The sequence below is a fragment of the Leiobunum rupestre genome, chromosome 6 (assembly GCF_980474605.1).
Source record: "Leiobunum rupestre chromosome 6, qqLeiRupe1.1.hap1, whole genome shotgun sequence".
In the NCBI taxonomy this organism is placed as follows: domain Eukaryota; kingdom Metazoa; phylum Arthropoda; class Arachnida; order Opiliones; family Sclerosomatidae; genus Leiobunum; species Leiobunum rupestre.
This window is the reverse complement of record NC_143389.1, coordinates 57,201,695-57,320,507: the sequence shown is the minus strand read 5'-3', so window position 1 is coordinate 57,320,507 and position 118,813 is coordinate 57,201,695. Positions and strand designations below refer to the sequence as shown.

General features: G+C 40.6%; 8 protein-coding genes across 13 annotated transcripts; 4 read left to right on the top strand and 4 right to left on the bottom strand.

The window, feature by feature from the left end:
- The first annotated feature begins 35,556 nt into the window (after nucleotides 1-35,556).
- sud1 (Prolyl 3-hydroxylase sud1) lies at nucleotides 35,557-38,818 on the top strand. Its single transcript, XM_090177039.1, has 8 exons — nucleotides 35,557-35,762; nucleotides 35,833-35,981; nucleotides 36,122-36,168; nucleotides 36,233-36,542; nucleotides 36,604-36,741; nucleotides 36,804-36,917; nucleotides 36,977-37,414; nucleotides 38,443-38,818. Exons 1-8 carry the CDS (start codon nucleotides 35,591-35,593, stop codon nucleotides 38,587-38,589), a joined length of 1,515 nt encoding a protein of 504 aa, XP_090033165.1. The 5' UTR covers nucleotides 35,557-35,590; the 3' UTR covers nucleotides 38,590-38,818.
- Nucleotides 38,728-45,263, bottom strand: brm (ATP-dependent helicase brm). 2 transcript variants are annotated; one of them, XM_090177037.1, is made up of 6 exons: nucleotides 45,088-45,263; nucleotides 40,210-44,624; nucleotides 39,539-40,153; nucleotides 39,229-39,474; nucleotides 39,036-39,119; nucleotides 38,728-38,895 (listed from the first exon to the last, which is right to left on the bottom strand). In XM_090177037.1, the coding sequence occupies exons 2-6, from the start codon at nucleotides 44,614-44,616 to the stop codon at nucleotides 38,818-38,820; spliced, it is 5,430 nt and encodes a 1,809-aa protein (XP_090033163.1). In that variant the 5' UTR covers nucleotides 44,617-44,624; nucleotides 45,088-45,263; the 3' UTR covers nucleotides 38,728-38,817. The 2 variants fall into 2 exon arrangements, with proteins under 2 accessions (XP_090033163.1, XP_090033164.1); XM_090177038.1 differs by lacking the exon at nucleotides 39,036-39,119 and having other exon boundaries at nucleotides 45,088-45,262.
- A 185-nt stretch (nucleotides 45,264-45,448) lies between these two features.
- Nucleotides 45,449-47,528, bottom strand: Arf6 (ADP-ribosylation factor 6). Its single transcript, XM_090177040.1, has 5 exons — nucleotides 47,307-47,528; nucleotides 46,814-46,925; nucleotides 46,633-46,736; nucleotides 46,371-46,569; nucleotides 45,449-46,307 (listed from the first exon to the last, which is right to left on the bottom strand). Exons 2-5 carry the CDS (start codon nucleotides 46,893-46,895, stop codon nucleotides 46,165-46,167), a joined length of 528 nt encoding a protein of 175 aa, XP_090033166.1. The 5' UTR covers nucleotides 46,896-46,925; nucleotides 47,307-47,528; the 3' UTR covers nucleotides 45,449-46,164.
- Nucleotides 47,529-66,199: 18,671 nt separating this feature from the next.
- On the top strand, nucleotides 66,200-70,877 carry LOC149942729 (metal cation symporter ZIP14-like). The gene is made up of 8 exons (XM_090178915.1): nucleotides 66,200-67,110; nucleotides 67,177-67,420; nucleotides 67,489-67,658; nucleotides 69,247-69,372; nucleotides 69,565-69,759; nucleotides 69,825-70,068; nucleotides 70,136-70,323; nucleotides 70,388-70,877. Exons 1-8 carry the CDS (start codon nucleotides 66,613-66,615, stop codon nucleotides 70,547-70,549), a joined length of 1,827 nt encoding a protein of 608 aa, XP_090035041.1. The 5' UTR covers nucleotides 66,200-66,612; the 3' UTR covers nucleotides 70,550-70,877.
- Nucleotides 70,878-70,950: 73 nt separating this feature from the next.
- On the top strand, nucleotides 70,951-80,561 carry p120ctn (adherens junction protein p120). Of its 4 annotated transcripts, XM_090178911.1 has the most exons (16): nucleotides 70,951-71,276; nucleotides 71,626-71,923; nucleotides 72,000-72,172; nucleotides 72,591-72,665; nucleotides 73,222-73,263; nucleotides 73,815-74,218; nucleotides 74,283-74,723; nucleotides 74,793-75,119; nucleotides 75,197-75,453; nucleotides 75,521-75,637; nucleotides 75,696-76,131; nucleotides 76,191-76,667; nucleotides 76,744-76,976; nucleotides 77,045-77,401; nucleotides 77,469-77,579; nucleotides 78,586-80,561. In XM_090178911.1, the coding sequence occupies exons 2-16, from the start codon at nucleotides 71,708-71,710 to the stop codon at nucleotides 78,751-78,753; spliced, it is 3,834 nt and encodes a 1,277-aa protein (XP_090035037.1). In that variant the 5' UTR covers nucleotides 70,951-71,276; nucleotides 71,626-71,707; the 3' UTR covers nucleotides 78,754-80,561. The 4 variants fall into 4 exon arrangements, with proteins under 4 accessions (XP_090035037.1, XP_090035038.1, XP_090035039.1 ...); XM_090178912.1 differs by lacking the exon at nucleotides 73,222-73,263; XM_090178913.1 differs by lacking the exon at nucleotides 72,591-72,665 and having other exon boundaries at nucleotides 70,952-71,276.
- Nucleotides 80,562-80,652: 91 nt separating this feature from the next.
- On the bottom strand, nucleotides 80,653-82,217 carry grp (serine/threonine-protein kinase grp). The gene has a single exon (XM_090178808.1). It carries the CDS (start codon nucleotides 82,162-82,164, stop codon nucleotides 80,701-80,703), a length of 1,464 nt encoding a protein of 487 aa, XP_090034934.1. The 5' UTR covers nucleotides 82,165-82,217; the 3' UTR covers nucleotides 80,653-80,700.
- A 3,073-nt stretch (nucleotides 82,218-85,290) lies between these two features.
- Nucleotides 85,291-89,281, top strand: LOC149942726 (sodium-dependent glucose transporter 1A-like). The gene is made up of 4 exons (XM_090179796.1): nucleotides 85,291-85,509; nucleotides 86,367-86,493; nucleotides 86,615-86,776; nucleotides 87,239-89,281. The coding sequence occupies exons 1-4, from the start codon at nucleotides 85,399-85,401 to the stop codon at nucleotides 88,384-88,386; spliced, it is 1,548 nt and encodes a 515-aa protein (XP_090035922.1). The 5' UTR covers nucleotides 85,291-85,398; the 3' UTR covers nucleotides 88,387-89,281.
- A 338-nt stretch (nucleotides 89,282-89,619) lies between these two features.
- On the bottom strand, nucleotides 89,620-111,854 carry LOC149942725 (uncharacterized). 2 transcript variants are annotated; one of them, XM_090179781.1, is made up of 23 exons: nucleotides 111,754-111,854; nucleotides 111,526-111,653; nucleotides 108,195-108,236; nucleotides 107,967-108,127; nucleotides 105,289-105,537; nucleotides 104,886-105,213; nucleotides 104,090-104,820; nucleotides 103,879-104,023; nucleotides 103,389-103,807; nucleotides 102,972-103,321; nucleotides 102,721-102,906; nucleotides 102,244-102,650; nucleotides 101,887-102,153; nucleotides 95,465-101,820; nucleotides 95,069-95,401; nucleotides 94,834-95,002; nucleotides 94,303-94,759; nucleotides 93,881-94,233; nucleotides 92,441-93,805; nucleotides 91,540-91,994; nucleotides 91,355-91,460; nucleotides 90,656-90,966; nucleotides 89,620-90,057 (listed from the first exon to the last, which is right to left on the bottom strand). In XM_090179781.1, the coding sequence occupies exons 2-23, from the start codon at nucleotides 111,599-111,601 to the stop codon at nucleotides 89,929-89,931; spliced, it is 13,395 nt and encodes a 4,464-aa protein (XP_090035907.1). In that variant the 5' UTR covers nucleotides 111,602-111,653; nucleotides 111,754-111,854; the 3' UTR covers nucleotides 89,620-89,928. The 2 variants fall into 2 exon arrangements, with proteins under 2 accessions (XP_090035907.1, XP_090035908.1); XM_090179782.1 differs by having other exon boundaries at nucleotides 91,549-91,994.
- Nucleotides 111,855-118,813: the final 6,959 nt, after the last annotated feature.

Sequence of the window (118,813 nt, the reverse complement as noted above, 5' to 3'; positions counted from 1 at the left end):
TTTTACGGTGAATACGGGAAATTATTTAAGGTGAAGGATATGCCAGTCCACCACGAAAGATGAAAACGGCCACCATACTATTGCAAAAAATAAACTATCTCCAAATACGCTCAGGCCTTTGCTCAGGCCAAGTCTATAAATAATTCACTAAGTGTTACACGGTTTGTTTAAAGCACCACTGTTTTGTAGTTTTTCTATTAGGCTCCTGTAAATTTCACTTTCGTCTAACTCAACAATATCATCCTCAAAATTATTTATCAAAATGACTGGGTTTATTAAGATTAATCGCGTTGCTATTTTGACTTAACATAAACCGTAAAACGGTAAAACTGCAGTCAGGCAGACTTCTACAAAGCTTAGCAAACACGTGACGAAATATCCCTTTGATCTAAATTTCGTATTTGAAAATATAAATTTACTTTTAACACGCCCATCCTTCGGCCTGGCCCCAGCTAGAACTAAAATCCCGTGAAGACTGTTTCGACCGGGCCCCAGCTAGAACTAAAATCCCGAGAAGACGGTTTCGGCCGGGCCCCAGCTAGAACTAAAATCCCGAGAAGACTGTTTCGACCGGGCCCCAGCTAGAACTAAAATCCCGTGAAGACTGTTTCGACCGGGCCCCAGCTAGAACTAAAATCCCGAGAAGACGGTTTCGGCCGGGCCCCAGCTAGAACTAAAATCCCGAGAAGACTGTTTCGACCGGGCCCCAGCTAGAACTAAAATCCCGTGAAGACTGTTTCGACCGGGCCCCAGCTAGAACTAAAATCCCGAGAAGACGGTTTCGGCCGGGCCCCAGCTAGAACTAAAATCCCGTGAAGACTGTTTCGGCCGGGCCCCAGCTAGAACTAAAATCCCGAGAAGACTGTTTCGGCCGGGCCCCAGCTAGAACTAAAATCCCGTGGAGACTGTTTCGACCGGGCCCCAGCTAGAACTAAAATCCCGAGAAGACTGTTTCGGCCGGGCCCAAGCTAGAACTAAAATCCCGTGAAGACTGTTTCGACCGGGCCCCAGCTAGAACTAAAATCCCGAGAAGACTGTTTCGGCCGGGCCCCAGCTAGAACTAAAATCCCGAGAAGACTGTTTCGGCCGGGCCCCAGCTAGAACTAAAATCCCGAGAAGACTGTTTCGGCCGGGCCCCAGCTAGAACTAAAATCCCGTGAAGACTGTTTTGACCGGGCCCCAGCTAGAACTAAAATCCCGAGAAGACTGTTTCGGCCGGGCCCCAGCTAGAACTAAAATCCCGAGAAGACTGTTTCGGCCGGGCCCCAGCTAGAACTAAAATCCCGAGAAGACTGTTTCGGCCGGGCCCCAGCTAGAACTAAAATCCCGTGAAGACTGTTTCGACCGGGCCCCAGCTAGAACTAAAATCCCGAGAAGACGGTTTCGGCCGGGCCCCAGCTAGAACTAAAATCCCGAGAAGACTGTTTCGGCCGGGCCCCAGCTAGAACTAAAATCCCGAGAAGACTGTTTCGGCCGGGCCCCAGCTAGAACTAAAATCCCGTGAAGACTGTTTCGACCGGGCCCCAGCTAGAACTAAAATCCCGAGAAGACGGTTTCGGCCGGGCCCCAGCTAGAACTAAAATCCCGTGAAGACGGTTTCGGCCGGGCCCCAGCTAGAACTAAAATCCCGTGAAGACGGTTTCGGCCGGGCCCCAGCTAGAACTAAAATCCCGTGAAGACGGTTTCGGCCGGGCCCCAGCTAGAACTAAAATCCCGTGAAGACGGTTTCGGCCGGGCCCCAGCTAGAACTAAAATCCCGAGAAGACTGTTTCGGCCGGGCCTCAGCTAGAACTAAAATCCCGTGGAGACGGTTTCGGCCGGGCCCCAGCTAGAACTAAAATCCCGAGAAGACTGTTTCGGCCGGGCCCCAGCTAGAACTAAAATCCCGAGAAGACTGTTTCGGCCGGGCCCCAGCTAGAACTAAAATCCCGTGAAGACTGTTTCGACCGGGCCCCAGCTAGAACTAAAATCCCGAGAAGACGGTTTCGGCCGGGCCTCAGCTAGAACTAAAATCCCGAGAAGACTGTTTCGGCCGGGCCCCAGCTAGAACTAAAATCCCGAGAAGACTGTTTCGGCCGGGCCCCAGCTAGAACTAAAATCCCGAGAAGACTGTTTCGGTCGGGCCCCAGCTAGAACTAAAATCCCGAGAAGACTGTTTCGGCCGGGCCCCAGCTAGAACTAAAATCCCGTGAAGACTGTTTCGACCGGGCCCCAGCTAGAACTAAAATCCCGAGAAGACGGTTTCGGCCGGGCCCCAGCTAGAACTAAAATCCCGTGAAGACGGTTTCGGCCGGGCCCCAGCTAGAACTAAAATTCCGAGAAGACGGTTTCGGCCGGGCCCCAGCTAGAACTAAAATCCCGTGAAGACGGTTTCGGCCGGGCCCCAGCTAGAACTAAAATCCCGTGAAGACGGTTTCGGCCGGGCCCCAGCTAGAACTAAAATCCCGTGAAGATGGTTTCGGCCGGGCCCCAGCTAGAACTAAAATCCCGAGAAGACGGTTTCGGCCGGGCCCCAGCTAGAACTAAAATCCCGTGAAGACGGTTTCGGCCGGGCCCCAGCTAGAACTAAAATCCCGTGAAGACTGTTTCGACCGGGCCCCAGCTAGAACTAAAATCCCGAGAAGACGGTTTCGGCCGGGCCCCAGCTAGAACTAAAATCCCGTGAAGACGGTTTCGGCCGGGCCCCAGCTAGAACTAAAATTCCGAGAAGACGGTTTCGGCCGGGCCCCAGCTAGAACTAAAATCCCGTGAAGACGGTTTCGGCCGGGCCCCAGCTAGAACTAAAATCCCGTGAAGACGGTTTCGGCCGGGCCCCAGCTAGAACTAAAATCCCGTGAAGATGGTTTCGGCCGGGCCCCAGCTAGAACTAAAATCCCGAGAAGACGGTTTCGGCCGGGCCCCAGCTAGAACTAAAATCCCGTGAAGACGGTTTCGGCCGGGCCCCAGCTAGAACTAAAATCCCGTGAAGACTGTTTCGACCGGGCCCCAGCTAGAACTAAAATCCCGAGAAGACGGTTTCGGCCGGGCCTCAGCTAGAACTAAAATCCCGAGAAGACTGTTTCGGCCGGGCCCCAGCTAGAACTAAAATCCCGAGAAGACTGTTTCGGCCGGGCCCCAGCTAGAACTAAAATCCCGAGAAGACTGTTTCGGTCGGGCCCCAGCTAGAACTAAAATCCCGAGAAGACTGTTTCGGCCGGGCCCCAGCTAGAACTAAAATCCCGTGAAGACTGTTTCGACCGGGCCCCAGCTAGAACTAAAATCCCGAGAAGACGGTTTCGGCCGGGCCCCAGCTAGAACTAAAATCCCGTGAAGACGGTTTCGGCCGGGCCCCAGCTAGAACTAAAATTCCGAGAAGACGGTTTCGGCCGGGCCCCAGCTAGAACTAAAATCCCGTGAAGACGGTTTCGGCCGGGCCCCAGCTAGAACTAAAATCCCGTGAAGACGGTTTCGGCCGGGCCCCAGCTAGAACTAAAATCCCGTGAAGATGGTTTCGGCCGGGCCCCAGCTAGAACTAAAATCCCGAGAAGACGGTTTCGGCCGGGCCCCAGCTAGAACTAAAATCCCGTGAAGACGGTTTCGGCCGGGCCCCAGCTAGAACTAAAATCCCGTGAAGACTGTTTCGACCGGGCCCCAGCTAGAACTAAAATCCCGAGAAGACGGTTTCGGCCGGGCCCCAGCTAGAACTAAAATCCCGTGAAGACGGTTTCGGCCGGGCCCCAGCTAGAACTAAAATTCCGAGAAGACGGTTTCGGCCGGGCCCCAGCTAGAACTAAAATCCCGTGAAGACGGTTTCGGCCGGGCCCCAGCTAGAACTAAAATCCCGTGAAGACGGTTTCGGCCGGGCCCCAGCTAGAACTAAAATCCCGTGAAGATGGTTTCGGCCGGGCCCCAGCTAGAACTAAAATCCCGAGAAGACGGTTTCGGCCGGGCCCCAGCTAGAACTAAAATCCCGTGAAGACGGTTTCGGCCGGGCCCCAGCTAGAACTAAAATCCCGTGAAGACGGTTTCGGCCGGGCCCCAGCTAGAACTAAAATCCCGTGGAGACTGAGTCATGGCATAAACAAAACTCTACCCCCCCCCCCCCCCCCCCAGCGCAGCAACTAAATTGACTGAAAATATTGGTTGTATAGGTGAATGTAGGTTGCAGGATTCACGGAACCTTTCCAGGGGCAAAAATACATTATTTAATTAATTAACTTAATTGGAAATCGATGAAAATAGCGCGACTCGCTGCCTTTGAGCCATAAGATAAGCTGTGAGAAATTTGGCGGTCCTAGGTTGAACGGCTCGGACGCCTATAGAGAAACAGACGCAAGACAGACAGACAGAAGACACTTAGGAATATAGTATAGATAAGTTAAATATATCATATAAAACAATCATTTACTCGGTTTTAAATTAAAATTAAAAACGAACTATTTATTTGAGCGCACGGTAACAAAAATGTGAAGAGGCTTCTGGGGGAGGGGGGGGGCGAAAGCTATTCTGGAGGATTTTTTTTTCCCCTCAAACAAGGCGACGCGCGCGTTCGGCGAAGAGCTACTGTACACTCTCCCCTATTTTCTTTTGATGGTTTTCACGTTAGAACACGCTAGTAGCAGTGGCGTAGCTGATGGGCCCGCGGTGCGGGGGGGCCTCGAGCTTCATAAAAAAAATTAAATAGGGGGGCCACATAGAGATTTTGGCGGGGGGGGGGGGCTCTGAGTTCTCAGCTACGCCACTGGCTAGTAGATCTGAGATTGCGTTTTATGGCAGATCTAATTAGGTTCAAACGGAGATAATGGTCTTAAAGTGGGTAATTTTAGACACTCCTCCAATATTGCTCGTCAACGAGTTAAATAAATAAACCAATGAATGAATTAGCTCAATGTAATGTACAAATCCCTTTTAAGACAGGGAAGAATCCATTTCTGGATCCGCGAGCAATTTAAAACAAAAAACGATTTAAATTTTTAAATCGGAAATTAAGTTTCACTAAAAATATTTAAAAAAAAATCAACTTTTTACAAAACATTTTATAATTTCAATAACAATAAAAATGAAAAGGTTAAAAGGTTATCGCACGAAGACTTTTCCAACGCAGAGTGGGCACACAAAGTCTGCCTCAACGGTTTTCTCTTTTCAATAATTCCACACGTTCGTTAGTGACGTAAATCTCACGTGACATCCCTTCCACCTTTAGCGCGTTAAAAAATGCACCGAAACACGAGTCATACTTTGCCGGTACCTAGTGTTGTAGAAGGCTAGGCGAGAAGTGTCCTTCAGTAGTTCGTCCATGTGGAAACCTAGGAGCAACAAACACAAGGAGAACGAAGCTAGCCTTTAAACACGCTAACGCAGTGTTCTGTACAAATTTCATTAAACGAGCCTTTACACTGAACGTTTTACGGGCGGGGGGAAGACAACTTCCAAATTTTCGCCTTGCGACGGCAGTAGGCACTAAAGCGTCTAACCAATGAAAAATGTACACAAGTAAACGCACGACTTTTGACGGGTTGCGTTCTCCTTGTGTGGGGGGTTGTGTTTGTTGCTCCTAGCGTATCCTTAAGTTACTGGACTATATATACAGGGTGTTTCTGAAGTCAGTACAGTAACTTTGAGGTGTTTTAGGGTTTGAGTAAAGATGTATGACTGTCTTTGTCGCGATCCTCCGCGACGAATATGAAAAGCGCTAGAGAGCGTTAAAGTTTGGCCTAAAAACGCCTAAATGTAAGCTTCCAACGAACATAAGAACCCAGATAGAAAACCAGTTTTAAAGGGGTCGTAGGAAATTTTACTACAACAAAAAACACCAAATTGTCGAGTGCGAAACAGTTTTATTTTTTAAAGCAAATGTTCAAAATTTCGTTCTCCAGCTCCTAAACGAAGTGGAGACGAGAGTGGATTTGGTAGCAAGAATTCACGCAGCTTCGGAAAAGATTCGTACCACACCTGGAGTGTTTCATTCCGTACGTACATCCCTTCTTCGTCGTTGCCGACTTTGTTTAGGAGCTGGTTCCTTTTACTCGTAAAAGGATAAAAGGCATGTTCGAGGGTATATCCTTATTTGGAAAGGACCTAGTGGAGAGCACCGAGGTGAAGTACCTCGGGGTCATCCTGGATAGCAAGCTAACATGGAAGCCACACCTTGACCATATAGTCAAGAAGGACAAAATGTTATTTTAGAGTACTAGAAGTACAGTTAGCAAGACCTGGGGCCTAAGCCCCAGAGCTGTGTACTGGCTTTACACCATGATCATCAGACCTATCCTGTCTTATGCAGCTGTGGTCTGGTGGCCAAGAGTTACTTTAAGGACTGTGCAGTTTAATCTGCGCACTCTACAAAGGCTGGCTTGTGTCGACATTACAGGAGCCATGAGAACAGCCCCAAGCGCTTCTCTGGAAATTCTCCTGAATATGCTTCCTCTCCACCTTTTTATTGAGGAAGCTGCCTTTTTAGGTGCCTATTCGCTAGCGAAACGGGTATAGGCGGCGCCACAGTCGCTACCCCTGCAGCTTGGTTTGTCTGCGTACTTTGTTGATCAAAACAAACGATTAATATGGCGGATTGTAGGCGCAGAGGTGGCATAAATTGCGAAGTAGCTTTCTGTAGTAATACTGCCCTTAAAAATATTACAATTCGAGTAAATGGTGAGAAAAGAACGTTGGAGTTATCGTTTCACAATTTTCCGAAATGCAAAAATCTTTTTAATGTGTGGTTAACTAATATAAAATCAGGGAAGATGCCTAGTTAGCGGGCACAGATTTGCAGCGCCCATTTTAAAGATAAAGACTTTTTAGAAAGAAATGGTGAGACACAAATTTTACTTGTTATTACTGATTTTAAAGTTAATATTATTAAATATATATCATAATAACTGTCATTTAGATGAAGAGAATTCAAGAGACGCATGAAATGCAGTGCCATTCCAAGCAATAATTTACCTTGTAGACTTATTACAAATCCAATGTAACTAAATAAAAAGAGAGGACCCTACGTTTTGTGAATCGTTTTAAAGGTGATCTGTTTTATTATATACTGCAAAATAAGGAAATGCTAATGAATTAAATTAATTTTAGGTCAAGCCGTTCGATTGTCATTATCGCTGGAAAATATTACATTGGGGCCCACAAAATTATGCATTAAAAGGGCATATTTTTCTATTTTGTATTGGACCCCAATTTTCCTATCTTTTCCACCCTGATGGTTCGGTATGAGTTTTCGAGTTGATTAATAACATTTCGAGCTATTGCCGCAGATCCCAATATGATTAAAAATAATACTGTAAATTCAAATGGTTTTTATTTTTAATACTTATTTGCATATCTTAACATTTTATTCACTTCTATTGTAATGTTAACATGGCTTTGAGTAGAAAATTCATAACATAAATAGTTCAGTTCATTTGTTATCTACAAATACTAATTGGCCAAAATTTAAAGTGTAAATTTAATTATAACTTTTCTTTAACTAAAATCTAAAATAAAAATTATATATTTGGACAACGTTTTCTTCAAATATTGTCAGTCTCTCTTAATATCAATTAAAAATAGCCCTTGAGAGAAAAGACAAAAAAATGAAAAGGCCTAGCTGAATTTTTCCATAAAAGCCTCTACAGTCGTTAGCCAGTAGATTCCTTCCTTTCCAACTTAGTTATTTTGTGCCACTGCCTCTTCAATTGATATTATCTTCGCTACAAATGGACTCTCCACAAATATTTCATCCCGACTAAAAGCTAGAAATAAATTTTTGAGACTAACTAAGAGACCAAATAAGAGTACATAAACCTTTTTGAGCCAGGCAAATTTAACCCTCGCAACTCTAAACATTTTATTACCGTACAATACCGAAGGCACAGTTAGTTCTTTTCCTTCATTTTACCCCACTTCTAAAGTCAGAAAGTTGGGATAGCTCTCAGTATCTTTATATACAAAATAGACCAGCAATTTACTGCATGTTTGCAAAAGCCTGAATTTCTAGAATAATAAATAAAACAGGTTAAATTAAAGAATTGGGTTTTAATAAAAAATATATTTACCCACTATTGCATGAACAATGGACCTTTCAATGCTGTGTTTTCCATCACCAACTTCAAATTTTTACTTTTGTTTTAAGCATCCGCATACCTTATTCTATGGATCAAGAGTAAACTACTCTCCAATATACTTAAAAATTTCAAGCATGGAGCGATTAACTAATATACCAAATAAAATTATTTAAAATACATTATACATTATAGAAAATGCTGAAGCTACTAGTCTATGAAATTAGAACAATCTGGGCTTGTTCTAATGTGAAGATAATAATAAATTTCCTACATACCTTTAAAACTTTCAAACTGATCCCTTGTATGAATTCTCCAAGGCCTACTCATAGTGTTATTAAACTCGAATATTTATACTTATATTTACGAATTCAATACCTATTGACAGTTCAAAATTAATAAATAAATGTCGTATATACACCTTTGTTAATACAAAATATTAGAACACGCTTTAAAAAATATGCTAAAATCGTTAGTAAATCTCTGGTAAAATGTTTTAATTGATGTTATAAAACGCGCATTTTCGCATAACGCCATTACTCGTATCACCCAAATATAGTTCTAGGCAGTGTGACTAGGTGGCGCAGCTGTAGTTTTCGGTGGCGATATGGCTTAACCAAAATGGCTGGTGGAAGCATAGATATAAGAAATGTATATAAAGGTCTAGATAAATTTCGGGGCGTCTAAGCCTAACATAAAATACGGAATTGACACCTAGCAGACACCGAGGAAGGCACGTGACCAAGAGCGCGAGCTCTCTTAGCATTTTAGTACTAAGTGCTTGACCTTTCCGCAGGCCGTAGTCTTTAGACACCATCTGTTGGTGACTTTTAGTATAGTTTTTAAGCCGGAGACAATGGCTCTCGCGACGATAGCACGAGCTTTCTTACCAATAGATAGCGCGTTATAAGGATAGCCTGCAGAAATTACGCGTTTCTGCTAGCTGTCACCTCCGTATTCACTCCCTTTGAAATATTTTATCTAGACCTTTATATACATTTCCTATATCTATGGGTGGAAGGCTAATAATTGGGAGCATAGCCACACCAAGCTTTATCGGGATATTTCCAATCAGATGCCGATTATGACAATGGGTTCTGATATGATGGTTACTAAATTTCAATTTAGTAAACCTTTGGAGGTCAACTTCCCTAGCCGTGCGGAGTGGAGTAACTTGACCCTCGGTACCCGAGGAGAGATCGCCCGGTTCACTGATGGGTCTAAGGCCCACTATGGCACTGGTGTGGGGATGTATTGCCTTACTAATAATTTTGGCTTTAGGAAAGCCTAGGGATACACGCTAGTGTATTCCAGGCGGAAATTTTTGCCATTTGCTCCTGTGTTGCTTACTGTTTACATCAGGGGTATCATGGGAAGGTTATCCAGATTTATTCGGATAGCCAGGCCGCTCTTAGAGCTCTCAGCCAGTATAGTATTCTTTCTAAACTGGTTCTTAGCTGCTTAGATTTCCTCTGTGCTCTTGCGTTGCACAATAAAGTTCAACTTTGTTGGGTACCTTGGCATAAGGGGCATCTTGGGAACGAAAGGGCCGACGCCTTGGCCAAGGAGGGTGTGAGGGCTGGGTTCATTGGACCAGAACCTGCTCTCCCCATCTCCCGGGGACTTGTGCGCGGCTTGATCTCCAAGTTTATGTCAGATCGTCAACTCAGACAATGGTCTGAGATTGAGGGTCAAGGCAGGCCAAAGAGTTTACTCTTGGCCCTTCTAGGGAGAGAGCCAGAGAATTACTCTCGCTCTAGTATTAGGACCAGCTTACAGCGAGCCTCACGTTCGTCAAAGGTTGACCAAGCCAGCTCTCCCTTTATCGCCGCTTTTGCAGTTAAGAAATTTCCACCGACCGTTGCCTTTTCAACTGAAAATTGCGTTTCTCGAGCTTCCGGGTCGTAGGTTACGCCATTAGAGGTTGATTTTTAAATACCCTAAGTCTTACCAGATGGCGCCACCAGAATCAAATGTTAACAATTAAAATTAGCCAAAAATCGCGAAAACAATTGTTTCGTGGTTCGTTTTATGCTGATTTTTTTTAGAGTTGAACATAAAACATCATTTTGACTACCGTTAGAATTTTTATTTGTAATAAGGCATTAAGTATCTATTATTTCTAAGGCTGGGCTAATAACCGAATAATTCGGTCGAATATCGAGACGAATAACCGGTTCGATATTCGTTTCACGCCTCTTTTGGTATTTGATCGAATATAGAAAAACATTTCTATTATTCGGTAAATATAGACTCTTATTCCCGTCTCCACAATACACTCTTTTTCGCGGTCTTTTTGACCCCTCTTTTTGGCCACCCGCTAGTCGGCCATTACCTGGAACCACCGGTGGGGGGTCTAGGCTCGGGTCTTTGGTCCCAGGATATGGAGAATGGGGGTTAAGGGGGGTAAGCTCAACATGGACGCGCCCAGCAAAATTCCAAAAAAAAGAGTCTATAGGTGAAACTATTAAGTTCAGAGGGGCTGAAAAGATGGTAATCACGCGACTTTGTGGAGAACTGCAGCGCCATCTATACTAAGAATTACGAACTATTATTCATTTTATTTTGCTAATGGCGGTTTAAATTTTTGAACGAAATTATATCATTATTATTATTATTTAAAACATCTTGTAATAGAAAGTTGGAAGTTAATTAGCTGTCTGCAGTATCTGGAAGGAATAATATTTTCTTTACCATAATAATAATAATCAGCTAGGCTAATACCCAAGGCACCACCTTAGGCCTAAGTCATCATGCGACTTTTGAAGCCATTAATTCAGGTGGCCGGGTTACAATGCGTAGGAGGGTGGTGGCAAGCCCTGCATGCCACGAGATCGAGCCAACAGCTCCCTACACTAACTATTACCGTTAACTTCAACAAGTTTTTGTGGAAGGGGAAACCGAAGATCTCGGGGGAAAACCCCTTAAACCATCGTACGGCCAACTATGAACACGAGTTACCAAATCGAAGTTGGTTGTGATATGGTAGTCACATGATTTTGTTTTTCAATTTTAACAAGTAGGTTAAGACCACATTTACTTTAGTTTCGCCTAATGGCCTGTGCCACCGTCTATAAGGAGGGTTAAGTCAAAACCTGTTCTGGGGGAAGAAATTTCTATGTTAGACGGTTAGGACGGCGGCGCCTAATAAAATTCAGCATATACCTTTTTGTATGTACAGATAGTTTTAGTTTTTATTTACGTCATAGGTCACCTATGATGTCATAAGAATTTAAATTATTTTGACTATTAGTCCTGTTGTTCGACGAATATTTGGGCCTTTTATCCGACGAATATTCGATAAGGTAGTATTAGGATTAAGCCTAACTATTCGGTATTTGGATCGAAACTACTATTCGTCTTGGTAATCGATTTGAAAATTTTTGGATATTCGATGATCGTATGATTCGTATCGATTGGCTAACAGAGTTATTCGCCCAGCCTTCCCAGTCAAAAAATTAAAACTGGCGCCATCTAGTACAAATAAAGAGTATTTTAACCGAACCTCTAATGTCGTTCTCTCTAAATGTTTGTTTCCGTGTACGGAATTTGTGAATCGTTCCTTTCTAAGCATGTTCGGAATATCTGGTCGTTATCCAAGCTATTATAAATAAAGGGGAATACACGTGAAAGGATTCACGATTAACATTTTTCTCCCTCCGCTTTTCTATAACATAATGAACTATCCGAGAAGGTTTTTCGCTAGAGGATAAAAGCTAATACATTGTATATGAAGGGATACATTGGAAGGACCATAAAAACCAGCTCTGATTATAGGTCCAGTTAAAGTCTTGATCTTGCGCCAAGCATGGACTAATGAAAGCATGGACCAATGAAGGATATCATCCAGGACATCCCTCTCAGAAGCTTCCGGTATACAAAAACACGTCTCTATCTAGTTCTTGATCTTGCGCCAAGCATGGACCGAGAAATCTGATGTATACAAATATAGGGAGAAATCTAAATAATTTTTTCCGGAAATCTAGAAATACAGGAGAAATATTAGAAATATTTTCCATATTTCTGAAAATCTAGAAATACAGGGAAATTATTAAACATCTAGAGAAATACAGGAAAAATATGAAAAATCTAGAGAAAAACAAGAAAAATATGAAAAATCTAGAGAAAAACAAGAAAAATATGAAAAATCTAGAGAAATACAGGGAAAATATGAAAAATATAGTGAAATACAGGAAAATTATTAAAAATCTAGAGAAATACAGGAAAATTATTAAAAACCTAGAGCAATCCAAAGAAATATTAGAAATCTTGAGAAATCGAAAGAAATATTGGAAATCTAGAGAAATACAGGAAAATTATTAAAAACCTAGAGCAATCCAAAGAAATATTAGAAATCTCGAGAAATCGAAAAAAATATTGGAAATCTAGATAAATAAATGGAAATATTTTTGATATTTCTAGAAATCTGGAAATATTTGGAAATATTTAAGAAATATCGGAAATATTTCAGATATATCGGAAATATTTGGAAATCAGAAATCTGGTGCACAATTGTTTCTAAGTGGCTACCCCCTCGGCATGGACCAATGAAAGATATCATCCAGGACACCCCTCTCGGAAGCTCCCCGTATACAAAAACACGTCTGTATGTCAAAAGGAGTTGTAATGAGAAATAAATATTTTAACAACGCTCGAATGAAGTCTATCGATCGAAAACTTCTTAACTAAACCTAAAAAACTAATTTTTAAAATTTACAATTTTAACCGTTTTTCATTAAAAAAATCGTACATTATCGTAAATGCCACTGAATTATCGAAAAATGCATTTGAAATTAGCGTATGGCCTAAAATTAGCTCGAAATTATCGACTTTTACGATAATTGTCGTACGTCTGGCAACGATGTGCACGATAATTAATATTAAGCGTCCGTCGCCTTTTCCCCGGTAGAGCGTAGAGACATCTATCGGTAGCCTAAGGCCTGATCCAATTTTTAGGCAACTTTTAGGTCGTGGCTTTGGCGTACATAGATAGGTTACAATTAGTTAAGAGAAATATTTTTTAAATATAGATAAAACTAAACATCACTGATTAAGAGAAATGAAAATATTAATTTTATGGCTTATACAATCGTATAATTATCTAAGTGTTTTTACCAACATGGCGCCTTTCCCACTAATGCTCGTATTAATCCAATTTTATGGTTTAGCGTGGTAAGAAAGAACCAAAAACCTTATAATTTAATTTCAAAAACCATTATTTTATACGAAATTAAGAATGTATTTATTTAATCTTAGGGATACTGACTATGTTGACATGATTTTTAGCGTGGCTTCCAGTCCCCCCTCATGCATGAGCAATAAGCTCCGCCCCCTAAAATAATGAAATCAGCCCGGAAACTCATTGGTTGTGACTATTTTCAGCGTTTCACCTGCAATCCACCTCGCGGATTTAGGCATGGTCTTTATGGGCTGCAGCCCAGGGCCCCGTTCAATCAAAGGGCCCCCTTCAATCAAAAGGCCCCGTTCAATCATAGGGGCCCTTTCATTCAAAGGGCCCTATTCAATCAAAGGGCCTCTTCAATCAAAGGGCCCCGTTCAGTCAAATGGCTCCGTTCAATCAAAGGGGCCCCCTTCAATCAAAAGGCCCCGTTATATCAAAGGGCCCCATTCAATCATAGGGGCCGCGTTCAATCATAAGGGCCCCGTTCAATCATAGGGGCCCCGTTCAATCAAATGGCCCCGTTCAATCAAATGGCCCCGTTCAATCAAATGGCCCCCTTCAATCAAAAGGCCCCGTTCAATCATAGGGGCCCCGTTCAATCATAGGGGCCCCTCAAACTAAGTTGAGTAAGCCCCAAACAGTGTTAGTCCAGGGCCCCAAAAAGTTAACGGTCCGCCCCTGCCTCCCCTTAAGAATCAATCAAATCAGCCCGGCAACTCATTGGTTGTGACGATTTTCAGCGTTTCTTCTAAGTACACTACGTATGATCCTCTAAAGTGTCAATCAAACGCCGCGGTATCTCATTGGTTCCCTAAAACTGACGTTTTTCCTTCCCCCTCTCGTGCTGGGAGATAATTTTCCCAAGATGTCTGCCTCAATATAGTCGTTATCCCGAAGTCGTCTATTTAAAATCATCTATATTAAAATATTATAATAAATTACATACATCTTTTATTTATTTTTAGTGTTGTAAGTCGGAAAATGACCGGGGGCTTTTTTCCGGAAAATTTTCCGTAATTTTCCGAAAAAAATAAAAAAATTTAATTCCATGATTAGTCTAATATATTGCTTGCCAATTTAAAATTGGCAAACAATATATTAGACTAATCATGGAATTAAATTTTTTTATAAAGCGATATTTTCGCCTAATTTTTTCGAATCTGAAAGTAAAACTAAACCTCTAGACTAGTTTAAACTGATTAACCATGTAACACTATTAATATTTTGTAGTTTGTTTACTGATATTAGACATTTTATATCGATAAAAAATTAAAAACATTAAAACCCCTTAAAAAGTAGTTTATATTTAAATTTTTTATTTTTCCGATTTGCGGAAAATTTTATGGAAATTTTTCCGCATTTTATTTTTCCGGAAAATTAACAACACAATTTATTTTCAAAAAGGTATTTTACAGAAATACACCCCAACTTATCGAGCAAAGAAAGATAACTCAATAGACTTATGGATGAAATGTCAACCTTTTTCGCGTTAGGACAAAACACACAAAAGTAGATTAAATTTCTTGCCACCGTAAATGATCAAAGTGAAGAAAAATAATAACTGTTTTTCCAGATCTACGGAGTGATATATGTATTTATTTTTTTGATTTGCGTCTCTTTAATCAACTGATCAAATACATCTTGACAGGTAGTTGGGACATCCGATGACGTCAAAGCGACTGTGGTTTTTGTTCAGGTTTCAGTTATTCCCCGAAACAACGTCATTTCAAAAGCAGGTGCCAGTTCTAGTAAATAATATTTCGTATGTATGCCATCGTTTTATTTACATTTCTTCACTTTTATAACTTTTAGCAAGAATGTATTCATTTCTACCAGAAGTAAATGAACCAAAGTTATCAGACTGTTATACTCCCCATGTTGGAGGCGTTTTCCTTATGAAGTTACATTTTTACCTCGAATTTGAAATTTTGCGCGCTCTTAGACCGAAATAAAAACGTTTTTGTTTTTATGAAACCATTTTTTATACATAGAAATAGCTATACCCACAATTCACAAGTGCAATTTATCGCGTCAAAAGACGCGTCGGGGATGGAAATTAACTTTTAATCAGGGGCGGATTAACCCTTTCGGCGCCTTTAGGCACAGAAAAATTTGGCGCCCCTTGGCATTGGTCAGCTAAGGAGGGGCGTATCGGTTTTTAATAAATAAATAAATATATTTTAGTTTCACCAAACTATTTGGCATTATTTTGAGTAGGGGCAAGCCAAGTACATCGACCGTGGGAATTTATCAGAGTTTTGGCGCCCCTAGAAAAATGGCGCCCTAGGCACGTGCCTACTTTGCCTAATGGTTAATACGCCCCTGCTTTTAATTGACTCGATTTTCATAAGGAAAACGCCCTCCGATTCTGAGCGCTATTTCGATAACTTCGGTTCATTTACTGAGAATAGGAAAATCGCGGGTAATTTTAGTTCAATGTGGACAAACTTGGCGTCGCTAAAGTCGATTTCCGAAATTCCGACGTAGTTTCATTGAGAAGCTGGAGCGTTCACGTTCAAATTGTGAAAATGGCGCCGTTGTTGTTGGTTAAATGATTAGGCTTAGTAAATTATTTTTGAAATTGATTCTTTAAAGGTTTAAGTAATGGTAATTAGCCATTGTGTTAAGTAAAAATAACCAGTAAGCCACGTATGTCTGAGGTTTTTTCACTGGAATTCATTTCATTTCTAAACTTAAAATAATTAATGAACCTAACTTTCTCGCATAAACTGTCGCCTAAGCTACGACTAAGATTATCCTAGTGATAGTTGAACAGAATTCTTGAGGCGCTTTAAAGCGACTGATGTACCTCGGTAAGCCTTCCGATTTAGGTCACGCCTACCGTGTCAAAATATCGAGAGCAGTGAGTCCCCTTAGATTCTTGGTCCATTTTGGAAACAACGCTATTAATCGCCTCGACATAGTCATTATCCCCAATAATATACAAAAACATTCTTTTGCTTTTACACAATACATCAATGTGCGTTATTTTAATTAGTGCTATCTAGGTCTTTCTAAATAAAATGTGTTTAATTTAAATACTCTCGCGTTTCATAAATTTCGAGTGGTACTTTGCGTATTTCCATTCGTATAGCTTTCAACAGGAATCCATACCTCTACTTGGAATGCTTATCCTGCCGTATCGCGTATAGTAAGATCACGGCTTTGGCCCCGCCTACGAGAGAAAAACTCCCCTCTGCGCGCGCTCCCCTCTCACGTTGTTGTTTGTTAAGTTAACATAGTGACGTCCAAAACACCGTCAGCCACATCGAGGCGAAAACCTGCCGCGATATGCATTCCAAGTAGAGGTATGAATTCCTGCTTACAATTATAAGTATTAAGTAAGTTATGAAACTGCGGAGCTAATTTCGTGAGGAATTTCGTCGCGTGATGACGATTGGAATGAAAATATTGACAGCGGTTGAAAACGGGTCGTTGATTCACCTGTCAAGCCATTTTTCCCTCAATAGAATGAAATAGAAAATAATACGTAATTCAAATAATAAATTTTTTAATTTTTCGTATAGAAATTTTTGTGGTTGAGAATACCCCTAAGTATCCGCTTCACCCTGAACCATGGACACCAGCCAGGCCCGACAAGAGAGCGGGGAAGCCGGTACGTTTTACCGGGGCCCGTGCAGCGTAGGGGCCCGGGTTTGAACAATCCAGGTATACTTCACCCTGTTTATCTCAGAAAGAATATAGCTACCTACAGTACTAAAGGCTCTCTTTGGGGCGCGGAATTTATATTTTACCGGGGCCCGGGCCCGCTCTCGGCGGCCCTGACACCAGCGAACCTAAGGTGGAGCAATCTTAATACATCATACCTTAGTTGTGAATTCATAGCCCAAAGGTGGCAATTTGCCCTATTTTTCCCTCCACCGTGGAAGGGCGGGTTTTCACTTGGGCAAAAACGCCGCGTCAATATAAAATTTATCGTATTAGGCCATAAGTAACATAGCACCGATAAGTATAACAATTTACAAAAATTATTTTCAAAGTTATTCCTCAAGTTTAGCTCAGCCCAAAGTCCGCTGGTGTCCAAATATCTCCAAAGCGAAATACACTACTTACTACCAAGGATGATAATATATTATTCGGGTCTAAGTCTGAGACGGGTCAGAGTGTCAGTGTCGAAAATAGGTTCGGGAAGAAAATTAACCAATTATTTTGCGTCGAGGCGTTTCTACCCTAGTTAAAACAAACGTAAATAGATCCAGAATAGACTAAACCATAACAATATTTAAATTCACTCTCCTTTTTTATACACTAGTTACGTAGTTATCAAAATTTTAAATTCCCTTATTAGAAAAAATGTGGTCGAGTGTACCCCTGGCTGTCCGCTTCACCAAAGACATCAACGCGTTGATTGATAGTATTGAATTCGCACTGTGCAACGAGTCAATGTCTTCCAGAGTAAGGTGACTGATCATTGATGAAGAAGGTTTTCTAGGGTTGGGCAGTGACCATAATGCTTTGGTGCTTACGTTATCGAGATCCATCCCTCGAAAGGTGGATATGCCCGTGACTCAATGTCAAAAACGTGGGAGTATGAGCCCGTGACTCAATGTCAAAAACGTGGGAGTATGAGCCCGTGACTCAATGTCAAAAACGTGGGAGTATGAGCCCGTGACTCAATGTCAAAAACGTGGGAGTATGAGCCCGTGACTCAATGTCAAAAACGTGGGAGTATGAGCCCGTGACTCAATGTCAAAAACGTGGGAGTATGAGCCCGTGACTCAATGTCAAAAACGTGGGAGTATGAGCCCGTGACTCAATGTCAAAAACGTGGGAGTATGAGCCCGTGACTCAATGTCAAAAACGTGGGAGTATGAATAACGCGGAGAAAAAGGCTAAGTTTCGACAAGGTGTCGATCTTATCACTGATGATCTTCCTGAAATTTCGTTGCAGAATGCGACTTTTGAATCGGCCTTAAAAGACCTTTAGGTCACGAAACCCTACTCTCGCTATCGTCTTCAGAGACACTGGTTCGATCCGGAAGTTAAAGAGGCGATTCAAGAGCGTAAAAGGGCTAACAGAAATTACCACAAGATGGCGTGGAAGAAGTGGAAATCTCCCAAGATGTACGAGATAACTATCGCCTCTGGAAGATTTTCCTTTCATACATAAAAACAAAGTAAAACGCTTTGTAGCTGCCAAACCCAAAGAGATCAACGCTAAAACGGAACATTTGGCGGCGAAAAAGTTTTGGAAGTTATTCAAAGACGACAAATTCATCTCCAGTAAACCGGTGGACAGATGGATCTGGAAATAGGATCACCGACAATGAGGCCATCGTGGCAGCTAAGAGCAACAAACACAAGGAGAACGCATCTAGCCTTTGTAGGGATTTTATACTCTAAACCTCGCGTCGCCCTCCTAGCCTAAAGGGGACCCAGCGACCAACCCTACAATGGTGAGTTTGATTCCCCATCCCGCAGAACGAAATTCAAAATTAATAATTAACATTTAATTAAAGAAGGTAAAACAATTACAATAACCAAACACATACTGAGCGCTACAGGTTACCAAGGTAACCAAACTAAACCAAATAATTTTGACAATATGAATCTCGCGGCTTCACTCTTTCCCGCCACCGCAACTTCGCATTTTCAAAGTCCGATTCCGGGACAACTTACAAAGAGACATCCCGAAGTGTAACACACCGATTTTGTTCAAACTCGGAGGATTGGTAGACGTTCATGTAACTTGAAAAATACTAAAGGGAATTTATTCAATGGGCAACCGTTTTGCCATGGCAACGAAAAATGTTTTTGACAACAAAAATTGAAATTTTCCCATTGAAAATAACATGGGATTCTGAACGATTCCTAGGGCCCCCCTGTTAAATATTTAAACAAATTTCAAAATTTCGAAAATGCTACAAAAAGAAAAAAGAAATTAAAATTGACAATAAAAACATCAAAATTGATCAACTTTTGATCAATTTGAGGTCAAAATCCCATGTTATTTTCAATGGGAAAATTTAATATTTTGTATTGTCAAAAACATTTTTCGTTGCCATGGCAAAACGGTTGTCCGTTGAATAAATTCCCTTTAGGATTTTTCATCATACATGAACGTCTACCAATCCCCCGAGTTTGAACAAAATCGGTGGGTTACTCTTCGGGATGTCTCCTTGTTAGAGAGTGTTTTCAACCTTATGGAATAAAGGTGAGACTCAAGCCCGTTCTGCCCAAAAGGGCTCGAACACCCTGGTTTTGTTCGGGGCCAAAGTCACGTGTTTCACGAGGCGCGCACTTTCACTCCAATCAGAGGAGCCGGACCATAAGTCCTGGGCGGACCCAACCAATCGCCAGAAAAGCGTTATCACGCTAATTTTAATTTTTCTGTTCCCACGAGCGGGACACCTCAAAGGGTCAGCCGTAGCGTCCCCAATAAATCAAGGTTTGCAATTATGTCAAGCCTGGCGCCATCGAGATGCCAGGCATGTATCACACTTCACTTAAAGCTATTTTTAAAAATATAACACAAAAACGAGAAATACTCCGAATAAGATAATTGGCAACCCTCAATTCGGACTTGTTGTAAAATAAACTGCAGTGAAAAAGAGAAAGGTTTTAGGGGGTTCGCGGTGAACTGTTCGTATAATAGGGGGACTCGCTAATCCCGAAGATGGATGTACGGAGAGAGATAAAATAACGAAGGGGGATTTCGGCTACCTCTGGCCACAAGGTCACCTTTTACAACCCCCCTCACATAGTAACCGTCCGAAGCGCGGCGCGGTCACTTCAATGAGAACAGTCAGGGCTAAGAATAACTTCCCACGGGTCCCCCTGGTGGTGACGACTAGCATCCCCATCAGGTGGCCCAAAATTACCGCAACCCGTAAACTTTCCTGGAAATGACAAGGTCAAATTCTGACTAACGTGTTAAAGAAAACATTATTACAGATTAAAAATTAAATCGGGCTTCTGAATTAACTAACATTAATACATTGCTAAATTTGGTCGCTACACCTTTCAACACGTTAACGCAGTGTTGCCTACAAATTTCATTGGACGTACCTTTACGCTGAGCGTTCTATGGGCGGGGGAAAGACAATTTCCGAATTTTTCCCTTCCGACGGCAGCAGGTGCTAGAGCGTCTTAAGCCTAGTTCCCACTTGCCGAATTTTCGGTAGTTTCGCGACGAATTTAATTTTCGCCGTAGCTTTGCTCTTTAGTAAATTTTATTCGCAAGCGTCAATTTCCCGCCAAGTGGGAATTAGGCGTAACCAATGGAAAATGTACGCGAGAAAAGGCACGACTTTCGACGGGTTGCGTTCTCCTTGTGTGGGGTGCTGTGTTTGTGGCTCCTATAGGTGAAACGAATAGAACAATTTGTAGCCAACGAGGAATCCAAGCTAAGTCAACTTCACGCTTAACTAGTCACAGGGGCGTAGGAACCGGGAGGGGCAGGGGGGGGGGCAATGCCCCTCCCTAGAATTTGGCTGGGAGGGGCAACTAGTGTTATTGCCCCCTCCAACTTTTTGGTCTGTTGAAAACTTCAAAAGGCTCAAATTATCATTTTAAGAGCATGTACAGTTTATAGAATCTCAACTGTGTTTAAATTTCAGTATTTTCCCGCAAATTTACATAGTACTAAAAAGTACACATGCATTCGGAGAATCTACACTCCATTAAAAATTAAAAACCATTCTCCAGACCCCTTTTCGTTTCTCTTTGCCCCCTCCAACTTCTAGAACGTTCCTACGCCCCTGACTAGTCACTCGGTATAGGATAGCCCAAGCCGAATCTTAAGGCTAACGCTGAAGACATCCTCTTAGAAACGATTTCTTTTGACGAACTGAATGCAGTTATTAAATCTCTCCCTCTGCTAAATAAAGGGAATTTCCAAACTGCTTTGTTTACGTATGGTAATAGCTTGCCCCTTTCGGTAATAGAACGTTGGGCAGTTGGAAACCACATAATTAAAGGCATATTAAACAACACAGAGTGGTTGATTTTTAGATAAAGTAAGCGTAATCCGTAACTAACTCGAAAAATATGGATACAAATTAAAAAATCCCCGTTATTATAATGCTAAAATATAGGGAATTTTCAAGGTTATTGAGCTATACCTCTAAATTTTGCTCAATTTAAATTTCTTATGAATTATATTTTTATACATTGGAACAAATTTAGAGGGTAAGACTGCAACAAATAAACAAAATAAGGACCACCCTAGTGGAGACCAAATCTCTAATGAATTATTACGCGCTCTCCCCGTCACCTCTCCGACCTCTCGTCAGCGGCGGCGATGGGAAAACATTTCTCTGGGGGCACGAGCCAATCATTTTTTATCCAAAAATCCATATATTTAAAACTTAAGCAAGAAAGTGTACAGCTCAAACTTTTTCTTACTATATATATATATAAGTGTCCTTTCTAATATCTCATCCGTCAATGAATACAATGATAATAAAAGTTAAGTCGATATCTTTCGAAAAATATCTGTGTACATGGATAGATAATTAAGCCTTTCTTGGCCAAATACATCACGAAGATATTTTAGGTAATAAAGGGCACACGACGGGGCGATTTTTTGTTTGGACGAATCTATATCGCAATCAATTTTACGGTTATATCATCTTAATGCTACTCGCATCTGAAATCTCAAAATAACTTCTTTAAAAATACTGAATTCCGACCTAAATAAAGGCAGTGACCTTATAAATTTTACCCTGGTTGCTATTCTCCCCAATGTTATTTCGGTGGGGGCTCTGCCCCCGTTTGTTTTTCCCTGTGGGGGCTTGAGCCCCAGAGCCCCCACGGGATCGCCGTCACTGCCTCTCGTAGGGTTTTATGTAAGCGAGGGGCTAACCACTCTTAGAAAATCTGTACACCGGATTACGCTTAGATTACCACTGGCAAAGGCAGGGATTTCAAAGATTACGCGTAATACCATTAGTACAGTCAAAGGTACGGCTCTGTACACCGATTACGCGGAGTGATCAGCCCCTCGGTTTTATGTAAACTCTTCAATGATATTCTAGTGCCCAATTCGATTCCCGAAAGTTGGTCGGCCACTGAAATACGTTTGGTTTTTAAAGGAGCAAGAAAAGACCAAGAAGAACTAAACTCCCACAGACCAATCGCCATCTCGCAGTGCTTGTCCAAGCTCTATCTAACAATTCTGAAGAAACGTCTAGTACGCGTAGTGGAAGAAAATGGCGTTTTATGGGAACTACGAAATGGCTTTCGCAAGGATCGAATTTTGACGCTGATGGAAATAGCTCGAACTGAAAAGAGGTCCCTGTAGGTCATGCACCTTCTTTGATCTTAGAAAGGCTTGTGATAGCGTGAATCGAGATATCCCGTGGAAGACGTTAAGCTTGGCATCCCCTCGAAATTCGTCGGTCATCTTCGGGCTCTATACGCCTCAAAGGACTACAGATACTGGTTCGGGGCTATTTCGACGTCATGGATTCGATCCAAAGTAGGCCTGAAACAGGGTTGCATGTTGTCCCCGGTTCTCTTCGCCCTATACCTGGAACCACTGGATCGTGCACTCTCCAGATCGGGACTTGGATTTCAACTACAACAATAATAATAATAATAATCAGCTAGGTTAATACCCAAGGCACCACCCTAGGCCTAAGTCATCGAGCGACTTTTAAAGCCTTTAATTCAGGTGGCCGGGTTACAATGCGTAGGAGGGTGGTGGCAAGCCCTGCAAGCCACGTGAGCCAACAGCTCCCTACACTAACTATTACCGTTAACCTCAACATCCGTATCGAGCTGAAATTTCGTACAAATTCCCTGGCCAAATTTCCGCGGATTGTGAATAAAATATCTTTTAATAATAATAATCAGCTAGGCTAATACCCAAAGCCACCAGCTTAGGCCCAATCCGGCTTAGCGACTTTTAATGCCTTTAAATCAGGTGGCTGGGTTACAATGCGTAGGAGGGTGGTGGCAAGCCCTTCATGCCACTGGTGCCAACAGCTCCCTACACTAACTGTTACCGTTAACCTGTACAAGTGTTTACAGAAAAATGAAAACCGAAGAGCTCGGGCGAAAGCCCCTTTAACAAGTAGGGAGTAGTTCCGAGTTCTCACCCAGTGCCACAAGCTGGGATCGAACCCGGCTACTCTTGCTGCGAGGCTAAAGCGCTAATCACCCTGCCACCCCACTTACACTTTTCAAAGGCTTCACGTTCGCTACAACTCGTGTTTGGAAGCGAAAAATTTTAAATTCTCCAGTTCTCATGTGATAATAACTCTAACGCCGTAATCCATCCGTTGTACCTTCAGGGCTCGCCAGGTCAATTCGTTACTCAGATCGATTATCTAGGAGTCTCTTTGATTGCGGAGATTGACTATCTAGAGCCGTATGAAGCCAAGATTCGATCAAAATCCGGTTGCCTTCAGGGCGCGATCAAACACAAAGGCTCGCATTCCTACAATCCGTACACTGTCACGCGCACCATCTGGAAGGCAACCGCTGTACCTAGTTTTACGTACGCGAACGATTTCCATTGTTTCAACTATGAGCGACAAACACAAGGAGAACCCAGCTAGCCTTTAAACACGCTAAGGCAGTGTTGTGTACAAATTTCATTGGACGACAATTTCCGAATTTTCCCCTTCCGACGGCAGCAGGCGCTAAAGCATCTAACCAATGAAAACTGTACGCGAGAAAATGCACGACATTTGACGGGTGGCGTTCTCCTTGTCTGGGGTGCTGTGTTTGTTCGACGACTTGAACAAACGCAATTTTCCGTGCGGTCAAGCCCGTGGTGGGGGAAAATTTCATGACAGTAGAGTGGGAGTCTCGTGGTAAATTGTCCAACCTCGGTCGACTCATTCATTTGGCTCCTTCAAAAACGTGGATCAATGTGTTGAGGTCTCGGTCGACTCATTCATATGGCTCCGGAACGTACCACGAACAAAGTTTACCGATATCTACGGGCAACGGGTCCTTCGACCACGTGGATAAAACGTGTTGAAGCCATGGATCGGGCCTACGGTTACGGTCCCTCCCACTGAGAGGCAAAGACGGTGGCTGATTGTATCAAAATTGTGGACAAAGCGGTTCGGGAAACCTCCAACGCGAAGTGGCGTCAAGAGATCGACAAACACCGCAGTCTCTCCTTGTATAGCAGAAAGGAAGTCCCGCCACGAGATTCGCGGACATCTTCGGAGAGAACCAGGAGTGCCCGCTCTATGGAAGACATTCGCTACATCCTGGTTGAATGTCCGAGATTCGAATGTGCTCGCAAGGAATACATCTACGCCAACGACCTGGACAATTCGGACGACTGAGTGGCGTATTTGTTGGCAGCGGGAAATGGCGAGACTTGCTTGAGACGAAAAGAATTTGGAGGCGTTAAAATGGCGTGAAAACTAAAAGGTTTCCTTAGTGCCAAGCGATATCTCACTTGTAAATGTTCTCCTTTTTGGTTTAACTGTACATTTTGTAATTAGTCTATTTTTCTACAAATATTGTATTGACTTTGGTTTTTTGGTTTTCTATTTTTGTTTATATTTAATTTTTTGCCAAACTTGATGTTCTGACGATGGCAAATGTACGGCACTCGTGAAACCATAATTTAGACGGCTTCCCGCCTGATTTAAAAGGGATTTGTTTATAACAAAGATAAAATAAATACACATTCATTCATTCGAACACTTTTACAGGCGTAAATAGATCAAAAATAGGTCGCTAGAAACGAATATTTTTTTTTAATACGCCCATAGATGGGGCGAGCTTCAAATCGAGGAAGGTCAAAGACCATAAAGGAAAGCGCTATATAGATTGTCTTTGTTTTAGTTTATGTCGGGGTCTTGGGTGAACGGCTCTCGGAGCGTTTGCCCAGACGTATTAGCCTAATTTTGATTGATGAACGAGCTCTAGGTAATGAAGGCCCTTTAGGTTTACGCTCTCTCTACATTCGGGGCCGGTTTCCGTCGAGATAGAGAGAAAGACTGTCCCGCGTGTGTTCGCGAAGATTCTGCCGCTCCCGAAAAAGAACAAGAATTCTGGTTCTCTGGATAGAATAGATTCGCGTGGGCGCTCCCGAGTCATAATAGCCTCTCGAGAGTACCGGCTATTTTTAGCTCGCCCACCCCCTCCCCGGCTCTCCGCTTTTCAACCTTTTCAATCCGCGACTGAAGCTATTATCCCCTGAAACGTATGCATTCACCTCATCCGAAGCTGTTGACGCCCACAAATATCCTGTCACTGGAAACCTACGAAATGCGGGTGTTATCAAAGGTAATATAGACCTCGTACCCTAGATTCGAAATCAGTCAATTGCGTTTACCCACTTCCTGACGAAACTCAGAAAAAAATTTGCTCCTTAGTTACCATGGTAACCAACTATAGCTAGCGACCTACTGCAACCGATTTTTCAAGGGTCCACTTACCGGAAGTCTGTAATCGCTTTGTTACAAAACCGTCGATCCGAAAGCTCTCTGAATTCGAAACTAGGTCTTTATGCTCCCTTTAAAATTTATAAAAAGTGTTACAGTGATAATCTTATTTGAAAATAGTGATGTTTAAATCTTATTAAAAATTTAAAACAAAAATACTTTTCTGAAGATGTTTATAAATATAATCCCAATGATAAATCTTTAAATCTTCTCAAAAATTAATAAAATGACGTAATAATTTTCTGGGGATCTTTATAAATATAATCCCATTGATAAATCTTTAAATCTTCTCAAAAACTAATAAAATGACGTAATAATTTTCTGGAGATGTTTAATAATCCCAATGATAAATCTTTAAATCTTCCCAAAAACTAATAAAATGACGTACTACTTTTCTGGAGATGTTTATAAATATAATCTTAACCAAAAGGTCGAATAATGAGCGATATAAATAAGTAACATAATAATCATAAGCACTACGTCTTTTCTTCACGGTGCCCTAACAAAATATCGAAATAGAAACTTCGTTAACTAGCCTACGCTCGCTTGTTTTCGATGTTGACGAGTCACGGCGCAGGTTATGGAACATTAACTAACAATTTACGATTATTATTGGATTGGATACTTCTAAATTTCCGGATTATAACGAAGAAAGGTGGTAATAAGAAAAATGCACGTACAAGTCTACAAATGGCATACGTATATATATTATGTTACTTATGTCTTTACTCGTAACTTAGAACTTCGTGAAACACGGCGACCAGGAAAAAACGTGTCTAGGATACGATACAATATATAAGCTTCATTTAAAGGGCCACACCACCGTTTGGAAAATTCGGCCCGAATTTAGAACGTGGTAGATAGGAGCAAAAAACATAAGGAGAACGCAGCTAGCCTTTAAACACGCTAACGCAGTGCTGTGTACATTTTTCATTGGACGAGCCTTTTCGCTGAACGGTTTACGGGCGGGGGGAAGACAATTTCTGAATTTTACCCTTCCGACGGCAGCAGGCGCTAAAGCGTCTAACCAATGAAAAATTTACGCGAGAAAATGCACGAATTTTGACGGGTTGCGTTCTCCTTGTGCGGGGTGCTGTGTTTGTTGCTCCTAGGTGGTCGCAAATACCTATTTTGGAAACTAGCTCGTGAAAAAGGTCAAATTCAAACGCCGGTGTGCTCCCCTTTAAATTTAACAATCTATAGAAGTAAGGTGTGAAGGCATGTTCCAGTCCCGAACCAACTTGTTTAGTCTTTTCTTGTCTTTGTGAGCCAACGTCACAGCCGAAAATATACTCTACATGGAATTCAATCGATCCAAATAGTGGCCTATTTCCCCATATTTTCGACCCAGTTCTCCTAACATCACCTTTTCGACTGAAGAACAGAAGTAGATATTTTTTAATTACATTGAGGAAATTCTCCCTCTTTTGGCGCTTGTAAGGAAGCTCTATTTCGGGAGTCTCTTCAATTCTTTATCACGTAAAGATTCGACTCGAATTTCGCGTCCCACGCGTCCACGCCGCCATTTACCCTTTAGCCCCCCCCCCTCTCCCGCTATTCATCTATTATGAGGTCAGAGGCAATTGCCATGGAAACGCATCCCTCGAGGAATCGATGTTCGCGCGGCTCCCATCTTTAATCTCCAGCCTCCTCCTGGCACGGATGCCGTTTTCGGGATTAGGAGGTTCGGGATTGGTGGGTGCCGGGGCGGCAGGGCTTAAGATGTTTACGTCTCCGCAACAAGTTTTCTATAAAATGGACCGCGGAGCGATTGACCTCTGCCACCTTTCCCGCCCTTTTCTCGGACTCAGTTTTCGGTTTCTGCTGTGTTTTATAGTATTTATTTTGTTCCACCTAAGCCAAGGTTATTTCTAGCTGGCTTATTCACACGAACGAACATTTTAGCAAAACCATTGTTGGTTAATACACCCATTAAAGCATTTAACGCAACCATATGTAGCATAATCGATCATAAGTATGCCAATAAAAGCACTTTCTTTAAAGGGAATATAGCCTCGGGTTTGCAGCTTTGGCCACTCTTGCCTTTGGCTTTAAAAATGTTTGGCGCCACTATACAGAGAAATTTTAAAATTTAAGGCGTCATCCATAAAGTATTGTTTTGCAGGTTATATTCCCTTTAATGAATATATGGATATGACGTAAATTACGTCACTTACCACTACGTGACGCGTCATCAGTTAGTGAAGCGGATTTTGAAAATTTAACAATCTATAATTTAGCTCGTTACCCAAGGATTATTTTTGGCATTTTTGGGTCCCCTTATTGGATATTCTGTATGAAACAACGTCTCGTTGTTATACAGAGGCATACCTATGAGTGATTATGTTACATATACCACAACGTATTGGCCACCTAAAAGCTTTTGTTCGACCAGTTTTGAACAAAGGAAAGTTTTTTGACCGACGCTTAGCATATTTACACACCCAAAAATCGTGTTTCTATGTATTAATCATATATTCGACTAGTGCTTAATAATAGTATTGGTAATTTTTAGTTAATAATCAGCTAGGCTAATACCCAAGACACCACCTTAGGCCCAAGTCACCGAGAGTAGGAGGGTGGCGAGCCCTTCGTACCACGCAAGCCAACCGCTCCCTACACTAACTATTACCATTAATCTAAACAAGTTTTTATGGAAGGGGAAACCGAAGAACTCGGCAGAAAACCCCTTAAACCAGTGGGGATAGAGCTTGCAAACTCAACGTACAAGGAGTGGTTCCGAGTTTTCAGCCCGTGCCACAAGCAGGGATCGAACCAGGCTCCTCTTGCTGCCAGGTGAAAGTGCAAACCACTCCGCCACCCCATTAATTAGTATAAGCCTAATAGCTGCTTCAGATTTTGAGACGTGATGCAGTGTGTGTTTCTGCGGGTTGGTAGTCAAATCACATCCACTAGGTTGATACTTTTCTTTTGTTCTGGAACTAAAGGTGTATCAAAAGTCGCTTGATGACTTAGCCCTAAGGTGGTGCCTTGGGCATTAGCCTAGCTGATTATTATTATTATTTTTATTATTATTACTCCGAAATCCCAGAACAATTAGCGTGTTGTGTTCGTTATAAATAATGAGTTAAGTTAATATATCAAGTCTAAAATTACACGGTAGAAAATTTAACTACACGTCTGGTCGGCTACATGTAGAGAATTCAATGGCCAAACTTTTCTATTCAATCGTAGCTTGCTCGTGGGTGTGGCTCGTGTTCGTTGCCATGGTAGCGCGTATAGGTCAGCCATGACATTAAGACGCCCATGGTGGTCACGTGATTATTTCGCCGGATCGTGGCACGTTCCGCCTCGTGATTAATGTCATGTTGGCCGTATGACGTAGGCCTACAACGCTACGAGCCAGCACTGTTCAGGTTTTAAAAACGTAATTTTTAAGAACCAATGAGATTGCAGTATTATTTGATTTTATTAAAGCGGGGGAGCATACCGGGGGCCCCAACGGGTGGAATTGGAGAAACGCTAAAAATAATCTCGACATATTCATTCTCCCTGAGTATAAATAAATACATTCTTGGTTAACGTAACAAAATTAATTAATACGAATAATTCAATTTCAATTACGAAAGCGAATTAACTCCGGGAACCTTTGCAAACGTACTCTATATTTTACGTGGGACGGCGATGTTCCCAAGAACCGCGCGCGAGTTGTAGTTTCGATTCATCAATGGCTTCTAACAATAATGCATTGCAGGTGTGCAAAGAATATGAAGCGGAAACAATATTCTCTGTTTACATGATATCAGAAAAGAATTCTCCGCCCACACGCCGAGAGAGCCAGTGATGCTACTGTAATGTCTTCCCCCCCGGTAGAATGGGGAAAGTGGAGGGGCGTGGTTTATCAGTCAGGAATCCCGAGACCAACGGGATGTTGCATATACATTCTCCGTTCACCCTATTACATTCTTACGCTTACGCAAATTCGGTCCGTTTGTAGACGCGCGTCTAAATTTAGTCGCTTCGGAAACGCGTGGGATCCAGAAAATGGAAATTACTCAACGATGTCCGTGGTTGAAGGCAAGAGACTAGAATGACGGAGGTGTGAGTGACCAAGGCGCCTCTCCCACGCCGTCAACTCAATTAGTTGGCCTTCTATTTAAATACAGGAAGACCTAACAAAGGCTTACGAAATGAGGGAGAACGCCAAACTTTATTAACGGATTATTCGTGTTATTTTGGAAATTGGCCATCAAAGCGAGCGCCGTTAAAGGGAGTATAAAGTAGAGAATAAGTAGATTAGTCCATTATGAAAAGGGATTAAAAACTTACAAATAGCTCGTACCAATAGGTCTTCGAGCAAACATAAAGACGCGAAACTCGGACCAAATAGATCTTCGAGTGAAAAACTAAATAAAATAGCCAGAAATTCCAACGGTAGACCGGTTTCGTCCTATTTAGGACCCTTCAGTACCGTGCGGGAAATCTGGCTCGCGACTGTTACACCAAAAAGAGAAACTAAGCCTAAACATTAAAAATTTCAAAACGCTTTGCGTAGCAACGGAAAGCCGAATATGGGGACAGTGGTGGAGAATAGTATATACGAAATGTTAAGTTAAATGGAACCATGGACTGCAGTCCATATGAATAAAGTAGGCCAAAGAATATAAAGCCCCAGGAATGGAAGGACTAATATTATTGGCCGCGTGTTTTGGTTGCGTTAGAAACTTCCGGCAAAGCAAATCAGAGTAACCGGACACGGTTATCGCAACCCGGTCTCTCTTTAAAAACGAGAGGCGCAAAAGTTCCACTAGACGGAGCTACACCTTCCATTCCTGGGGCTTTATATTCTTTGAGTAGGCCGTGGATCGTCGAATTTCATAGTTTTGGCCGTAAGGAGCGCTGTTGAGTGTGAAATGTGGATTTAAATGAAATTACTACACACACGATTATTAACTAAAGGGGATATTTAAAGGGAATTAGTTAAAAGGTCTCAGAATCGTTTAAATTTCGAAAATTAGGCTTGAAGAATGTGTAATTATCATTCGTCGAAGCTGCTATCACTAGAGTAGAAGCTACCTCAAATTCGGCCCGATTTTTCAAACGATTTCGTGGCACTATTTCAACTTTGTTTTCTGATTAAAACGCAGACAAACTTGGGCTACAAATTATGCGATGATTCGGCATTGCTGGAGAAGTACATGTTATTCGCAGCTGTTTCAAAATACGAAGAAATAAGGCTGGTGGGGAAACACGTAAAATATTATAAAACTATATACATCGGGGGGAAATTTGGTTTTCAAATAAATAAATAAATTAGTACAATATAATCGGTTCGGGCTTTTTCTTTTGTACAAAATAATTGGATTGGGTCGGGCTTTATCATTTGTACAAAATAATCGGATTGGGTCGGGCTTTTTCTTTTGTACAATATAACCGGATTGGTCGGGGTTTTTCTTTTGTACAAAATAATCGTATTGGGTTGGGCTTTTTCTTTTGTACAAAATAATCGTATTGGGTCGGGCTTTTCATTTTGTACAAAATAATCGGATTGGTCGTGCTTTTTCTTTGGTACAAAATAATCGTATTGAGTCCGGCTTTTTCGTTTGAACAAAATAATCGTATTGGGTCGGGCTTTTTCGTTTGAACAAAATAATCGGATTGGGTCGGGCTTTTTCTTTTGTACAAAATAATCGTATTCGGTCGGGCTTTTTCTTTGGCACAAAATAATCGGATTGGGTTGGGCTTTTCCTTTTGTACAAAATAATCGGATTCAGTCGGGCTTTCTTTTTTGTACAAAATAATCGTATTGGGTCGGGCTTTTCCTTTTGTACAAAATAATCGTATTGGGTCGGGCTTCTTCTTTTGTACAAAATAATCGGATTGGTCGGGGTTTTTCTTTTGTACAAAATAATCGTATTGGGTTGGGCTTTTTCTTTTGTACAAAATAATCGTATTGGGTCGGGCTTTTCATTTTGTACAAAATAATCGGATTGGTCGTGCTTTTTCTTTGGTACAAAATAATCGTATTGAGTCCGGCTTTTTCGTTTGAACAAAATAATCGGATTGGGTCGGGCTTTTTCGTTTGAACAAAATAATCGTATTGGGTCGGGCTTTTCCTTTTGTACAAAATAATCGGATTCAGTCGGGCTTTCTTTTTTGTACAAAATAATCGTATTGGGTCGGGCTTTTCCTTTTGTACAAAATAATCGTATTGGGTCGGGCTTCTTCTTTTGTACAAAATAATCGGATTGGTCGGGGTTTTTCTTTTGTACAAAATAATCGTATTGGGTTGGGCTTTTTCTTTTGTACAAAATAATCGTATTGGGTCGGGCTTTTCATTTTGTACAAAATAATCGGATTGGTCGTGCTTTTTCTTTGGTACAAAATAATCGTATTGAGTCCGGCTTTTTCGTTTGAACAAAATAATCGGATTGGGTCGGGCTTTTTCGTTTGAACAAAATAATCGTATTGGGTCGGGCTTTTTCGTTTGAACAAAATAATCGTATTGGGTCGGGCTTTTTCGTTTGAACAAAATAATCGGATTGGGTCGGGCTTTTTCTTTTGTACAAAATAATCGTATTCGGTCGGGCTTTTTCTTTGGCACAAAATAATCGGATTGGGTTGGGCTTTTCCTTTTGTACAAAATAATCGTATTGGGTCGGGCTTTTTCTTTTGTACAAAATAATGGGATTTGGTTGGGCTTTTTCTTTTGTACAAAATAATCGTATTGGGTCGGGCTTCTTCTTTTGTACAAAATAATCGGATTGGTCGGGGTTTTTCTTTTGTACAAAATAATGGGATTGGGTTAGGCTTTTTCTTTTGTACAAAATAATCGTATTGGGTCGGGCTTTTTCTTTTGTACAAAATAATCGGATTGGTCGGGGTTTTTCTTTTGTACAAAATAATCGTATTGGGTTGGGCTTTTTCTTTTGTACAAAATAATCGGATTGGTCAGGCTTTTTCTTTGGTACAAAATAATCGGATTGGGTCGGGCTTTTTCTTTGTTACAAAATAATCGGATTGGTCGGGCTTTTTCTTTCAACCACATGTTGAGTGTAATTTCAACTCAACGGATGGGCTGGTCTGCTCGGGAATAAGATTTTCGGTCCTTTTATCCTACCACAACGTCTGAACGGGCAGAACTACTTGCAACTCTTACAGAACGAAAAAGTGGACGTGTTGGACTACATTCCTTTGGCCAACTACAGACGACTATATATGTTTCCAGCATGACGGTGCGTCACCACATCAAGTTCGTGTTGTTGCAGGTTATCTTAGCACCGAGTTCCCTCAATCATGGATTAGGAGGAACGGTCCCGCGCGATGGCCTTCAAAGTCACCAGAACTTAAAAACACTCGATTTCTTCCTCAGAGCTTCATTAAAGCACGTATACCAGACGCCTGTGGCAAGCATTGCAGGGTTACGCCAAAGAGTCGTCATTGCCGATATGATCCAGTGCTCATTTCGAGATATACTCCATCGTGCTGAGACATGTATTGCAACAAAGAGAGGTATCATTGAATCTTTCATGTGAATTGTAAATTATTTGATAGAATAAAAAATTACCTTTGGTTTCATACGAAATTAATGAATTGTGTTATGTTACAAACTAGACACACACGAAGTAAATTTCAAAATTTTTCGAACATTGCTCGGATGATATTAAATTTCTGTAGTTTTTAGTTCCAACTAAAAATTTAGTGTTTGTTTTTTTGACCGTGCGCCCCATAGATATAAGAAATGTATATGAAGGACCTTTATATATGTTTCCTATATCTATGGAATTGACACCTAGCAGACACCGAGGAAGGCATGTGACCAAGAGCACGAGCTCTCTTAGCATTTTAGTACTAAGTGCTTGTCCTTTCCGCAGGCCGTAGTCTTTAGACACCATCTGTTGGTGACTTTTAGTATAATTTTTAAGCAGGAGACAATGGCTCTCGCGACGATAGCACGAGCTTTCTTACCGATAGATAGCGCCTTATAAGGATAGCCTGCAGAAATTACGCGTTTCTGCTAGCTGTCACCTCCGTATTCACTCCCTTGGTCCCTTTGAAATATTTTATCTAGACTTTTATATACGTTTCCTATATCTCTGGTGCGCCTCCATATGGTGGTGAGCCGCTCTGTTTCAAATGAGTTGTATTTTATACGGGCCCATTCCTAAATCTTGAATCTTGAATCTTGATAGCCAACTTGTTTTTTTCATGACCTAGCTCATATCTTTGAAAAAATCTACCGAATAAATCAAGTTTAGTGGTACGATTTCAAGTACGTTTTACAACTTTATCATTGAACGTTTTCATCTATCACCTATCGATCAAAAAATAAATTTTTGAAAAACACGGATATATCTTAAAATTTTCCTGAAATTCCGAAATTAGGAAGTTCCCGATTTTATACGTATACCTGAAAATTTCAAAAACTATCGTTTCCGAGCAAAATCAGACGCCCTGTATTTTAAACTTTGATTAGAAGATATATTTTTTAAAGTTCTGATTATATACTTTTAATTGAATCCTGTAATTAAGTTAATTCCTGTTATATTTTATTTGGTGTTAAGTCTGGTATACACTAGGACCAAATCGCCTCGACGCCAAAATAAATATTAGGCCTTGTAACTGCGGCGGATTCTTGGCGTCGGCGCTCCCTGTCGTGTGGTTTTTGCCTAAATGACTGGCGTATATCGATATAAATTGGCGTTGAGACGGCCGGCTTTTCGTACGACCTACTGCTACTCCGCTCTGTTGTAGAGGGGAAAAGATTAATTGACGTTGGTCAACTTAGCCAGCCTGGTCACGCCAAGGCCCGGGTTCGTCGACACGAAATGGGGACACCGAGGAGTCGCGGCGACGCGCCCCAAACCCCTTTGATCCCTCGCCAAGCCGAGCTACTATTTCCGGAAGAAAACGTTTCCCGCTCACCCCCTCAACATCATCTACGAACAAAGACAGAGGTTTCGAGCTTGCATTGTATTTCGGTATAAAGTAAAGTCCTTTTTTGCGTTTGGTTTTCTTCCGTGTTATAACGGACGGATCGATAAAGTCGCCGGAATGCGTTAAAGTCCACTGACCCACTCCTGTCGCCAGCAGATTATAGTCTAGCTTCGTTGTCCTTTTCAGGGGCGTAGGAACCCGCGGGGGGCGGCGGAAATGATCCGCCCAAATATTTTACTGGGACGGACTTTACTCGTGTAATTGCACTTTCCAACTTTTTGATCGGTTCGAACTTTCAAATTCACTAATTATAGTTATTAAAGTCCTAATTAATTTATTAATTAAAAGTTATTAGGATAAAACTAAACACTTCCTGTAATTTTATTATATGCGCTACGACTTTGGTTTTTAATTAATATTGGTTATGTATAAATTTTAATTGAGATTTATCTAGCTTTAGCCCATTTTTGTACTAATAAATTTTCTAGCGCTTAAGTTTTCGTTTTTGGCTTTAAAGGGCAAATACTTTAATTTAAAATTATCAATTGTTTTTGTAGTAGTAGAGATATTTTAAAATGTAATTTTCTTCGCCAGTTAAAATATGCTGTCACTGAAATGTTTTATAATTCGAGTGAAAGCGAAAAATTTGTCTTCCGATTAACTGAAAGGGACACACCGGCCTTTGAATTTAACTAGTTTAGTTAGGTACATGTTTCAAGCGCTTAACATTGGTAAGATAAATAGATTAATACTTCTCTCGTAGGACAATTATAATATACTTCTACTATTATAAAAATTCGGTTCTTTTCTGTAGGTACTCTTTTTGAAATTAAAATTGTGTTTTCACTGCTATTTATCGACATCAACGTAACATGGTAGTTATTCTGACAAAAAAGGAGACTTATTATTATCTTATCGTCGGTAGCTCAAGTATAGTGTTTCTTCTATGTATACGAAGCTTAAAGCCCTTTTAATTGTTGGCTCGCAAAATGTCAATATTTGTTTTAATTAGTGAAATCGAACACTTTTCTCATTCAAATATCCCGCCTTGTTTTAATGTTTTGCGTCGTTGTTGTCTGCTATTTTTATTTTACACGTGGGTTTTTATGCCGAGAGCGATGAATAAATCTTCTGAAATGGAAGAACGTCCAAGCAAAAAGTTGAAATCGTCTAAATCTTCCAAAATAGTGGTTTCGAATAATTCACTTTACGACGAGGAAAATGTTTTGGAGGAATGTAAAAATTACTTTAGCAGTAAAGGTGATTCAACGAAATTGGGTATGACTGTTAGGCCTTGCCTATAACACTAATTCAAATGTCCTAATGAATTTGTTTCAATATTTGACAGATTGCGGAATTGAAATAATCAAGAAACCATTCACTTGTTACGTTTTACCTAATTTCCTCAAGGATGATGAGTTCCTTGAAAACCTGAAAGACGCTCTCAATTCATTAGATTTTCAAGAGAAAAATAATGATTTATACAAATTTCACCAGGTTATCAGATTTCTAATTAGATGACAGGTTTCCTTAATATTTAATAATTTTTTATCATAGCCAAAGGTTAAATATTAACTATTTATTTATGTTATACACAAATAAATACAACAAAAGCTTATCGTAGTTTCGTTTTTCAGTCCAATGACTTGAAAGTCTCTAAAAATCCTTTTATAACTGCTATGAGGTGACTTTTTTCTTCAAAGAATTAAATAGCTCTAAGATACTTATTTTTGCAATTTTTCCCCCAGAGAATATCTATATGGGAATTTCCTCAAATGGCTTCGGAATGTTACTGGATTGGATCTAGACAATGTAACTGACATGTCATGTGCTAGATACGAATCAACAGATATTCTACTTTGTCATGATGATCAACTGGAGAGTAGAAAAATAGCTTACATCTATTATTTAGTCCCACCTAATTGGAAAAAAGAAGATGGTGGAACTTTAGATTTGTTCGATACTAAAAATGGACAGCCCAACGAAATTGTCAAATCTCTGACTCCTATATGGAATAATTTTGTATTTTTTGAAGTTTGCCCTCATTCTTTCCATCAGGTATAAGTTCTAGATTTCCAAAGTGATAAAATTGTTATAAAGCTAACTTGATTTGAACCAGGTTTCGGAAATTCTATCAGAAGAAAAGTGTCGTTTATCAATAAGTGGATGGTTTCATTCGCCAGCAAATAAATGCGAAACAGGGCCTCAACCTGATGAAAATGTACCCTTTGAATTACATGATCCAGTTTTTGTGGAGGTATAGAATTTTCACTATCATTGCTTCAGGGGAAAATATGTAACGAGTTAAAAATAACGCAGGAAGAATTAGTATATTCTTGGATTAATCCTACATACCTAAAAGAAGAAATTCAAATGGAAATACAAGAGCGATTTGAAGAAGAATCAGAAATTCAACTAGTAGATTTTTTAAACGTAAGCTTCATAAATAACGTTGAAATGTGCAGCTAATAAATATGTTACTTCTATTTCAGGAAGATAAATTCATGGAACTGAACGAGTGCCTTAAAAGTTCCAGTCTTCAATGGGCTAAAAAAGGTCCAGTTAATCAGCGAAACATTTTTGAATTGGACCTAGGTCAAGAGTCCCTTCCGACAATATTGAAAGAATGTTTGGAACTGTTGAAATCAGAGGCCATGTTTTTGATCTTGTCAAATCTCACTGGTCTTGGCCTTCACTCCCTGATGGCTGCCCAAAAAGACAAAGAGGTATCTTTCAAAAACAGCGAAGGAGGGGGAAAATGTAGAATGGCTGTGCATGCGTGGAATTCCGGTGCTTATTCTCTATTAAGTGATCAACAGTGTGATAAAGAAATAGCTGGTTTGGACGCAAAATTATTCTTCAACGCCAGTGATTGGAAATATGAATACGGAGGATTCACTTCGTACATTGCTAAAGGAGAAGAGGAAGAAGTGAGTACTACCAAGAAGGGTATTTTATCTTTCACAAGATAAGTATCTATCTCCCTATCCTGCTAATGTTATTAGCTTGAAACATGTACCTTCGCTGGCTACTGCAGATTTTTCCAAACACATTTCAGAAGAATAACTTATGCATGGTTAAATACAACATATATTATGTTCCTAAAACCCTTACTTTGGGAAAATATGGTTTTATATAAATACTACAGAGTGTAATTTTTACATTTTACATCATTATAAAAATTTTGAGTCGTGACCAGTGCTCGAAATGGACCAGAATGCCATTCCGTTTCATAAAATTTTTTCCTCATATCGTTCTGGTTTGTAAAGATTATTTTTTATTGCACAGCTCCAATTTTTCAGAATAATCTGAGGCTTTGAAAGGAAACACATTCTGGTTAATTAATAATTCCATTTCAAGCACTGGTCGTGACACAACCATATACATTTAAACACTGGTAAATATGCTGTCTTAAACAAACTGGTACATTCAGTAAGATCCATCAGACAAGAAACACAATCATTGCCTCTAGTTGGTTATGTGATGTCAAGGGTTACTGAATTCATTTTTGTAGATCTCAAACAGTGGTTTATCGAATTTTATTCTGCTGAATAGTGTGATAGAATAGCGTTTGCTGGTGTACCTGCTTTTGAATTATTGAATACACGATTTACAAACCTTGGTTCGCCGCCATACTTTTTATCAAATAAACCTGCTCGAGGAACCAGTTGATTTGTTGTCAATTGGTTAAGCAGCTCAACACAACAGAAAGAAAAAATAAACCTAACCAATCAAACAGAAGCATAAAACTTATCCCAGCACTACCCTCAACGTTCTACTGGAAATATAAAAAATTGTTCAGTAAGAAACCAGTTTCTAAATCGTGCAACATTGAATTCATTGAAGGTTACTGAACGTACCCAAAATTAGTAACTCTCTAATAGGGACCTACTCGCATTTTTAATCCATTTAACAAACCAATATATGAGTGTTATTTGTCTCTATTTTGTATTCTCAGTTGCTGAGTGTCAGTCCCATGGACAATACACTAGCGTTGGTCTATCGGGACAAAGAAACCATGGCTTTTGTAAAGCACATTAATCACCTTGCTTTGGAAAGAGGACCACATCCTTTTCACGATATACATTTTATTTACTATGAATAAAGTGTACAATAACCAATCCAAAAAAGTATATATATATATAGTCATAAAAGTGCAAAATTATCGGCATGTTTAAAACTTAATTTTCTATAGAAGGCTTAATGTAATACAGCAATCCATTTTTAGTTAGGGCATTTTCTCCTAAGCACTATTTTTAACAGCCTTAACCAATAATTGGATACAATTTTTTGGGGTAATTGAGAGAACAATGATAAAACTTTGACTAATTTTTCAACCATCGTCACTTTCTTCCGATTCATCATCATCACTGACGTAACGTTTAACGGGACGTCCCTTCCGTCTTTTACTCTATTTAAAAGCAATGAAAATGCATTTTATTATTGAGTAATTTTACTAATAGCAAAGAAAATTCCCACTACCAAAAACCATCAAAAGAAAAAAAAGAGCCATTGGAAGAGACACAATTGGGCACTAGCAAAAGGGCTTACTTTCTTGGGGAATTTAATTTTGACCCTAACCCCTTGACCATCTTCGTCGTCATCGTCTTCTAACTGTTGTTGCCCATCCTCACCCTTAATAAAAATATAGTTCATATTTTTATTAATGGTTAATGAGGAACGTGGATAACGGTTAACCCAAACCAAAAATCAAGGAAATTATAAGCTAACGCAGCTTCTATACCTCTTTGTCATCGAGTGTGTTGTTTGTTACTGAAGCTGAATCGCTATCATCAAGCTCCAAGTCTAAATCTCCTCCTTCGTTGTTTTCTAGTCTCTCTCTAGCACTTGTAAACACAGATTGCAATACTATAGAATCCTCGTAGATTAGAGATCCCTCCACATTATATGTTTGGGCATTTTTGCACAAAAGCATAAAATCTTCCTCCAAATGATCTAGTTTTCTGTAACGATGCTCTCTGATGCGTTGCTATTATAAAGAATATTATTAATGTGCGTGGTTTGGATTTGATAATTTAAATGGGTCGTTTTACTTTAATCTTTTTCATGTCCATGGGTTTCTTAATAATTTCGTAGTAATCTGGAAGCTCTCTTTTAGACGGCAAAAGAAGGAACGGATCACTAAGCACCCTGCCATCACTGTCTTTGTAGTTGACAACAATATCTATCAACTTCTTCATTTGTTTAGTTAGATTTGGGGGGTTTGGCATCATTTTCTCTACAGGCGGCCTTCCTCTTTTCTTCCTCGTAGGTTTTTCATCATCCATGTCTCTTTTTCGTTTGCCCTTTCCTGACATTCCACTACTTCCAGCCATGCTCACAGATCTTTCCGAGGAACTCGACGGTCCAGGAGGCGTTAGAGGTCCAGAATGACCTCGCCGATTTCGTTTTTTAGTTTCAACTTCTTCCAAGTTTCCATCTTCAATGGCTTTCATCCACTGTTTGTCTGTCAGGCTGTCAGAGTAATCCACCTCCTTTCGTTGCCGGGAGCCGCGTCCAAAAAGCTTGTCTTCCTCTTCCTCATTGGTTAGTCTTTCAACTTCAGCGTCGTCTTTGACTAACCAACTTGGAAGTTCATCCTCTTCCATCAATCGCGGTTTCCTCTTTGGATTTCTAGCTTCTTCCCTGCGTCTATCCAAGTCCATTTTCTATAGAAATATAAGTTAAATTTCCAAAAATTACAAGTGTACTTATTGCATCTTACTTGGAAAAGCTCAAATTCATCCTCATTTCTTGCTATCATTTGATTTATAGTTTCATCATCAGGAACTTCGTTTTCTTCTTCCTCGTCCACTTCATCTTGGGCTAGAATGGCTTGAAGAAATTGCCTTCTTTCAGTGCCAGTTGATTTCTGATCAAACATTCCAGCTTGTATAACTTTTTCATCCAAATTTAACTTGTACTTGGCAGCCGCTAAAATTCTTTCTTCCACGGAATTTACGGTTACTAATCTTAGCACCCTCACTTCATTTTGTTGCCCAATACGATGGGCTCTGTCTTGAGCTTGAAGATCCTGGTGAGGATTCCAGTCGGAATCGAAAATTATGACGGTGTCAGCTGCCTGAAGATTCAAACCCAAGCCACCAGCTCTGGTACTCAGTAGAAAGAGAAAATATTCAGAGTTTTTGCTGTTGAATTTTTCCAGCAAAAGTCCTCGATCCTCCGATTTAGTCGTGCCGTCGAGACGGAGGTAAATAAATCCGCGGTAATGCAGATAATCTTCCATAATCGTCATCAAAGATGTCATTTGACAAAAGAGAAGGATACGATGTCCAGTTTCTCTTAGTTTAGGTAGGATTCGGTCCAACAGCTCAATTTTTCCTGATGCTCTAAACAGATCGGGCCCGGAAACTATTCCGCTAGTGTCCAAACCTAAATGTTCGGCAAAAGCTTCTTCGATATGTTGGAACATGAATGGATGATTGCAAATCTTTCTCAATTGCATAATGGTATTCATCAAAGTTTTGGTTCCTCCTTTGCCTTTTTTGTCCTTCTCGGAACCGTCCGTCAGCAGGACACCCTTCGTTTGCATGTGTCGATAGAGAAGTCTTTGCAAAGCGGACATGTCGCATTTAACAACGTATTCGACTTTTTCCGGTAGTTGAGATTCGACTTCTTTCTTCAGTCTTCTCAGCAAGAAAGGCCTAAGAACTTTGTGCAAACGACGAATGATAAGAATGGTTTCTTCTTCGTTTAACTCTACTTTTTCGCCGGTGGTCGCGAAAGGAGCGTTAAACCATTGTTCGAACGTGTTGCAGCATTTGAAAATACTCGGCAGTAAAAAGTTCAACAACGCCCATAATTCAGGCAGTTTATTTTGCAGGGGAGTACCAGTTAGCAACAACCGATGAGGAGCCACGTAATGGGTGTTCAAAACCTGCGTCAATTTGCAATGATGATTTTTCATTCGATGACCTTCGTCGATGATCATGTATTTCCAACGGAGCTTGGCGAGAATCGCTTTATCTTTGATAACGTATTCGTAAGTGGTAAGAAGTACGTGAAATTTACTGCTTTTCATTTGAGCCGAGAGTTGTCGTCGAACGTTAGGAGACCCTTTGTAAGCCACTTTAATAACGGAAGGAGCCCATCGGTCGAATTCGAGCATCCAATTCGAAAGCGTTGACAGGGGTACGATAATGAGATAGGGACCGTTGACCCTCTTCTTCTCCATCAAGTAGGTTATCAGTCCGATCGTTTGAATGGTTTTTCCCAAACCCATTTCATCGGCCAAAATGCCATTCAGGTTGTTATTGTACAACGAGACGAGCCACTCTAATCCCTTAACTTGATATTCCTTCAATGTTCCATTGATTAAGATGCTAGCCTGTTCTTTAACCTCTTCTCTTACAGCGTGGGCGATGTTGTAGTAATTTCGGTAACCCTCTTGTTTTTTGTACTCGTCGTCCACTTCTTCTTTCTTATCGCCTTCCGGTTTGGGTTTTTCCGGTTCTTGAATTTCGACTTCTTCCTCTTCGACCACCTCTTCTTCCTCTCCTTCGGAAGACGACCCCTCTTCGGAATCGGACCTTTGCTGTTCTCTGGGCGCCACTTCGAATCCGGGATTCATTTCCAGCCAGGCTTCGAGCTGACTGGCTAAAGGAGCGCCCTCTTTGGCCGTCAACATCTTTCCAGTGGCGGTTTCGATAACGCTGACTCTGTGTTCTCCCGTGCTCTGTTGAGACGTTTCATCAATATTTTCAATGGGTTCAGCTTCCGAAGCAGAGGCGGCCGGTTGCGTTCCCGACGGACCAGGAGTGCCCGGGGTGGACCCGGTTCCGGCGCCGCCTTCATCTTTCTTCTTTTTCTTTTCCTTGGAAGGTTTATTCTTTTTGTTCTTCTTGCGTTGTTCCACTTTGTGCTGTTTGACCATATTAGTCAAATTATCAATGTACTCGTCCGTCTGAGACAGCAAGAACGCCAAACGTTTGTCTTTCTTCTGATCGATCAATTTGCGGTAGCCCTCTTCGTCTTCGGCCATCAAACGTCGCATACGTTCCTTCTCGATCCTTTCTTGCTCCTTCTTCTGTTCCCTTTCGGTGTTGGCGTGGTACGTCACGACCGCCTTATTCACCTTGGCGATCTTGGCTACCATATTGCGGTGATATTCGCGGAAATCTTTACCGTGTTGCATGACGGCGTTGAGATACTCCTGGTGCTTTTGTCTACGTTTTCGCTCTTGTTCTAGTTTCTGTTGTTTTTCGAGTTTCTCCGTAATACGAGCCTCTCGCAGACCCTGCCTCTTGGTTCTCTTGTAGAGTTTCGGGTTTAAAGATGTCTCCATTACTGTGTCTCTCCTCATGCATTGAACCACGTCGCTTCTTAACTGTCTTTGGAAGTTTAAAAGTCTTAAAGCTCTCAGTTCCAACGTTGCCTTATTTCTAAGATCTTCGGCGACGGAAGCCGACAAATTGCTCAGTTCGTCGATTCTCAGGGCGATTCTAGACGCCAAACGATTTTCTCTTTCTTTCAGTATTTCGACGGGGTCTATCCCTTGAGGTTTCGCGATCGGGGTCAACCTATTTTGTTTATGCTGTTGCATCTGCATCATAGCGGCGGCCGGCGTCGTCGGTGCTTGTTTGCAAATACTCGGCGCAGTTGGTACCGGCGAGCTGGCCATATTCGGCGGCTGAGGTGGTACTTGTTGAGTCGGGGGTTGTGGATTTGATTGCGGAATCGGAGGCGCTTGGGTTTGCGGTAGAGGCTGTTGGGCTGGCGGAGGAGGTGCTTGCTGCGGGTGCCTCGAAGGCGGTCGTATTCCGTACGGAGAACTCATCGGCCTCTTTCCTTGGACCGCCAAGGACAGGTGTTCGGGCAGAGGTTGGTTTCTGGCCAATAAACGATAGGCCCAAATCTGAGCTTTTAATTGTTGCAATTGGGGAGGGCTAAGGACTGAGGGTTTCTGTCCTGGCGGTTGACCGTTTGCTTGAACCATACTATCCGGCGGTGGATAACTGCCGTGGTTAGTTGGATCTCCTTCCGGAGCTGGCGGTTGATTGGGAGGAATATTTTGAGGCGGTACCATGTGACCCGTTGGGTTCACCGGTGGATGGGAACCAGGGTGATACGGGACCGGGGGATTATTTGTTCCTCCTGAATACATCATTTGAGGATGAGCACCGTAGGACATTGAGGACGGCGGAGCGCCAGCGTGGTGCTGCATCGGAGGGTGATGCGGCGGATTTTGTTGATTGGGCGGTGGACCCTGGTTTGGGGGTTGCTGATGATGATTTTGTGGTGGAATTTGGGGCTGAATAAGGCCCGATGGGTGATTCGGTTGGCCGTGAGTTTGTTGATGTCCCTGCGGCATGGGTTGTTGCGGATGAGAATGAGGCATACCCTGATGTCCCTGGGGATGGGGCGATTGAGGGTGCGGAGGCTGTGGATGTTGTTGAGGATGTCCTTGGTTGTGATTCTGCGGATGTTGCGGGTGTCCAGGTTGGTGAGGAGCATTATGCCCTTGAGGATGAGCACCTTGCTGATGACCCTGTGGGTGCTGAGTGGCGTGGGTTTGGGGAGGTTGAGAGCCGTGTTGTTGGTGATGAGGCGGCATGTGGGGGTGCGGCGGTTGGTGAGATGATGGTTGATGAGGCCCCTGCTGATGTTGGGGAGGCATCTGTTGGTGCATGTGATGAGTTTGGTGGGGGCCTGGCGGGTGACTAATCGGGGATGGATGGGGCTGTTGTTGGTTCCCTTGGTTATGTCCAGTATGATGAGATTGCTGATGAGGAGGCATGTGTGAAGGATGTGGAGGCGCCAAATGTTGCTGTTGAGGCGGCTGGTGAGGATGGTGAATCTGCTGTTGCATTTGCTGGCTATGATTCATCTGTTGCTGTGGCTGGTGATGTTGTTGTTGCTGCTGCTGCTGCTGTTGCTGTTGTTGATGCGGAGAAGGTGGTTGAGGATTCATTGATCCTTGCGGAGTGGGCGGGCCCATCATTCCTGGGCTCGGCGTTCCCGATCCTGGTTGCGACATCCCGACATTAGGACTCGGTCCCCGACCAGGAGGCGGAGGTGTCACGATTCCGGGACTTGAAACTCCTTTAGCTCTATTGGCCATTGACATCATTTGATTATATCGAGAATCTTCTTGCATTCCCTTCTCTTCCATCAAAATTTCTGTAGATAAATAACATCACAAATGTAAACTATTAGTATTAATGGTAGTTTAATGGTATAGTTATATTTATAATTATTTAGTATGTTAAAAAAGATCTCAAATGAGCTAGATACCGCTCGTAAAATAAGAGGGGGAGATTTAAACTCTACCGGACGCCCGAAACGAAAAGGACGAAATCAATGATAAATATCCCCCTCCCTGTATCTTCCCCCCTTAAGCCCCTGTCTAAATAGTTTTATCATTCTCTCATTCTTTTTTGACGACGAAAGAGGTCTAGTGTAAGGTTAATCCGTTCTTTAAGAAGAATAAAATACGATACTACCAAATAAAGAACAGAATTTTCGTAAAAATTCCAACTACCCTATCTCATTTAGGGTTAGAAATTTTTCAGTTCGTAACATAAATACACGTACGTGGAAAATAACTGGGCGGATATAAAGCAAATAAAAGTTTAATATTTACCTTAATGACTTCCATAGTCATTCGATGTCTAACAACGTTTTCATACGATACCCTAAAATTTAGAAAAGTACTGTGCGGATTGGCAATTTTAATGATTTAAAAGGTAAATCGGCGTAGCTGTGAAACACCAACCCAAAATTGGAAAATGGCCAAGGCTGAAAACACAAAGGACGCTAATCAGCTGGTGGTGCCATCTAGGCATAACCGGCGGTAGCTAATATAATCTTTTTTGAAAAAACGTTTTTCTCTCTTCTTTTCGTGGTAATAAAAAACTTCCGCAATCGATTCTATGATACCAAAAATTTGCAATTTTTTATTAAAACAAATACTCTTCTAAATCCATCACTAATTTTAAAAGTGCTAAAAATGAAGAGGCTCCTTTTATTTACTTATTAAATATCAAATGAATTTTTTAACTAGAGCTATACAATATTATACTTTTACATCAAATGCAATTTTCTGATTATTTACATTTTTTTTTATGATATTTAAACTGAAAAACTAAAGGGTTCCTCAGAGTATAATGCTTTTTTGCTTCAGTGGGGAGTAAATTTTAGTCTTTTTATGACTTAAAAAATTTTGAAATGAACCTTTTTTTTTTATTCACCCACAAACCTTTTGAGAGGTTTTTTTCCAGACAAAAATTGTTTTAAGTCTCAATCATACATTTTATTACACAGACATACAAATAGGTAACTTTCATTCCCAATTTGGTTTTTGCAAAATGGAAAATTAAAGACCGTCATTTCTATTTGAAACTTTTCCGAAAACGGGAGTGTATTTCTAAGTAGTAACAAGCTATTTGCAACTGTCGTTCATCTTTTCCTACATTTACTTATATATTTAAACAAAAGGCCTATATTTTTTCTTTATCTCCAAGGCATGAGAGTAATTGGTGAAGGGTAGTAAAAAGGTTACTTAGTTGGCAGATATAGAACATTGTAATATATAATTCTTTTCTAAGCAGGCTTTCAGTTTTTTTATGGACTTTTCTCTTTTTTTATTGTAGCACACACACACACACACATTTAGGGCAAAATTGGCTTCAGTTTATGGATGCGTGTTTGTAATTATTTTTCAGGATTTCTGATTTGACGTCAACCAAGTTAGGCCTTCATAGAGTCCGTCTCCCGCTGTGGCACACGAAGGTTGAACGTACCAATTGCGATCCCGGATCCGCGTTAATCCCAATTTTTCTTGGACCTCATGAGGTTTCATCGCTAAAAAATAAGAAATGTAAGATGTTTGTTTTTTACTTTGTTTTGGTGTATTAATTATTTTACCTTCTGGTAAATCTTGTTTATTGGCAAATACCAAAATAATTGCGTCTCGCATTTCTCTGTCATTGATTATCCTATGTAATTCTTGTCGCGCCTCGTCAATACGATCTCTGTCAGCGCAATCCACAACAAAAATTAACCCCTGAGTTCCAGTGTAGTAGTGCCTCCAAAGAGGGCGTATTTTATCTTGACCTCCAACATCCTATTTATTACGAATGTTTGTTGAAAGAATTGAAAGCAATTTTTGTCAAATAATTGACTTTACCCAAACATTAAACTTGACATTTTTGTACGTGACAGTTTCAACATTGAAACCAACTGTCGGAATGGTTGTCACAGATTGGCCCAGTTTAAGTTTATAAAGTATTGCTAGAATAAAATCATTACTTTCAAGTATAAAATCAAAAGTACTTTTTGCATGAAACCCTGAGTCTAAATTAAATTACTTGTTTTTCCCGCAGCATCTAGTCCCAACATTAAAATACGCATTTCTTTATTTCCAAATATTTTTGACAATAGTTTCCCCATGTTTCTTCACAATTCCAACTGGGTCTAATACTGAAATAAGTCAATATACTTTTTAAAATAAAGTTTAACTAAGGAACTAATTTTGCGCTATCATAAAGTTACACAGTCATGTTTAAGTAATTAAGAAGTTGGTATAGGGTAATGTCATAATAGAATACAACTTTAACTGTGGATATTTTGTATGGGCTATTTGAACTCTAAAGAATTATTGTAATTTAAAATATTAATATGGGTTAGCTAGCCTTGGCTTAAAAAATACAGGAACTACTTGTTTTCTAAAATTTACACGTTAGCCCAGGCTTATTTTTTACCGGTTTTTATACCTAAAAAAATAAGCCTGGGCAACCGCGGTAGGCGTTGGTACCGATAGATCGGGACTTGGCTAATTTTTAATGTTCGTTATTTTCTTACCTAGTTATATATTGATGAAAAGATAAAAAATTCAAACTTTGAAGACACATTACCCGATCATTATACTTTATTTAGCGCGACTAGTTTAAATTTAGGCACCGAAATCATCTTTGAGAATAACTTGGTATCATGAAGCCTGGTTTTTAATCCCAGACCACCATTACATTCCGCGAAAAAAGGCGGTTCCTTTTAGTTCGGGTTTCTATTTTAACGGCGTCTGATCAGTTCAGATTCAAAGCGCAAAATTCAAATCAGTAAGTGGATAATTTATTTTATTTTATTTATTAACAGAAAAATATCTACCAAGCCAGCAAGGCTTTTGTGTAGATTTCAAATACATATGCGTGAAACAGATACAATAGGATAAACTATACAGAAGGTGAGATCATAACGCGCGGTTAAAATGCTCATTTAAAAGTGCACGGAATTTAGGGAGGGAGGGTTCGGATACAATAGATTGGGGAAGGGCATTCCAGTCATTGATTACAGAATTAGAGAATGAGTTTAAACGAACAGTTGTGCTTGCCCTGGGTTTTGATAATTTATAAGAGTGGCCTCTAGTACGAGAACCCTCATTTAAAACAAAAAAATCAGAAAAGTTGTGCACGAGACTTTTATGGAAAAAATTGTGTAAAAGGCATAAGTTAGTTATTTTGTGGCGAATAATGACTGGAAGAATGGACAGGGATTGTAAGCGCGACGGGGCTGGTAGCTTATCAATTTTAGTAGCTAATTTGGTAAAACGGTTTTGAGCCTTTTGCAATGCCAATTGGTCAGAAGCTAAATGAGGGGTCCAAATTGGGGAACAAAAATCGAAAATCGGTAGAACAAGGGCATTATACAAAGTTTTAATTATTTTTGGGGAACGGAAGTTTAGATTACGGCGGACACATCCCGCAATTGAACGGACACGCTTAGTGACTTTATTGGAGTGGCTGGAGAATTTCAGGGTGGGGTCCACAATAATACCGAGGTCACGCTCCGAAAGGGTGGTCTTAAGGGGGTTGTTCTGGAACAAAAGGAGTACACTTTCTACGCTAAATTAAACTATTCGCTCGTGCTGATGGATAGAATAGACGCTTCAATAAATCATCCTCCAAGGAAATCGCCAAGAAGTAATATTTCGGAGAGCCAGGACCTGCAAGTCACTGTTTGTCTAGTGCTTGTTAAAATAATGGAAATTTTCACCTTTACGGCAGCAACAAGCGTTCCCTTTTTACCAGGTAGCTTTTTTTGACATATTAAGGCTTAGTAAAAACATGGCGTTCTGTTTACAGGTGAAAAGTTTCCTTTATTTCAACAAGCACTAAATAAACAGTAACTTGAACGTCCTGGCTCTTGGAAGTATTACTTCTTGGCGATTTCCTGGGAGGATGATTTATTTAAGGGCCTATTGGCGCTTAAAAAATGCCGCTCTCTTTTTCTTACCACCCCCCCCGCAATATTTCATCATTTAAATAATCGATTGTTTCGTTTTTCTCAAGTTTTTTGCTTAACATTTTTTTGAATAAGCTTCGTGCGTAGGTTAAACTTTGGTCAAAAGTATCGCCGCCCACCGACTGAGTTTGAAATCGAATGTGTGAAAGCTGTCTGCTCATTCGAAATTATCTCGATATAAAAGCTGAACGTGTCTTTTAAAGAACATTCATATTCAAAAGTTATCTGCTATTTCTTCACACATTTAGTTGACAGGTATTCACGTAGATGGCACCTAGGAGCAACAAACACAACACTCCACACAAGGAGAACGCAACCCGTCAAAAGTCGTGGATTTTCTTGTGTACGTTTTTCATTGGCTAGACGCTTTAGCGCCTGCTGCCGTCGGAAGAGGAAAATTCGGAAATTGTCTTCCCGCCCGTAAAACGTTCAGCGTAAAGGCTCGTGACGCTCGTCCAATGAAATTCGTACACAACCCTTCGTAGCGCCACCTACAATCGTTGTCAATTTAGACATGGAGTAAAATGTTATTTAAATGGAAATATTAAAGTATTAAACCTTTATAGCTACTATTTCATAATAGCGTAAATCCTTACACTACTGGTTGGCAAACGCATGAAACGCTATTAGCTAATACCATGAATGTATTCATTTCAACCACGAATATCGAACTGCATTAGGTAGTCTGACCTCAGTCGCTAGGATGGGAGGGGCTTAGCTATCATGACGTCGGTCACGCGCCGCCGCTCAAAAATTGTACTTTGAAACTTGACTAACTTTCAGTGCCAAGGTTTAACGTTAAATTTGGTTTCTAAAATTTTAATACACATCTTTTTGATTGAATGAAAATAAGTAAGAATATGAATAACAAATTCCTTTATTTATGATTATTAATTGATTTTGTAGTAGTAGAGGTATTTTTCTAAGAATCATTAGTCATTTTCTTCGCGGGTAAAATCGGGCAATCCCGGGAACGTTTTGTGGATCGAGTCAATGACAAATGTCTGTCTCCTGATTTACTCAAGTGATTACGTAAAACGCAGAAAGGAACCGCCCATCTTAGCCCCAGATGGTAGAAAGGGTAATGATATAGTTCGATATTCATGGTTGAAATGAATACATTCATGCTAATACGCTATCTCTGTAGCTTTCGACGGCAACCAAAAGAGGGCGTAGCAATAGTTTTCATGATGTAAAGTTCCATCAATTAATACTTTAGCAGAAAATTTTCACAGAAGACTTTTTCCCTTTTTTGAAAGCTTTACGCCACATTTCCCCCTTTTTCAGCTATTAAAATGTCTCGTCCTAAACCGAACGGTTTTCCAGTGGCGTACCGAGAGTATACGGCGGCCGGTTATCACTGGTTGAAGGAACAATAGGCCCTTCAATAAAACATCTTCAAGGAAATCGCCAAGAAATAATGTTTCCGAGAGCCAGGACCTGCAAGTTACTGTTTATATAGTGCTTGTTGAAATAATGGAAACTTTTCACCTGTACGGTATGCAACAAGTGTTTTCTTTTAGCCAGCCTAAGCCAGGTAGCTTTTTTTATACATATTAAGGCTTAGGAAAAACACGATGTGCTGTTTACAGGTGAAAAGTTTTCATTATTTCAACAAGCACCAAATAAACAGTACCTTTCAGATCCAGGCTCTCGGATATGTTACTTCTTGGCGATTTCCTTGAAGATCTTTTATTGTAGCGCCTATTCAGGGGCGTATTAACCATAAGGCAAATTAGGCACGTGCCTAGGGCGCCATTTTTCTAGGGGCGCCAAAACTCTGATAAAGCCCCAGGGTCCATGTACTTGGCTTGCCCCTACTCAACATAACGCCGAAAAGGTTTGGGGAAACATATATTTATTTATTTATTAAAAACCGAAACGCCCCTCATTAGCTGACCAATGCCAAGGGGCGCCAAATTTTTCTGTGCCTAAAGGCGCCGAAAGGGTTAATCCGCCCCTGCGCCTATTGGACATTAAAGATAGGAGTGTTTTGGCGCCCCCTACATATGATAGCCAGCTTGGCGCCCGGTTAAATATTAAATCCCTTACCCCGGGTCGGTACGCCTGAGGGTACCCCTCTGCGGTTTTCGACGAAATGGGCCTTTTTCACCTCAACATAGAAACACTGATGAATCTAGAGATCCAATCAAATCTGCTCCCCACGAAACAAGTTTTTGAAAAATACGAATGTGCCGTCTCCTCTAAAATGACGAGAAAACGTTATCATATGACCCGTGGCGCCATCCCTTGTTTTTGAAAAAAAAATCGTTTTGCCGGAAAAAGCGTCTTATTTGAACGAACCATTGAGAGATAGACGGCGCCACGGGTTGAATGATAAAGTTTTCTCGTCATTTGGGAGCAGACGGCAGTATTCTTATTTTTTAAAAACTTGTTTCGTGAAATACTGAAATCCGTCGTTTTGATTGGACCTCTAGCTTAATATTCCCAACTCAATGGTCTCGACATAGAACTCTGTTACCCAAGGCTTCGTTCAGAAACGCTCACCGGTGAGTCCGCTGAGTCACCGCTGACACCGGTGTTTTACTGAACGGCATTTTAATTTCGGGTATTGACGTCACGATAGCCATCGGTGAGACACCGAAGTCACCGAAAGAGATAGTTGGTTTTTCCGATGACTGACGTCATTACTGACGTAAAACTACTATCTGCTACTATTAATGCTACATTATTTTAAAAAACACCGTTGATTGAATAAAAGCGTTCAGCAAGTTACGACGTCATTATGACGAAAAAGCTTATTGGTGGAAAATATAAATCCATTGGGTTTTTTCCCGTTGACTGTTTCTGAACGTACCCCTCTAGATTCGAATTCTGAGAGCTTTTTAATTGGGTGGTTTCTTTTCGCTGGTTCTCGGACTAAAGGTGGACTCTTTTAACACTAAAACGAATCGCCTGCTCTGGGGTTGAGAATTATTGTAGTCTGTTTCAGGATTTTAGGGTTACACTTTTTACTCCTTCTGAAAAGACGGTGTAAAGACAGTATATCGGATTTTGTCGTCTGCTAGCAAACAGCGCGTTATAAAAGTTGGCCCTGGTTGGTTACCATAGTAACTAAAGAGCTAATTGTTTCGGAGTTCCGGCAGGAGGTGGGTAAACGCTATTGATTACGCGCGAGGCATTTATTTCGAATCTAGGGTACGAGCTCTATATTATCTTTGTTCTCCCTAAGCATTAATAAATTTATTGTTGGTAGCGCACAACGCCGATTTGATTTGGAGAATTCAATGGTAGGTTTTTTAATTAAAATTAAAAATGAATAAATAAATAATTCGGTGTAATAAAAAAAATTCATCGGTGGTGCCTTCGGTGTTGCGAATTGTTAAGGCGGGATTAAATGACACAACGATGACAGGTTAGTTTCGACGCAAAATATTCTGTTTAAGCCTAAGACAATGTTTGGCTGGCCGGGCCTGGCCCGCATTTTTACAAAAACCGTCGTGACGGTGACCGTCGACGCAAAAAAAATGGCATCAGGCCTAACGGATTTTTTTTGCTCGCCGTTGCGTTTTTTATTTCGTGCCCCCCTATCTATGGAGCGGACAAGAATATTGGAAATGGGATTGGGACGCCACCGGAAGTGTTGCCAGGTGGGCGGTTTCCCTCCAAAATTGGGCTACTTTGGGAACGCTATTGCTGTGTATGGTCAGAAGAAATAAATAAATGTGACACTTACTTATCGAAGCCTTGTGTGGCCAGAAGTAATAAATAAGTGTGGCACTTACTTATTAAAGCCGTGTATGGCCAGAAGTTATAAATAAGTGTGACACTTGCTTATCGAAGCCGGGTATGGCCAGAAGTAATATTTCATTAAAATTTAAGGTTTATTACTAATTAGTGATTTTATGCTACCTGCTTAAATGGAATACGGGCACGAAATAATATAATCACCTTCTTGGTGAACTTGTTTTTTCCCTGGCGAGAATCAGATTTTAAAGACTCGGGGGTTCCAGATAATAACGCCGCCGTTTGACAGACGCTACCAAGGAGTATATCTCCTTGGACGCTACTAACAAGTAAGATCTAGTCCAAGGTACCAAAATATTTTAATTCAGCAAAAATATATTAGTCATTGCTGAATAGATGTAAAAAATGTACTATATTTCCCGGTGTGGCCCCGCCCAAGACGTCAATCTCGGAAAACCCCTTTGCTTCTTAAGAATACGATATTTTATCCTTGGACTTTCTGATCGTTAATGAACTCTTCTAAATGATATCCAGATTATGACCAAATTGTTCAATCTTTTAAAATGACGGTTTTAATTGTACGTTGTTTTTTTAAGCAAGTTTATTTACCTGTTTTTATAGTCTAAAATGTAGTGGTATTTCCAGGGACAAAATAATTTTTGAAATCGCTCGATTTCGATATTTTTACGATCCTTGAACCTAAACTTGTGAAAACCCATATAATTTACATGCACACGTATCGTGAACTTGATTTGATATTATTGCGTAACGGGTATAGCGTGTTGCAATCTGGGGTAGTATCAAATTCTAACGTAAACTTTGATAATTCGAGTTACTTGACATTAGAAATCCGCTGGCCAATAAAATATCGAAATGTCAGGTGTAGATCGGGCCATCAGTCTCTAGGCTATGTCGGAGCTTACCTTGGTGAATCAAATTTACGGAGAACTACGTAGTTACGCAACTTGCAACAAGCGGATTCTCGGTAATTCAAACGAAGGAACTCCCAAATTTTTTCCTTGTATACCCCGATTCGAAAATACCCTTAATTTTCCATAAATTGTCTTCGACGAATCCTTTCAAGGGTCTATGACATCCTTTGCTCTTCAGGCCTACGCCACGGAAGGTTTAATTATCTTGAAAATAAAATAATTATTTAAATTGTCCAATATTAGAAGTATATCATATATTTTAAGAAGTATCCATACCGCAGAATATAAATAAATAAAATAAAATAAATCATAATTTTAAATAGAGGAAATATATTTTTTAAATAAGTAAATATTCATTGTGAGTAAAACATTTATATTTTATGTCGTCATACGAGATTTGAAGAGAAAATGGCACGTGTCATTTTTACACGACGAAGGTACATACACGTGTCATTTTTAGCGGACGAAGGTACATACACGTGTCATTTTTAGCGGACGAAGGTACAAACACGCGTCATTTTTACCGGACGAAGGTACATACACGTGTCATTTTTACACGACGAAGGTACATACACTTGTCATTTTTATCGGACGAAGGTACAAACACGCGTCATTTTTACCGGACGAAGGTACATACACGGGTCATTTTTACACGACGAAGGTACATACACGTGTCATTTTTACACGACTAAGGTACATACACGTGCCATTTTTACCGGAAGAAGGTACAAACACGCGTCATTTTTAGCGCACGAAGGTACAAACACGCGTCATTTTTACCGGACGAAGGTACATACACTGGTCATTTTTACACGACGAAGGTACATACACGTGTCATTTTTACACGACGAAGGTACATACACGTGTCATTTTTACCGGAAGAAGGTACAAACACGCGTCATCTTTACCGGACGAAGGTACATACACGTGTCATTTTTACCGGACGAAGGTACATACACGTGTCATTTTTAGCGGACGAAGGTACATACCCGTGTCATTTTTACCGTATGAAGGTAGAAACACGTATCATTTTTAGAGGACGAAGGTACATACACGTGTCATTTTTACCGGACGAAGGTACATACACGTGTCATTTTTACCGGACGAAGGTACATACACGTGCCATTTTTACCGGAAGAAGGTACATACACGGATCATTTTTACACGACGAAGGTACATACACGTGTCATTTTTACACGACGAAGGTACATACACGTGCCATTTTTACCGGAAGAAGGTACATACACGTGTCATTTTTAGCGGACGAAGGTACAAACACGCGTCATTTTTAGCGGACGAAGGTACAAACACGCGTCATTTTTACCGGACGAAGGTACATACACGTGTCATTTTTAGCGGACGAAGGTACATACACGTGTCATTTTTAGCGGACGAAGGTACAAACACGCGTCATTTTTACCGGACGAAGGTACATACACGTGTCATTTTTACACGACGAAGGTACATACACTTGTCATTTTTATCGGACGAAGGTACAAACACGCGTCATTTTTACCGGACGAAGGTACATACACGGGTCATTTTTACACGACGAAGGTACATACACGTGTCATTTTTAGCGGACGAAGGTACATACACGTGTCATTTTTACCGGACGAAGGTACATACACGTGCCATTTTTACCGGAAGAAGGTACATACACGGATCATTTTTACACGACGAAGGTACATACACGTGTCATTTTTACACGACGAAGGTACATACACGTGCCATTTTTACCGGAAGAAGGTACATACACGTGTCATTTTTAGCGGACGAAGGTACAAACACGCGTCATTTTTAGCGGACGAAGGTACAAACACGCGTCATTTTTACCGGACGAAGGTACATACACTGGTCATTTTTACCGGACGAAGGTACATACACGTGTCATTTTTAGCGGACGAAGGTACATACACGTGTCATTTTTACCGTATGAAGGTAGAAACACGTATCATTTTTAGCGGACGAAGGTACATACACGTGTCATTTTTAAAGGACGAAGGTACATACACGTGTCATTTTTACACGGCGAAGGTACATACACGTGCCATTTTTACCGGAAGAAGGTACATACACGTGTCATTTTTAGCGGAAGAAGGTACATACACGTGTCATTTTTAGCGGACGAAGGTACAAACACGCGTCATTTTTAGCGGACGAAGGTACATACACGCGTCATTTTTACCGGACGAAGGTACATACACGTGTCATTTTACCGGACGAAGGTACATACACGTGTCATTTTTACACGACGAAGGTACATACACGTGTCATTTTTACACGACGAAGGTACATACACGTGCCATTTTTACCGGACGAAGGTACATACACCGGTCATTTTAACACGACGAAGGTACATACACGTGTCATTTTTACACGACGAAGGTACATACACGTGTCATTTTTACACGACGAAGGTACATACACGTGTCATTTTTACACGACGAAGGTACATACACGTGCCATTTTTACCGGAAGAAGGTACATACACGTGTCATTTTTAGCGGACGAAGGTACAAACACGCGTCATTTTTAGCGGACGAAGGTACAAACACGCGTCATTTTTACCGGACGAAGGTACATACACCGGTCATTTTTACACGACGAAGGTACATACACGTGTCATTTTTACACGACGAAGGTACATACACGTGTCATTTTTACCGGAAGAAGGTACAAACACGCGTCATTTTTACCGGACGAAGGTACATACACTGGTCATTTTTACACGACGAAGGTACATACACGTGTCATTTTTACACGACGAAGGTACATACACGTGTCATTTTTACCGGAAGAAGGTACAAACACGCGTCATTTTTACCGGACGAAGGTACATACACGTGTCATTTTTAAACGACGAAGGTACATACACGTGTCATTTTTAAACGACGAAGGTACATACACGTGTCATTTTTCACGGACGAAGGTACATACACGTGTAATTTTTAGCGGACGAAGGTACATCCACGTGTCATTTTTAGCGGACGAAGGTACATACACGTGTCATTTTTACCTTATGAAGGTAGAAACACGTATCATTTTTAGCGGACGAAGGTACATACACGTGTCATTTTTACCGGACGAAGGTACATACACGTGTCATTTTACCGGACGAAGGTACATACACGTGTCATTTTTACACGACGAAGGTACATACACGTGCCATTTTTACCGGACGAAGGTACATACACGTGTCATTTTTACACGACGAAGGTACATACACGTGTCATTTTTACACGACGAAGGTACATACACGTGCCATTTTTACCGGAAGAAGGTACATACACGTGTCATTTTTAGCGGACGAAGGTACAAACACGCGTCATTTTTAGCGGACGAAGGTACATACACGTGTCATTTTTACACGACGAAGGTACATACACGTGTCCTTTTTACCGGACGAAGGTACATACACGTGTCATTTTTAGCGGACGAAGGTACATACACGTGTCATTTTTACCGTATGAAGGTATTATTTTTTAATTTTTTTTATTCAAGGAAGAAAGGGCTGATTGAGTCTGAGAAGACCGCGAGCCCGGCGAAACACCATCTGATTAATCAGGGCGAGATATGTGTAACGGCTACGCCAACGGGGGGATACGTGGGGACAGGGGTGGGAACACCCGTGGCGGAAGTAGTCCGACCACCCGTTGGGGAATTGGTAGTCGTCCTCACACGACCATCCACAAACTCTGCCTCCCGGACGCCTGGGATTACAGGAGTGAGCCACTACTCCCGGCTACCGTATGAAGGTAGAAACACGTATCATTTTTAGCGGACGAAGGTACATACACGTGTCATTTTTACCGGACGAAGGTACATACACGTGTCATTTTTACCGGACGAAGGTACATACACGTGTCATTTTTACACGACGAAGGTACATACACGTGTCATTTTTACCGGACGAAGGTACATACACGTGTCATTTTAAGCGGACGAAGGTACATACACGTGTCATTTTTAGCGGACGAAGGTACAAACACGCGTCATTTTTACCGGACGAAGGTACATACACGTGTCATTTTTACACGACGAAGGTACATACACGTGTCATTTTTACCGGACGAAGGTACATACACGTGTCATTTTTAGCGGACGAAGGTACATACACGTGTCATTTTTAGCGGACGAAGGTACATACACGTGTCATTTTTAGCGGACGAAGGTACATACACGTGTCATTTTTACCGTATGAAGGTAGAAACACGTATCATTTTTAGCGGACGAAGGTACATACACGTGTCATTTTTAAAGGACGAAGGTACATACACGTGTCATTTTTACACGGCGAAGGTACATACACGTGCCATTTTTACCGGAAGAAGGTACATACACGTGTCATTTTTAGCGGAAGAAGGTACATACACGTGTCATTTTTAGCGGACGAAGGTACAAACACGCGTCATTTTTAGCGGACGAAGGTACATACACGCGTCATTTTTACCGGACGAAGGTACATACACGTGTCATTTTACCGGACGAAGGTACATACACGTGTCATTTTTACACGACGAAGGTACATACACGTGTCATTTTTACACGACGAAGGTACATACACGTGCCATTTTTACCGGACGAAGGTACATACACCGGTCATTTTAACACGACGAAGGTACATACACGTGTCATTTTTACACGACGAAGGTACATACACGTGTCATTTTTACACGACGAAGGTACATACACGTGTCATTTTTACACGACGAAGGTACATACACGTGCCATTTTTACCGGAAGAAGGTACATACACGTGTCATTTTTAGCGGACGAAGGTACAAACACGCGTCATTTTTAGCGGACGAAGGTACAAACACGCGTCATTTTTACCGGACGAAGGTACATACACCGGTCATTTTTACACGACGAAGGTACATACACGTGTCATTTTTACACGACGAAGGTACATACACGTGTCATTTTTACCGGAAGAAGGTACAAACACGCGTCATTTTTACCGGAAGAAGGTACAAACACGCGTCATTTTTACCGGACGAAGGTACATACACTGGTCATTTTTACACGACGAAGGTACATACACGTGTCATTTTTACACGACGAAGGTACATACACGTGTCATTTTTACACGACGAAGGTACATACACGTGTCATTTTTACCGGACGAAGGTACATACACGTGTCATTTTTAGCGGAAGAAGGTACATACACGTGTCATTTTTAGCGGACGAAGGTACAAACACGCGTCATTTTTAGCGGACGAAGGTACAAACACGCGTCATTTTTACCGGACGAAGGTACATACACTGGTCATTTTTACCGGACGAAGGTACATACACGTGTCATTTTTAGCGGACGAAGGTACATACACGTGTCATTTTTACCGTATGAAGGTAGAAACACGTATCATTTTTAGCGGACGAAGGTACATACACGTGTCATTTTTAAAGGACGAAGGTACATACACGTGTCATTTTTACACGGCGAAGGTACATACACGTGCCATTTTTACCGGAAGAAGGTACATACACGTGTCATTTTTAGCGGAAGAAGGTACATACACGTGTCATTTTTAGCGGACGAAGGTACAAACACGCGTCATTTTTAGCGGACGAAGGTACATACACGCGTCATTTTTACCGGACGAAGGTACATACACGTGTCATTTTACCGGACGAAGGTACATACACGTGTCATTTTTACACGACGAAGGTACATACACGTGTCATTTTTACACGACGAAGGTACATACACGTGCCATTTTTACCGGACGAAGGTACATACACCGGTCATTTTAACACGACGAAGGTACATACACGTGTCATTTTTACACGACGAAGGTACATACACGTGTCATTTTTACACGACGAAGGTACATACACGTGTCATTTTTACACGACGAAGGTACATACACGTGCCATTTTTACCGGAAGAAGGTACATACACGTGTCATTTTTAGCGGACGAAGGTACAAACACGCGTCATTTTTAGCGGACGAAGGTACAAACACGCGTCATTTTTACCGGACGAAGGTACATACACCGGTCATTTTTACACGACGAAGGTACATACACGTGTCATTTTTACACGACGAAGGTACATACACGTGTCATTTTTACCGGAAGAAGGTACAAACACGCGTCATTTTTACCGGACGAAGGTACATACACTGGTCATTTTTACACGACGAAGGTACATACACGTGTCATTTTTAGCGGACGAAGGTACATACACGTGTCATTTTTAGCGGACGAAGGTACATACACGTGTCATTTTTACCGTATGAAGGTAGAAACACGTATCATTTTTAGCGGACGAAGGTACATACACGTGTCATTTTTACCGGACGAAGGTACATACACGTGTCATTTTACCGGACGAAGGTACATACACGTGTCATTTTTACACGACGAAGGTACATACACGTGCCATTTTTACCGGACGAAGGTACATACACGTGTCATTTTTACACGACGAAGGTACATACACGTGTCATTTTTACACGACGAAGGTACATACACGTGCCATTTTTACCGGAAGAAGGTACATACACGTGTCATTTTTAGCGGACGAAGGTACAAAAACGCGTCATTTTTAGCGGACGAAGGTACATACACGTGTCATTTTTACACGACGAAGGTACATACACGTGTCATTTTTACCGTATGAAGGTATTATTTTTTAATTTTTTTTATTCAAGGAAGAAAGGGCTGATTGAGTCTGAGAAGACCGTGAGCCCGGCGAAACACCATCTGATTAATCAGGGCGAGATATGTGTAACGGCTACGCCAACGGGGGGATACGTGGGGACAGGGGTGGGAACACCCGTGGCGGAAGTAGTCCGACCACCCGTTGGGGAATTGGTAGTCGTCCTCACACGACCATCCACAAACTCTGCCTCCCGGACGCCTGGGATTACAGGAGTGAGCCACTACTCCCGGCTACCGTATGAAGGTAGAAACACGTATCATTTTTAGCGGACGAAGGTACATACACGTGTCATTTTTACCGGACGAAGGTACATACACGTGTCATTTTTACCGGACGAAGGTACATACACGTGTCATTTTTGCACGACGAAGGTACATACACGTGTCATTTTTACCGGACGAAGGTACATACACGTGTCATTTTAAGCGGACGAAGGTACATACACGTGTCATTTTTAGCGGACGAAGGTACAAACACGCGTCATTTTTACCGGACGAAGGTACATACACGTGTCATTTTTACACGACGAAGGTACATACACGTGTCATTTTTACCGGACGAAGGTACATACACGTGTCATTTTTAGCGGACGAAGGTACATACACGTGTCATTTTTAGCGGACGAAGGTACAAACACGCGTCATTTTTACCGGACGAAGGTACATACACGTGTCATTTTTACACGACGAAGGTACATACACGTGTCATTTTTACCGGACGAAGGTACATACACGTGTCATTTTTAGCGGACGAAGGTACATACACGTGTCATTTTTACACGACGAAGGTACATACACGTGTCATTTTTACCGGAAGAAGGTACAAACACGCTTCATTTTTACCGGACGAAGGTACATACACCGGTCATTTTTACACGACGAAGGTACATACACGTGTCATTTTTACACGACGAAGGTACATACACGTGTCATTTTTACCGGAAGAAGGTACAAACACGCGTCATTTTTACCGGACGAAGGTACATACACTGGTCATTTTTACACGACGAAGGTACATACACGTGTCATTTTTACACGACGAAGGTACATACACGTGTCATTTTTACCGGAAGAAGGTACAAACACGCGTCATTTTTACCGGACGAAGGTACATACACGTGTCATTTTTAAACGACGAAGGTACATACACGTGTCATTTTTAAACGACGAAGGTACATACACGTGTCATTTTTACCGGACGAAGGTACATACACGTGTAATTTTTAGCGGACGAAGGTACATACACGTGTCATTTTTAGCGGACGAAGGTACATACACGTGTCATTTTTACCGTATGAAGGTAGAAAAACGTATCATTTTTAGCGGACGAAGGTACATACACGTGTCATTTTTACCGGACGAAGGTACATACACGTGTCATTTTACCGGACGAAGGTACATACACGTGTCATTTTTACACGACGAAGGTACATACACGTGTCATTTTTACACGACGAAGGTACATACACGTGTCATTTTTACACGACGAAGGTACATACACGTGTCATTTTTACACGACGAAGGTACATACACGTGCCATTTTTACCGGAAGAAGGTACATACACGTGTCATTTTTAGCGGACGAAGGTACAAACACGCGTCATTTTTAGCGGACGAAGGTACAAACACGCGTCATTTTTACCGGACCAAGGTACATACACCGGTCATTTTTACACGACGGAGGTACATACACGTGTCATTTTTACACGACGAAGGTACATACACGTGTCCTTTTTACCGGACGAAGGTACATACACGTGTCATTTTTAGCGGACGAAGGTACATACACGTGTCATTTTTACCGTATGAAGGTATTATTTTTTAATTTTTTTTATTCAAGGAAGAAAGGGCTGATTGAGTCTGAGAAGACCGCGAGCCCGGCGAAACACCATCTGATTAATCAGGGCGAGATATGTGTAACGGCTACGCCAACGGGGGGATACGTGGGGACAGGGGTGGGAACACCCGTGGCGGAAGTAGTCCGACCACCCGTTGGGGAATTGGTAGTCGTCCTCACACGACCATCCACAAACTCTGCCTCCCGGACGCCTGGGATTACAGGAGTGAGCCACTACTCCCGGCTACCGTATGAAGGTAGAAACACGTATCATTTTTAGCGGACGAAGGTACATACACGTGTCATTTTTACCGGACGAAGGTACATACACGTGTCATTTTTACCGGACGAAGGTACATACACGTGTCATTTTTACACGACGAAGGTACATACACGTGTCATTTTTACCGGACGAAGGTACATACACGTGTCATTTTAAGCGGACGAAGGTACATACACGTGTCATTTTTAGCGGACGAAGGTACAAACACGCGTCATTTTTACCGGACGAAGGTACATACACGTGTCATTTTTACACGACGAAGGTACATACACGTGTCATTTTTACCGGACGAAGGTACATACACGTGTCATTTTTAGCGGACGAAGGTACATACACGTGTCATTTTTAGCGGACGAAGGTACAAACACGCGTCATTTTTACCGGACGAAGGTACATACACGTGTCATTTTTACACGACGAAGGTACATACACGTGTCATTTTTACCGGACGAAGGTACATACACGTGTCATTTTTAGCGGACGAAGGTACATACACGTGTCATTTTTACACGACGAAGGTACATACACGTGTCATTTTTACCGGAAGAAGGTACATACACGTGTCATTTTTACCGGAAGAATGTACATACACGTGTCATTTTTACACGACGAAGGTACATACACGTGTCATTTTTACACGACGAAGGTACATACACGTGTCATTTTTACACGACGAAGGTACATACACGTGTCATTTTTACCGGACGAAGGTACAAACACGCGTCATTTTTAGCGGACGAAGGTACATACACGTGTCATTTTTACCGTATGAAGGTAGAAACACGTGTCATTTTTACACGACGAGGTACAAACACGTGTCATTTTTACCGGACGAAGGTACAAACATTAGACCGATGGGCTAACCACTGTCAGATGGCTTGTACACCGATAACGCGTACTCAACACTGATAAAGGTACAGACTCGAAAGATTACGCGTAATGTCATTAGTACCGTCCAAGGTACGGGCTTGTACACCGATTACGCGGAGTGACCCCGATGTAGGCGCCGCCGCCGATAATTTTTTGCGCCTCCGCCACCGATATTTTCTCGACACGGCGCTGCCGGTTTATAATATTTTTTTAACAGCGCTACCAGATTTTCCGTTGATATCAATCTCTTTGCAGCTTTAACAAAAATGTAGTTCTTTCTTTATCACATTTCAATTATTACTTCGGTAGTGCAAATAAAACAAAAATACAATTTTTGTCCCGCGAAGTTATATCATTTTTATCCTGGCAATGTTCATACATGTGACATTTGTACCCGGCGAAGGTACATGTGTCATTTTTACGTCGTAGAAAATTGATTCGCTTTCTAAGGATATATTATAATACACTCGTAAGATGTATTATATAGAATCTTTTTTTTTTAATTTTGCTGGGCGCGTTCATGTTGAGTTTACCCCCCTTAACCCCCATTCTCCATATCCTGGGACCAAAGACCCGAGCCTAGACCCCCCACCGGTGGTTCCAGGTAATGGCCGACTAGCGGGCGGCCGAAAAGAGGGGTCGAAAAGACCGCGAAAAAGAGTGTTATATTGACAATTAGAAGTTTGCGCCCTTGAGTCGTTTTTAAAGTAATTATTGTTATTTTAACTAATTAATCATAAGCTGCCAACCATAATATACGGAAATAGTTAATAGTTGTTTTAGCATTGGTACCAATCCGGACACTATCACCATTGGCCTAAATAATAATATTAATTTTGCAAATAGCGATAATATTGAGAAATTCCAGCCACCGATCCGTGTTATTATTTTAGCGCGTTTTTTTATAGATGCCGGCAATATTGGTAATTGCTTGGCCGGCCTGTTTTTATACAATCGGTCATTATCAATGGTTTATTATTTTTATACTTAAACCTTAATATCACTCGAGCGTGTACAGTTGAAGCAACAGGGAACCAAAGAGTCGAATCATTTCGATAAACTTTCACTTTCCTTTAAACTTCTGTGAATGTAATGGATATTTTACCGACTAATAGAATATTTATCGCGTTCTTATCCAAGGATAAATAATATTTTCGATGATCTAGCTTAAATAACTCAAAATGAAGAGTTAAAATTTGAACTATCAACCACTTTTTAGTCGTTAAAGGGAGTAGAAACTAAATAGAAAACTCGTGCTACGACTGTTCGCTACCTTACAGCAAGAGTCAAGCAAGTCTGAAAACCCCTATTTGAGCAAAACCAGTTTTAAGTTCGAAATCTAGAATAATAACAATGATTATCTAATAATGAAAATTGATAAAAAATAGAGTGAAAATATATATTGAAAATTTTGTACTGAGTCACCTTAATTTAAAAACACTCAAGGATTCTTATTTTGAATTTCTTTCAATAGTCACGTATCTCGACTTACTTGAGTTTTGCTCTCAGGTAGCGGCGTTTCAAAAACCCCTTATCTTCTTTTAAACCTGGTCGCGGAAAAGTTAAATTCGTTGATAAACAAGAAAATTCATACTCAATTTAATTTATTTTACAAATAAGGAAAATTAAATGTTATATCATGTACAACACTCTAAACAAATTCAATCTACAGTAACGTGTCGCAACATGCCACACCGATACAGATACTCTTAGGTTATGCAATAATCTAGTTACCACCTCTACAGCTGTTGCGAAATATCGCAGTCAAAACTGTTGTTGTGGCTGCTCATCAACTATTAATCAATATTAATCCCATAAGTCTATTCGCGACCGAAACCTATCGCTACAACCCCTTTGGTTCACCATGATTGAAACCTAGATAGGTAGCTGCTAAAGCAGACGCTTTTGGTTTTTTCTCATCGTTATAAGTAAATTTGACTTTCTCAATAATGATACTTGCATTTTAATGACCCAATTGTAGGAGATATTAGTTGTTTTAACACAATTTCACCCAATTTTTGTCATTTGGACGAATTTTGATTATTTTACCAATTTTGATCTTTTTACCCAATTTTAGTCAATTTATCCAATTTTTGTAGATTTCAAAAAAAATTATTTGACAATACCCAATTTAGGTAAAATTTTCGAAATATTCCTTTATTTTACAAATTCATTGAAATTTTCTCAATTTTATCCAAACTTAATGAATTTCACCCAAAATAGTTCAAATTTAGCATTTTAGTTCAGATTTGAACCAAGAAAATCCCATGGTTTTTTAAATGTAGATTTTTTCATTTTAAGTTGTCAAAAACATTTTCGGTTGCCATAGCAAAACGGAAGCCCAGCGTAACTTTTCCCTTGGTGAAAATTCATGTTACCCCAAGGTGATTTACACCTCGGGTACACTCCTCATCAGGGGCGTAGCTGAAGGTACGCAGGGCCCGCGCCGCGGGAGGGGGCCCAAGATTCGGGGGCCCCCGCTAACCATAAAATAAAATAAAAAAGGGGGCCCCTTAGAGATTTTTGCGGGGGGGGGGGGCTCAGCTACGCCACTGTTCGCACTTTATTATTTTAGTGAAACATCAGGAAGCGTATGGAACCTTTCCACAAGTTGAACAAGATGAAGACATAAATAGAATTTATGTTATCCTCTATTTGTTATCAGACAATGATCCTAACAAATATCATGATCTAATCATTGCTTTCCCCTTTTTATATTACTCAGCCCCCCACTGTGAAATCCCCTAGCAATTAACGCGTTTTAGATAATTATTAATAATTCCTATTTAACGTTTAATCAGATACTTATGAGTTAATTTTTATACTTCGAGAGGGACCACACCTAGTCGTACCTCTGACTTGTCAAAACAACATTCTTAAGAATTACACCCCCAGATTTCTTATTAAGTAGATTAATCGCTATTCCTATAATTGTTTCCCCGCTCCACGCCATTTGAATTTTGAAAGGGCTCTTTGGTGACCTTGAGCTAATATAGAAACGACGCTAGGCTTGAGCGGGAAATTCGGCGAATCCTATCAATACACGACGTGTTGGTTTTGCTCCACCTCTTGATGGTTGTGCGCTATGCAATAAGTTACGTTTTCACACGCCCCCCCCCCTGTTAAATTAGCCCTAAAGTTTTTTCCCCCATTTCACTCGTATTTAATTGATCATTCTCAATCCGGGAAACGGGCTCTACAGTTTACGCAGGTAGCACAGTAGAGACAGAGCTGCGAGCGGCGGAGGTGTACCCAGAAAGTCTGAAACTCGAAATTGCGCGACGGCGGCGGGAAAGTGGTGCGCTTCTGTTGCCGCAAAGAATGTGGTGGTTTCGCGAATGTTTTGTATTTTATTAATTGTTAATGTGATTGGACAACGAAACAATAGTTTTTAACCTTCAAGTAGGATACTAATATGTAATATTACGAATTATCGTCGGAACGAAACATATCTTGAGATATCTCGTTTTTTTTAGAATAAGAATAAATGTGCAATTCACCCAGCTATTTTGATAGTAAATCAAATGATTTTAGCTTTGTTTTTTAGGGATTTACGTCTCGTTTTATGACCAAAGGAAAAATGGGTACGCTCAGAGCTATATTTAAAAACTGTATGGGTACAAACGTTTTAGTCTCTTCCATTAAAATATTTATTTTAATCGAACTATGTCACTGCGAATTAACCGTAATTGGTAAAACTACCTTAGACGCTTCCACATTATCCCAGTCTGGTGTATTAGATTCGGTTGAAGGAGTTGATTTTCTGGCCAAATTGGCATTAACTAAACACATTCGCTCGGACCAAGGTCTGAAAGACCAAAAGTTTCCTAGTAATTTTGCACCAGGTGTGAATCAAGACTGGAGTTCCAATAATAACAAACAGTTCTCTGAAACATTGAGCTCATTTAGTGATGTTTTCAAAAGTAGTCTGAACCAAAGTGAGAATGAAAAGGCGGCTCTTACAAGTTTCAAAACGTTTTGTAAAAGTTATTCGAAAAAATCAGAAGATGCTACAGAAAAAAATGATTTTGAATCCTTATGTGATATTGTAGTGGAAAATGAGGTAAAAATATTATTGTTACTTTTTTTGTTACAACAAGCGTTAATCATCACCAATTAATAATTTCAGTGTTTGTCAACGGACCAATTTTTAAAGATTTTAAAAGAATATAGTTTTAAAAGTGAAACTTTCACATTATCTCAAGCTGTGGCTAGATTATGTCCCCTTTTGCTGTTTCAAAATCAAGAAACTTCGTGTCCACAAAAAATGGAAATAAGTGCAACGGATAAAGAATTTAGAGATGTTGATACTCAATCTACAGACCCGCCAGCAACACCAGCCCCATTGAAGAGTAGACCAAATGCTTCATCAGGTGAATATTAGAAATGTCAAATTTTTTCATATTATTATCAAAAATTTTAATTAATTTTCTTTTGGTAGTTTGGGGTTTTGGCTTTCTCTTCGTGACAGTTGTGAGTTGCTGTTCTCTGGTTGGAGTGGCTTTGCTTCCTTTCTTGAGCAAAAGAGTGTACCACATAGTCCTGGTCTTATTCGAAGGGCTGGCTGTTGGAAGTCTTTCAGCAAGCGCGTTATTTCATCTTATTCCACAGGTCTGTATATTTATTTATTCTTTATATATAAAAAATAAAATTACAAATGGCTATGCTGTCGCTTATTTGTGGGTCAAGGGTGTTTCCTTAATTTTTCTGGAAGGTTGGTTTTATCACCTTTTAGAGGCTCGTAAGATTTTAGGGGTGTTTGTGTTATGTATACCGGATTCCAAACATGTCAAACAAGTGTAAATTTGCAGTAGCCAAACTCCTGGCGAAAGACTTAATCATCTACATTCCACTATGCTGATTTTACCCACTTTACCATTTAACCGGAATGCTAGATAATCAATCTCATGTAGAATGGGCAGATGTATTTCTAACTGGTACATGTATTTCAAATTGACATTTTATTTTTACATAACCTCATTTCTTTTGAGTAAAACTGTTTTCATATGATTAAAAGCATTAAAAAGTAACTAAATATTTATAGACATATATCAATGTAAATAGACTGTAGTATATTATCTTATTTCATATTATTATTACATTATCAGCAAAACCATAAATGTAGTATTTAGCCAAAGATTGACAAGTTTACCTGTCATTTTTGACAAATAACCTAGATTGAAAGGTAATAAGGTATGGAGTAACATTTAGTTGTTGATAAATCATTAATTGAGGTTATGATAAAATGGTGCCTAAGATTATTATTATTTATGCCTATTATACTGATAAAAAATCTTTACATTTATAACCTTATTTAGAAATTTATAATTTTGCATAAATCGCTTTGTACATTTATACCTAGGTAGATGAAGCAGAGATGCTTATATATATATTTTTAAATCACGATAATAAAGAGAAACAGATGTTTATTGTGGACTTTATAATTTGAAATTATTATGGAATTTTAAGTTAAATATTACGTATTTAATTACCAGCCTCATATGTAGGTTATTTTTTAATGTGTATTTTCATATCAAGAAGTGGGTTTGACTTAGTGCTAGGCGCGATGATATTTAGTAGCTAAAAAACTAATAGGTACGTTGAATATACGCAGAAATGAAAGTTACCCTACAACTACAACTCAACCCCTAATCAACTTGTACTCTAGAATTATTATTTTAGATTGACTTGCAAAATTTTCTGTTGCTTACACACTTGTTTACTGGGGTATAAATTGTGGCAGAAAAAAAAAGGTATTTTTTTATTTGACCCATTTCAATTAACTCCACTGGTGTTATGGTACACTGTAATAAAACACTTAATTTTTACATTTTTTTCTTATCAGCTGGTAAAATAAATTACCTTAGTTCATTGGCATTGTCTATTTTTTGAGAATAATGAGCATTACATTAACGTAAAAGAGAATTAGGCATTGTAGGCTTAAAAAATATCTAATCTCAAGTGTGGTCTAACAACTATCAGCAGTTGATAAGACTTTCTAAATCAGCATACTAGTTGACTTAACCAGACTTTACAAGAGGGGGTTTGATAATATTAAAACGTTTTCAAGATTGTTATTAACAGAGGATTTAGTGTGGAGGATTATGTTTCCATTTACTTTTTTATTGTATTTTTAAAGTGGCATGATAAGGTAGAAAACGACTTTTTTTTTACTAATCTTTTAACTAATTTTTATTAGGCATTTGGACTATTGGGCCAAAATGATCATCATGGTTATTTGTGGAAATCTTTGGTAATCTTTCTTGGGATATATATTTTCTTTATTACTGAAAGATGTATGAAAATTATCATTCAACGAAAAGAAGTTAGTATGATTTTAGCTAACTACAGTGGCGTAGCTGAGAACTCAGAGCCCCCCCCCCCCCCCCGCAAAAATCTCAATGGGGCCCCCCTTTTCAATTTTGTATAGTGAGCGGGCCCTGCGGACCATCAGCTATGCCACTGGCTAACTATAAAAATTATTATTAATAATTATTATTTTTCCAAATCTTTATAGAAAAGAAAAAAGAAGAAAGCTCTTCGTAATGTGGACACTGCCTCTCTCACACTATCTCCTTCTGATTTGTCGAGTAATGGTGGTATCAATGATAAACATTTAAGTGATGGGAATGGAGACAGCGTTTTTATCAAGGATGCCATCAAGAAAAATGGAGATACTCATCAAGTATCTGAACCAGAACCCGATACTCAAGTAATACCACCCAAATAATGCGACTGAAAACAAGAAAACCTTGATTAAATTCATTTTCAACCTAGGTATGTTTGCCAATATCTGATAATACTCGCAATAACAACCACCATGGACATAGTCATTTTCACGCTACCACTAACTCAACTGGCAAGCAGGAAATTGCCACTGTAGCGTGGATGATAATATTTGGTGATGGATTTCATAATTTCATCGACGGACTTTCCATTGGAGCCGCTTTCTCGGATAGTATTCTTTCGGGGATTAGTATATCAGTTGCCGTAATCTGTGAAGAATTTCCTCACGAACTTGGTAAAGATAATTTTACATTGCTACGCAATTTCTAGCTATTAAAATTTTTAAAATAATTAATTTGTAGGAGATTTCGCTGTCTTACTGTCAGCTGGTATGACAATGAAACAAGCGTTAATGTACAATTTCTTATCGGCTTGCACTTGTTATCTGGGGTTAATTTTTGGCATCATATTGGGGGATTTTTCTGAAGCGGGACCTTATATTTTTGCATTTGCTGGTGGAATGTTCCTCTATATATCTTTAGTTGATATGGTAAGTGTTAAATAGAGATCTCTTTTTTTTTCACCTTTATTGAAAATGATTCCATTCTAAATAGGTAAATGAATTAAGTGAAGCTTTGGAAAGTGCTAGTGAGAAAGGAACAAAAGAAATGGTTCTCGTTTTTTTCCTTCAAAACGTCGGTATCATAATCGGCATGGCTATCATGTTTATCATGGCTAGATTTAGCGAAAATATCAAGTTTTCCGATGACTTATAGAATCTTCTCCGAGATTTAAATACAAATAATGTTGTTTTAGAATTCCACCAAGTGCCTATAGAGTTGTAAACTCCATTTGAAAAATAATTTTTTATTAACTTTAGTGTCAAATTGTTTGTCCCAATAAGTTAAAAAAATAAACTTAAAATGTGTTAATTTTTTTAGATAGTCCTGGTTTTATTTACAGGTGAAATGAGGGTATATAATATGTTACAAAGCAGTCTTGCGGAGCAAATTTTTAAAAATTAAAATAGTTTTTTATCTACTTTAATAATGTTTAGTTTGGAGCAATTTCCTCAAACAAAAATAAAGAATTTTTCCAAATGTTTTTCCATGTCATTTGTTTTCAATGCGTATTGCGACCCTCCTCCACTTAAGCCCCCCCTGTTTCACCTCAAAAATGGGAAGAGGGGAGACGGAAACCGAAAGGTCTCGGGGAGTGGCTTGATTAATAATTTTCCTATTTGACCCCTCCGGGCATTTTGGCCTTTTTTAAGGCGAGTGACTCCTCTTATCAAACTTCGAGAAGTTCGACGTGAACGTGAAGTGGCACCGAACCTCACCGTGGCATTTTTCGAAGCCCGAGCATAAAAAAATCGTTTTGTCAAAACGAAAATGGTGGAAATGTTTCAAATTTATTGACTGGCTTTATTTCACGTGTATTGTTGAGATATATTTTTAATAATTATCGAATTTTTTTATAAATTTGTTTGGCGAACATAAATGGGTAAGTTTAAAGCTTTTTAAAATAGAATAAATTACGAATTTAAGGTTTATTTTAATAATTCTATATAGACCAAGGCCCAAAAGTGACTTTTAACTAAGCCTCTGCCTCCCTTATTAACTATTAACCTAGCTGAAGCTGGCTGTAATTGTTTCTTTCAATATTTTTTATGTTTGTGCCATAAATAATTATTAATTAATTTTATGATAATTTAATAATTTTTTAAATTGTCTTATTTGTGTAAATTAACAGAGCGTATTACATTTGACTACTTTCTTATTGCCCTGTAGTACTAGTCACGTTCTAAGTGTATCTAATCTATCTATTAATTTGAATTTTTCTAAATCAATAGGGACATTTTGGTTGTTCTTGTGTTCCAGTGCAACGTTGCACCGGAGCATTTTAAATAGAAAAATGCGCTATTTAATCTAAACATGCCAACTGGAGAAGTTCGCACTAGAAAAGTTTCTGATTATTGCAATAGTTCCGATGGTACATGGCTGTCAAACTATTCTACTTTTCAATTATATCTCGCAAATGCCACAGCTATATCAGTGTTGCGGTCTGTCAAAGAACAGGAAGCTCATTTTGAAGAACTTTCTAAAGCTTTGGAAATTGAAAGACAGTGTGTAGCTAATCAATTGGAAAAAGTAAAAATTAAATTATTCTTTCGCATTAAATGGCTTATGTAAATCTTGGATTTTTCTGACACTTTCTTCATTTTAGTATAAGAACTCTCAAGAGTTTGGGAGTTTTGGTAGTTTATCCAAACGAATCAACAAACCTTTGGAGGAAGAAGATTTTTTTAATTTCTACAAGCTTTCGCCTCTCAGCCAAAGCGTTGATAGCTTACTGAGAAATTCTAAAAGCCAGCACAGTATGGCTGATACCCATCATCTGTGAGTTAAACTTCTTACTTAATTTTATTGGAATAAGAGACAGCCGCTATGCGAAGTATAGGGCTTTCTGAAATCTTGGTTAAAGATCTTCTTTTTTCTTGCCTTTTAGAATATACTACATGTAGTGAATAGGTTTCTTTCTTGTTCTAATGTAGGTTTGGTTTTTTCATGTCATTGCTAGCTTTTCTTTTACGCTTTCAATTTATGCGTTTATTAATCTTAAAACATTTGGTCAATCGCGCTACGTGTACTTTTTAAAAATAGTCTTACAATTTTTAGCCCCATTTTCGTATTGCATGAGCGTTGTATTGCCCGTTTCCTTCCAACCCTAATTGCGTGAAGCTTATTTTGACTCTCCCAATCCTGAGTCGCTTTCCTTCTCTCCCACCTCTGCCTGGCTTTACTAACACCGTAATAGCATCATCAACCGTAAAACAGAATCGACAGTTGAAGAAGAGAGAACTCGAATAGAGCGTTTGGAAGAAGTCCAAAGGTTAGTTATATACGAGGTCATATCTTGTCTTCCAGAAAAAAACACTGAAAGGACTCTTTTGCCAGAATTTCCAGTTGTAACATTCCTGCTGAGCATGCATGGCTTTATTGATATCAACATATTTCATAAGATTAATATAATATTGGGTCTCTTTAAATTAAATTTTCATATAGTTATTTTAAACTAATACTTTGTCCCCAAAGAAATATGTCCGTAGAGGTTCGATAATTTCATACTCTGCTACTCTTAATTTAGTAGTATTTTAAATACTATTCAGTAGGCCTTATGGAGCTGCAGGGGTTCTTACACAGACATTTTTGCTTAATGACCTCTAAACATTCGGATTTTACAAGAGATATAGTGTAAAAATTTCTGTGTTTAAAACGAGTGTTCTGGTTTGAATGGGTATAAGCTCTGAATGATTCTTGATTGTTTTATTCTTGGTTCAAGAATACCCTCGGTTCAAGAATAAGTGTACGTGACTTGGAAGCGCGTAGGAGGTCTTCAATCATAATAATTATCTCATATTTCATCACGCTCATTTACTTTCATTTAGACTGTATTACCCAGAGCAAGGGACTGATATTCGACACTACATGTAAGTTGTTTTCATACCAATCAGAGTGCAGTTGCAGTTTGGCGAAAAATCCAACCAATAAAATTGTCAGAAAGAGTTTTGGTGAAATCATTGTGTGTGTGAATTTTTGGACCTATGAGTGTATCAAATTTCATTGCTTGATGAAGCTTTTCATTATAAATTCACACCCATCTCATCCATAAATAGACCCCCATTTTTACCCGCATTTGGGCAGGTTTCCTCGCATTTATTTGCTTGCATACGATACAGTGGAACAAACTGCCTAGTTTATTTTTCACAGCACCAATAATCTGTCTTGTTTCACCTTTTATTATATTGTTTTGTATATCTTTTTTTTTATTGAGTTGATAAAATTTGTGAGAATCCTTAAGTGACAGCGGACACCTTTAAAGGGTTGTATTGGGTGAATTTCTTCCAATGAGCACGTATGTTTCATAACTGTGGCCGTTATATCCGTAACCATGTCTTGCGTGATTGGCTGATTGTACTTGTTGATGATTCTGGGCATAAGCTTTGAATTTGCTTAATGTGTAAATTTTTTTTCGTTCTAGTCAAAGCCAAGATGTGGCCCCTCAAGAGTCATATAGTGTTAGTTATCAGATGCTAACTACGACGAATGGGCATAACAATATTGACGAAGGAAGTTTGGGAGGAGGCGGAGCTGACATTTCTCCCAGTTCGTCTCAGCTCTCAGTTGGTGGAGGCATGTCCGAAAATGCGCAACTAATTAGCCGTAGCACAGCTCAAACCAAAACGCAGCAAGTCAAGACTGTCACGAAAGTTATCACAACCCGAGAGGTCCGTCACATAGGACCTGATGGTTTACCAATGGATTATCCACCTCCAGGATCAATCTATGGCAGTGTCGGAGGAGGACCAGCAGTCCCAGGTGGAGATTATGGAACATACCCCTTTACTGGCACAGGGGGCCATGATTACGGTACATATGACTCTGGTAAGCTATTTTGTAACCATATTACTAAGGGAATGGCACATTTTAACTATTTCTCCCCCTTTAGGTCGACCACCAAGTCCTGGTGGACAAGTTCCTGCTCACGCTTTTGGTCCTGGTGACTATGGCTCATCTCATTATGGATCAACACCCTCTCCTGCTGGGCCTAACATAGGGAGCCCTAGAAGCTACGATTATTACAGTCCACATCCTGGAGGTGCTCCTCCGCATCATCCTAAATATCCTGGTGATTACAGAGACTATCAAGACTATCCAGCACAACCCCCTTCCCCACCATCGGCTACATCTGAATCCCCACCTCCCAGAAGAGCAGTTCCCCAGGCTCCTAGATCAGTGGATGGCCTAGGCCCAACGCCCGATGGTAGGCATTTAGGAATGCCCCCTACGCAAGGCTACGAAGATCTAGGCCCCTCCATGGGACCAGGCAGTCTTCACAGAAGTTCTCTCTACCACCCTAGCCCTTCGCCAGGTCCGGGAGATCTGTTCTGTAAGACTTTCGAAATTAACTTCAATTTGCTAAAAGATTGATTTATTTTAATATCATACTCTTTATTAGCTCCTTATGGTTATACTACTGGTCCTCAAATGACCCCACCAACGTCAACAGGGCTACCGACCTATTCCCCTTTTGAAGTTGCTCCACCTCAGGGTTACCTTGACCGCCGTCCAAGCTATGATGATCATCCCCAAAATCAACAGCCTAATTCCCGACCTAATGTTACTTATGGAACAGCTCAACATCCAGGATCTCCTCCAACTATATATAACGACAATTCCAGTTTGCTTCCCCCGGATGAAGTCTCAATACCATCTCAGCTTCTTCAACCGAGACACTCCCCACATCCTTTAGACTTTGAACACATGGGTGAAGGGGAAAATAGAGGTTCTTGTCAAATTAACTTAATTTTAATTATTTTGTATACCGTTTCTTAATTTGTTTTCCTTTTTGTAATGAAACAGATGTTAGGTGGCGAGATCCCGATCTTCATGAAGTAATCGAATTTCTTGGTCATCCCAATAATGTGGTCAGGGCAAATGCAGCAGCTTACTTGCAGCATCTTTGCTTCATGGATGACAACATGAAACAAAAAACCCGGGCTCTGGGTGGTATTCCCCCGTTGATAGAACTAGTTAATCAAGAAATACCTGAAATTCAGAGAAATGCTTGCGGGGCATTAAGAAACCTTTCGTATGGTAGACAAAACGATGAAAACAAAGTTAGTTTTCCGTGTTTTCGGTTGTCTATTGGTATGGAAAGCTGATTTTCAATTAATATAATTACAGCGAGCTTTTAGAAGTGCTGGTGGTATTCCCACTTTAGTGAGGCTGCTAAGAAAAACTCCGGACAATGAAATCAGGGAATTAGTCACGGGAATTTTATGGAATTTATCTTCTTGCGAGGTAAGTTAATACTTATAATCATTCTTAATTTATAATAAAATGCTTTTCATCTGACCAGGACCTGAAAAGAACGATAATCGATGATGCCCTTAGTGTCTTAGTCAATCACATCATAATACCCCAGTCTGGCTGGGATCGACACAGGGATCCTAATGATGTCCATCAAGTATCTGGTGCTATGAAGGGTCAGGAAATCTATTGGTCTACCGTTTTTCGTAATGCCAGCGGGGTTTTACGCAATGTGAGCTCAGCTGGAGAGTACGCTCGAAGGAAATTGAGAGAATGCGAGGGTCTAGTAGATGCCTTGTTGCATTTAGTCAGAGCAGCTATTGGAAAAAATGATATGGATAATAAAAGTGTGGAAAACTGCATATGTATTCTACGGAATCTGTCATACAGATGTCAAGAAGTTGAGGATCCGGATTACGACAGGCACGCACCACCTTCCACAACCGCAACTAGTCCTCAATCAAGAGCGGTTGCAGGCTTAAAAGGTACTTTCACTGATAATTGTACAGAATCTTACCACTTTTGTTTATAAATCGTTTACCAGTAGCAGTTGGGGACAATTTGGGATGTTTCGGTGCGAGCAAGAAAAAGAAGGAAATGCAGCAGAACACCTCTTCTAGCGGAAGCGGTGATAAACAGACTGGCCGCAAAGAGGGTCCAGCCTCACCTTCCGGGGCTGGTGCGTCTGGTGGGCCACTAGGTGGTAGTAACACTCCACGACCGCGATCAGACCCTCCAAGAGGAATGGAACTGTTATGGCAACCCGAGGTGGTACAACCATATTTAGCTCTGCTCTCCGAATGCTCCAATCCCGAAACACTGGAGGCAGCTGCTGGGGCTATTCAGAACCTGGCCGCCTGTTATTGGCAGCCAAGTGTGGATGTCAGAGCAGCTGTTCGTAAAGAAAAGGGTTTACCCATTTTAGTAGAACTTTTGAGGATGGAAGTGGATAGGGTTGTATGCGCAGTAGCAACGGCTTTAAGGAACCTAGCTATGGACCACCGTAACAAAGAGCTTATTGGTAATTAATTTCTTCTGAATGACAAAGTTGAAGTGTTAAGATAATACTTTATTGTGTTTTTCTTTTAATTCAACAGGGAAACACGCCATGGATGACTTAGTTAAAAAGCTGCCCAATGGTGACCCTCAGCATGATTCTGGAACCTCTGATGACACAATTGCAGCTGTTTTAGCAACATTAAATGAAGTCATAGTTAAAAACTGCGATTTTGCTCATTCCTTATTGGAAGCACGTGGTGTTCAGAGACTGACTTATTTAATGAAGCAAAGGGGAAGATATTCTCCCAGAGTTGTCAAGTTTGCTTCGCAAGTAAGACAATTATATTGACTATTTACAAGCACGTTTTTATATCAATTCCATTTTACACTTTGCTTTAGCTTTTGTATAACATGTGGCAACATCAAGAATTGAGAGACGTTTACAAAAAGGCTGGTTGGAAAGAGTCACATTTTGTCAGCCGGTCGATGATGAGTGCGAATAGAAATGCCAACTACTCTGGAGGGAAAGGCGCTGGAGGAACCAACTCTTCGTCATCTTCCCCAGCTTCCAGCGCAAATAACACATTAAATAGGCCAATTAGCACTCAGGGAGGCACTAAATACGAAGACAGAACGCTACCAAGAGGGGGTGGAAGAGACCAGAATAACTCATTGGGAAACGTTGGCCATCACGACATGTCTAATCAGCACCACCAACATATGGGAGGGCCAATGGGACCGGGCTATTATTCACAGGTTTGCATTTCTGTAAATTTTATAAATACATTAATACACTTTTAACTATTGGTTTGTCATTTTTTAGAATACGGATGAAATGCCTTTAAGTGATATGGGAGGTCACGAGGTTCCTCAGTCTACTCAACCATTACACCGACCACCAGTTGGTGGCGTGCCTATCTTTCCACCTGGACCTGTAAGATACAACTTTCGTTTTCCCCATTAGTCATTATTGCCGCAGGTTAGGGAAGAGTTTGGGAATTTTAATACCATTCTAAATTTTGAGAGCTGGTAAAAAAAGATAGGGACTAGTCAGGAATTTAATTTAGCTGGGATATCTCTTAAACTTAAATATGTTAAAAATTGTAAAATTTTGCCTTTAAAAAAATGAGTGGGAAAATTCACTTCAAATGATCAAGTGAAACCTGAAAAGTCCGGAAAAACTGTAGCAACCCTGTTAGCTTATTTAAGTAGAGTAAATTTTGAAGCTAAGGTTGATTTACAATACTAATATTCTCCCTTTAACCTTAAACCTAAACTTGCTTTTACTCTCCGCATTTTTAACTTTAGTATTTAATAGTATGTGTAGTTTTTGTGTCTATCTTGGTGAACCAAATAGTTTTAGCCGACCAATAACACGTTTGCCACTTTTTTCTTTCTTTTACCAATTTTCCATAGCCACCTCCACCACACGGCTTTTAGTCAAGATCGCAACAAGGCAACTAGAAATAACCCCCACTTTTAAAACTTCCCTTCACTCTTCTCCATCTTTTCTATATTTTTTCTGTTATTTCTTTTATAACTTTTAACAAAATACTGTGGTTTTTGATTATTTTCTAATAACATTTAAGATTTTTTAAATCCTTCTCTTTATTTTATGTTTTTTTTCCCCCATCAAATGATGTAAATATAACTTTAAATTATGTGAAATAGTATAAAATTAAATAATTCCCTAACCTCTTCATTCCCCCTGCACAACTCCTCTGCGTTAGTTCAATCTCATCGGAAGACAATAAAACTAACCAAATTCTCTTTAAGTTGACGGAAAGGGTGGGTAGATTCTAAATATATAGCGTTATTTTTCTAGTTTTTAATCGCATGGTTTTGACCCTGTTGTAGAAGCTTTGGTTTTTTTTTACCTCGCTCTATTTGTGTAAAAAAATTAGCGTTATCTCCTCTCATAATTTGATTGCTATTTGCAGACTAGCGGAGTGGGGAGTGGAGGGGTTCATTTGCCTCTGGAACCTGTCTATGCTCAAGTCAATCGGGGTGAAAAGAAAAAGAACCGTCATCACCCATCGGAAATGTCTTCCCAGGCTATGCTCTTGGATCACGAAGGGGGTGCTGCTGCCGGAGACTCCTGGGTATGAATGTTTGCGTTTGTTTGGTGGCGCGTGAAGTTAAAAATAATAAAAAGATGTGCGTCAGTGCGTGTCAGTCACAAAAAAAATTAAGAAACATATATTTAAAAGAAGAGAAAGAAAAATGCCAATATTGCAGCTACATTTGTATTTTCACAATGACCAAAAAAACAAAAAGTCCTCCTCGATTTCTAGCCTGCCTTCTCTCCTTTATTCGGAGAGACTTTTAAGGCGTATTTACCATTTTAGGATATATATTTAAAGAAACATGTGAAATGTTTTGCGTCAAAATGTGGGAATTTTACCCATGTCCCTTTCTTTTCTTTATTGGAAAAGAAATACACTAATTTTTTTGGTACTCTATATTATTGCGTAAAAGGGAAAAAAAAACAGACCAAAATATCTTTTAAAGAAAAATTGGTAATCATATTGATTTACATCTTCAAAATAAATGAATAAAAAGAGCAAATATTTGACCCGGCAATGGTCATTATGTGACAGTTTTGATCTCGAGAGGCACAAACATGAGAGAAAAAAGTCGAGTTTTATTCGTGTTTAGAATTTTTTCAAATCTTTGAAAATCATAGACAATGATTTCATTCCAAGTGACAAAATAATGTGCCAATATGTTTTTTGTAAACGGAAGGCATTTGATGAATAGATTTTCAAGTTAATATTTGGCCCGTCACTTTTACACCCCCACCAGATCCTCCTTTATCGCCAGTTTCACTAGTAAATAAGATGATTTGAATTTGATTTTAATAGTATACAAATATATTTAAAACGTATTTTCCCCTTTCAAAATGTTTTAAGCAGAATTTATTCTATTTGAGTGGTTATTAATAGCGTGGCAGATAAAACTAGCATCCTATTAAAATCAATAACTCAAATTTTTATTACACTTTGTTTATTCGGGAAACACCGCCAAAATTAGGGTTTGCAGAAATAAAATGATACTGGTAATTATATTGCGCTAGTGTTAAAATTATTTTTTTTTAATATAAAAGAGAAAATCAAGGACTTAATTTTTCAAACTTAATTTTAAACCTCTTAAATAATAACCTGACCAATAATAAGGATGATGTAACCCCAATTTAAGTTCAGGTTATTTTTGAGGGATAAATACTTTTGTCCATCACTTATGCAATGCTAAACATTTTGAATGTGAAAATGCTCCTAACTACTTTTTGCTTCAAATTGAAAAAAAGGAACATTTATTGTCAAATTATAAAGTAAGGATCAATCTTATGGTGCTTTGTTTTACTTTTTTTGGAAACTACTTTAAAAAGCGCAAATGGTTTTTCTACCAATTTTTTTAAAAGGTTATTTTTACCCACAAAAGTGTTTTTGCTACTTTGGTCTCAGAATTGTTTTAGTCAGTTAAGCGTTTTGCAGTTAAATTATTTGTTGATTTAATTGAATATACCTACTTCATCATGACAATGGCTGTATAAGAATTTTTTGTACAGGATAATACTTTAGATAAAAAAATGAAAAAATTTAAAAACTCTACGAAGAGTTATTGTAAAGGAAATTTTTTTGGTAAACTTGTACATGACAATTATGGTAAAGTACGTATATTATACTCTGTTGGTTTTTAAGGAATTGAATTTAATTGTAATGTTATTTTACATGGATGAAAACAACTCAGTAGACCCGCAGTTATTGGTTAAACTTATTTTTAGAACTAGCGAGTTTCAATTGAGTCTACAATTATAGTTAAAAAAACTCCAATGGTAATGTTAATGTAAATGGCGTTTTGTAATATTCTTATTCATGTATAGTTTTCGTCAACATTTCAATTATTAAAAATTAAAAAGCCATTTAGATTTGTTTTCTATTATTTTAAGAGTTTGAAAAAACTGGAAAAAAATAGGTCTATTGTTTAGAACAAGATTTTTTATTGAGTTAAAAACTATACAGTGTTAAAATGCCGTATTTCAGGAATATATTTTGTTAAGGCAAAGTATTAGTAGCAATGGCTATTGGCCAGGTGACTGGACCCTTGGAAACAATATCAGCCAAATGTTCCTTTAACTTAAGGAACTGCCTTTTGAACTCTAAACCATCACCCCTGGAAAGTCTGAAATCAACTAGGACACTGTCGTTCATTTCAATGAGAAAAGCCTTGAATACGAGTTGCATTTGTCTCTTGTCTCGGATGGTGATGGTCAACTGACAAGGAGTTACTTCTTTCCAGCTGTAAGCTAGTGTATCAAGGGCTTTCTTGAGATCGTGAAGGGTGTCTTGCAGTTTGGTTTTAGCAAAGAACCTGGTCATCCTCTTCACCAGTCTTTGGAGCGGTGTTTGAGAGGAACTTAATTGAGTACAGGTAGTGTTGGCCATCATTTGGGAACTAATAATATAATTATCAGGACGGGTTGGCTGAGAGAAACTGAGACCTCGGGTTGGATCCCCAATGACTTTTCCTTCATATGGCACCAAGCCTTCTTTGACAAACGTAATTTCTTTGTAACACCTTTGAGGTTCTGGCTGAGAAATGGATAATCTGGTGACCAAACCTTCAGTTGCATGAGCTACTGCGTCAGAGTCGCAACGCAACTTCTTACGAGGGCTATTATCACCATTATCCAACCAAGATCTTGACATATTCTTGATTTTCAGATTCTTGACAAACCACTGGTGTTTCTTTATTTGCTGAATGGTGTATCTTTTGGAAGGCATGGGCATCATGATTTTTCTCAACAATGTTAATATTAAGTCATTTATTTTAGTCCAAGGTGAACATTTCAAATGGCACTCTTTCCAATCACAGAATTCTTTACAGTCATAAGTCGGCTTATCCCAAGGTAGTTCACCTGCCAGCAAAGTAACTAAAATCACTCCACAACTCCAAATATCAGCCGTTTCAGCGTGATAATCTTTAACCAGCACTTCCGGAGCGATGTAAGGAAGTGTGCCGCATCTTTTGCTAAGAAGTCTTTCTACACCTTTATGTCGAAACACTGTAGCCAATCCAAAATCTGAAATTTTTAAATTATCCTCTTCATCTAGAAGCAAATTTTCAGGTTTCAAATCTCTGTGAGCAATTCCTCTACCATGAAGGTATTCAACACCAGCCATAAGTTGACGAAAATATTTCTGGGCATCAGCTTCTGGCATTCCCATATCAGGTTCAATACGATCAAAGAGTTCTCCTCCTGATGCATACTGAAGAAATATATACTGTTTACTACGATCTCTTCTTTGGCCGAAGTATTGTATAATGTTGGGGTGAGTGACCATTTTGTGTATGCATATTTCTTTCCTAATTATTCCCTCGGCACCTTTTATCTGATCTAAGTTAAGAACTTTGACAGCCACAGCTTCTTGAGTATTTTGATTTACGATTAGTTGAACTTCTCCAAAAGCACCCTCTCCGAGAGTTCGCAACAAGTTCCACCCTTCAACAAATTCCATAGTAATTATGGTTTAATTACATAATAACAATTACAACTTTACAAGAAGTCACAAAATCAGACCATGGACATAGTCAAAAACCGCGGGAAAACAGTAATAAAAATTTATTACAGACAGCTACAGTGCTGCCGGGTGCTGAAAATCACAATCATTTATTTATTTGAATACATAATAGATCTTAAAAGAAATTGATTTGAAAAAATTCAACGGTTATATTGTGTAAATTAGCGCGTGCTTGCTCGGAAGGGATAATCTTATTGGCTAAGACAAATGCGGATAAATATTGCTAAGCCCACGTGATTCTATTTTATTATCAGAATAAATAATTACACGTGCGACGAAAAAATGGGCGATATCATCGAGATTCACGCGTTTTTAATTTAAAAACCCTTCCTTTTGACGGTTTTTATTTTGGAGCGAATAATTTCTTTTAGCGTCTATAGACTGCTAAGCTACTGTTACTGTCAGCAAAGATAATTTAAACTCGTACCCTAGATTCGAATACTGAGAGCTTTCCCATTGACGGTTTTGTTACAAAGCGTTTACCCTTTTCCGGCACGTGACCTCAGAAAAATCGTGCTCCATCGGTTGCGGTAAGGCGCAAACCATGGAGCGAATTTTTTTGAATTCCAGCGGGAAGTAGGTAAACGCTATCGGCAACGCGCGAGAGAGTGATTTCGAATCTATGGTACGAGTTTAAATTATCTTTGGCTACAGTAAGCTTTTGTGCAATATTACAGGTTGTGGCCATAGATATTGGAAACGTATATAAAGGTCTAGATAAAATATTTCAAAGGGAGTTAATACGGAGGTGACAGCTAGCACAAACGAGTAATTTCTGCAGGCTATCGTTATAAGGCGCTATCTATCGGTAAGAAAGCTCGTGCTATCGTCTTCTGCTTAAAAATTATACTAAAAGTCACCAACAGATGGTGTCTAAACCACTTACTACTGTCTCTACAAACCTTGAGGGGTTCCTAGAATTCGCCGCGCGGCCATCTTTGTTTGTGTCAAGAGTCTTTTAAGATAAGTAAAAAAATTAGTTGGGGTTCCACCAGAATTATGTGGATAATTTAGGGTTCCATAGCAAAATAAATTTGGGAACCGCTGGTCTAAAGACTACGGCCTGCGGAGAGGTCAAGCATTTAGGACTAAAATGCTAAGAGAGCTCGCGCTCTTGGTCACGTGCGTTCCTCGGTGTCTGCTAGGTGTCAATTCCGTATTTTATGTTAGGCTTATGGCGTTTTCCATTGGGACTGCTCCGAGCGTGATCCGGATTTGCCTTCTACGTCATCGCTCTACCACGGAGAACTCCACTAGGTGCTCGGAGGACTAGACTTCCAGCCCTCCCAATGGAATACGAATTTTTCTCGGAGTCACTTTGCTTAAAAATTGCTCTTTTTTGGTTGCCCCGTCCCTCGAGTTGGGGCAGCTCAGATCAATCCGCGAGGGAGCAACAGTGCCAATGGAAGACGTGCCTCATTTTTGGAAATTGACCTTTTGGTCCCAATGGAACACGTTTTATATTTAGGAGCGCTCAGAGGACTCCAATGGAAAACGCCATTAGACGCCCCGAAATTTATCTAGACCTTTATATACATTTCTTATATCTATGTTTGTGGCCATGGTTGTGGCCATAGAAATCTCATAGGTAACTAGAATGCTGCCGTGTAACTGGAAAATGGACCAAACGAAGTGACAGACGATAGCCAGATCTCAGCCAATCAGAGCTCAAAGAGTGGTTCTGCCAAGATTTTAATATCACGAGAGAGAATGACGTCTCCTAGCTCCAGCGATAGTTACGCGGAACCAAGGAGGATTATTATCCTCCTTGGCGGAACCACTCTACGGCCTCTCATTGGCTGAAGGTTCAAAACGAACTGGCGACAAGCTCGGCTGTAATGCAGCAGCATTCTAGTTACCTATGAGATTTATATGGTTGTGGCTTATGGACAGGCTTGGAAATAAGGGGTGGTCACTGGGTCAAAGACCAGTTTATTAATTGCTCGGACCAGTTTTTTTATTCAAAAGCTAGGGGTTCACTGATCCAGTGTCCAGTTTATTAATTCAAAATTATCTACCGTATTATTAACCTACTGGTCTACGTGACCACTTAAATAATTCAAGAGTTGGGAGACACTGGCCAAATAGACCAGTTTATAAATATACCTTATTTCCAAGCCTGCTTATGGAGATATGGCAATAATATGATATAGAAGAAGAAAAAAAACAAACAAAAACAAATAAAATACGTTAAACATGAGAAAAAAAGAAAAAATGTGAAGGCAATAATACAAAGTTACAAACAGGGGATAAATGGGAACAGGGCGGGGTTACTGAGAGTCTATGAGAGGGTTTCTAATGTTGCGTCGGACCATTGGGCGTGAGGTGCAGTGGAGTACATCGCTGGGTAATTTATTCCACAAGGTAATTGTACGGACGGAAAAGTGCCATTGACCACGGACATGAGGTTTGACTATCTTGGCATATTGACCTCTCATTTTTCGAAAAGTGGCGAAGTTGAAGAAAGTATCTGCCTTTAAGGCAGAGTTACCAGTCCAGATATTCCAGAGTTGGGCAAGGTCGTTGACAGTATGTCGCAATAGTGGCGCGTCAATGGCAAGTTCAATGAGTTCCGCATCTCAGGCGTATCGGTTTCAAGCCCTTTTACTAGCTTGGTGAATTGGTTGTGGGCTTTGGTCAGTTGGTCTCTATCTCCAGCCATCTGTGGGCTCCAAACCTCCGAGGCATAATTTATTTGAGGAAGCACTAGTGACTGGTATAGGGTACGTATCAGGCACGGGGACCGAAAATAGAAGGAGCGCCTGGTTAGGCCCGTCAAAGAATTTATTCTCTTGACAACCTTTGTCGTGTGATGGGAGAAGGTGAGTGTTCATATTCCTAGGTAGCTGTGTCAAATTGCATTACTGCCAGATGCCAGGAAATACGTTCGATTTTAGGAGTAGAAATAAGTCAAAATCCGCAATTTCATTGGCTGTGAGAAGCTGAGAGCGCAACGCTTTTATCATTTCTGGTCATTATGACTAGTGAACCCCCCCAGATTCCATTTAATTTATTGGTCATAACCCAAAATAATCTGGTCTTTGACCGACGCAACATTGGCAACGCTGTTCGGTAGTCTGCTAAAATTTGAAGACCCATTAATTTTGTTTTCGACACCAAGCGTGGTTCTTTCCTTGCTGGCTGCAGTTTCTTCGAATCTTGCAATTAATTATGAGTAGCGATGAAAATTATGAAATCAAAGGGTCCAAATACTGTTCATTAAGCGTATTAACAGTCAAGTACCTTAAAACTGCAAATATTTATCTGTCGTTTTTAGGATTGGTAAGTTTGTTTTGGTTTTTTTCCCTTTGTTGTTCAAGAGCTAGGGCTAGCTTAACAGCTCTGAGATTGTATGGTCAATCAGTCAAAAGTTAGGAAAGGTATAAACATAATGTAACTTGAAAATAGTGCTTAGAAATTAAATAATATTACAGAGTTTGTAGTAAAATTTTGATAAATTAAATTAATAATTATATTAAATGAAGTAGCCAAAGTGGAAAACAGGGAGGTAACAGGAGAGCTTGCAAAAACAGCAATTTATATAGTAAAAAATATTATAAAGGAGGGGGAAAACAAGTATATAAAAGCTAAGTTTAAGATGAGAGGCCTAGACGTGTCTTTAACTGAATTTTAAAATGAGAAATGGACCTAAGGGAGACGAGCTCTTCAGGTAAAGCGTTCCAAAGTGGAATGACTCTCCTGAAAAAAGACTGACCCATAGTATCTTAATTAAATTGATTTAAAAACAGCTTCCTAGAATGACCCGAGTCCCTTTGGCTTTATCCAAATATTGAAAATAGAGTTGCTTTGAGTCACGAAATCTAAATTTCTAATGAAGCCCAGGGGTAGTTGGAGTACGCTCAGTCTTGACACCTGGTTTATTACTGTGATAAACAAGGGTTTTTAAGGCCTTAGTCTTTCATTATTAGCTTCTGAAAACACTATTTCTTTTTATTACCATGGTCCAAGTGTCTTTTCTTTAAAAATAAATTTTAAAGTAAGTTTTTTTTATTACTGGTAACTGAATTTTATATTGTTCATTAAGACAAACTCAACATTTTTCTGCTCATTCCCCCAAGTTTTTATAAAAGCATTTTCAATGCACCTAATGAGTGTTACATGTTTGTTTCATGATTTAGGGGCTATGTATAGCAGTGGTAGGACCTACGTTACTGGACTTGGCTTCAAATGTTGATGTTTCAACTCAAAAAATAACATCAATATATGCTTGTAGATCTGTTGGCTACTTGTCAGGAGCTTTAATTGGTAATTTGAAATTTTTCATATCAATGATAGATTTCTTAACATTTATTGCGTAGAACTATTATGGTAATTTGGTTTTACTCCTACTCAGAAGTTGCAATTAATTGAATTATATTTGTTTCAGGCGGAATTATATTTGATCGTTTTCATAATAGACAATTAATCTACATAATAATGTCGACAATAGGGACAATTATGAGTTTTGCTATGCCTTGGTGTACAAGCTTGGTTCTTTTAGCCATTTGCATGCTAGTGAGCGGATTTGGCTTGGGAACTTTGGATACTGGTGAGTTTAAATTTCAATCAATATTTCATGATGTGAATTACCTAACATAATTATGGGCTTATTAGATAAAGTACTATAGTGATCTGTTAACATATGGTTGTATATAATTAGCAGGTGCTAAATTAGTTTAAACAGTGATGTCCAGCTATTTTAAGTTGAAGGATAAATCTGAGATATGAAATTATGACGAACCAAAATTAAAAATTGACCTTCGCTAAGCCAACATTGGAATACATTTTTATTTAGAATTGACTAAACACTTAACAGTATTTAATAATAATGTATCTTAGTCAGGTTATGTCTATTTTGCTTTAATGCATTTAACCCAAGATGAATATAAACCTCTCACTATTGTCCACTGCTAATGCGCACACCTTTCCCACTTCCTCCGCGTGCACCAGTTTGCTAATTTCCATGCTTCAAAAACCTCTTTACTGATTGGTTTTAACACGATATTTGCAGCAGGTAACGTGTGGTGCCTAAATATTTGGACGAAGCAAAGTGGGCCGTACATGCAAGCCTTGCATTTTCTCTTTGGTTTGGGCGCTCTATTGGCGCCTCTCATTGCTGAACCCTTTCTACAACCTTTGGTACGAGACTCGCCTCAATTTAGTCCCAGTCTCAGTAACGTAACATCGCAAGATATAAATTCTTCATTGATCCAATTAGAGCTTGAATCTGTCTCGAATTTAACTAACACAGCCCTAATGTATCCAAACCAGCCACATGATGATGGATATTATATAATTAACGCGTATGCTATTATTAGTGCATTTTTAGCGCTGACAACTTTGTCTATTGTGACCGTGACCATCATTGCACCGTACGATCATGAAAGCAAAGTTGCCAAAGCTGCTGCCAAAAACGCCAAGAAACCTACCGCTTTCGTTATAACCTTCATTATCTTCTGTTTCTGTTTTTACGTGATCTATGGTGGCATGGAGGTAGCATTTGGTCAACTTATTATGACATTCGCGGTACGTGGTAGTTTGTTGCTATCTAAATCCACTGGTTCTTTCATGACGTCAGCTTTTTGGGGGTCCTTTACTTTGGGTCGAGGCTTGTCCATTTTCTGGGCCACCAAATTCACCCCCTTTTCTATGCTCGTTGTGGATTTTGTAATGATTAACCTTGGTAGCCTGCTATTGGTTCTATTTGCTGAAACCAATCAAGTGGTGCTATGGATTGGAATTGTCTTGAATGGTCTGGGTATGGCGTCAGTGTATGCCTCCTTCATGGCTTGGGTCGAAGAATACCTACTGATATCTAACAAGCTAGCCTCGCTTTTTGTGACTGCCCCGTCATTGGGTGAGGTTATCCTGCCCATGTTAATTGGTTTCTTCATCGATAAAATCCCAATGATGCTGATGTACATCACTTTTGGCTGTTCCGCCTTTTGCGCCATTATCTTCATTATTCTCCAAAGAATGTCTTTGGTTTTAAGAGAGCAAAATTCCAAGAACCGCTCTGAAGAAGCTGATGTGAAAATGGCTGATGTTGTGGAAAATCTACATTTAGAAGGACATGAATCTGGTGAACCTATTATAAATGGCATTGAAGGTAATAAAGTACATGTAGAGGTCTTGAATGAGAAAGGAGATCATATTTAATCATATTTAACACTTAGGTATGCAATTTTTTAGCAATTGCTTATAATATTCTTCATGCCAAATGAACAAATTTTTTATTTACGTGTTAGGGGGTTTTAGAATTAAGGTCATGTACATGTAGCTCAGTGAAAGTCAAATGATTGTTTTGTCTTCTGCAAGAATCTGTAATGTCCTTGCATTTAGGAGAACTATTTCCCATTAATTTTATAAACCAAATCGGTACTTGAGTGATATCTATTATAACTTTGTTATTTTCAAGAGCTGATAAGCACCCTTGTTTATGTACCAAGTGTGCAACCGGTGATTAAGTGTGATAGGAAAAAAAAAATGTGCCATTAATCAATAAGACCTTGGTTAAATATTTTCAACTGTACTTGAAGATTTTCTAAAGGTGATTATTTTCACTATTCTTAAATGGAAATTCCTTTTTATAAGCAAAACTATAATATTTGTATGTCTAAGGATGTTCTGACCTGAACCTTTATGGCCGTAATGTACATTATTATGAAAATTACCATATCTGAAAAACCGTCCTCAATTTTGTTTGACAAAGGTATTTTTTCTCCAAAAGAAACTTAGTTTTAAAAATTTTAAATTGTGATATAATCGGAGGAAGAATTTTATTTCTAAATTTCACGGTCTCTTGAAATTCTGATGTGTAAGAAAACTGTTCCATTGTGAAAGACTCATTTTCACTTAAATATGTGACTTGGATAATTTATTTTTTGGGAAAATTTCACTTTGTGTTTGTTTTACACCATTAAGTAAATTTTTGTGGGTAGTTTTTTCTAGTCATCTAAGCGTTTCTTGATTATGGTCTATCAAATATGAGATTACCTTTTAGTCTCTGCGAAAACATAAAATTCAGAAATGCAAATTTTTTTTCAACTCCTTGAAATTTGAGAATTAAATTTCCTACTTCATTTCTATATAGCTTGAAAATATCTTAACAAGCATTTGTTGGAAAAATAACGCCAATTTTGAATAAATAAACCTAATTTCAGAATACAATCGGGTTACAGTATCATACCCTGTATTTAAACTTTACACTGTTACTGGAAAGGCAAGGTTTGCTAAAATGCGTGCAACACTAAATAGAAACCCTTGTTGAATTTGTTATTAATATTTTTTTAAATTTTAATTTGGAATTAGTTATTATTTTTAATGTTTATTAACTGTTACTAAATTTAATAAAGTATATATTTTTAAGAAAAAGAAATTCGAGTCCAGATATTAATTTTTACTTAATTTTATTATAAATATAATACACTTGATACACTTTTTTTTCCTTCATTGAAGTTCATTCTATAATAAAACTGAAAAAAGTGTACTCGAGTCCTTTTTCATAGGAGGGGAGGAAAAATGGGCTGAATAAACAATTGGGAGGGGGGACAATGATTACCTTTTAATTAAATGAAAGAACAAATGCTTTTTTGGGTAAAGAATAACGTTATAATTCTAAATTAAACTTTTTGTTTATGGGAACAAGTGATTTTTACAAAATTTATTTTAAAATATAAACACATTTTTTTTTGTACGCGACTATGAGGATTTCTCAGGTTTGTTCTTTGGTTTTCTGTTTTTGTTTCGCAACTCCAAGCTCTTTTTAGTTGGGGTAGCCTTAATTGTTGGAGCGGGTGCTACTTCCTCGTCGTAGAAATCCATGCCATCCTATTAAATAAAAATATAATTTAGTCTCAATATATTCATTTCGAACGATTTTAAATCCTTCGCGCAGCGTTCGGATTTAAATCTATTATACTTCTATCATAAGTAACATAATACCATAAGTATGAAAATTAATAACTGATTCAAACAAGTTTTAGTCCAGCAGAATGCGCCCTTGTGTCTAAATTATCCCCAAGTCAAAACATGCTACTTATAATAATAATAATCATTATCAGCTAGGCTAATACCCAAGGCACCACCTTAGGCCTAAGTCATCCAGTCTGAACTGGGCGGCGGGTGTCAGGGAACTTCAAATTAAAGCAATTGGAAGTGTCAAACTGATAGCTATCACGTTTCTTTGGCTTCTATGCATTCGTGAAAATTTACATAAATAGTTTGACAACCGGGATGAAATTAAATTACTATTAATGAAATAAAATTAAGGGAATTAATTTAAATCTACATTACTAAGGCGTGCAAATGGTTAATTAAAAAATAAAGTAAAATAGTAAATAATCCGATTGAAAATAAAATGAATCTATTTTAAAAATTGAAACAACCCAGCCTTCGAAATGGTATTGATTTGAAAAGTTGATGGTACCATGGTCATGCTGGCGACGACGGGCGAAACGCATCTTTGACAGACGCTCTTTCCGATTCCGTAGTTAGTGGTGAGGCACTCGCACAGTTGGCATTCCGGCGGTTGGAGGGTCTTCATGATCCTGTTGACGAAGGTGTCGGAGTATTTCTTCTCTTCGGTCTTCTTCATGAGCATCTTTTTGGTGATGAAGATGGAGCCGTTGATCTCGAGTGAGAGCGGTACGCAAAGGTCCTTAGGTAGCCTCAACGCGGCCTTAAGATCTTTGTCTCCTTGGTTGTCCTTCGTGGTGTAGGCGAATTCGCGGTCGAAACCTGTTTCGGTAGTTAAGTGATTAGTTTTTGAACAATTGGGGCTTGCCGATATCAAAAGCCTATAATTGCGTTCCGTAAGTGTGTTAGGTGATGGATGTGTGTGTACTGACGTAGAATTGACTTCATAACCAAGACGACGAGCTAGATAAATACGCGACTTAGAGGGTATATTACCCCAACAATTTATAGAGATCACCTCCGCGACAAACCACTAAGCAGCACCGAAAATGTCAAAAACCTTAGGTCTTAAGTCCACCCAAAATGTGTGGTCATTCTAGACATGACTCTCGTTAACAATTTAACACGCGAAATATTGGGAACGGACACACTTACGCGAAACAAAGTTATATACTTATGCCGATATTTTAATGCAGATTGATTTTCTTACCAAGAACCTTCCTGAATTTGTTGGATTTATACAAGTCCATATCGAAGAGGCCGTGAAGGGTAATGTCTCCGTCCAACATGGTCCTGAGCATTTCGCTGTAATCTCCCTGTTATCCAAAATCAGACGCGAATTAATTGGATTTGCCCGACGGAAATTAGGTTGAAATAAAATATCCTCGATGTTACCCTACAAACCTTCATTTCTTCGGCTCTACAAGAAGAGCATTTTGCTAGAACGAAGGTCTTACTGGCTCCGGCCAAGAACGGAAGCCTGGCGGCGAATCGGAGAGCGTCGAAGACGTTGTAAGACATTTGGACGTTGTTGAGTGGGAGATTGTCCAAGGTGGTTCTCAAGGATTTAGCGTTTCCGAAGGCCTTTCCGTCGGTGGTGACGATGTGTGGTTCGGCGTGGATGCCTTGGCCTCCGAAGCCCACGACTGAGAAACGGATCTTGTTGAAGCCGCTTCTTTGGAGCCGGTCCTCGAGAGCGACGGCCAATCGGTTCAAGATTTGAGTAGTGTCTTTGTTGCATTGAACCTGTTCCACTAGGAAGACTACGTCGGAAGATTTAGCGGTTGGACTGGTGATCTTGATCATTTCTCCGCCTTCCATTTCTTGGTTGTCGTGCCTCTCGCAGCGTACTGTTTTAAGAAAAGGTTCGTTCTTAATTTTTACGGATCCCGTATCTTAAGGTGAAACCCACGAATGTTTAGTACTGGCGCCTGACATTAAATGGGTTAAAAGCCCCCCTCAGCTTCAGGTTGTGTTGACTTGTTAGAATGAATTCAATTATCTTCAACCACAACTTTTAATTAATTCGTAAAGGAAGTAAATTTGAAAAATAAGAAGATAGGAATGTGTTTAAAGTGTTATGACACAGTTATGCGGAGTATAAAATCAATTTTTCAGACGATATACGTATCGAAAAAGATGGATAAGGTTAAATTGCAAATGTTGACCAACTTAATCCTAGTATATATTTAACAAAATAAACGAAACCCGAACCTTCTATCTTAGGCTAGTCTCTCAGAAAGTGGTTCGTAATAGGGTTTCGCATTGATATTGGAAATAGGAAGGTATATCTTACTGCAATGTTTGGGCATTCTCAGTTCGACTCCTTCGTCTCGGCATCTTTCCAAGTAAGCGGCGATGGCGGTGCAGCTCTTCTTCTGTCTCTCGTTGGATCGGCGGACGTTGGACAAGTCGTTTTCGCACATGTTCATGAATGGAGTTGGGGAGACCAATTTGTAGCAAGCCCTCAATGGGGAGTTGTTGGACTTGAAGAGCTTTCCGCATTCTTCGGTGGCTTCCGGCTCGTTTCGGTTCGGTTTGGCCACGTTTGAGGTCCTGCAAGAAGATCCTCCAAGTTTGTAGCTGGTGGCAAATTCTTCGACATTGTCGGTCAATCGGTTCTCAGGGGTCATTTGATCTAATGCGGGTTCGTTGTTGAAGTTGCCCAAAAGTCCTCCGGTTTTTCCGAAATAGAATCCGTGCAATTTGACGGTACAGATATCGTGTTCCAAGTTGCACCTAACTTCGAATCCTCGCTTCTCGTCCGTAATCAAGATGGTTCCTTCGTCCATCGTCACTTTGGTGTATCCGTCGGGAGTCAGTTCTTGGGGCAGTTCGACCTTAACGTCGTCCTTGGTAACTTTGTAGTCGCTGCCGATTTCCATCTTGACGCCGTCGACGATGGTAACGATGGATTTGCGCACGGCGCGTAGTCGGTCGTCCTGAATGTAGTTGACGTAGACAGTGAAGTTTCCATCAACAAAGTCCTTGGCTAACAAGTAGGAGCACTCTCCGGCGTAATCGAAGTGGAAGTTGTCGAAGGTGACGTAGTGTTGGTTTCCGGCGATGATGGCTTTGCCCTCGAAAGGTGGCAGGTAGTAGTCAGGGTCCAAGTACTTCTTGTTTCTGTAGTAAAAGTCCGAGAAACTGTTGGGATCGAATAGGGCTTCTTTCAGAGCGTTCAGTTGGCTAAAGTCGATCTGGTCGATGCCGTTGAGGGAGACCAAACCGGAGGTGACGACTGGCAATCTCATTTTTAATTCCATGCGACCATTTTCGGGCTCCATGGTAAAGTGGACGCTGCTCTTCAAGTCGGTAAAGTCTTGCAGAGTTTTCTTCAAGGTGGTAAACAATATCTTCGTGGTCTTGGCGTAGATTTCCTCAAAAATGTTAAAAGCCAGTGTGTCGATTCCCAAGTTGTAGGCGGTTTGACGGACGTTGTCTAAGCCCTTGGTGACTATTTCGTTTAAGTTGTTGAGTTGCTCGTGATCGCGGATGTACTTGCAGATAGCGTTGACGTAACTGGCGGTGTGGCTCGCGATTTGGTAAGCGGCGTCCATGGTGTTACGGTAGTACTCTACGATGTCGTCCAAGGAAAATTGGGACATGATGTTCTTGATGGATTGACATTGGTCTTCTCCGCACACTCTTTCCATGCCGTCTATAACACGGGGTATTAGAAATATTTTGGTTAATATTTATCATTATTCAGTTATACGAAGTTAATGTTACTCACTGCTGATCATTTGGCCGATTTTCTCAAAGTAGGGTCCCATTTTGTTCATGATGGGTTCCATCATAGCGGCCATTCTTTCGCCGTAATACGCCAAGGTGTCGTCAATGGCGTCACCCATGTCCATGGAAAACATAACGAGGTGATAGAAAATTTCGTTGTATTTTTCATCCAAGTATTCTTGCATATTTTCCATAATTTCCATAGCCTTCATTTGGACTCGTTCCAAACCAGCGGACACGCTGTCGAAGGCGCTGTTCAATCCTCTCAGAACGACGTAGCATGCATCGGTGACTAACCTGGCTGTGGCTCTTAACGAATTACCAACGGAGTTCATCGCGGTCGAGCACATTTCGCTAGAGATTAAATGAAGAAGATTCGACGTTACGTTTTATCAGATTAAAATGGTTTTTAATCGCCCTTACCTCACAGCCCCAATCATTTCGTTGGAGGTTTCGTGGATGGATTTCATGTAGAATTCGTTGCGTCTGTACATTTGTTTGCCGTTGTAGGCCATTCGTTGGAAGTCGTTGTTAATTTCGTTCAGATCGGACTGGAGGTTGCTGGTCAAGGGCGTCACTTCTCTTTCGGCGATTTGTCTCATTCGGCTGGAGGCGTAGTCCATTTCTTGGTTGGCTCCCCTCATAGTGTCCTCGACGTACCGTGCGCTTCTGTGGTAGCCATCGTTGTACATGGAGTTGGCCTTCTCTTTGATGTCGTTCATTAGGTCAGGTCTGTAGTTGAGGCGTGACTCCAAGACGCGATCCTTGTTCAAGCTCAAGTGGAAGAGGGCGTCAGACACGCGAGTGCTTTTCGGGTTGGAATGGGCGAGTTCAACGTGAACAAAGTCCTCGGGCATTTTGGCTTTAATGTTCATGGTTTCTGTTTAAAAGTCAAAAATCGAGTCAATACCGGTATTTCCATTTTTGTTTTAACCTTCTTTTAAATGAACGTACCTTCGCCGGTTGTTAGACTGAAGTCCATATTGCGGTGCTGTCTGCTGACGCGAAAATGTCCTCGGGTGGTGGGTTCGCTGTTGACCTTGGTGTCAAATTCGACGGTAAACTCGCGATCACGGTTGAACATGCGGCCAATCAATTCCATTCGGTCTTCGTTCAAACGGGTCTAAGTACAAATAAAAGACGAAATGTTAATTATTGTAAAGCTGTCGTCTAATGAAAATGGTCTCACCATCATTTCCAATTTTTGTTCTAGTTTTCTGATTTTTCCGCGGAGCTCGCTAATTCTTTCGCGTCCGTTGTGACCCAAGAAGTTCATCTGTAGTCCGGCACCCATTTCCTCGTTGTTGTTGATCATGTCTCCTTCGATTTTGAGGTCGACTCGAGCAGCCGGGTTGCGGGCCATAACGACCACGTTGTAATTACATTCGCGTTTGTTTTGAGATTGGTCTTGGGCGCGGATCTCTAGAACGAGGTTCTTCTGTTGGTCCCGAGAGTATTCGAGTTCGGCGCGGGCCAGAAATTCCTTGGCGTTGATGTTGAATTCGGCGCGGGCGGTCATTTCCTAGAAAATAGACAATTTTCTAGCGTTACCTAAGATTCGCTTTTATTAAAAGAAATCCCTTACCTTTCTAAGTTGAGGATTCGAGAACGTGCATTGAATTTTGCGACCGACGGTTTTGTATCCGCTTGTTTCGGAGTGTTCGATGATGAATTTCAAGTTTTTGCTCGGGTTCCTCGCGGCGTCCAAGAGAAGGTTAAAGGTAACAACGTCTCCGTTGGCGGTAGGGGCCTGTTCGGCTCTCAATTCGACGGATCTAACCGGTAATTTGACTCGGCCGACCATTTCGTTGCCTCCGCCATTGCGGGTAGCCATACGGAAATCGTAGGAGAAGACTGAGTTATCCCTCTCGTTGAAGTTGATTTCGCTGGAGTGGTGGAAAAGACGATCGTTGTTTTCCAGCAAGGTGCTGAAGACCATGGTGCGCTTAGGGGTGACGCTCTGGAGATAGATTTCTAAGACTGAGCCGGTTTTGCAGGATCCCCTGAGGTTGTACGGCATGAGGGGTAGGGATAAAACAAAGCTCTTCTCACGACTGTCGTAGGTGGCTTCCAAGTCGACGACCTTGTCACCGTTCAATTCACTGGAGGCCATTATTTTCTCAGCGCTGAAAGTGTGCACCGATTTCAAGTTCTGAACCGTTTCGAAAGGAGTGACGATCTCTAATTTTCCGGTGCAACCGTTGGAGTTAGTTTCGTGCTCGGAATCGAGAGAAGCAACGGCTTTTCCGTCGGAGTTGAAGGAGAAAGAGGTCACCATGTTTCCGCGTCGGAGATGTTGGCGCGTGTTAAGACTCAAATCCCGGAAGTTGGCGTAGGGAGTGGTCAATCTGGTCTCGACCTGAAATTCATTCAAGTTGTGGTAGCGCATGGATCCCTGGAAGTTCGATCGGCGAGAGCGGGCGTCTTCGAAGGTGACGCTCAAGATCCTCTTGTTATTTTGATTCTTGACGTCTCCGCTGATGACGTAGTATTCGTGTCCTCGGATAGGCGTTTGAACGCTCAGTTTTACATGGTCGCTGCTGACTTCGATTCCTACCTCTCCCTTCTGGGATCGCATTTCGTAACCCAAGGAAGCCAATAATTTGTCGGTGTTTTCGTAGTTTCCAAACAGAACGTATTTGTCGGCTGGGAGGGTCAAAGTGATTCTCGGCTGGATCTTGGTCATTTCCAGGTTCTTGTGGACGGTGGTCAAAAGCGAAACCGATTCGTATCCGTTAATTGGCAATTTAGTGTTGAGGGAGACATCGAAAGCGGTGATGGAAGTTTTACTCTTGCAGCTCAAGCTCATGTGTCTTACATTTTGGAGGGATGTTTCAACGTCCAAAGAAAATTCGCTGTTTTGAGGAGTTCCGTCGGTATTGGCTTTCATGTCGGCTCTAAACATCCTAACTGGGCCGGCGGGCAAGTTCAAGTTGATTAAACCGTCCAAGGATCGTCCTTCCTCTCTCCTGAGGTTGATGGTTAAACGAGCTTGACCGTTGTTCAGACCATCGATAACCAAACTAGATTCGAATCGTCGGTTTGGATCGGTTACGAGGTTTCCGGAAACGGAAACGGTGCGCTTTTGCAATAATGGGGATTCAATGTCCAAACTTCCGTCGAGGGAGACGAAAGGGCGCTTGTTGTAGTTGTACTTGGCGGTGACTGTGTGCTCGTCCTTGCTGATCAGTTTTCCGGTTAAGACGGCCGAGTTTTCTTTCGGCTGAACCATTTTTCCTTCGACGCGTACGAGTCCGGCTGGAAGGAATCGGCATCGAGCTTCGATATTGATCGTGGTTTGCGAGTTATCTTTGCCGTCAAAGATGAATTCGAGAGAGTGGGGTTCTTGGTTGGCGTTGAGGCTGATTTTTCCGTTCACGACCTTGCGGGCGTTGGTGAAAGAAATCTGGGCCGCAATTTCGTCCCGGGAGACGCGAGGAATGTTCAGTTTCAGTTCGTAGTCGAAACCCTGTCTGTTGTATCGGAGCGATCCGTAAACCTTGTTGGTGGTAACCTGGTCTTCGAGACTGGCGTCGAAGGTCATTCTACCTTTATCGGCGAAGTTGACGTTCATTCTAGCGTTCAGTTCGTTGTTTTCCAACAAACGCGATCTCATTTGAAGGTTGGAGTTGATTTCTCCGGTTTGGGGTTTTTTCAACGAAGCCTTAATACTGTGTTCGTTTCTGCGTCCCAAGTTAACGTTGAGTGAAGCCTGGGAAAGTCCGTTGTTATCCGGACCCATGACGGAGCCGGACATGTCGATCGGGTTGGAGGCGATGTTGTCGGCCTTGATTTGGAAGGTGTTCTCGTTGGTTGAACGCCTGACGAATCCGCTGACGCTCATTGTTTGGGAGCTTTCGGCCGGGGTTTTGGTTTTCAGCTCGAAGTTGTAGTTACCCGGGGTCATTTTCAAGAGTCCTTCGCCTTTGAAGTATTGAACGTTTTGGAATGGAAGGTAGAGCTCGAGGGCGCCGTTAATTTCGCTTTGCTGGTTGGAATAGCGAGCCCCCACGGAAGTTCTGTCCATGGTCTTGAAGGGAGTTCGCAAATCGAAGTTTCCTTCGAATCCGGAAGACGACGTTTTGAGCGAGCAGGTCAAGTCGATTCTCTTGGTTGGATCGTCATATTGCAGGCTTCCTCGTAGTTGTTCGTCGTTCGCCGTGATCGTCAGTTCGACGTTCTTGCAAGGGCGGAAGGGAGTATCTATTGACAGAGTGATTCTGTTCTTGTTCCCGAAAACCATCTCTCCGTTCATGGTCATTCTCTTGTTTGCTTCGGGGCCGTATTGCAAGTTGGTGGAAAATCGGTGGCCTCGGCCTTGCTTGATCAAGGAACCGTCCAAAGATACGAGTTCGGCGTTCTTGAAAGGACTCTCCAAGTTCAATTTGGCGTTCAGAGCGGTGTCGCTAAGGTCGGTAGAAGCGGTCAATCTCAATGGCTTCTGATTTTCGAGTTGCGCCATGAAGGAGGCCGATTTCTGGGCTCCGACCACTTCAGTTTGAGCTTGGACGACCATGCTACTGTAACCTCGGAATGGAGTGTTGATGTTCATACGGGTGTTCAGTCTTTCGGTCATATCGTGAGCGAGGATAGCGACGATTTTGTTGCTAGGAGAGTATTCGCATCGGAGTTCGCAATCTAATTTGGAGACGTTTCCGGAGTAAGAGCCGGTCAGAAGGGCGTTTTCGTATCCGTAATACGGAGTCGAGTAACTGAGCGAGAAGGAAGTCGGGGTGTACTTTCCGTTCAAAGCGATTTCTTTGTTGTCGTAGCTGACCTTAATGTCGGCTTCTTTGTTGTTTCTTCGCAGAGAGAGCGTTCCTTGGTATTGGGCGGTGCGCATGGTTCTGAAGGGGGTAGTCAGACTGGCTCGGCTGGTGTAGACGTTCTTGTTGATGGCGTAGGAGACTCTGCCGGAGATTTCTCTGTCTGTGTCGTATTTGAAAGCGCTTTCGATCACTTTTTCGTTGTTGTTGAAATCGTATTTTCCGGAGAAAGCCATGTCTTCCATACCGCGGATGGTGGAAGTCAGTTTAGCCATGACGCTCGGAATGTTGTTGACTTGATTGGCGTTGGCCTCGAATTCGAATCGACCTCTCTGGTTGAAAGTAACCGACAGCTTTGGCTGATAGAAGAAAGCGTTGGTATCCATCTCTAAGTTTCCGTCTACGGTCAAGCTAGACAATGTTTCGAAAGGCGTGACCAAGTTAATTTTGGCTGAACGACTGGATCTTCGGCTACGGTATTCGCATTGTAAAGTGGCTACGTTGCGTCCGGAGTTGGTGATTTCGCTGCTGTGGATCAGATTGCCTCGGTTGAAGGACTGATTGATGTCGACGGAGACGGATCTGTACCTTTTCGAAGGAGTGTTTACGCTCAATTTGCTGTTGAAGTTGGCAAAGTCGTTGAAGTTGAGTTCGTGGGAAGCCTTGATTTCGGATCTCTCCATGGAGGCGCTCATCAGGGTGGTAATGACGTTGCTCTGTCGTTGGTGTTCGACGGAGAAGCGAACGTCCCTCATTCCGAGATCGGGGGCAACCATATTCATTCTGGCGTGACCGTTGTATTGGTTTCTGGCGTTGGTCGACAGGGCTACAAAGTCCATTCTGTTAACGGAATCGTCCTTGTTAACATTTCCGTTGAGGGTCAGTCTGGTCGATTCCAATTTGAAGTTTCCGTTGACCGTACAAACGCGTCCGATCATGTTCTTGCTATTGAAATTGGCGCTGACTTCGGTGGCGTCCCCGGTGTTGTAGTTCATTTCGCTCTCGAAAGAAGCGTCGTTGAAAAGTTTTCCGTTGAGAGTGGTGGCGATTTTACTAGCGTCGCTGACGTATTTGGCGGTGATGTCTCCGTTACCGTAGTTGTTCATGGTGGTAGAGTAGTACAGTCTCCCGTCCAATTGTTTTCCGGATCGAGAGTTTCCGTTGTTGCCGGTGAATCCGACCGTCATTTTCTCGTTGTTGAGAGTAGCCAAGCATTCTCCGCTCAAACCGCGTTTGCCGTGGCTGTAGTTGATTTTAGCTTGCATTCTTTCGTAATCCCTGATGGTGGTGGTAGCCGTAAGATCCACGAAGCAGGTTCGTTGTCTTCCGGTGTATTCGGTGTTAGCGTCTACGCCTACGGTGTATTGGTGACGGCTGTTGTACATAATCTCGGCTTGCGATTTGAATCGGCCTTCGTTGGTAGGTTCGACGGCGAGGAAGAAAGACCCTTGGCTGAGAGAAACGTAAGGAGTGGTCACGTTCAAAGTTACCGACATGGGAGTTTTAGAGTGAGCTCCCGAAAGTTCGAAAACTTTGCTAGATCGTCGACCCATGATAGTAAAGCTCGAGTCGGATGGATTCCTCTTCAACAGAACTTTGCCCGAAACGTATTCGTATCGACGGAAGGGAGTAGCCAGGCGTGTGGCGATGTCCAAGAATTCGTTGTTGGGGTCGGAGCTGGCCTTGATTTCGGTCACTAGAGATAATTTCTTTCCCTTGCTATATTCGGCGTTGATGTCGTTCTTCATTTCGTTGCCGGATTGGACGTGTTGGATGTTCAAGGACATGTCTTCCATTCCTCGAATTGGGGTTTGCAATTTCAGATCGCCTTGGGCGCTGATTCCGGCGGTCTTCTTGTTCAAGTGTCCGTTGAATTCTAGCTTGACTCGAGAACCTTCGGCGTAGGTCAGTTCGGCATTGACGTTGCCCTTGGCGCGTTTGCTCAAACTACCTTCGGCGTTTCCGTCGAAAGATCCGAACATCCTCTTTCCCATGTAGAAAAGGTTGAAGCTGCCTTGATGTTTGTTGTCGTTGCGTTTGTACTCGGAGTCCATTCTGATGCTGTTTTCGGTGTCGCGGTCTGCGTCCAACATCAGGTTGAGAGTGCAGGTTTTGTGGTTTTCCCTGTTTAGTAGCTGCATTAATACGGTCATCTTGCGATCGCCTAGAATTTCGCCCTTGACGGTGAATTGCTCGGTATTTCCTTCAGTAACGATTTCGGCGCTGTAAGCCTTTCTCGGCATTTGTACCAAAGCGGAGACACGGTGGTTGAGCGATTGGACGAAAGTGTATTGGGTGGTAATTCCGTAAGTTCCCTCGCCCATGTCGGCGTTCATGTCGGCGACAAAATGACGGCCTTCGGTGGATTTAACCTTGGCGCTGGCCATCATTTTTGTATTTCGACCGGCGACGACGTCGGCTTTTAGGTTGTAGTCCATGTTCTTGTCGTTGCTTTTGTCGCTGAATGTCATGTCGGCTTTTACTAAACTTTTTCCGTAGTGATCGTAGGCCAGAGTGGTGATGTATTTGTCCTCTTCCTGGCGGAAAAAGAGTTCCATGTTGCAAACTGATCCGCCCAAAGTGCTGTCCAGTTTGTAGTTGACGCGCAGAGTTCGGTCTTGCATCAGGCCGCTGGAAACCATGACGTATTCGTTTTTGGGTCCAACTCGGATGGTCATTTGCTCGTCGGTTGAAGTCGCGGTGTTACGGTGCTCTCCCTTAATCAAGAAATCAATGTCTTGTTGCGGGTAGATGATTCGGAAACTAGCTTCGACCCTGTTGTTAGACCTGGATCCTTCGTACTTCAAGATCTGAGAAACGGTGACCTTGTGGGGGGTGGTGATTTTCTTGTCTCCCACGCTCAAGTCGAGTTTGTTTTCGATGTGGCCGTTGGTCATCTGAGTCTCGAATTGCATGTCGGTGCTGTATTGCGGGAAGAGGGAGTTGCTCAGCGAGACGTGAGTCGAGTATTTCGTCAGGGAACTGGCGGACTGGTCGCGGAATTTTCCTTGAATTTCTAATTTTTCGGTTCTCTTTCCCATCAGTTTGTAGTCGAGGGATCCCTTGACAGTGTACTGGTTCTTTCGGGGCGTGATCATTCCGTTAAAGTTGACGTCGACTGCGCTGGATGAAAGACCCAATTGGATTTCGTTGCGGTTTCCGAGAGTTACTTCTCCTACGAAAGAGGACAAACATTAGATTTTTATCGTCCAAAATTGATACGATGAATGAATCAATTTACCTTTTAGAACGACGGCCTTGGTGGTCAAATCTTCGATTGAAAGGTCGGCGCTGTATTTCTCATTAGGTCGCATGAGGGTGTTTCCCCGGATGGTCAAGAGGTTTTGAGCGTTGTTGGCCGATCCTCGAATGATCAGAGATGGAGAATATCGGATGCCTTCGGCGTCACCGGTTAAGAGCATGGAAGCGTCGACGGAGAATTTCTCCATATCGTCGACAGCCACCGCGAAGTTAAGCCTTCGTTCGGCGTCATTGTTGTTGTGCTTTCCTTAATTTGTAAATTTTAATTATGAAAATCAATAGTATTAAAAACGAAGCAATGGGCCTACAAATAATCTAGTAGAAAAACGTGTTTTACCGGTAACGGTCAATTTCTTGTTGGGGCTTCGAGCCAAGAGGTTGAAAGTCATGTCGTTGTCGGCGTAGTTGGCTTGCAAGAGGGTGGACACTTCACGGTCGACGCTGGATCCAGGGGTATTGAACTTAACCAAGAATTCCATCTTCTCGTTTTGGTTGTCGTAGCTCATGTCGAAGTCGTATCGGGAAAGAGTTGGGTCAGTCTTTCGCAAGTATGTCTTGAAGAAGGTCTGTCCGTTCAACGGGAAGAAGGGCATTCCTTTGCGACTGCTGGGCACTTCCAATTCTCCGCAGATTTCCATTCCGAGCATTTGGGTACCCAGGCATTTGCGGTGGGTGTTGACGTCGTTGGAGTAGGCCATGGCCGGTCTTTGTTCTTCGTCGTTCTTTACCAAGAAAACTCGGGTTCTATCGGAAGACAATATTTATTATTTAAATTTTTTTCAACCTATGGTATTAAGAATGTGTTCTAACTTACTGTAAATCGAAGAGTTCGATGCTGTCTCTGGGAACGTTGATTTGGGCCTTCATCAATTTGCCGGATTGGATTTTCAACATACCGTCGACCATGGTAGAGCTGTGTAAAGTCGCTACTACTTTCAAACCACTAGTGATTTTCTTGGTAGCGTCGACCGACATGGTAGCTGACATTTCAATGGCACCACTGACAAAACGAGATATTCAGAATATTTAAGACATGGTAATGAAATTGAAAATAAATATCCTTACCTTGGTTGGAAGATTCCGGAAACGTCGATGTTCTCCAAGGATTTCATGTCCATCTTGCCCTTGACCTTAAGGTCGACGGAGGCTGTTCCATCGAGCGTCAATTTGAGGGGCATACCAGAGACGGTGGGGACGTGGAAGGTGGTGTCGAACAAGATGATGTTCTTGGTGAAAGCGATGTCGCGTTGTTTGGCCAATTCGTTGAGGATTTCGGGCAGTGTCATGGTGTCGAAACTGACTCCCATGCTGTTGGGCATGTCCATGCCGAAACGTTTGTACATCATGGAGTTTCCGAAAACCTTCATGTCGATGGAAGCGACGGAATCGCGTTCGAACATTCTCTTGGCGTTGTACTGGAAAATATTATCGTTCATTATTAGATTGTATTTGACCCTTCTAGGTCGAAATAGTAACGTTTACTTTCTGTCCCATAGTTTCGATGGCTCTTTCCTCTTTGGTGTTTTTGGACCTTCGGTTTTTGGCGTTTCCTCGGAAGTATCCTCCCGGTCCGAAGAGAGATTCGACCAGCCTCTCCATTCCTTCGGCTCGACCTTCGAATTCCAGCAAGTTAACGTTGTTGCCGAATACGTCGACGGTCAAGTTGAGCATCATGGATCGTGGCAAGAAACCTTCCGGGGTGAAGACGGATTGGGCCTGAGCCGCGGCGCCCATTCCCATCGATTCCAAGAAGAAGGAACTCTCGTAGGCGCGCGAAAAGCGACGGAAGTCGGTGTTGAATTTGTTCATCAGGGATACGTCGTCGGTGATATCGTTCAGGAACAGTTCCTGTCGTCGGTTCTTGGGCATTTGCTCCAAGAAGGTGAAGACGAAAGATCCAACTGTTTCGAAAAGAGTATACATTTTTATTATTCAAATAATATCACGATAAAATTTCAAAATAAGGTCAGACCTTGATTAATTTTTTCGTTTCTCAGCATGTCTTTTACCGCGCTGATGACCTCCATGTTCGGGCATTTCATGATTCCAACAAAAGCGGCGATACGTACTTCAACCTTTTCGATTGGGTTGCGGAAGAGATCCATCATGGTGTTCAACTGTTAAGATATAAATGGGTCCATTAATACCGATCGTTTTATAAAAATAATGCTAGTTATACTAACGGGTGTCTCTTCGCAAGTGACTCGTCGGTAAGCTTGCATCGTGGCGACGCGAACTTCGTCTCCTACGGCCGAGTTTTCCATACATTTACGAAGAATACTTTCAATTTGGGTGTTGGCTCCCATGTTACCCAAAGCCTTAAGGACCATCAACATGTCACCCTTGTTGTCGTTGGTGCAGTCGCTTCCCAGAGCGCTCGAGATCTTGCGGACAATCAGTTGGATTTCCCGTTCGTTTTGGCATTCGCCGTGTTTGGTGCAGTAGGTGTGAACCAGAGAGGAGACGCCCAAGAAAGATTCCCGGCGGTCCAACAGGGGCAAGACTGTGGCCAACATTTCTCGGCTGGGGTTCTTGACGAAGACGAGGGAACTCAGGTACATATTGAGATCGGCGTCGCTGAGGTCGCCGTTCTTGACCATGTCAGAGACCATCTGGGCGGCGCCGGCGCTTCCGCACATGGCCACGGCATCGGTGAAGATCTTGCTGGCGCGTTCGTTTCCTCGGCAGAAACGCTCCAATTGACGGCGCGTGTTGACTAGATCCGCGTGCGACAAGGGTTGGATTTTGTGGACGAAAGTGGTGAAGAGACGAGGAACGGAGGGCCTGATATCGTTCGCGGAAGCTTGGCACAGTCGGCTCAACGCTTCTTCGGCCATTCGGACGTTTTCGGACCTTTGGTCTTCGTCGATTTCCGATCGGTCGAAGTTAAGTTCGTGCCTCTTCGAGAAATATTCTAAAATTATTAAGACACAGATTAGTTTAGGTTTGAATGTACGATGAAATCGGGGGCTTCAGTACCGTTTCCGGTGAAGGAGCTTCGTCCTTCGGTCTTGTAGGTCAGAGAGAGCGTGATTTTGGTAACGGCTCCGTTCTTCTGTTGCCTGGAGAATGGTCGGAGCAAGTGGTTTTCCGTACACTGGACATTGTCCAATCGATTGTGTTTGTAGATTTGGACGCAAGTTTGGGTTCCTTTAAGCAGAGGTTGAGATTTGCTGGCTACCGGCGCGATGTCGGTTTGGTCTTGTCCAGTGCAAGATGCCAAGTCCTTGGACTTGCGGATGGACTGGGTTCTGCTACCCCGTTTCATCGCTTCGTAAATTGTCGTGCATGTTCCAGATACGTCGGTCTAAATGAAGCAACGCTACTGATCAAGTTTCTGTCGTCGGGATAGACTGGGCTTATTTACGGAATGACGTCTTACCTCGATGACTTTTTCGGAGTCTTCCAAGTTGCCGGTGGTGGTTTGGAAGGCTGACAGAATGGCTCTCTTGATGTTAAGGGCTTCCAGAGTCTCTTCGTCTCTGGGGCAGATGTTCTCGACGCGCCCATTTTGGAAGGCGAACCTCAAGGGGTAGCTCTCCAAAGCCCGCCGGAAACTTCCGTCCTCGTCGGCAGTGCTGCGACTCCTGGAATCCTGAGGTCCAGACTGTTCCAAGGTGACGCCCGACAACTGCAAAACCGATAAATGTTTATTACTTCCACCATCTCAATCATTTAAATCGCTGCTAAAAAATAGGTGTTGAATTCGAAATAAATAGTATCAGAAGTATATAATCTCTTAAGAAAGAAGTATCCACCTAGGCTCTGAAAATGGAAAACGTACCTTCTTAAGCGGTTACCAATTATGGTATTATTTGGTTGTTATTTACAACCTTTAATTATCCTATAGAACCAAATAATAATAAGAGTAGGTTTGAAAAAAACCTTAGTATTCAACAATGAAACTATTTAAAGAATTTGATGTACTAAGCCTTAAGCAATTATATGCAAATTCTTTTATCATAAATTACTGTAAAAATATAAACCGTGAAGTCACAAATTTGTATAACTTTGGGAACTAACCAAAATGTACGCGTTCCAAAACCAAATCTGTCTTTAACTCGTAAAAGTATCATTTATCTAGAACCTAAATTATTTATTGAGCTAAATATGGAGGTTAAAACCGCTGTATAAAAACATGAAATATCTTAAAATTTTATTTAAATTGAGTTAAAGAAATTTTATAAAATCGAACTAGATTGATTAATTTGCTTGATATATTTCATATTGTACTAGCAGTGCAAAAATTAAAACAAAATTGAAAATTTGTAAAAATAATCAATAGCACTTAAATAAAATTAAAAAAATTGGCTTAATTTTCCTGCCTAACTTATATTGGGTACACTTCATCACGTCCGCCTTTTAGTTAGGCAGTATAGAGAGATGAAAACATATCGCCTAAGATAAATATATTATACATATATTCGGTGTTTTATTTTTACTTAGGTACTTCATTTGAATATCGCGTTAGGAAAAAATATTGGATTACATCCTTGTATTAAAAAGATAGCTTTCACATTGAACTCGATTTCCTAGTTCAACTTATTTCAAGGGTAAAGCCTTGAACCCGGTTACGGAGAAATGGAAGTATTGAATTCCAATTTCTTTCGTAATTAGTCATTTGATAATCGTAGTTTTTGAGGATAGTTGTTATTATCGATAAACCCAAACGGCCTAGAGTAGTTTATTAAATTTTCTATAAATAATTTTTGTTAATGAATGTTATCCAGAAATATTTTCACGTCATGCCAAGCGGGTAACGACATTAGAGGTTCACTTTTATATACCCGAAGTCTTAGTAGCGTTGACAGTCTGAAAAGTAATAATTTTAAATCATCTAAAAATCGCGAAATACAATCCTTTTTCGAAACGTTTTTACATAAAACTTTGTCTAAGTTGTTTTATATAATAAATTAGTATTTGTACCCTTTCGCCGAAAAGTTTAAATTGGCGCCATCTACTATAAATAAAAGCATTAAAATTTAACCTCTAATGGCTTCCCTGTAATTGTTGGCTACTCTGTAATCAATTTTGGTTTTTTAACGAAACGGTGTCGTATTATAATCCCGTTGTTTTTAAAAGAGACGTATATGACCCTCGATTCTAAAACATTCCGTTATCTGAACTGTGATTTAATTTTGAAGTGTTTTCGTAAAACGGTTCTTATCCGAGCACCCTCGAAAAGCGGAGTGCGATATCGTGGCCAGGAGGACGCCATTATGGCCTCTTGATCTGTTTTCCATTTTTCGTATCTCATTAAGCGCGTAACGCAATCAGTTGGCGGAGAGATACGGCGAAGAAAATCCTTGTCAGTTTGTCGAGATAAAATCTCTGAAGGGTCACTTTACAATGATTTCGACAAGGATTTTTTCTTTAAATCTGAGCAACAGGGTACCGTATCTGGCGTTTAAAAACAACAATTTCACTCCCCCCCCCTTGATAATCTTCCCCTCTTTAAGGTCTTAAAACGATTTCGTTATCGGAATCTTTCAAAAAGTTTTTTCTCTTAGATGATTAATTGATGTCACCGAACCTACTTGATTCGCGTTGAAGGAACCTTTCCAGTTGTCAACCGCAAATTCGTGACGTAATTGCCAGCGTTATTGCGTTATTTCTTTAACGAGTGGGGTTTGGAAGCTGCACCCAACAACAACGCGGATTGAAAAGGTTTCCCAGTGGGCTATATACATTTTGGTGTCCGAAGGGGAATACCAAATTAGCGATCCACCAATCCCGCCGCTGAGAACGCGTTAACCGCACTTTGATAAGATGAAGAACGTTTTAAATCTTTGATTGCCGCCAATTGAGAGTGTATTAGAGAAAATGAGAGGCTATTTCCGCGTCAATTGTCGCCTCTACTAGACTTCCGAAGTTTTGAAAACTGTCCTTGGGCGCTCGTTGCTTCGCCTATTTCCCGAAAGCCCTTTCCAGTCATTCTATTCCGAGATGATATTTAATTCTTTCTAGCGAATTAGGTAATTGCATTTGCTTCTGAAGCGCCGTATTCTAATACCGCCTTCTCGAAAATATAAATAGGGATTTGCCGTAATGGCCACTTACCCTCATGACCATCTCGCAGGGGGAGATGACGTGAAGTTCGACGGTGCACCTCATGTGCAGCCTGGAGGCGTCCTTGGTGGCGCCTTCCAACGTGCTGACCGTTTCCATGTCGTAATCGTAAGCGTAGTGTTTTCCATTTTCGTACCTGAATTTCGAGTTCTCTGCGTGCCGAAGAAACCAATATTAGTGTGTTTTTCAAAAAGGGGGTTTGTTTTAGTAGTAACTTACCAGTGCACTGCCTTGCGCAAGATCCAGCTCTGTCGAGAGGACCTGAAATTACAATGACACTTCTTGTTAATTGACGCACCCAAAACCATTTACTAAATAAGCTTGCTTTTATGTGTATGTGAAATCCTATAGACACGGGCTATTTTGCGGGTGGAAAAAATGGCATGACCAAAGCTTTAGAATGCTAAGTCTCTATTCGCCTAGTGTTGGGAATATATTAGGCAGTACCATAAGTATACCACTCTCAATTTCAAGCGTGTCAGTTAGTGGAAATAATTACGGAAGGCTATGTGTAAAGTGACGTAGAATTGACGTTATATTCAATAGGATTAGACCCTCTAGCGAGAAAAATACGCGAATTTTAAATTATCATGCACGTCCTACGCTTCGATTACGGCATTGAGCCAAAGATCGTGTATTAGGCCTAATAAGTCCACCAACAGTGTTTTAACGATATAACACGGGATAGATAGGGAACTAATATGATTATAAACGTATGGTATTACGCTTATACCTCAACAATCGAAAAATCAATGGAAAATCCGAATGTAATTTTTGAGGATGTGTGTAAGTCTCGAAAGCCAACCATACTCAATGTCAAGAGGGCTAATGCGGAGAGTGTTTATTTAATACGCATTGATAAAGGTTTATTTTAGAGGAAAAATTAAATGCGGCAAAGTTTTCGGTAAATTTTCCAAATTGAGGAAAATTTTCCGGCAACGGAAAAATTAAAAATTGAAACATTACTTTTTAAGGGTTTTTATTCTAGCCTAGGTTTAGTTTTACTTTTGAATTCGACAAAATGAGGTGCAAATGTCGCGAACAATATTAGGCTAATCATGCAAGGTTCGTACACGACCTTGAAAACCTGGAGAAGTCAGGGAATTTGAAAATGGTTCCCAAAAGTCAGGGAAAAATCAGCAAATTTAAAAAGGACCCCCAAAAAGTCAGGGAAAAATCAGCAAATTTAATAATGTCCCCCAAAAAGTCAGGGAAAAATCAGCAAATTTAAAAAGGACCCCCAAAAAGTCATGGAAAAATCAGTTATTTAAAAATGTCCCCCAAAAAGTCAGGGAAAAATCAGCAAATTTAAAAATGTCCCCAAAAAGTCATGGAAAAATCAGTTATTTAAAAATGTCCCCAAAACGTCAGTGAAAAATCAGTAAATTTAAAAAGTGCCCCAAAAAGTCAAGGAATTTTAAAATTACCCCCAAAAACAGGCAAATACATTTTTGAAGGATGTATTAAAATTACATATCAAATATTTGGCAAGATTTTAAATCAAACCAATCATTTATTCTACAAAAAATGATCATGGCAAATTTGCAAATTGGTCAGGGATAACCTGGAAAAGTCAGGGAAATTAATCTCGGAAATTGTGTACGAACCCTGTCATGGAATGAAAACTTTTTTTATTCCGGAAAAGTACGGAACATTTTCCGAATAAGAAAAGCTTCAGTAATTTTCCGACTTACAACTCTATTTATTTCTTAAATTTGGTTTATCAAGTGGGGAAATTTAATCGGAACCATGAACCGATTTGAGAAATTGATTTCCTATGAAATAGAAATAGGAGGCGAAGTGTTTTGCAATGGGGGGAGGGGGGCATCGTGTTCCCTTTCTTATCCGCATATTGACGTTGTTAAGGAAAAAACCACGAAATGATTTGGTTTTATCGAGGATATCGTATTCTGGGTCTTTCCCTTATTTACTGTTTATTGTTTGAGGGTTGAAGAAACCCCCTCATCGGGGAGATAGCGGACTGATAATGGCGGCCGCTTTCTCAACACGTGCCAATGGGATGATTTCGACTTCGGTTTATAGCCCCGTCCGATAAGCGGACATCCTTTTGTTCTGTCCCGAATCAAATCTTAGTTTGGAAGATTCTTATCTCGGCCGATCTGGGCCCGCGCGTTATGTCATACGAGTTCAAGTAGCTTCCGTTATCTGGACGCATTGTTCTTCGAGATACTAACGCGTTGAGCTAAATTCGGATAGTGACCTCGTTCTGTTAATACACTTTGAACATTTTGTTTTTCGCGGCTATGTGAAATTCATAACAATATGTACGATGTTGTATTTATTGGCTTAAAACCGATTTTCAATACGAAACAACATTCCGTCTAGTCCTAGTTCATTTAAATAACGCTTCCTTCGCGACGAAGCGTCGAAATTAAGCTTACTTAATCCTCCTATCAAAATAAAATCTCTATCGGAACCGATTCCAGGAAACTGCAAAGTTCCTCATCGCTTCGTGGCTTATCAGGGCAGTGGGAGCCATTTCCCCAAGGCCCGGGGGAAAAAGATTGATAGGTTCTCATCCCCTTGAAAATTTCAGTTAAATTGGCCCGCGAAGACGTAATTTGTCCCGGGGCCCAAATGTCTCTACACGGCCTAGTGGCCTGTTATACTCCTCAAAACGCGTTAGCTAAAACAGCTGTAACACAAGGCAAAAATATTTTACTATATAACCCTATTCTGTATTTGAGAATTCGTTCAACGAAATTCTATAAAAATTGAGTGAGTATCATCTACACAAAATGTCGAAGTCGAACACTACATCCAGTTCGAAATCTATTTCGTTTACGATATAGGGCCGCAGATTTCGAAAATGGCGAGAACTACGTAGTAGCAGTTCGTACATTTAACATTTAGTACATCTACTTGGGTAAACAAAAACTCCACAATTCTATCAATTTAAACCGGGTAAAATCTATACTCGATAGGCTTTGTACGAACTGGGCCCCCTAACTCCTAATCGCGTCATAGACTAAGAATGGTAGAATTCGAAACAGGGTCTGGCTAGTGGATTCTTTTAAGTCTAAATCGCGTTATAGACTAAGAATGGTAGAGCTCGAAACAGGGTCTGGCTAGTGGATTCTTTTAAGTCTAAATCGCGTCATAGACTAAGAATGGTAGAATTCGAAACAGGATCTGGCTTGTGGATTCTTTTAAGTCTAAATCGCGTCATAGACCAAGATGGTAGAGCTCGAAACCGGGTCTGGCTAGTGGATTCTTTTAAGTCTAAATCGCGTCATAGACTAAGAATGTTAGAATTCGAAACCGGATCTGGCTAGTGGATTCTTTTAAGTCTAAATCGCGTCATAGACTAAGAATGGTAGAGCTCGAAACAGGGTCTGGCTAGTGGATTCTTTTAAGTCTAAATCGCGTCATAGACCAAGAATGGTAGAGTTCGAAACCCGATAAAGCTACTGAACTCTTTAAATCTAAATCACGTCATAGACCAACAATAGTAGAGCTCGAAACAGGGACCGGTTACTGAACTCCTTAAGTCTAAATCGCGTCATAGAGAAAGAATGGTAGCACTTACCGGCAACTGCAACAACAAAGAGGGTGGCGGTGATGACGCAAATCGTAGGAACCATGGTTCTTCCCATACTGATCATCCACCTTCAAAAGCGTGAAGCTCGGATGAGAATAGGCGCGTAGTTCGGGTTCCTGAAAGTCGCCGTTTAATTTCGTTCGGTTAATAAAAAGAAAGAATTCGGTTCTCTTCGTGTCGGATACGTCGAGAGAGAAGTCTTAATTGAGCGCTCACCGAATAGCGAAGAGTTGTCTGCGCGCAAACGTTGCGGGTAGCGATAAACTCGCCCCCTGATTCTTCTTTCCGTGGTTTCCTCGAAGGTTACCACTTAAAACTAAACCCGAAACTGCAACGCCATTCGCTTTTATAGGCCCGGCTAAGATCCCTCGGCTTCCAGCCAACGTTCGTCTTGGCCCCCCTCCGCGCCGACCCCCTCGATTCGATCCGTTATCATCTGATAGCTCGTGCCATTCGCTTATTGTCTTCGACGAACCTCCCACTCCGCGACCAAGTAACGTTGGTTCGCGACCGATTGCTTTTGTCCTCTTACCAGGTGTCATTGGATGTAGTTAAGAAAACTGGGAGAGAATGCGCGCTAGCGATAAGATACGCGCGGAAATCACTCGAAAGTCCAGCGTCGTTGTACGTTAGCTCTCTTTCCCAAATCACGACCATTATCTCGAAAGTACCCGGGCTGAAAGAAAAAAATTTCAAAGCCTTTGACACGTTTCTTTGATTTCATATTTTTCCTAATTTTCCGATTTATCGGACCTTCACGCGGTATTTACCCTCGGTATTTTCCCCAACAAATATTGTCACTGGATCTTCAGTACAATATCAGCGTATCATTTTTATTGTTTATTGTTTATTTTATAGTTTATCGTAATCAAAACTTCCAATTTCGAATATTTTTCCGAGGGTATTTTCGAGAAGAAACGTGTTTGTTTGAGATGAGATTTATAAGCAAAACTTAATCTTGTTGTTTTTGTCTTCTGTGAAATAGAGAGGAGTGTACGTAGCTCTGTTTTTGTAGGTGTTGCTGATAATGACGAAGGGCAGTTAACTTTTCAATTGTCCCTGATGGCAGTCTCTTGGCGTTTCCTGGCAGGGCATTTCGAGATGAGTAGAGTTGAGGCGCGACTTTGGCGATCCGAGACTCTCCTTGACGCGAACGTTTAACCCTCTTGTGACATAGAAAGGGAAGCGCTCTGGAAGGCGGGAAGCGACGCGTTTCGGGGTGGTGTTTAGCGACTGGGGCTTAAGAGAGACGATACGTATCAAGTACGCGCCGCTGAAGGATACAGGAAAAGGACCCGTCTAGCAAATTCGCAATTGTTTTCGAGTCAAGGTTCCCTGGCTATCAGCCAGAGCCGACAACCACCCTCCTCTCGTTCAAATTTCATCCTTTTTTTCATCTGGACACGTTAGATTTTTGAAGTACGTCTTCCTCGTGGAAACGTTTTGAAAGCGCAATCTCAATACTTCGTTGCCTCATTATGTATTAAAATAGACACGATACCTAATTATTTTGTCTACAGATGTAGTTGTACGCTGTATTGGCTCGATGGGTTTATTGGAGCGAGTTTGGAAGAAGTGCCGATTGCTAGTCGCGTTCTTTTTTCGGTAGAGTATGTGTCCGCCTTAGTTTTATTTTTTTATATTGTAGGTGACGCTGGGTACACGAAGACGACGAATCTCGTTTGGGTTACTACTCATCCCAATAAAATATGACTTCTTTTAGAAGTGGTTTTCATTGGGCAAAAATGCCATAACGACGAGCGTCGACGCAAACAGTTATTAAGCCGGGTTTTCATGGACGCTTGAAGCTTGAAAAAGAAAAGATTGAGATTTTTCCATTTTGTGGGAAGCGTATACTTTATTTTATATTTCGCGCTCAAGCTCCAAGGAAAGCGCTTCGCGTTTTCACGATGCAAGATATTTCTAGCGTGCCGTTTGAGCTGGCGGCTGCCGCGTTAAATAAATATGGCGGCTCCGAATCGCGGACGTCTTTTGATTAAGAAAAAAATGTTATTACTTAAACTTTTAGTAATTATTAAGGCCAAAAACAATAAAAGAAGGTGTAAAACAAAACGATGGTAGGTGCACCCTATTTACATAATTTTGCTCAACTCTATAAATGCAACATTCACTGCATCTCTGTCTCGGTGTTCTTTTAATTTTCGGTTCCAAATTATTGGGTTATCCTTTACATGGCTTATAAAATTGTTCTTCACTTCTATTTCCCTTTGTTGTTTTCTCTTCTTTTTCTATTTATTTTTGTTGCTTTTTGGTTAATTTGGTTGTGGTTGAACTCATTGTTATTTGTTTCGAACAGCGTACAATAGTGTGATAAGCCTCGGTACCAACACTAGCACATACTACATACCCATTGGCTGGCTGAAGTCACATGGACCGACGTCACGCGCGAAATTTTCGCTTGGGCGTAAAAATATCTAGTTTGTTTTGATCGGCGCTAGAAGCGTGTTCCAATCTATTTTCACACGCGCACGCTCCAAGTGCAAAACACAAGCGTTCTTGAAAACAGAAGCGATTGCAGCGTGAGCGCGAACTTTAAACTATTTCTTGCTCAAGCCAAACTTTATCAAGCTAAAAGCGTCCATGAAAATCCGGCTTTAGTCTTAGTTTCCACTAGCGCGTCACTCAACTTTGGCTGCGTACAATCGTAAAGAAAAACCAAGCTTTAACCTTAGTTTCCACCTTGGAGAAACAAACACAGCACCCCCACAAGGAGAACGCAACCCGTCAAAAGTCGTGGATTTTCTTGCGTACATTTTTCATTGGTTAGACGCTTTAGCGCCTGCTTCCGTCGGAAGGGGAAAATTCGGAAATTGTCTTCCCCCCGCCCGTAAAACGTTCAGTGTAAAGGCTCGTTTAATGAAATTTGTACACAACACTGCGTTAGCGTGTTTAAAGGCTAGCTGCGTTCTCCTTGTGTTTGTTGCTCCTAGGTTTCCACATGAACGAACTACTGAAGGACACCTCTCGCCTAGCCTTCTACAACACTAGGTACCGGCAAAGTATGACTCGTGTTTCGGTGCATTTTTTAACGCGCTAAAGGTGGAAGGGATGTCACGTGAGATTTACGTCACTAACGAACGTGTAGAATTATTGAAAAGAGAAAACCGTTACTCAAATTCAAAATGCTCGAAAATGGAGCCACGTGGAAATTCCGGCATCACGTGATATGTTATTTCCCCTGAAGTCAGAGTCAACGCGTTTTGGTGAGAAAATCGTGAACTAACCCCGCGTGAGCTGCTACGGAACGTTAGCGTGAAGTGAAAAGCTGCCGAGAAGTGTCCTTCAGTAGTTCGTCCATGGTTTCCACTAGCGCGCCTATTGTATTTTTCTTTGAATTTGAATTTAATCATTTGAAATTACGCGCGTAAAAGCAATTGTACGCACCCAAGTTGAAATGGCCTCGAGGCGCCGTTACGCGCGTTAGTGGAAACGGAACCGTAGACTCAAGAGTGGGTTTTCATTAGGGTAAAAAGGGGAACGTCGACGCAAGAAAGGGATAAGCATTTGACACTATCACTCGAAATGATACGGCACTCACCTTTGAGAAGTTACAAACGTTTTCACGCTTGTAAATTAAAATGCATTATGCTAGTGGAAACCAAGCATTTGGCCTAAAGCTTAATTTTAACAAGCGCGCGTCATAATGTTATTTTTTATTTCACGCGTAACAACCTTGCGGGAATATTTTGCGTCGACGCAAAAAATCCTCGTTAGGCAATATTTAAATAAATAATAATCAGCTAGGCTAATACCCAAGGCACCACCTTAGGCCTAAGTCATCAAACGACTTTTGAAGCCATTAATTCAGGTGGCCGGGTTACAATGCGTAGGAGGGTGGTGGCAAGCCCTGCATGCCACGAGATCGAGCCAACAGCTCCCTACACGAACTATTACCGTTAACCTCGACAAGTTTTTATGGAAGGGGAAACCGAAGAACTCGGGGGAAAACCCCTTAAACCAGTGGGGAGAGAACTTGCAAACCAGCCTTTACAGTTTCGTGGTTTATTTGTAATACTTTGAATGTTGGTGGCTTTCGATCGATCTTAATTTGCATTTTTCGCGCCTTATATACCTCATAGTGTAGAAGTAAAATTTAATTTTAAAATTGGTCAATTAAACTTAGAAACCTAACCCGTTAACTTATTGGTCTTAGCCACACTATTGGTGAATATGGGTGCTTATGCAACACTACTGAAGTCACTTAAATTTCGATTGCACCTTCCATGGACTCGTCCTTGGGTTCCAATAGCAAAGCAATAGTTTTTGAAAGCAGCAGTGCGACGTCACCCGTTCATTTTGTCCCAAAGTAAATAAATGCGCTCAAAGTAAAGTTGTAAGTAAGAAAGTTTCCCGCTCGGAAAATAACCGAGGCCTTTTTTCGGAAAATATTCCGTATTTTTTCGAAAAAAAAGAAAAAATTTTGATTCCATGATTAGCCTAATATTGCGAATTTAAATTTCGCGTCATTTTGTCGAATCCAAAAGTAAAACTAAACCTCTAGACTATAAAATTATAAATATTAGTAAGCTAGTCTAGAATAAAAACCTTTAAAAAGTAAAATATATATTTCAATTTTTAATTTTTCCGATTTGCCGAAATTTTTCCGGAAATGTTTCGGCATTTCATTTTTTCGGAAAATTAACAACTCAGCCGAAAATGACCACCATGGCCAAAGATACGGATAGTTAATTCTCTATTCCTTATGTTTTTCTTATAATTCAACCTATAAACCAAAGCTAACCGGCAAACCCATCCATACCTAATTAAACCTTTAAACCAAAGTTAACCAGCAAACCTATCCATACGTAACTCAACCTATAACCAAACCCGAATGTAGTATTCCACCAAAACGGAACTTGTACAAATTCGTGATGGAAGCCTACTTTGTCACCTTAAAGTTCCTATTTTCCTTCAAGCACCTTAAACTGCGCTTGAATTTTGGAATTAGTCCTTAAAGTGTCCTATTTTTAATAAATAGATGAATTGCAAAAAGCCAGTTCTTTCATAAAAGCTAAACGTCCCAGTTGGGCCAGTTTGACAATAAACCACAGCCCCTCCCCGTGGGCTTTTGCAACCATCAGTGAATCAAACAATTTTACTTAGGTTCCAAAGGTAGTACTACAAAAACTAACTACGAGTCAACATTTTAGCCAACTGTGTTGGTATTAGTGTAGTTTTCATTCACACTCCTCATTAAAAGTTTATGAAACTTCACGCGTAAATCGAAGCAGAATATTACTCATAATTCTTAAAAAAACATACTTCTTCTACTAAAGGTATTTATTATTAATGTTATTGTTAAGTTTCGTGTAGTCAAAAGCATGTGTACGAAAAATATTTAAATATTTGAAGCTAAACCTCGCTTTGAAAAACTAGCCGTTGTTCAAAACCTGTCTAACGGAATAAATTTCTCCATTTACACAAAGCAACTTGGTTTGCGACTCGTGTTACTTCATGTAGACCCACAATATTGTGTAAAATTGTGTGCTCGTATGAATAGTTTTTTCATAAATGTTTTCGATGTAGTATGATCTTCCATGTTTTATGATTAAAAAGTAAAAGTTTATTACGGAGTACTCATGAGGCGATTGGATTTAATTAAAATTTATTTAAAAATCTAAAATTAAATACAAACATTAGAACCGTGATGTTCAATAAAGCATCAACGTCCGACACTACGTTTCGGATCTTACAAGATCCTTTATCAAGTGTAAAGGTAACGCTTGATCAACGAATTTCACATTTATAGAGCAGTTTATAATAATCTAGGGGTCAGAAAGTACGAATCCGGTACACTAGAGAAAAAGGATTTTCGAAATTTTAAAATCAACTTTAAAATCATTCAATCTGGACGAAAATCAGTTCTAAAATCTCATAATCAGCCTAAGAAAACCTGAAATCAATACGAAAATCGTGCTATGAAATCTCAAAATCACTTTCTGATTTCTGAAATCACTTTGAGATTCAAAATTGCGTACGCAAAATTTGCAAATGTGAGTCCGTTTTTTGTGATAACTACAAATTCATTTAATTCGAATAAAGATCATTCATGTTTCACGATATTCTCTATTCGCTTCCTAGTTTACGTTATATTTATCTTGAAAAATCCCCAATTATTTTTAAGATTTCTAAAAAGTGCTGAATTATGGACTAGGCACAGGCCTATGGGCCCCCAACAACGGCTAAAACAAATTGTGGACTTTTACCGTTTCACGGGTTTTGCAGTGAAAATTTCACTCACTGATGAAATCAATGGATTTTTCACTGATTCGGCTTAAGAGAAAAACATATCAGGCTTGTTGCTTTATTATTTGAAACATCATTATTCTATAGTGACAAAGCTCAGCTTCTGGACATCCGAGTTTTGCGTTTTTGCGCTTTCCTTACATAGGCCCCCACCAACTTACAAGGAGAGTACAAGAGGTGTTTATTGTCGATTTTGTTCAAAGACGGGCGTAATGTAAACATATGAGATATGAAATTTCCCAAGAGGAGACGTTGCACTACTTATTTGATTTGCCATGGCAACCGAAAATGTCTTTGATTATTTAAAACAAAAATAAGATTTTTTCCTTATTTTACCCAAAAATTGTTACAATTTACCCAAAAATGATGAAATTTACCCAAATGTGGTACAAATTACCCATTTCGTGATTTTAATTTTTTTTTAAATTTTTGTAGGTAGGACCCTGTGAAACCGAGAAAAATCGCATGCTTTTTTAAATGGAGATTTTAAGTTTTAAGTGATTTAATACATTTTCGGTTGCCATGGAAAATCGAATGGGTAGTGCAACGTCTCCTTTTGGGAAATTTCATATCTCATATAGGTCTACATTACGGCCGACTTTGAACAAAATCGACAATAAACACCTCGGGTACTCTCCTTGCTAGTGCCTAGGGCCCCACCTTCAATAAATGCGGCACTATTTCTAAATACTTAAACTACGGAACCATAAAAACTTAAAAATAGCGCAAAGTTAATTTCAGTGCGTGAATATCTTTATTGCGAGGGCGTTTTTTTGCGGTTCTTCGATAAGCTCCAAACATCTTCAATAATAAATGCTTATCTCGCCAAGAGGTCTCATTGTTTTTCGGAATCTGCTTATGTTTTCAGATTTCGTACCCTCCATTCCATACTATAATATAACTAAATCGGGGTGATTCACATTTCAAGAGTCTTCTTTCCGACCCCGACCCCGACCCCCCCCCCCCTTTATTTATTAGCCCCCCCCCCTTTATTCATTAGCCCCCCCCC

Coding starts and splice junctions, on each gene's coding strand:
- grp (XM_090178808.1), bottom strand. CDS start 82,164: ATGGAATTTGTTGAAGGGTGGAACTTGTTGCGAACTCTCGGAGAGGGT.
- p120ctn (XM_090178911.1), top strand. CDS start 71,708: ATGCCAACTGGAGAAGTTCGCACTAGAAAAGTTTCTGATTATTGCAAT. Junction 76,668..76,743: donor CCGTAACAAAGAGCTTATTG/GTAATTAATTTC, acceptor TTAATTCAACAG/GGAAACACGCCATGGATGAC. Junction 77,402..77,468: donor GACCGGGCTATTATTCACAG/GTTTGCATTTCT, acceptor GTCATTTTTTAG/AATACGGATGAAATGCCTTT.
- LOC149942729 (XM_090178915.1), top strand. CDS start 66,613: ATGACCAAAGGAAAAATGGGTACGCTCAGAGCTATATTTAAAAACTGT. Junction 67,659..69,246: donor TATTTCATCTTATTCCACAG/GTCTGTATATTT, acceptor AATTTTTATTAG/GCATTTGGACTATTGGGCCA. Junction 69,760..69,824: donor AACCAGAACCCGATACTCAA/GTAATACCACCC, acceptor TTTTCAACCTAG/GTATGTTTGCCAATATCTGA.
- LOC149942726 (XM_090179796.1), top strand. CDS start 85,399: ATGAGTAGCGATGAAAATTATGAAATCAAAGGGTCCAAATACTGTTCA. Junction 85,510..86,366: donor ATCTGTCGTTTTTAGGATTG/GTAAGTTTGTTT, acceptor TTCATGATTTAG/GGGCTATGTATAGCAGTGGT. Junction 86,777..87,238: donor CTTGGGAACTTTGGATACTG/GTGAGTTTAAAT, acceptor CGATATTTGCAG/CAGGTAACGTGTGGTGCCTA.
- Arf6 (XM_090177040.1), bottom strand. CDS start 46,895: ATGGGGAAACTATTGTCAAAAATATTTGGAAATAAAGAAATGCGTATT. Junction 46,737..46,813: donor AGATGCTGCGGGAAAAACAA/GTAATTTAATTT, acceptor ATTTTATTCTAG/CAATACTTTATAAACTTAAA. Junction 46,570..46,632: donor ATGTCAAGTTTAATGTTTGG/GTAAAGTCAATT, acceptor CGTAATAAATAG/GATGTTGGAGGTCAAGATAA.
- brm (XM_090177037.1), bottom strand. CDS start 44,616: ATGGAAGAGAAGGGAATGCAAGAAGATTCTCGATATAATCAAATGATG. Junction 40,154..40,209: donor ATGAATTTGAGCTTTTCCAA/GTAAGATGCAAT, acceptor ATATTTCTATAG/AAAATGGACTTGGATAGACG. Junction 39,475..39,538: donor TGGACATGAAAAAGATTAAA/GTAAAACGACCC, acceptor TCTTTATAATAG/CAACGCATCAGAGAGCATCG.
- LOC149942725 (XM_090179781.1), bottom strand. CDS start 111,601: ATGATCAGTATGGGAAGAACCATGGTTCCTACGATTTGCGTCATCACC. Junction 108,128..108,194: donor TTGCGCAAGGCAGTGCACTG/GTAAGTTACTAC, acceptor TTCGGCACGCAG/AGAACTCGAAATTCAGGTAC. Junction 91,995..92,440: donor GAGAATGCCCAAACATTGCA/GTAAGATATACC, acceptor TTCTTAAAACAG/TACGCTGCGAGAGGCACGAC.
- sud1 (XM_090177039.1), top strand. CDS start 35,591: ATGCCGAGAGCGATGAATAAATCTTCTGAAATGGAAGAACGTCCAAGC. Junction 36,543..36,603: donor GCCCTCATTCTTTCCATCAG/GTATAAGTTCTA, acceptor GATTTGAACCAG/GTTTCGGAAATTCTATCAGA. Junction 36,742..36,803: donor ATGATCCAGTTTTTGTGGAG/GTATAGAATTTT, acceptor AAAATAACGCAG/GAAGAATTAGTATATTCTTG.